This window comes from Labrus bergylta, chromosome 16 (genome assembly GCF_963930695.1).
Source record: "Labrus bergylta chromosome 16, fLabBer1.1, whole genome shotgun sequence".
In the NCBI taxonomy this organism is placed as follows: Eukaryota; Metazoa; Chordata; class Actinopteri; order Labriformes; family Labridae; genus Labrus; species Labrus bergylta.
In genome coordinates, this window is record NC_089210.1 from 6,238,580 (window position 1) to 6,352,098 (window position 113,519).

At 40.6% G+C, this 113,519-nt stretch overlaps 11 protein-coding genes across 17 annotated transcripts; 5 read left to right on the plus strand and 6 right to left on the minus strand.

Annotated features, from left to right (window-relative positions):
* Window positions 1–1,771: 1,771 nt before the first annotated feature.
* On the minus strand, window positions 1,772–17,227 carry clcn7 (chloride channel 7). 2 transcript variants are annotated; one of them, XM_020646953.3, is made up of 25 exons: window positions 16,978–17,227; window positions 15,881–15,958; window positions 14,200–14,265; window positions 13,547–13,612; window positions 13,300–13,432; window positions 12,424–12,533; window positions 11,888–11,968; window positions 11,738–11,800; window positions 11,473–11,556; window positions 11,095–11,188; window positions 10,522–10,586; window positions 10,263–10,379; window positions 9,519–9,573; window positions 9,313–9,373; window positions 7,152–7,293; window positions 6,168–6,261; window positions 5,853–6,025; window positions 5,254–5,305; window positions 4,909–5,036; window positions 4,435–4,520; window positions 4,143–4,275; window positions 3,752–3,811; window positions 3,486–3,662; window positions 3,286–3,366; window positions 1,772–3,182 (listed from the first exon to the last, which is right to left on the minus strand). In XM_020646953.3, the coding sequence occupies exons 1-25, from the start codon at window positions 17,089–17,091 to the stop codon at window positions 3,096–3,098; spliced, it is 2,400 nt and encodes a 799-aa protein (XP_020502609.1). In that variant the 5' UTR covers window positions 17,092–17,227; the 3' UTR covers window positions 1,772–3,095. The 2 variants fall into 2 exon arrangements, with proteins under 2 accessions (XP_020502609.1, XP_020502610.1); XM_020646954.3 differs by lacking the exon at window positions 15,881–15,958.
* Window positions 17,228–18,945: 1,718 nt separating this feature from the next.
* On the minus strand, window positions 18,946–22,872 carry LOC109977575 (pentraxin-4). The gene is made up of 4 exons (XM_065964779.1): window positions 22,676–22,872; window positions 22,170–22,351; window positions 20,906–21,732; window positions 18,946–20,009 (listed from the first exon to the last, which is right to left on the minus strand). Exons 1-4 carry the CDS (start codon window positions 22,799–22,801, stop codon window positions 19,309–19,311), a joined length of 1,836 nt encoding a protein of 611 aa, XP_065820851.1. The 5' UTR covers window positions 22,802–22,872; the 3' UTR covers window positions 18,946–19,308.
* Window positions 22,873–24,100: 1,228 nt separating this feature from the next.
* Window positions 24,101–29,421, plus strand: slc2a6 (solute carrier family 2 member 6). The gene is made up of 8 exons (XM_020646978.3): window positions 24,101–24,418; window positions 24,870–25,141; window positions 25,333–25,429; window positions 25,569–25,668; window positions 25,863–26,056; window positions 26,707–26,882; window positions 27,140–27,417; window positions 28,633–29,421. Exons 1-8 carry the CDS (start codon window positions 24,371–24,373, stop codon window positions 28,959–28,961), a joined length of 1,494 nt encoding a protein of 497 aa, XP_020502634.1. The 5' UTR covers window positions 24,101–24,370; the 3' UTR covers window positions 28,962–29,421.
* A 7,221-nt stretch (window positions 29,422–36,642) lies between these two features.
* Window positions 36,643–43,287, plus strand: LOC109993835 (Lipopolysaccharide-induced tumor necrosis factor-alpha factor homolog-like). Its single transcript, XM_020646931.3, has 5 exons — window positions 36,643–36,749; window positions 41,384–41,433; window positions 41,519–41,620; window positions 41,739–41,940; window positions 42,230–43,287. Exons 2-5 carry the CDS (start codon window positions 41,388–41,390, stop codon window positions 42,345–42,347), a joined length of 468 nt encoding a protein of 155 aa, XP_020502587.1. The 5' UTR covers window positions 36,643–36,749; window positions 41,384–41,387; the 3' UTR covers window positions 42,348–43,287.
* A 1,407-nt stretch (window positions 43,288–44,694) lies between these two features.
* Window positions 44,695–48,269, minus strand: LOC109993863 (uncharacterized). The gene is made up of 6 exons (XM_029279896.2): window positions 48,027–48,269; window positions 47,700–47,830; window positions 47,512–47,580; window positions 46,607–46,726; window positions 46,337–46,408; window positions 44,695–46,218 (listed from the first exon to the last, which is right to left on the minus strand). The coding sequence occupies exons 1-6, from the start codon at window positions 48,055–48,057 to the stop codon at window positions 46,006–46,008; spliced, it is 636 nt and encodes a 211-aa protein (XP_029135729.2). The 5' UTR covers window positions 48,058–48,269; the 3' UTR covers window positions 44,695–46,005.
* Window positions 48,270–49,424: 1,155 nt separating this feature from the next.
* Window positions 49,425–51,566, minus strand: LOC109993862 (ubiquitin carboxyl-terminal hydrolase 7-like). The gene is made up of 4 exons (XM_029279895.2): window positions 51,443–51,566; window positions 51,198–51,280; window positions 50,330–50,439; window positions 49,425–49,653 (listed from the first exon to the last, which is right to left on the minus strand). The coding sequence occupies exons 1-4, from the start codon at window positions 51,549–51,551 to the stop codon at window positions 49,440–49,442; spliced, it is 516 nt and encodes a 171-aa protein (XP_029135728.2). The 5' UTR covers window positions 51,552–51,566; the 3' UTR covers window positions 49,425–49,439.
* A 301-nt stretch (window positions 51,567–51,867) lies between these two features.
* si:ch211-157c3.4 (Lipopolysaccharide-induced tumor necrosis factor-alpha factor homolog-like) lies at window positions 51,868–61,807 on the plus strand. The gene is made up of 5 exons (XM_065964661.1): window positions 51,868–51,927; window positions 59,922–59,971; window positions 60,057–60,152; window positions 60,271–60,469; window positions 60,758–61,807. Exons 2-5 carry the CDS (start codon window positions 59,926–59,928, stop codon window positions 60,873–60,875), a joined length of 459 nt encoding a protein of 152 aa, XP_065820733.1. The 5' UTR covers window positions 51,868–51,927; window positions 59,922–59,925; the 3' UTR covers window positions 60,876–61,807.
* A 1,422-nt stretch (window positions 61,808–63,229) lies between these two features.
* On the minus strand, window positions 63,230–88,480 carry usp7 (ubiquitin specific peptidase 7 (herpes virus-associated)). 5 transcript variants are annotated; one of them, XM_020646983.3, is made up of 31 exons: window positions 87,974–88,480; window positions 83,684–83,788; window positions 83,369–83,567; window positions 82,119–82,257; window positions 81,847–81,935; window positions 81,610–81,718; window positions 80,592–80,722; window positions 80,106–80,160; window positions 79,941–80,021; window positions 79,243–79,333; window positions 78,998–79,080; window positions 78,131–78,240; window positions 77,245–77,422; window positions 76,090–76,234; window positions 75,763–75,893; window positions 74,190–74,324; window positions 73,134–73,235; window positions 72,621–72,726; window positions 70,995–71,087; window positions 70,822–70,889; window positions 70,452–70,552; window positions 69,905–70,058; window positions 69,556–69,623; window positions 68,975–69,083; window positions 68,282–68,359; window positions 68,050–68,150; window positions 67,085–67,184; window positions 66,467–66,586; window positions 66,207–66,278; window positions 65,998–66,088; window positions 63,230–65,142 (listed from the first exon to the last, which is right to left on the minus strand). In XM_020646983.3, exons 1-31 carry the CDS (start codon window positions 88,068–88,070, stop codon window positions 65,036–65,038), a joined length of 3,348 nt encoding a protein of 1,115 aa, XP_020502639.1. In that variant the 5' UTR covers window positions 88,071–88,480; the 3' UTR covers window positions 63,230–65,035. The 5 variants fall into 5 exon arrangements, with proteins under 5 accessions (XP_020502639.1, XP_020502640.1, XP_020502641.1 ...); XM_020646984.3 differs by having other exon boundaries at window positions 68,975–69,077; window positions 87,974–88,204; XM_020646985.3 differs by lacking the exon at window positions 87,974–88,480 and adding an exon at window positions 86,751–86,859.
* A 4,342-nt stretch (window positions 88,481–92,822) lies between these two features.
* On the plus strand, window positions 92,823–103,130 carry hapstr1a (HUWE1 associated protein modifying stress responses a). Its single transcript, XM_020646939.3, has 5 exons — window positions 92,823–93,264; window positions 94,452–94,532; window positions 95,517–95,584; window positions 95,766–95,976; window positions 98,105–103,130. Exons 1-5 carry the CDS (start codon window positions 93,069–93,071, stop codon window positions 98,419–98,421), a joined length of 873 nt encoding a protein of 290 aa, XP_020502595.1. The 5' UTR covers window positions 92,823–93,068; the 3' UTR covers window positions 98,422–103,130.
* A 645-nt stretch (window positions 103,131–103,775) lies between these two features.
* Window positions 103,776–106,829, minus strand: dctn5 (dynactin 5). Its single transcript, XM_020646952.3, has 6 exons — window positions 106,659–106,829; window positions 106,440–106,508; window positions 106,222–106,340; window positions 105,922–106,033; window positions 104,883–104,985; window positions 103,776–104,455 (listed from the first exon to the last, which is right to left on the minus strand). The coding sequence occupies exons 1-6, from the start codon at window positions 106,704–106,706 to the stop codon at window positions 104,358–104,360; spliced, it is 549 nt and encodes a 182-aa protein (XP_020502608.1). The 5' UTR covers window positions 106,707–106,829; the 3' UTR covers window positions 103,776–104,357.
* An 855-nt stretch (window positions 106,830–107,684) lies between these two features.
* Window positions 107,685–111,211, plus strand: ndufab1b (NADH:ubiquinone oxidoreductase subunit AB1b). 2 transcript variants are annotated; one of them, XM_020646964.3, is made up of 5 exons: window positions 107,685–107,889; window positions 110,088–110,213; window positions 110,297–110,384; window positions 110,686–110,801; window positions 110,926–111,211. In XM_020646964.3, the coding sequence occupies exons 1-4, from the start codon at window positions 107,722–107,724 to the stop codon at window positions 110,775–110,777; spliced, it is 474 nt and encodes a 157-aa protein (XP_020502620.1). In that variant the 5' UTR covers window positions 107,685–107,721; the 3' UTR covers window positions 110,778–110,801; window positions 110,926–111,211. The 2 variants fall into 2 exon arrangements, with proteins under 2 accessions (XP_020502620.1, XP_020502621.1); XM_020646965.3 differs by having other exon boundaries at window positions 107,687–107,889; window positions 110,088–110,207.
* The last annotated feature ends 2,308 nt before the right edge of the window (window positions 111,212–113,519 follow it).

Below are 113,519 nucleotides of genomic sequence, written 5' to 3' on the forward strand. Positions count from 1 at the left end.
TGCTGCATATTGTATCCTGATTGGCTGAAAGGCGCAAAGGTTAAAGGTGAAGGGAAACTGTCTGTACACACTAAACGCCACTGCTGACTCGTTTCTTCTTAAAACTGCTTCCAACCGTTAATAAACTATTGTTAAAAATATTGATTTGGGGACAGTAACATGGCTCGCTGGCTCTCTAATCTTTCAAATGTTTTCACTACATGTCAACCATTCATAGATATTTGCAGTTGAATCTCGCCAGCATCCTTTTACCTTTCTGGCTCATAACTTCAAAGCATACATTTTATTGCATTAGGACAGTCTATCAATTTGTTTTTAGATATTTCAGTCTGTCAAAAACACTTTAAAATACAATTAGCATTTTTCAACGCGGACGCATTTTGCTCATGAAAGGATATTTTGCATTCTGATGGAGGCAATGCTGAGTCATCTGACACATTTAAGTGTGAACAGGTCTTTAAAAACTCATTATGGCTTAATTTAGTTTCATTCTTGCTGGTTCATGGTTAAATCTTACGACACAGTTTCAAGAGACCACAGCCATGGGTAATGTGTTTAGCAATCTTTCTTGCTATGAAAGGTGAATACATGAGCTTCAAGTTTACAGAATTGTACTTCAATGTGTGAATTAAATGAGGGGAAACTGTAAACGTGTAAATACACACACATTAGTGTACTTTAAAGCTGCTGCTTTGTGAGTATTTCTAGCTTTAAACACAGCTAGCTTTTACCCCCTTTTCTCAGTCTTTATGATAGCCCAAGCTGCCTTTGCGATCTACAAAAGTGACCAAAATTGCCAACAAACCACACTCAAGTTTCAGTGTTTTTACTGTTATTAAAGAAATGTAGCACACCATAATGATAAGTGAGCAGAGATAGTCTACTAGCTGTTCTATGCTAGCCAAAAGTTAATACAAATAACAAATTATATCATGGCGGTATGGATTTCCAATGTAAAGTGATCTTGGTTTTACATCATGAAAACTGACATGAAATGAAAACAGTAGGTCGACTGATATGGTTTTCTAACTGCACACATCGCTCACATGGAAGTCTGTATCAGGATGCGATACCTCTTTCCATTTGGAAACACTCGGCGGCTACATCAGTTCCACCTCAGACCAGTTAGTCAGGTGTGTGGACTTACATCAGGAGAAGACCTGTGCCAGTTTATATACTGGAAACTGCACTCCCAAGTTGCCTATGAGCGAAAAACTCTTCATGTATTAGATCTGTTTTGTTAACTCTGCTTATTAAATAATTCTATTAAGATACTTTATTGATTTTGTATGTTTGTAATACTTTTAGTGTTACCTTTTTTTTGCTGTGGTTTCCATTTGCAGGGTTCTTCCATGGCCCCTCTTCATGTGTTTTGTATTCTTGTATTAATGACATACACAATAAAACATACCAAACTGAATAACTATAGGTGAAACATATACTCATACATCGATGCAACTGTATACAAGTACTGTTCTAATCATTAGCTTTAACTCAAACATGGACATCACATCATTTTTAGTTGACTAGTTAATGAAGGTTGCATGCCTGCAGCAGCCCAATAAGCCAGTGCTTAATTGCTTTTACTGACACCCAGTGGACGCTGAGAGAAGTGCTATAAGAGCTATGAAGGTGCATCTCTATGCTTCTTTTGTATTTTTGATGGCTTAAAAAAAAGCTTTTGAAATACTTAACCAGCTTCACTGATAAAAAGCAATACAAGTTGAAAAGTTGTGTTCAGGTGTACCAACAAAGTGACTCATAAATCAAATAACAATCAGTAAATTTCAACTTTATTCACAAAAGCCGTATCCAGTGGTTACAAAATGGAGCATTGTCTATATTTTTACACTGAGATCTGTACAACAGAACGAAGAGCGCAAAGTCGACAAAAAAATGAAAGCGTGAAACCAATGATGACAAAACAAACATATTAGGTAGAGAAATGAGTTTAAATAACAGATTTATAAATCAGACTGTTCTGTGGGATATTAAAGGAAAATACTGATTATGTGGTAAAGAACGGTTCACATTCAAATAGAGCTTCATGAAGAACAGATGTGGTCCTTTACAAAGGGAATTTTTTCAGTAGTTAGTCAGAGTGCAAACATTATGTAGCAGAGAATATGAAGTTAGTACCTTTGAGTAGTCCATGTGTTTATTGACAGCTGAATAAATATATTAGATCAGTAAGTAAAAGAAAGAAGGGAGCATCTGTATATTCATATCTCTACTCAGCTGAATGAGAGAAACAGGGGGCCATAAACTCTCCACTCATCACACTATACTTGTGAGAATGTCTTGAATTATGCAACATGTGAAACCTTATCTTTGCCTGGATGCGTTTAAAGTCTAAACCACACACTTAAATTAAAACAAGCATTCAACATCAACAATAAATAACAGCTTTCATTCAGTGCAAAACTACACAACTGTGGAATAATAATAATAATAATCATCATCATTTCCAAAACAGACCTTAAATAGTACAACATGAAGTCTCACTCGTAATCAATTAAAACCATCAAAATATGTCTCATGAGTTCAATCGTAAAACAAGCAGAGCGTGTGAATGATTGAAAACGGACTCAATGTGTTAACTGGTTTATAACCATCACGTTACCTCAAAAGGGAAGTAACATTTACCAGCTCACATGATGCTGAGGGGACAGAACAGAAGGAACTGACAGAGCTGCACCAGCGGACAAAATGGAGTATCTTATCTGGTCAGCTGGAAAGGTTGACTGGACTTAAATTTCACTTGTTTCAAACACAGTCTTTTCAATCTTTCCTGTCCATTATATAACCTTTGCAAAAACCCACAGGTTGATCTGTTCAGACACAATTAACAGAGCAAATTTGTGCTTTAGGTGTCATTATGTTTGTAAACAAGATCAGTTTGATATTTGAAATGTGTCAGTTTTTTTTTTTTGTGTTTCCATGGTGACCATTTTGGTATAGACAAAAAAAAAAAAAGAATAACAACAGGGACATTGTAGACCTTTCTCGTGTCCTTTAAGGCTGCATAGCTGGTGGATAACCGCTTATGGAGGCATACGGTGGTCAAAGTTCACAGGTTTATTCATGTGTGTGTTCTATGTCTGGGCCAGCTGAAGTTCCTCCAGACCGTGTTTGCCCAGGTGATATCTTGCCAAGTCTTTCCTGGATACCAGTCCAACCACCTGCAGATGTAAGATTGGAACAAATGTTGTCATCATTGATATTGAAAGCAAAAAAAAAACAAAAAAAACAACAAAACAAAGTAAGAAAGAGAAACGCTCTTACCCCGTTTGAATCATTCACCACCACCAGGTGTCGGAGTCCCAGCGCTCTGAACAGCTTAAAAACACGAGGCAGGGATGTTTCCTGCAAAAATAAAAGAAGCCTTGTGTAAATTTAAAGCTACAGGGACTTTTCATTTTGTCAACATAGCGTCAATGAAACATTTTCAGATCTGTAGTGCAGTATGTCTACATGTTTGTTACCTGTGGAACGGTGTAAGGTGTTGCATTCATGAACTCTGTGAGGTCCATCATGCACTCCCTCTCATCCTGGGAGACGTGGATGCTCTGAATCGGGGGGAAGCGGGGATATGCGTCTCTGAAGTCCTTCAGCTGGAGCTTCCTCGTGGTCAGCCGGGTCCTGGCCAACTCCACAAACACCTGACGTGACAGAGCGCGGGAGAACGATGACAAAGTCCGTCTAAACGGTCGCAGTAACGATGGAACTTTTTCTTGTTTGCTGATGTTACCTTGTGCTTGAGGAGGACGATGAGCTGTGAGCGGAGGATGAGACCGCAGAGCTTCGGCGGCTGAATGGCGGAAAAGATCAATAACAGGTGTGTTGAATGAAATCAAAGTATTTCCATTGGCATTGAAGCTCAAATTCATTATTTTAAATCTGCACCGTTATCAAAGACTTCTCCTAATTGTTGGTATAAAAAAATACACCTTAACTGGTGTCTCATTTGTCTCTAATTTGTTGTTCTGTAGAATGACCGCATATGAACTCCCAATTTCAGGCAATAAGAAAAATTTGATTTCAAAGTTTTTTTCTAATAGAGGCATTTTAAACAGGAATAAACCAGGTATTAACACATTTATTTTTGTCCTTGTGCAAGGTAAAGGCTCGGTCAAGGGTACCTCATCACCAGCAGTAACCTCCACGACGACAGGGAAGCCATTGTGATTGGTCGATGTGTTGCTCAGAATGTCCACGATGGTTCCCACCTTCTCTAACCGGTTCAGACAGGTGACCGGAGAACTCATCACTTCTCTGGACGAGCATCAAGGAGAGAGAAAACGATAGTGAGAAAATGACAGGCACAGTGTAAATGTTTATAATCGTAGTTCACTTTAATTCCTTCATATTAAATTAAGTTTTAAGACAAAGGGAAAGTTTTTGTTTTGAATCTACAAACAGAGAGGATGTTACCTGGCTGTCAGCCAGTGGGAGGTGGCAGGAGCGTCCCAGTGCAGGAAGGGCACACTCTGCAGCTTGATGTGGATATCGTACAGACCCTGAGGCAGGAAGACACAGTTACAGGCAAGACACGTGTGTCCCAGTGCTAACTGTACACAGCAGGCAATATATCTTATCTTTGTGCTGCACTGTTTGTAGAATAATTGTTCAAGAAATCACCATTTTGTTCAAAGAGGGAATTATCCTTTATGTGTGCAAAATAGACGTGAGTGGAATGGGATACCTCTTGACAGTCATTTCATCAGCTATAAGTAGCTCATTCAGTTCTTCTCTGAATTCTTTATGAAGAGTTGGATGTGTACTTTAAAGGCACATTCATTCATTCTCACTCATTTGCACTATTTCGTGTAAATGTGTCAATATAGTTCTCAAATTCAGTGATAAAGCACATTTCGCAAACAGCACGGTGTGTATTTCTTTACTCACCTCTACAAAGTAGTCTCCTACTATCTTGGCAGTCATGAGGACGAGCATGATGGGAAGACCGTACGTGACGTTCCCTGTCGCCTCCACCATGATGACGGTCAAACTGAGAGTCATCCTCACAATGCCACCTGTGGAGCGGGCAGGGCATTATGTGGTAATATTCTCATTTCTTACAGAGTATCAAACAAAAATAGTCATCTATAAAATCAGGGTTTTATCAAGAAGGTGTGAGGAAAACACTGGAGAAATCATTTCAAAGGATTCACAGCTGATTATTGTTTTTAAATGTGATTTTTTTTTTTTTTTGTACAAAACACTCACAAGGTAAGGAAAGACGTGACTCACCTAACTGAGCTGCGGCTCCAATCAGGGCATATTTACCAGGGACAGCCCAAATCTAACAAAAGACACACACAACAAAGTTAAACTAGAAATCAAAGCATGGGCAATGTTGGTTCAGTTGAAGACAAAATAGGTAAGACATATTATCTGCCTCAATTGGATTACCTTCCTTTCACTTTTTGACTGTTAATACTGAAACATTCAGATAGCTTGAATACAGTTTCTGTACTTTGTAAAGCATTACTGATCTAGGCAAGTGACGCAGTGACAATCCTTATATTCACCCAAGCTGACGACTGGGAGTTGCCCTTTAAAGCTTTTTTTAAAATGTAATTTTTGCAAGTTTGCATATTTGAAAATTCACAGCAACTTGTTGCATGTATGCTTATATTGTGACAATGATTCATGATCTCAGTCATTTGATTTGGCTGGTATAATCATCTGTATCACAGGGCAATCAGCAGAAATGTTACACAACATTTGAAGAGCAAGAATGGATGTTGTTTTTCTGGACAAACTACGTTAGATGAACTGGACAAAACTCCATATTAGGGGTTTATTTCAAACGTGGGAGCAGAAAGATTTCCCCTTAAGCTCATTACGTTGCCAGTGGAGGTGAAGGAAGCCAGCAGTATCCCAAACAGTCTTCCCCAGGCGGCTCCTATCAGCAGAGAGGGGATGAAGACTCCAGCAGACACCGCCAGGCCGTACGTCCAACACGCCAGGAAGAAATAAGTCAGAGTGAACAAACCCAGGGTCAAAGGATTGTAGGTTCCTTTATGAAGGAGAAGAATAGGAAGGTATAAAAGAAGGAGCACGGTAATGTTCCCTATTCTCTGTACAGTAAACAAAGAGAGAAACAAACGTCTGTTGCACATGATGATTGTACATTAATATGTTTGCTAGCTTTTTCTTACCTGGCTGGTTGTGGAAGAGACTTCGAACACTTCTCTCGGGAGTGTTGAAGAAGGCCGTTGCCATGGAGTTATACTCTCCATCTGCACAGAAGAGCTAAGAGAGAAAATGTCATAACTATATGAATAAGAGACAAAGAGCCTCCTCTTCTATTAGTCTATGTGTCCGCTTTAAATCGAACAAGCTGTTAACCTGCTGACATACAATCCTGAAAAGGAAGAAACATGCAGACAGCGAGCAATGATACGATGTATGTGGTATAAAAATGTATAAAACACAAAACAAACACACATAAGGACAAAGTTCTTAACCATTAAAACGGAGGGTTTTATTCTGAGAATAAACTGGATGTTTTAATGTCGTTTCGGTGTCTTATTTCTTTTCCCACTCGATCTTTTCTGCGGTAACTTGATGCGCCGTGATCCGGCAAAAATAGAAGCCTTGCGTATCAGCTACGGAGGGCTCTGGACTGACGCAGCGCAGCGGAGCCAGTGGAAGCACACACATTGAATAAAGTGAAAACTTATCAGCAGATCAGCCGAGACGGGCACGAACATGCATCTGGTGGAATTTGCCCATGAGACTTGAGCCTCAGCTTTTCTGCAAATAAATACAGAGACTACAGGGCTGCAGCCGAGCAGCTTCAAGTGGCAACTGTCACGTTTCATTTTGCAAAACGTCCTGTGCTCAAACGTCTTTTTTTCTGTGAAAGGAGTCAAATCCTGGAACTCGCTACCTGATTACTTTAAGCTTACTGGGAACTTCACCACTTTTAAGAGAGCCACCAAATCCTTATTTCTTTGGAACTGTTATAATCTTTTATTTACACAAAAGCCCTTCTAGGGACCGGTGCTGCCAATTACCACCCGCTATAAACACCATTATGTTTGTTTATGTATTTTGTATCAGTCCCCATCAACTAAACCATTAACAAAAGTATTAATATGTGTGTGTGTGTGTGTGTGTGTGTGTGTGTGTGTGTGTACCTGCAGTGGATACTCCTCCGTGTGATCTGGTCCCAGAGGCTGACAGTCATCAGAGAAGTAGATCATGGTGAAAGACACTGTCGCTGTAACTGCAGCAACCAACATGGCCTCCATCACTTGCAAGCAAGGACGGTGAACATAACTGTCACACACACACACACACACACACACACACACACACACACACACACACACACACACACACACACACACACACACACACACACACACACACACACACACACACACACACACACACACACACACACACACACACACACACACACACACACACACACACACACACACACACACACACACACACACACACAGCATTAGTAATGTTAGTGTTATGGACTCTCCCATGTAATGAGGAAACTCTTGGTTCAATTAAAAAAAGACAACAATAAAAAAGAAGGCCGTGCCAACTCGGCCATTTTGTGCCTCAGGGTGAAGTCGCTCTGTAAATGTCAAGTGGAGTCAAACTAGTGTTATAAAATGTGAAGCAAAAACCCATTGTGTGAGAGGATAAAGGAATATTTTCAGAAGCAGGACTGCCATGACATGTTCTAAATACTAAACACCAAGCGAGGAGTATTTAAGCACAGATATGCTTATCAAGGTTATACAAACATGCTATACATAGCTTTCAATGAATGTTTTTTTATGGTTCAGTAATTGTTTGGCTGTGCAAAGGTAAGATGTAATGTATAATGCCTCTTTAAGAATACTAGACGACACCTTGTCATGCTGTCGGTTTATTTAGCAACGAGGCCGAACACAAAAATACAAAAGAAACCGTTGCTCTGATTTCTTCGAGTATGTGCTGATGAGTCAAATGAGGATTCAGGAAGTCTGAAGGCTTAATAGCGTGATGATTACTCTGTGCCAAAGGAATGTTTGTTTGTGTTCAGCTTGAACATGAGCATCAGTTTTTAAAATGAACGCAGCGAGCCTCCTCGGCTGTTAGTGTTGATATGTCTTTTATTGACTTCACAGTTGACCGTTAGCCCCCAGCTAACAACACATTGCTGCTGTTGATGTTGTAACAAAGGCTGTGATGTCACCATGTTACGGACCTCAGTAGTTATTTCCCTACTTTTGAAAAAAAAAAAAAAAAAAAAAGGTGTAGAGGTGTTTTTACACATGCATCAAACTCCTGTAATTTTTCGGTGTGAGCTGCATGTGTGAATGCAAACGACCAGATTTTTTTTCACCCTAACTTTATCTGGATTTTTTCCTGTAAGCCCCTAATGAAAGCGGTTGTGCGGAACGCAACAAGAAACATTCAGGAAAATTCTCAGCCAGCGATGACGTTTATATCAAGCAACTGGTAAAATGTCAATGTATGTTACCCAGTACGTCCTTTTCTACAACTCTGTTTTTGCACATTTACATTTAATCTTTCATATTTAAGACTAGTAAAGTTAAATCCTGGTTGTATATATCCACATTCTTAGTTTTGATATTTTTAGTACTTATTTACTTTGTAGTTAATATTATATTGTGTTTAAATTTGCTAACATTGTGTTATTTGCTCATATTGTGTGTTTGGAGAACCTGTTGCTGTAACGCCACAATTTCCCAGTTTGGGATCAATAAAGTAATTCTATTATATTCTATTCTATATTCTATTGTGTCTAAATACATCCAGTCACATGTACCACTCATAGAAAGGGGGGAAAAAACATAATTTTTCTGTTTAACTGTCAGTTGTGAGCCACCTTTGATTTGTTTTTTGTCCTGTCTTACCTCCTGAGACCCCCCCACCCCTCCACCCCTCCACCGGGAAAACTTCATGCAGGTAATGACATATGTATAATGTGTCAATAAGCAACTGGAGAAGATTTCAGGGGCAAACTGTCAGGAGTACCTGTGTGAAAACTCCTCATTACAAGGAAGCAGGGACCAGCAGGTGTACGACCAGAAGTCTCCCAGTGATCAAACCTGATCTGATATATTTAAACAATGTTATCTCAATATGCCAACATTCTGAGAGATAGATTTAAGAGCTCATGTGAAAATGTCCTCATCTTACGCCGCGCCCTGTTTTTGACAGACAACAACAAAGCCTTCATGTTGTTTTTCTTGGCACACGGCACACACAAAGCATTTCTTCATACGCCACCTGACTTTTTGTTGAAGCCCTCTCCCAACTTACCGGATCCTGAAGATGGTCAGCCAGTAGTTGAGAACGTTGAACAGAGCTCCCAGTAATCCCCCTGAGAAGGAGAGGAAAACAAAAAGGTTGATTATCTTTTAATATTACAACCACAGGACTGTAATCGAATAGATAAACACCACATCTATACTAGAGGCACATCCAGCCTGTGAGGAATAAATTACAAATAATAATGATTGTTTTACCTATAGCACCCATAGCGATGAACAAGGGAATCTCATAGAGATAGTAGGCCACAGTCTGAAAAACCACAAAGTGACATCAGGTCAACTTTGACACCGACTCACAAACAGCAGAGCAGGAAAAGTACTTCATATTCAGTCTTTCTTCAAATAAAGAACAGGGCGCTGCTGAAAGATTTACCTCATGATCTCTCTCAAATCTAGAAGATACCTTACTTGAGTCAGGCCTTTATTTTGTATCCTCTATATTTCATCACTGTGATTGTTTTGTTTTTTAAATACTTATTTTGGGGATTTTTTTCTAGCGATAGGACAGTGGATAGAGTTGGGAATCAGAGAGAGAGAGAGTGGGGAATGACATGAAAGGAGCCACAGGTGGAATTCTAACCTTGTAGGACTACAGCCTCCGTACATGGGGCGTGCACACTAACCACTGCGCCACCAGCGCCCCATACAAGGTCATTTTTGATCAGTAACATTTGCTGAGGCAATTTAACTAAACAACATTTCTTGTAGTCAGTTTGATTTAAATGGCTTCTTACAAAACGTTTACTTTACTACAAGTGCAGTTTGGCATGATGCCTGAAAGGGGAAATTAAAATGACTAATACAATAGAAATGTAGCGTTATTTGATGACCCTTAACTTTCAGCTTGTATTTGGGATCACTATAATTAATGGGTAGCAGCTTCTATTTGACCATTGGCTCTTATTTGAGGAGATTTGGTACGTGTAAAAAGTTTCCTACATCGGTCTCAAAGCGTCCAAAATTGATCAGACCGGGGTTTGAAAGGTCTCCTGGGTTGTTGTGGTAGATACTGAGGAAGAAGTTCAGGGTGAACGTGGAGATCATGGAGGCAAAAAACTGCAGAGGAGAGACGTGGGGGGGGGGGGAGGGGGGAGGGGTGGACAGAAGACATTATTTACCATCTTTTTCCAACCACCTTACATAAACACTGCACAATATTTATGAGTTTATAATCAGGGCACACATAAGAAAGACTTACTATCCTCCACGTCAGCATCTGGTTCCAGAAAGATGCTCCCTCCTCCAGAGAAAACAGAACGCCACCTTTTAATCAAAGAGATTAAAAGAAAAAACTTACTCAACAAGCACCGGCAGCGGTTTATATGATGGGCTGATTTCAGGTGAGCTCAGTCATCGCACAACTTTATTACTCAAATGAATATCTGAGGCTGCAACTTCATTGAAAGAAAAAGCTTTGATATATATTTTTTTTAAACTTTGTATGAACCTGCAGATACATTTATCTGTTGATTAAAAAAAAAACCCGAGGTGCCAGTTTTCACATAGTTCTAACATTCTTGTGTCATCCATCATCAGAATGAATCTGCCAAGGTGCGGGACGGGTGCACAGCCAGTCCTATAACAACAAGCATTAGAACAAGTGCCTTAGAGGGAGTTTCCTCACAGCTGCTCTTTGTCTTCGGTTTGGGCGTGCGGCTATACTCCTGCACTGTTGCTCAACTGAGGCTAAACTGCTCACACAAATTAAGACAGATTAAAAACAAAGATCACGATTAGACTGGGCTGTGTGAGGACGGCTGCATTTCTTTACCGACTGGTGCTCCGAACGCAGCTGAAACTCCGGCGGCGGCTCCAGCAGACACAAAGTCCCGTTTTTCTGTGTCTCTCCGGAAATATTCAAAGATCTACGAACACAAGCATGTCTAATTAATCATAAACAATTATTCATAATGAAGTGCATGCACTGTCAAAAAAATCATTTTGAAAATATCCAGTGTTGTGTGCTTGTAAAAATATAATAAACATTTAAAGGAAAAAATTGTTGTATTAAAATAAGACGTTTTCTGGCATTTGACATACTAGAACTACAACCCGACCGATAATGATGTTTATGTCTCCCCAATATCCATATCGGTCGGGCCCAAAAACATGCACCCACACAGGCCTGTAAGTCACTTCCCACACTCACCTTGAAGTCTCTCTTTAAAGAGGTGCTCCTGCCTTGAGAGATTCCTGCGGCAACCACGGCACCAGAGTGGATCATGGGACCTTCCTAAAGTAATTGTGGGTAAACGAGAGGACAGGTGTGACAAGGAGTTCCTGACAGTTTTGCATTCAACGTTGAATTTAAAGTATTTAAAAAACTTGTTCAGGCACAAAGTATCAGAATGGTGTCTGTAAAAAAAAACAATCAGAACTGTAACTGTTTTGAATCTGCATTAGGGGTGATTTACCTTTCCAACTGCAAGACCACCAACCACTGAGCAGATAACACCGCACACTTTCACTAACAGTGTCTGCAAGGACAAACACACAACACGTTACAGATTTTAAAGTCCAAGAGAGTGTGTGTGTGTGTGTGTGTGTGTTCTAGCAGCCTTTACCTTGAGTCGTACCACCCGGGGAATCTTGACTCCATTCAGGTAACATTTTATTTGAGGAATACCACTTCCTGCTGCTATGGGCTTGAAGGAGTGTGAAGAAAAAACAAGAGTTTAAAGGAAGGAAGATGGAAAATCTAGAGAAATACAATGTTTGTGATTTCAGGACAGATGTCTGAGGATGTGAGAATAGTGATTTTAACATATTGATAATGAGACTACACTCTGTGATTCTGACATGAAATAGTGTTGACAGCTGACACTAGTGGAATCTGACTGATTGTACCATCAGTCAGATTCAGGAGGCTATCTAATGCCTCCTTTTAAAAATGCACAAACCAAACCAAAGCAAGCTGTGGCTAACCAGTCTGGCAGAAAAACAGAAACAGAACCAACAAAAGTTCAATATTTCACCATTGTGGAGTCGACTGGTGCAGATATTCTATTGCCCAATCAGCTCACACTTTACTCACATTTGAGGAAACACAAAAAGAGGAAGACAATTAAATAGGGATACATTACTTCTCCTTCATTCTCACCTCAAAAAATGCTACTATGATTGCGCCCACCATGACGATGGCAGAGTTGAGGACGGCCCAGAGAATGAGGGAGATGGAGAGGCCACCGACTTCGGTGAAATTCTCTATGTCTGTGAGGAGTCGGAGGTCAAGGAAAGACTTCTTAGCACAGGGCGGATTGAGGCACGACGTGGCCACGCGGCTGAGGCTCCAGCTACAAAATGTTCGTCGCACTCGTAGTCAACAAAAAAGAAGCGTTTAGAAGATAGTAAGCCAAATGGAGGAATCAGCCTCAATAACGGATACGACTAGCGGACGATATACTGTAGGTTAAATAGCTCCAACAGTCCAAAGCGTAAAGCCAGGCAGGTTCAAAGAGAAATGACTTTCAGGAATTAACATAAATATTAAATGATTAAAATAACTACATCTAGGCCAGATTTTTTTAAATACTATGGCTGTCAGCATCGTGTTACCTGAGGTCAAAAGTTATTACGTGTGTCATGTTCCCCCTGTTGACACCATTGCTTAGAAACAGTACTGACCACGGCGTCTCGCTGCAGCTACAGTGACAGAAAAGAATGACACATCTACCGCAGGAAGCTCAGATGATGATTCAAAAGAAGTCTCCACTCTGTGACATCAAACATTTCACCTTTTACGAGAGCCTGACCGATTAATTTGCCAGCTGATAATATCGGCCGATATTAGCATATCCAGTGACTATCAGTATCGGCTTATTTTTTTTAAACGCAGATATGCGCCGATCTGTGTCCCTTGTTGATCACTTCAAAATGAAATACAAGGGGAAAGCAAAATTATCATTATTTGTGTCTTCACATAGAAAACCGTAGACATCCGTGATTAGCATGTTGCTGACACAGCGCTTCAGGATACTCTTTTTGACCACTTGGTATTTGATTCCAGCCAGTTCCTCCACAGCGATGTCGATGAAGCAGGCGATGAGGCCAGTGAAGAAACCAATTAGACCACAGACGACCCAGCGACTGATCTCGAGACAGCGGAAACCCTAAAAATAAAAAAAAGAGGAAAGACGGGAAGAGAAGAGGCACAGGAGAAGTAGGACATGAAATAAATGTGTAGACACTGAAATATTATGACTGTATCAAAACGACAAACTTACCATGTAACTCATTCTCCTCTCCTCCTCCAGAAAAAGCTGGTTCTCAATGTTATCATAGTCCAGACTCTGTAAGAACACAGTAAATACGATCAATCAGTTAAAAAAAAGAGAAAGGAGATGATGAGGAGGATAAATGTAGCGTTCAAATCTTCAATCTTTCTTGATAAACAGAATGTGTGTGAGTGTGTGTGTGTGTGTGTGTGTGTGTGTGTGTGTAAACAATTATCAAACACTGATGCTCCAAACGCATCGTTTCCAGTCATATCGTGTTGTGTAGTAACGTAGCATATTGTAGCGTCTCCTATCGTGGGACACCCTGCAAGCTTCACCCTCAGGCGGTTGGGTACATGCCTTTTTGGGTGAATGCCAACACATTTCACAGATTTCTTTTTAAATACAAAGCAGATTTTATGGAATGTTGCAAGTTTCCACCTCGTTTGAGCAGATTACTGTATTATTTGTTGCCCAAGAAATGCTGTTTGGACTCTTTGGCCTATATTGCATTTTCTCTACCTTTGTTTTTATGACTTATTTCTTTGTTTTGAAGTATCAAATACAACACACACATATAAAGGCTTTAAACAGCAATAACGTCGTCATGTCAAATCAGGGTTTTTCCCTTTTAATAATCAGAACTGTGTTTTCTTTCATACCTCAAATTTTAGCGACAGCAGCTTCTCGTTATGAGCGATCTCTTTAGGCCGCCCTCTTAAAGACTCCTGCAGAGGTAAACAAAAGAAAGAAAGAACAGAGGTCACAACACCCACACTGATAAACCAACACCATGACTTTTGAATCATGAGAGGAACTAAAGTCACTGAAATCAGAGGAAGCTAAGTGTTTGGATGAAACAGCAGTGATCAAAGCTGCAACATTTCAAACGACATGAAGAAGACATTTATGACTCAAGAAGAACTGAAGAGGAAAAGTTTCATAGATTTGATTTACGTAGATAATGAAGAATTAATCTGAGGTGGATGGAAGATGCAGTGACGACTGAAACACTGGTGTGAAGAAGTGACATGCATAAGAGTCAATTACATGCAATTCTAAAGTTAATTTTTTTGATGCATTGCGAAATGCGTAGCTGTCACACAGCTGCGTGATCACACAATCAGCAGCAAATCAAGCAACTAACATGCAAAAGACTACAGACCATAAAACAATCATGCAAATCACATGCAGGGCATCACATTTCCATCAGTCAAAGAAGAACTGCTAGTAGCTAGCTGTAGTCATTTGCTAGTTGTAAACTGAAACAAATCTTCAGACTGTCCTCTACAAACTACACAGCCAGGTTTATTTTATTAATTCTAAAACTGAGCCAATGGTGCATCAAAATATTTGACTGTTAACACCTTAACACACCAATTAGTCAGAAAAGACATGTTGACGTAAAACGTAATAAATAAATAAATAAATAGGTGAAAACAATAATTAAGTGTCAGGTTGGGTTTGGTGTCTTACATTTAAGAGTTGTATCTGTAATCTAAGCTATATAATATATACTACCTCTGTGACCTTGTTTGTGTTTTTGCTGTTGTTCTCTGTCTGTTTTTATTTATTTATATTTTTTCTCTCTTTTTTTTTATTTATTTATTTTTTTTTTTTATTTTAATTTTTTTTGTCGGATGTTGCAAATGTCTGAACAAAAAGAAAAAAATGTTAATGCATACTGTAAGCTGTCTTTAAAGTTGAACTTAAATAAAAAACTTTAAATGAGAAAAAAAAAAAAGAGTTGTATCTGTAATCTTACAATTCTCAGAATGTAGACTTGATAACTTAATGTATGAGACTAGTTTGGAATAAACTTCTACCATGTAGAAGCTGTAATCATTATCTAGTTTTCCGAAATCAGAAATCAGTTTCTGACCACAAACACTGAATGGTTGAGCTGTCAAGGCCATGAGCACATTATCAGTTGAATTTTTTTTTTTTTTTAAACACGTGCCTTTTATTCACTGGATGAGTCAGCTGTCTCTGTGCCCATCAGCAGCTCTTTTCAACACCAGACTTGAACTTAAATGAAATGAAATAAAGTCCGAGAGCTCAACTTATCTCAGGCTCTACAGTATCTCACTCTCCCTGTGCACACGAGGCTGAGGCTGACTCACATTAAGTCCACTCAACATGTTGCCTGATACTGCCAAGTTTTTAAGTCTCAAACTCATCCCTTTTCATTGATTTAATTAGAAAGATTGGGTTTTATTTACATTGCGTCAGGAGTCTAAAAGATATGTCCTTTAAAGTCTTGATGGAGTGATGAGCGACAGAAACGACAGACACAGAGAGAGAGAGAAAAGCGATTGGTGTCAATTTGAGCTCGGGCTTTACCTCCTCTGATGTCATCTCCTCCTCCAAATCCACCGTGCTGAGTCTGCCTATTTGAAATATATTTCCTCCTCCAGACAGCTACAGACACCACAGACAGTAACAGAAATATATACATATGTATACTGCTATTTATAGCAATTTGTAGGCTTGTGTTTTTTAGGGATGTATGTAGAGACTCAAGCGGTATAAGAAACCACATCGCATGTAGAATAAAATGTGAAATGGTTGCGAAACTCTTCTGCTAAATAACCTACTAATCTTTTTGTCATACTGTTATTTAATTCAATGTGGCTTGAGTTAAAGCAAAGGCAGATGTTTCAAAATGTTAACTTAGAATAACTGAAGAACATTCACAAAACAAAGAGCAACTTTTGGTCCTGATGGAAGGAAGTAGATACTGTTGTCTCAAGGAAACAGGAAGCTGCATTTTCCATTATTTCAGTCTAAAGAAGGCAACTACCCTGGCTTATTATTAAATTATTAGACCTAGACTGACTTAAAATAATTCCTAAACCATGAAATACATTTAAATCGCACAGTAGCAGACTCAATGTAGGCAACCTGTAGCACCTTTATGACCTGCTTTTAAATGATGAAATGTTATTCCTATTTGTGGTCTGTCACTTTAAGAAATAATTAATATCATAATTTTTAGTCTTTACATGTATGTGAACCTTTAAGCTGTTAGAAAAGTGTAATGTTTTCCTGCAGACTGCCTTTTATAATTAAATACAGCAAGACAGATGGACAAGCGTCACAAAAGTCTCTTCTGGTCTTTATAACGAAGAATTCTGAAGTGCATCATGCAAGCAATCGCACAAACCCACTAATGCAATTACTTTCAAGCAGTTTACTTTCAGTCTCAAACAAAAGCTTGTTGTCCCATCTGATAAGAAGCCCATCCGCAAAAACAAACCAAACACAAGAAATCAAACGCGAAAATAAACATTTTAAAGGTGGCAATGCATTCAAACTCGTTCAAAATGTACATAACCCATGCATCTTTACCTTAAAACGGTTTATAAAACATGACAAAAGCATCTTAAATGATGCTGTAGGGGTCTTTGGCTAACTTTAGCCCGACATGCTAACAGTACCTGTCTGGAGAGTGGCCGCTGCTCGGCGCCGTTAAGCAGCGGTGTCGCCTCCCCGGTTGCCCCGGACTCGTCGGCCCGACTGGACCACGACACTTTCTTTGTAATGTTGGCCATGCTGGCCGCCGGTAGCTCTTCCAGAATGTCCCTACTTTATTTCATAAAGTGTAGTTGTTTCGCTAGCTAACTTCTGTTATTCTTTCTCAGCTCCCCATGATCGACCCCGCAACTCGTGACGTTTCGGATGGGTCGCGTGCAGGGCCAAAACACTGTATGCGCGATGCATCCTGGGATTTGTAGTTAAATTATTTTTTCGACTAAAACTCTTGACTGATGATGAAGTAAATGAATAAAAAAGTAAATCTTAAATCTTAAATCTTAAATCTTAATCTTAATCTTAATCTGAAATCTTAATCTGAATGATGGAAAGTTGAAAGTCTGTTTCTGTTGTTAATTAGGCCCCGAGCACCGACCTCGGCGCGAGGAACCATATTGAAACCGAAGGAGTTATGATTCTCCCTCGCCACAATGAATCGCTTATTTGGGGGCTTTAACATGCATGAAAACTCCTCAAACGTCACCCAAAATTCAGCCTCCCGTGAAATGTACATATTAGAGTGGTTCGGCACGTGGCCGTCGCCGAATGGCTCCAGAGTGCCCCCAAATGTCACTCAGGGTACTGCGATTAATCTACATGAACGAAAATTGGTGAGCCATGAAGCTCAATGAGACGGGAAAAAAATTACATTATTACCGTAGTCTTAAATGTAGGCCTACAGGAAGTGCGCTAGGTGCAGTCAAAGTACATTTTTTGCGGTTTTTCAGATTCCACAGCATCCCTATTTGAAAGCACTTGTCATGCAAGATACAAGGCCCGCCTGACTTCATACGGTTGAAGTTTTTTTTAGTCACATGGCCACCTGTTGACAACAGGAAGTCACTACTTCTAAATTAGCACCAGCCATTCCGACACAGTTGCTCATATCTCCCTGAATATTCCTGTGGATCATCCTAAGACCTTGAACATACTACGTTTCCAAGCTCAAAGGCCTGTTTCAAATGGTGTTGGCATATGCCCCTGCACATGAGTGGACCAGAACAGCATATGCCACTCATGTGCCACGGCATATGCCACTCATATGTGGCATATACTGCGGCACATGAGTGGGCCAGACCGGCATATGCCACTCATATGCGACATATGCTGCGGCACGTGCATGGACCAGACTGGCATATGCCACTCATGTGCGGTGGCACATGCCACTCATATTCAACATATGCTGCGGCACGTGCATGGACCAGACCGGCATATGCCACTCATATATGGCATATGCTGCGGCACGTGCATAGACCAGACCGGCACATGCCACTCATATGCGGCATATGCCGCGGAACATGAGTGGACCAGAACGGCATATGCCACTTATATACGGCATATGCTGCGGCAGGTGCATAGACCAGACTGGCATATGCCACTCATGTGCCGTGGCACATGCCACTCATATACCATGGCACCGGCCACTCATATACGGCATATGCCACGGCACGAGTGGACCAGAACGGCATATGCCACTCATATGCGGCATATGCCATGGCACATGAGTGGATCAGAACGGCATATGCCACTCGTGCGATATATGCCACGGCACATGCGTGGACCAGACTGGCATATGCCATTCATATGCCTCGGCACATGCCACTCATATGCGGCATGCAGATGACACGGCATGTGTCAATCTGACATAGCACATGTGTGCCATCAGTGCCACTCATTTATGAGTGTACCAGACACAGAGGCAAAATATGTTACTACACTGCTGTGTCTCTGCACTCTGTGCATCTAGCAGCTCAGTCATCCTTTTTAAAAACTGAAAATCATACTTGATGATAATTGCACGATATTGCACGATATTGCACGCGTGTTTTTGTATAAAACTCTAGGTCTTAATGATTATGATGACAGAGAGATGCTTCTTTTAAGAGTTGCAACACGCTTTATTGTTGGGAATGGGATCATGTGGTTTTTATTTTTTTGTACAGAGCACTCTGCCTAAGACAATACATGTACTGTTAGAGTTGCAACATTCTAATTTAATAATTCTGTTTTGTGTTGTCCAGACTTTCCAAAAAATAACCTGGATATGCCAAAAAGAGATTTGAGATGGCATTATGAACATGAGAACAGACTGTACATACAGGATATAAAAAAAAAAAAGAATAACAACAATATATTCTTATCCTGTCAATACAGGCACAGAAGAGACATTAAGTATTCCCTGCAGTTATTGTGTTTTGGAAGAAAAACCTAGATTTAATTCTTCCTCTGTATCTTATTCACACACAATGCTCTAAACATTCACATGACACTTGCTGCACTTCTCCATGAAGCTCCTTTATGTCCTCCATGCCAAGGACCACCCCTCTGGGCACACCTCTGCCTTCTGCCACACCCTCCACCTCTGCAGGACTCAACACACGTTTCCACACCCTAAACCCAGCCATCTGCCCAGCAAAACCCTCAGCAGCATCAAACCCACCAGCAACAATGTCCTGCTCCTGCCCCAGCACCAATGATCCACCTCCAGGAACCTCCCAGCCCTTCCTAAAGTTGGAGCCTGAGGAGATGAGGTGTTGGTCACTGTAATGCCAGAAACGACCCTGGATGGAGGACCAGAGGATGCAGAGGTGGTGCCAACGAGCATCCAGCAGCGACCACACAGGGAGACGGCGATAAACAGGGTCTCCAATGACAAAGTCCAGGGAAGAAGAAGAAGAGGAGGGGGAGGAAGAAGGTGAGGATGGAAGAAGAGAAGAAGAGAAAGATGCAGATGAGGAAGAAGCGCCGTGTCCATACAAGACTAGCTGGTTGTCGTTATCATCTGTGGCATAAGAGAGCAGCGTGCCGATATGCTGGGCCTCCACACGGAGCCACAAACAGACAGAGAGTTCATGGAGGTCTGGGAGTGTCAAGGAAAAGGTGACGTAGTTCTCTGCTGAGGCCATGGGAAAGAACAGCATGGAGTCCACGTTACAGACTGCAGACAGAATGAAGAGAGGATCTGTTCAGTCAATTAAAACCCTCATGCTTAAAAAAAACACTGTATCATATTAATTTTGGAAATATTAGAATTAATTTTAAACACCTTAAACTTGCTTACAGAATAGTTCTAACCCGTAAAGCCCCTCTAGCATATATAAGTATGTTACAATTTTTTAAAATTATACAATAAATCACACAGCAGGCCAGATATTCGCATAAAAAAATTAATTTAAAAAAAAGGTATCAACAATGTGTTTCACAGAGGTTATGTTACTGTATGGGTTAAATTAACAGAAGTGACACTTGGCACACAGAGCCAACAGCACCTGTCACCTGTAATTATGCATAACTCTAGACTTTTATATAATCTAAATGGGGGATTTTTAATCTATATTTATACAATTCTAGTTAGGTAATCATGACAAAGGAGATTAGCAACCTCTCTTATGGGGATTGACCATATACTGTATATTAAGATGGACAGACTAACAGCTGAGTAAACAGATGGGACATGGGGAAAACTAGAAAGTTTAAATACACGTCAAATAATGTTTGCTCAAACTGGGATTCTCTAGTAGTTTTGTGACAGCTCTGTTGTCAAATGCAGCTATTGCAGTGTTCTCAACCAACTGGTTTCAAGAGGAAAAGAGGAACAGCAAGAGAAAACATAACGAAAAGTAACACCAAGGCGTTGAACTTCTGATAAATGTGGCTGCTCTAAACCAATAAAGGAATAAGTCCTCGTGTGGAAAGTATCGACCTGAGGGATGTTTTGTTGGGGAAATGTCTGATCATGCTGCTTAACTGCTTGTAATTGCTACATACAAACACAGTGACAAAGAAAAGTATTGAACTATCAAGCAGTTGCACAGAGGTACAAGCATTACTTACTGGTTGCATCCTTTTTTGGAACTGGTTGTGCAGGGATCTTTTGCCTGACAGGAAGCTGACGCAGGCTGTGGATCACTGAAGACTCTACTTTTGTGTCATTTTCTTGCTCCCCTCCTCCATACCTCTCATTGGCAGGTTTAGAACGAGTTTCAGTCTGGGACAAAGGATGGGACCTAGAGTGATGTCTGTGGGGTTTAAAATGAGACTGGGATCTTTGCTGTTTTCTTGGCTTGGTCTTGGCTCGGACTTGGATCTGCGATTGGGGGTTGTAAGGTACTTGCAGATATGATTCTGGCTGAGGTCTTGACTTCTGGGCCTTTGGATATTTAGGCTGATTTGGTGTTCCCTGGTGCTGATCGGGCTGTTGAGGCTCTCTGTTCTCAGCTGTGGCCTTGGAATGATTTTCAGTCCGCGGGTTGGTGACACTTTCGGGTCTTGATTGGGTTTGTCCATCCAGAATCCTTTCAGGTCCCCCTCCTCTATAAATCAGGCTCCTGCTGCGTGGCTCGTAGTACTTCTGAAATTCTCCGGTTTTAATCTGCAGGACCTCCCCAAGCCGACCCTCCAGCCGAGTCACACGTAGCACCTGGTTTTTGAGAGATTCCTGCAATCCTCTCAGCCCAATGAGGAGCTCGTCCCGTTGAGCCTGGAGGGCAGCCAGCCTTTCTTCTTGGCTCTGGAGCTCCAACGTGAGGTTGGAGAAATCCTGACCAGGATCAACCTTCTGTTTGTGGGCAAAGCGACGGCTCTCTCTCAGGTTCCGATCCATCAAAGCAACACGACCCTCCAGTCGCTTACTCTTCCTCTCTAGCTTCCTACTCCACTCTCTGGGATGATAATACACATGGGAACACATAAGCTTTTTTCACACATACAATAAAAGGACTTTATCACTTAAGTCAAGTCTAAGGCAATCTAAAACTGTTTAAATACAGTTGTTGGGTGATTATAAGCTGTTGCAATGATGACTTGTTTGGCAGACAAACTTAAAGACACAGATTCCTCAAGATGGAAATTACTCACTGACTGCACTCTTCAGTTATTTTACAAAAACAGCTGGGGAGCACCGGTAACCTAGTGGTTATTGCGTGTGCCCCATGTGCACAGGCTGTGGTCCTTTCCAGCATGTCATTCCTCACTCTGTCTTTCCCCAATTTCAAAGTCTATCTTCAGTCCTATCTATAAATGAAGGCATAAAAAGTCCCAAAAATAAACCTTGAAAAACAACAAGTTGAAAACCTCCTCACAGATGCATGTCTCTAACCTGAGACCCCCTATCTCCTTCCTTGAGCTCTGCTTGAGGTCCTTGAGGTCCTGTGATGTCTGCAGCAAGCGGTCATTCAGGGCCTGAACACGACTCTCCAGCCCCCATGAAGAGTTCCTTCTGTCCTGGTTTAGGGCCAACATGTCCAAACGGGCCTGGGTCAGCAATTGGAACTGCTGGAACTAACAAACACACAAAAATGTTTTCACAAGACTTTCTGCAGATGTTTGGTACCTGATTTCTGATTTAAAATATATATTTTAATGCTAGGTTATGGGTAACTTTATTCAAAGTATTTTTGGTAAAATAAAACCATATTTAAATTCACTGTACATCCCAACAATAAATGAAATGCTCTGATACAATCTGACTGTCCCAGGCCTTTGTTTTTAGCAGTTGTTTAGACATTTTCTGCAGATAATCCATCACACTAGTTGTTTCAACTGCTGCTTCGACAACTTTGCATTGCTGAAAAAGAAATATCAAAAAACACAGAGCAAGCTTACCTGCTCAGTGAGTCGACGTAGCTTCTGGGACACATTATCAACCCCGTGCACCAAAATGGGCTGAATATGTAGCAGAAGTATGTGGACCATGACCAGGTGCCAGAGGCCGAGCCGGAGGTCGCCCATGGTTAACTGAATCTGGGATGGATGCAGCTGTGAACCTGGGGCTCTGTCTCTTCCACACAATTTACAGATATGTGCAAACACAAGGCTCCAAAACACACCCACAAGCTTGGACAAGAACACATTTTCCATTTTCCACAACATCACTGGGGACCAAAGAGGAAATGCAGATGGATATAACAGGTAGTCAACTTCTTTCTGCCTTTCTCTCATGCTCCTGCACACATAAACACGAAGAAAAGATCAGCTAAGGGCCAAAAACACTCAGCCATCTAATGCTGAACGTTTGTTAAGCAAATGGAAGCATATCGCTGCACCAGTTTCAATGAACTGCACTCATTGCTCCATTTTCACTCCAATACTACAATCCCAATTTTGAAACGTTTAGATATATCTTTGATTGAGTGTTCAGTAGTGTGCTCACATTTACCACTAACCAGCTGCATATCAGCAGCATGACAGTTAGTGTATTGGTACAACAAAGCACTTACTGATGTTTGATTCTTCGTGATTTTATTCAACAACCTCTTGAGTATTGGCTTTGGGCCTTTATCTGATGGACAGCTTTAGAGAGACAGAAAATGCAACGAGAAAGTGGGGGATGAATTTCAACAAATAAAACCAGGATCAGAAGTCAAACCTGCGACTAGTGCGATGACGACTGTAGCCTTTATACTTTAGAAGTCTGCTCTAAACCAACCGAGCTAAAACAGCACCCTGTGACTGGGCACTTTGATTAATTGATTAAACTGAATGATACGTTGTTGAGTCAGTCTAATAAGCGTGTAATCCTTGATACGTGTGTGTATTGTGATGGCTCAGAACAGTTAAACTCATGATATGTGAGCGGGTGGAGAATCAGCCTGTACTTTCCCTCTTCCTCCTGACTCATATCAGGGAGTTCTGTTCTCTTTTGCTTTATTTAGAACCAGATCAATCCAGGAAATGTGACATGACCGCGTTGCAACACTGTGAGACACTGAGTGGGTTAAAAATCAAAAAGATGTTTTAACTGCTTTAATACATTATTACGCCTATCTATTATTATTTTCAATAATGTGAATTTAGCTGCACTTTTTTAAAAGATTTATTTTTGGGCATTTTGTGCCTTTTATTAGAGAGACAGGACAGTGGATAGAGTCGGAAATCAGGGAGGGAGAGAGAGAGAGAGAGAGAGAGAGAGTAGGGAATGGGAATGACCGCATTTAGTTGCATTTTTGAAAGGTGGTGGCAAAAAAAAAGTTTTAGTCTCAGTTTCGTTTTGACCTCTGTTAGTTCCAGTCTGTCAGCATGGAAACACCACTCTGCACAGAGGAAGTTCAGGCTAAACACCTCAACAAGCTGTTTTCAATTCACAATCACATTTTGTCCAACTCAACGTTGTGTTTCCATTTGTCATTCTGGCCTGAGGAAGAAGCAACATTATAAGGAGATTTATGAAGAAAGGCTGACTTTGATAGCGTTATTAGTAATTAGTTATTAGTGTTATTCTTTTTATAGTAAAATCTTTTCATTAGGACAACAAAGATTTAAAAAGCCTCCTGCGTGCTGTGCTGTCCTGCTGCTGCTGACATGGATGAAGAAACCCCACTGCTGACCAGCACACCATCTAAACCCAAGGTTGGAAAATGTTTACTGATTTTGACTGATCTTAATATCTCAACAGTTGTCCAAAGCCGCTAAGAATAATAGCTGGGTTACAGTTGATTATTTGATGACATTTCCCACTGGTCTGTAGTTTTATCTAAATCATGATTTTAGAAAAGTGTAAGACTAATTGAAAAAATTAAGGTAGACTTTTATAAACCTTGAAATCTTTCGGGCTTTGTTATATTTGCGACTTCTAAGAAAGTTAGGGACTTTTTGCAATCTTCCCTTTGAGAGGTGAGAAAAACTCACGGTTGATATCAAAGAATAGAAAAGAAGGGGTGTGTTCAGACCAGGCTTGCCAAATTGGTGCACTGGCTTATGTAAGAGTGGCATGAATTATCTATAGAACCTATTGTCCCAATCTTAAGCACCTACACACATGACCTCTGAGTTTGAACTTGTGCACATCTTTCCACGGCAGATCAACAACTCCAAACTGTTCCTGGCCGTCTTCGCAGCCGTCTTGGGGAACTTCACTTTCGGTTACTCTTTGGTCTTCTCGTCCCCGGTCCTGCCGAAGCTGAAGAGCCCTGATGCGGACCCTCGGCTCAGGATGGACACGGTGCAGGCCGCCTGGTTCGGCTCCATCTACTCACTTGGTGCAGCCGCAGGGGGGTTGGGGGCCATGCTGCTCAACGACTTGATTGGACGGAAGCTGAGCATCATGATGTCAGCGATACCGTCCACTATTGGGTTTGTAAACCTTTTGTTATATACTTGGGGAATGTACCAAGATACATGACTCAAGTTTTTCCCCAAATCACTTCATTTTCCATTAAAACATCGTTGTAACACTCAACGGTCTGTTTCTCGATAAACGCTGTTACATCCACATATCGGCCATGATGACTGAGTGCTGAATGTGCATCTGTACATGCGTTTAGATACATGCTGATGGGAGGGGCTGTGGACTTGTGGATGCTCCATCTGGGGCGTTTCCTCACAGGCGTTGCTGGGGGAATGACGGCGGCATCCATTCCTGTAGGTCACCATGGTTACAGAAACTTATTTATAATATAAGCAAGCTTCCTCTTTTTTTTTGGTCCATATTAACCCCTTTTCATCACCATTGTTGGATGTTTGAAGATGTTTTACCTGCATTGGTTTTCATGTTTTGCAGGTTTACATCTCAGAAATCTCCCACAAAACTGTGAGAGGAGCTCTGGGCTCCTGCCCTCAGATTACTGCTGTGATTGGAGCTTTGGTGCTCTATTCCCTGAGTAAGAACAAATAAATGCTGCTTAATACAAATTACTTTACCGTTCAAAGACATTTAGCCTAAACTCCTATCCAGAGCAAATAACCATTTCTGAAAATATGCACCATTCATAGAAGCCTTATTGGACCAGATAACAAAGTAACTGCATTACGGCCCTACTATCTCCTATTATCTATTTATCACCATGATGTACAGGTCTGAAGGTACCGTGGCACTGGATGGCTGTGGCAGGGGAGCTGCCGGTTCTGTTGATGGTTGTGCTGTTGGTGTTCATGCCCTATTCCCCCCGGAGGCTCCTCTCTCTAGGCAGGAATGAGCAGGCTGAGAGGGCCCTCCGCTGGCTGAGGGGAGAACACTATAACACAAACGCTGAGTTCAGAGACATACAGGTAAGAAAACACATTCATCGAGCTCAGGGCCATATAGCTAACACACAACCACAAACACACATCAGGCTCAGTGCTGTACGGTTAGAGGAACATGCATTTCATTGTGGTTTTATGACGTAAAGGGTCAATTAAGTGAGCCAGAGGGGTTAAATAGGTCAGATTCACTTCTGTGCTCTCCTATCACTTTCTTTTCCACTATTCGTTTACTATTTGTTCATTTTCTCTGAATTATTGAATTACCGATTTTACTCCTCTTTTTCTGTATGCTCAGTTCTCTTATCGAAACCTATCAAGGTGCCTCAATAATCCAAGTGTGCATCACTAGAACTAACATGTAACTAGATACAATTATTTTTCATTGAGCCTTTATACTTTGCATGTGTTAAAAGTCTGATCTGGTTGTTCACACATGCACCTCACATCCAGAGGCTATACCTATGTCTATGTCTGCCATGTGTTTATACAATCTGAGACTAATAACTAACACACTGATATGTGTTTAAGGATACAAGATGAGGTTTGAAGGTTGAAGATCACACCAATAAATTACTTTAGTAGTACTTATGTTTGGGACAATGATGTACTTTTTCCAAATCAAAGAGATTAAGCACACGTCTTCTTTTTTTTATCATGTGCATCTCTCCCTGCAGCAGAGCATCTCATCACAGGGGAGAGTCACATGGTCCGATCTGGCCACACCCCTCTATTACAGACCAATCATGATCTCAGTGGTGATGCGTTTCCTGCAGCAGATGACAGGCATCACTCCCATTCTGGTCTACCTGGAGTCCATCTTTTCCCATAGCAAAGCCGCCCTGGAGCCAAAGTTAGACCCCTGTTCCATTCATCTTTAAGTTTCATGTTTTCTTTTTTTTAAATGTTGCTGTTTATAGTTTAATTAATGATCAAGCTATGTGCATATTACAAATCGTCTATTATTATTATTATTATTTGTCAATGATTGCAATCAAGAAACAGAAATATTTGATCCTAATTACAAAAATAAAAAGATTATAAATAAGTATTTATCTTCAGTTCCAGGATTATCCACTTTCACAGTAATCCCTGTTCTTTGTCTGTCAGGTATGATGCTGCCATCGTGGGTGCAGTCCGCCTCTTGTCTGTTGTCGTGGCAGCCAGTTTGATGGAAAAGGCCGGCCGAAAAGCCCTGCTGTACACATCCAGCATGCTGATGTTCCTGTCCACCCTGACCCTGACCATGATCTACCACAACCCAGGTTGCCCTCCAGACCCCACCCCTCCTAACATCACTGCTATTTCTGACTTCAGCTCCCATAATGTTGTTGGAGATCCCGTAGCAGGCCTCCTGCCTCTCATCTGCACAATGGTGTTTATATTTGGTGAGTGTTGGGAGAAATTCAGTCCGTTTTATGTCCATGCTTTACCTTATCACACATAAGGTTTTTGGCCTGTAGCAATGTGTGACGTTCAGTCAAACACGTTGACCCAGACTAAAATATCTCAACACTGAATTCATGACATTGCCAATAAGCTATCCACCTAGTCTCTGTTTTGTGCCAATTATACAACAGCTTGTTCTGACAAAGTAATATGATTGGACAAGAGGTATCCCATGAGCGCAGACATGAAGTATTACAGCACTGGGATTTTACTCTTTGTGTATAACTCAGCCTCAGGTGTTCTGAATACCATTCATCAAACATTACAGCAACATATTTGTTTGTTTATTAAAGTTATTGAATAAGGACAGTGCACATAAATCATAAAACATCAGCAATCGCGTCAATGTAATTATGGCAGAATTAGCGCAATAGCTCGTTTTCATCCATAACCATCCATAAGGCATGTTCATTCACATTGCTGTTTGTCAAGTTTAAGAAGTTGGTACTCTTTTAATCCCACAGGTAGCCAAAGCCACTGTCACTGGTTGCATCATAACGTTATCTATTGTTTTCTTTTGCTGTTTTCGTCACTTTTAGATCTGTTGTATAAAAGCAGCACTGATAGCTGTGCTGTTGTACGTAATATCAGCACAGATCTGACTTGTGACTTAGACAGAATCATAGCCACGCTGGTACCCAGTGGAACAGCACACCTTCTTGGGGCGTTAATTGCTTAATTGGTAAATAAATAATTAAATGCGAGGTTTGCCTCCGGAACCTTTTCAGGTAGACAAAAAAAGCCTTGCTCAGAGTCTAAATCAAAGGCCATTAAAAAGCAAACTGTCTATTTGATAACCTGTCAGGCCTGTAAATATGTATTTAACAAATCACGTTCTGTTTGCTGTGAATTATCTTTTGTTTTGTCTCCACAAGTCAAGACCTGTTATGACCTCGGGTCATTTTGTCAAACTGAGCTCTCAAAGCTCTATTGACTGTCATCAGTTACTCGTCAGTCTGCTAATAATTGTCCCTATAAAACGTTGATTGGGTCGGTTGTTTATTAGATGATTACACGCCTTATTTAATTAGGAAGACTCCCAAATCACAGGTTGTTGTGACCTTGCCCAAACAAAGAGCTATCCAGGACTTTTGTTGCCTTTGACGTACTGTCACATCAGCTGCTTTGTCATCACATTGTTGGTTGTCTCCTAGGATACGCCATGGGATGGGGCCCAATCACATGGTTGCTGATGTCAGAGGTGTTGCCGCTCGCAACCAGGGGCGTGGCATCAGGTCTGTGTGTAACTGTGAGCTGGTTGACGGCCTTTATGATCACCCATGTATTCACACACCTGGAGGACAAGTACGGCCTGTATGTGCCCTACCTGCTTTTCATGGTGGTGTGTGTGCTCTGTCTGCTGTTCAACGCCGTGTGCATACCAGAGACTCGAGGCCGCTCGCTGGAGGAAATCGAGAACTATTTCAGGAAGGGACGATCGTCCACCATCAACAGGAGTAATTCCAATGCACAGTCAAGCTGAAGGCCAAAAATTCCATTGATTTTAAAAAAGCAACTTTTCACATTATGCATCTTTAAAACAGTGATTTTATAATTTTATATCAATAAGAGGGTCTAAGGAAAGACATTGTGTGTCTTCAGAGTGTGCATCTTTTATATTGCTACAGAAGATAGTAAACTGTATGTAGAGCCTGTAATATCAGCAGTTATAATTGTTCCTAAAATGCACCATCTGTATTTAATCAATATGTTCTTTAACTGTATTTCTACCACATGTATTCCCTTCTGATTGCAGGTTGGGTGACGTATGATATCGTTCACTTCAATCATAGTTTTGGTCAATTTAACTACTGATGTGGATGGAATGTATGTAACTGCCATGCAACCATGGATCTGGCAACATCAAGTACTTTGTTGTTTTCTATGTAGTTACTTGGACTGGTCAGAAGAACATTTTATCAATAAATACTTCACTAAAATCAGTTTTGACTTGAAGTTACTTGTTTCCGCCTTGCCAGCCAATCTGTCTGCCACATTGTTTAGAGCAATGGTTCTCAACTGGAGGGTCAAAGCCAAAGGTTGGTGGCAGATGTGTGCCTGGAAAAAAAATTGTATAAAAGTCTATGAAGCAACCCCCCAACCTCACCCCACCCCCGTGTTAGCATAAATAACCATTTATTCAAGGTTATTTTTCTCTTTATGTTGTATTCATGGGTTAAATAGGCTAAATTTGAACATTGCATTGCACAGACATGTGTTTTTGACCCATAGACTGTATATAAAGATGGACAGAGAAACAGCCAACTGGGAGTGAAGCCAAAATATTCAAAGCTTGGAAAAGTTCAAATACTCCTCAAATAAAGTTTTGCCAAACCTAATGTTAGTTCATGTCCAATAATTAATTTTTCTAAATAGTTTTCCTTTAGTCAGTATATGATGCTTGGTTACATGAATAAAACAAGAAACAGAATCATTTGATCTTATCCTGTCTAAAGGAGACCGAGCCTTTGCGATCAGAGCCCCTCGACTTCGGAACAACCTGCCTGAGGAGATAAGGTGGACAGAGTCAGTGGCATCTTTTAAATCACTTCTTAAAACTCACTTTTATAGACTTGCTTTTATGTGATTTCTCCTTTAAAGATTTATCCCTTCCTTTTATTAATTTGACTGCTCTTAACCTTTTTATCTTTCTCTTATTTAAATGTTTTAGCCTTTATATGTATTCCTTCCTGTATTAATTTTACTGCTCTTAGTCTTTTTAAATTCCTCCTCCTTTTATCTTTTAACGCTTCAGCTCTCTGTTGCTTTATTCATTTAACCAATGTCCCGTTTATCCCTTCTTTTTATCTTCATTCTGTGTTTACAGCCTGTGATGTGATGTCGTCCCACTAAATTTTAATTTTGTTCTCTCCTGGTTGATTTTAAACTAATTTTCCTTCACTGTACTGAACTGCCTCTCCATACCTGCCTGTTGACTCCATATCATTCCTGTCATTTGCATTTTTACAATTTTGCCCTCTCTGTTGATCTCTGTTCTGTTGTGTTTTTGCTGTATTTGCTCTGTCTGTCACAGCACTTTGTAAACATTTGTTTTTAAAGGTGCTATACAAATAAAGATATTATTATTATTATCCAACAGAATGTTTTACACTCTTTGAGAACAAAACATCGACTGAATGAATCAATATGTAAATGCAAGTAACAGTATTTTTAACAAATAAGTGAGGATTAGTGATTGACTGGGTCTATAAAAACAGGACAGGAAGTGATGCTGCTTAGCAGGCCAGGTCACATGCCACAGAGAGCACACAGTGTTTTAGGTTCGACTCTGACTCACACAGTGAAGAGCATCAGTGCCACCCAATCCTCACAGTACTCATCATAAATTGCAGCTGTTATGTACTGAATCAGAAACTGCTTATTTTTTATAAATAGTATAAACTTGTCCAATAAACTTAAATCTAAATAAATCATTTCTTGCCTACATAAAAGTGGAGAATATCAAGCATAGAGTAAAAAGAGGCCATACAAGTGAATGATATATAAATACATAGTCAACATTTTCACACCTCTCCGACAACATCAGGTGTTGATGTCATTTAGCAACCACCTGTATGTACTGTACTTATAAGCCTTCTTCAGTGAGCCTATAGGGATTGGCCTATGAGGCAAAGATAATCAGAAGTTTCTAAACAATGTTATGCAAATCTGTGTTGTCTGTTCCATGCTTGATTGACATGACGAGTTTATCAAAGAAGGCATGGCACGACTCCAGTTTCGGTATGTGAGTGTCAGGTTTTGATCTCTTCTAGACACTCCTTACTGATGCAGTGTGTTCATTTGCAACAAACAAGATAATGTAGAAGGTTCAATACAGCACAAGTGCAGTTATAGTTAAATGTGAAGCCCAAGTGACCTTACAAAGAACGTCTACGTCACTTAGCCGCTATTTCTAATTTTTTCTACTATAGGTTGTATTGAAGTTACTTAAAGATAAGGCTTTAAGAAACTAACACACATACTTTGAAATGACTGGTCTGCTAAGGATCTGTGATCAGTGGTTTTAAGATGGGAGTGTATAGTAGTAATTAGCCTTATTAGATAACTAGCAGATAGTCCTACTTTTTTGTGATGAGGAAAACCTGCAGTCATTTTCAGCTGTAACTGAACTAACTTAATGACCTGATGTGATGCTTAAACCACAAACACGTCAAATAATTAAAAGACAATGTGGCTTTAATATAACCTAACATAGCATCAGCCTAGCTTCAATGCTGTGAGTGTTAGGCTTGCTAACTTCTTCCAGGAATCTAGGTTAGAATACATGGACATTTGTAAAAAAAAAAAAAAAAAAAAACTTGTGGAAGTTGTTTTGTCAAGTGGTAACCACTGGGGTTCAAAAATGACGCCATTGCAGAAATGATAAAAAGTGCAATTCTTTGACTGTCCACTTGAGGCTGGCTCCAAAAGTCACATGTATACCATGAATGTAATTATTAATGGACGAAGCCTGAATAATGTCATCCATCTGTAACTGTAGGGGGCTGTCGCCATGCTGTCTCACCCTAACTTTCAGTCAACCTCACGACAGGCTAAGAGCTTTCTTATCTCCCCCTGTTTGAATGTTTCTTGGTTAACACACTCAATGTCAGGTTGAGATAACATTGTGAATTTAGGCTAAGACCAATTAAACACATTACATAATGGCTTTTGCTTCCTTCTGAACTTGGCTTTACCATCAGGAAACTATTAATCGGCTCGCTCCTTGAAGCATTGCTCGATGAAATACCTAAAGGTGATAGTCATTAACAAACACCTTCTGTTAGAACATACATGTTGCTATGGCAGGCAGTTGTCTCTTCAGGTAACAGTGTCTTTACTGTATGTGAGCAAGGCTGGTTCAATTACGCTAACATCAAATATAAAGAGAACTTTTTCTATAAAGAAAACATTAACAATATTTAAAAAATCCTTGGCAGTGTGGTATAATTTGTTAAATCATCTAGATCACAAAGATAAAAATAAATATTTAGATGACGGTTTCATTTTTTGGAATTGATTCACATTAGAAAAAAAGTTTCAGTTTGTGTTTAAACAAAACAGGAGTTAAATAAGCCAGTAACAAGCTGTGTAGAGAAAGGGCCAATAAGATGAAACTCAATCAAACAGAAACAAGTGAGATAGTAAAGAGTTAGGAAGAGATGCAGAAGGCGAAGACGTCAGTCTGATTGAAACACTGCTTATAAACCCGCTGAGTCAGAGGCTATTTTTATATTTCTGATTGTACCCTCCTCCTTCTTTCTCCTCGCTCTCTCCATCACTTCCTCTTTCCTCGTTACCTGTCTGCAGTTTAAAGATTCACTTTTTAAAATCTCAGTGTTTAGAGATTAAACAAGAAGGTTTAGATTTTATTTGATATCAATTATAAATATCTTACTTTCACTTCCCATATTTTCACATTAGTGCCATCCTTCTCCACTAATGGCACCCATGCAAAAATGAAAGAGAGAATATTTTTTTATTATGTAATTTATTAATTACAATTTTGACTTAATAGGGGGCGTCACAATACATTTAAATGTTTTCATCCACCATATCTGGGTGCATGTTATAGTTATAGCACAGGTGGAAATGTTTTTTTTTTCTGTTGGTCCGTTATAGGGTCTCTGCCTCAGTGATTCAGATTTGTGGCAATACTAAGCATTTCTTTATTTTTTTTTAATTCTATCCACAAGTGTTCTTTTACTTTACTTCTATAATACTAAAACAGTAGCCCACTTCTGCATGTCCAATGAAAATGAGAAACAAAAACGTAATGTCAGCTATCCTGTCCTGACACATTTTCGGATAGCTTCAACCCGCGTTTGTCTCGCTGCAGACTGCAGTCGTGCGCATACTCCTTGAATCTTGTTGTGGGTTGCCAGGCCGCAGAGAAAGGGGGTTGAAATATTATGTTCTAAAAGTGTCATAGATAAGGCTTGTATACTGTTGTATATGAACTACAAATCCTCAACATTTTCATTAGTATCTGCATTAAAATTGTGTCAATACTTCTAAAGGGAAAAGGGAACAACCTCTGCGCTGTAATCACTTAAAAATGTTCCAGTCAAAAAAAGACATCACAACAGACACACACCTCAGCCTTTTAAGGAATGTAAAACTCTATAGGGATTGGTCAATTCCCTGGAATGTTGTCTATCAGGCCCTTCAAACACACACTTGCACAGACAGACAGAAACACACAGGCACACACACAGACTCACACTCATGCACATGCACACACCTCCACCTCACCCAGTTGACATGACTAGCAGAGGCAACACCCTTTGATACTGATGTTCCTCTTTTGGGTTGGAGGATATCATAGGGGAAAAGGGTCTTCAGCAACCAACTTTCATCCACATTCAACACTTCAGATTGAGCACCCTCCACCACCCTTCCCTCTGGTTCTATCAATCATGTTGGCCTCACATTAGCCAACCTAAGCAGGGAGTAAATGACACCAGGATGCCACATCTACCTGTCCCCAACCTCCAACACCAGCAACACCTCCCTCATGGTAAGGCATCTGCCAACAGTATGCCAGCACATCTGCAACATATTCAACATATTCCAAGCAACTGCACAGTTTCAAGAAAGCTTAAGTATTTGGCATTGATTTGCCCCTATCTCCAGCAATGCCACTCATGTATTTGAGTTGGGGCATTGTGCCCTGGGATGCCCAGCTTCTGACACAACTTCCTGGGCCCTTTGGTGCTGTGATGCAAGTGCCCGTTGTTGCCTACATCAAGCAATCATAGCAGTTGGCTTTAGCTCACTCACCTGGCAACAGGGTTTCCCATTCCCATACCTGTTCATTTCCAGCAATCATAGCAGATGATTTAGCTGGGGCACTTGACTACCAGGTTCTTTCTTCTCCCTGCTTCACAAGAAAACTCCACATTGCAAGCACCAAGCATACCTAAGTTTAATTGATTCTTAATTGAAGTTTTCCCTCCAAACGGTTGTTGCTCAACTATCAATTTTACGCTTTTCCACTAGTATACAAAATACAGACCATCAATGATAATTGCATAAATCTAATACTCCTTATCTTGCCTTTCATGAATTGCCTTTACAAAAACCAACTGGGAAAATGTTGCTGCTGAAAAGCACACACGACCAATAGTTTAAAGTCTTCTGACCCACAATGACTTCTTATGATAATTTAGTTCATACCCACAAGGTTCATTCTTGTCATTTCACAGTGGTCCAAAATTCCTGAACACTCTGTCAGAAGCCCTCTGCAAAATCCTGTCCAACAACTATTAGATTCCTTTCCTAATTCAAAGACAGGTTACCTAACTAAATCAGTCTTCCAATCTTTAGTCTCCTCATGGCCCCAATTTTTGCCTTTATATCAATGGTAAGTGTAGTTCAATATATTCATGGTACCAATGAAAGAGAAGAGACATACTGGCAAACACAGGATACAAATGTCATCACCCTCCCCAGCTCCCTCGGTACTATTGTACTGAATATTTCCTGCATCATTTTGACATTGGCTCACCCCAAACTAATGTGGAAATTTTATTTGGGGGGCTGGCAAGAAAAAAAATAGGTAAAGACAGAGTGACTGTTTGTGTTCTTCTTATAAATACTCATCAAACCTTCCCCGCCAGCTTTCATTCTGGAACCCTCCACTCCCCCTGGTTTTCTCTCTTTTTTCGGTCCTTTATACCATCTGTAAAGGCCAGTTGGGGTCTAATGTGCCCTGGTGCTAGGGTGATAAACAACAAGCATCAACAAATAAAAGGAGTAAGGCTGAAAGACTAATGGAAACCTGAGCCTTGTGAATCAATCAACAGACCCAGGCTCCATTCATAAAAGCTAGCCACATAGTGACAAATTATATACTAATTGCCTTTTCCACAGGATTCTTACCTTCCTATTTCAAACAGTGGTTCAGCTTCTTCTTAAAACATCCCAGCCTCGGTCTTGACATCTGTTTTAATTTTAAACTTATCTCCAAGCATTTGTTTTTATCTAAAATCCTGGAAAAAGTTGTTTATCAACAAATAGAACCATTCTTCAACTAAATTAAATTATTTGAAACACTACAGTTTGGTTTTAGGGAAAACCCCAGTACTGAAACGGATCCTATAGAGTTCTTATTGATTTTTTTTTTTAGCAGCAAACAACAAGGACTGACCTATTTTAATAGTTTTAGACTTCAGCTCTGCATTCGACACGTTTGATCATAACTTGCTTATTACAATGCTGAAAGACTGGGCTGTGATCCCGGGGCAAGCCCCTTCATTTGTTAAAGTCATATCTGGAAAACAGAATTTTTAATGTAAGTTTGCGTTATACCATTTCCTTGTTGTCCTTCCTTACGTGGTGTCCCCCAGGGATCAGTTTTAGCACCTCTTTTGTTCTCCCTATAAATGCTGCCACTGGGTCCCCTTATAAATAAACATGGCATATCTTTTCACTGTTTTTCCCATTATATACCTCCTTACATCATTACCTTTAAAGACAACCCAAAAAGCATTGGAACCTTCAATAGACCAAGGCTCTTTTTATGCAAGCTCCCAAATATTGACAACACTGAGAGACGGACAGTGAAAGCCAGCACATCACTGGGGTTATCAAGTGTTCACCTACCTGCACCAAATCCCTTCTGTAGACAGATGTATGTGAGATAAGAAAATCGACTTACAAGTGCATTTGTTTCAGTGTGTTTCTGTTGTTTGTGCTACATTCTGCCAACCCTCTGTCATATAGTTCAACAGATGGATTAGCTTTTTCTTTTTAAATACATAATGCATCCTGATATTTTATGAGGTCTGTCTTATGTTTAGTGAGAGTAGCTATTCAGAGCTTACAATTATTCATCCAAATACAATTGATATCTGAAAATGGTCATATTGGTCCATACTTACAGTAAGTGTGTGATTACGTGTGTAAACATATGTCACTCAAACTTAGTAGCTTTCTGGTCACATTCCAACACAAAAACTTTGTGATTGCCTGCGATACTGTCGTTGAAACACAAAGCAGCAGGAGTGGAACTGGTTTTTCACATTTAAGAGTGCCAAGAACAAAGAACAAGTTAAAAAAGACTAGTACAGCTACACCTAAACTGCTGAGTGACTCATTCCTGCTGTGGATAATCATGTCTTTGTGGATGACGGCTGGCTTTGGGCGGGGCTAGAGAGAACCTTGTACAGGTACAGGTGAAACAGGTGGATGTCTCAGTTATCTGGACTCTACTTCAGCAGCAGGTTACACACACATCACTGCATAGTGACTGCAACACACAACCAAGGTAAGAAATTCATCTGAACATCTGTTGAGTTTTGATAGACAACGTCTTAAACTGTTAACAGGATGTTAAACTGAAAATGTAACAGACGTTATCATCAGTAGCTTATGAAATACCAGCTTTAAGACAGAAAACGTACCTCGAAAATGTGGGCCAAATCACTGTAAAGTTGAAACAGGATGAACTGAGAGACCATTCAACAACACATTAAATGCTCACCCGGAAAACTTTCAGTAGTTTGTTGAGAAAAGAAAACCTCAAAATTCAATCTTAGAATGATACATTTGGTTTCTCAATGACTGTGTTTGACCTATAAGCTTCAATCTGTTGTAACCTAAACCTTTGATATTTAACAGGAAAAAGTACAATTTCATATTGCAGGGATTGAACTTTAGGTTTATTGCCATGCTTATTCCTGGTAACACTTGTTTGATGATTGTATCTTTTTAGAATGGGCGTTAAGACACAATAATGTCTTTATCGTGCTGATTAGTGAAGTTTGGAAATATACAAGTTATCATGTCTTGAGAAATTAAAGAGAGGACATTTTTAATTTCAAGGAGCTAAAATAGGGCAGTATGATGAACTTGTTATATTATGGTGTTTCATTTTCTAGAAATGTAAAGGAACAGATATAATTGAAATGCTTTTATAAGTAGAAGTTTACAGCCCTATTATTATAGTGCATGGTTTTAATTGTTTAATGTAAAACAGAACACACCCAAGAATTACAATCAAGACAGAAAGCCCAATCCTATTAAATGGATAAGGTGCAGCATTTAAAATGTGTTCCTTTATTTATTTTTTATTTGAGTAATTATTATTAAAGTTTAAAACTAGATTCAAACATTTCTCTGTTTTTTTTCTCTTTGTCCTAAAAAATAGTTTTGTATTGTCATAGTTTTATGGTTTTACATATTAAATCAAAGGACAACATGAATTAAAAAAAAACAACTTCTAAACTGATTTATTATATTAACTTTTAAATTAATGTTTGAGTTTTTGACAATACATAACAGGCTGTGAGACAAAATACAAGTTCACAAAATGCAGGAAATGTTTTGAGGCAGTATTGGGTTCAGACTCTCAGGAAGCTCTATTCGATTAACTTGTTATTTTTCACCTTAAAATAAACCTTGTTTTTACAAGCCGGTCATTACATCATGGAGAAAGACCAATAATATTCATCTCGCTCACACAGAGAAAGAGAGAGTCTGGTTTGACAAGCACAGATGCCACAACCAGTAAAACCACACCCATGAACCAATTGTGTCTCGGGGTGTTAACTTTAGAGGACAATTCATTTCATTTCACTGAACTCCACAGGTCAATTTGTCGATGAATGGTAGTTTTGACCACAATTGATTAACAGCTGATATAAATGTAAATGAAGACACTGTGTTATCTCCTAAAAGACTAGAAGTTTGTGTCAACTTGTCATTTCTAAGAATGGTTAGGAGGGAGAAACTGACTCATCATGGGCCAGTTTTTCTTGATCAGTCACACCCAATTCTCTTCCTGTCATCCACTTCCAACTTTATGGATTTCAGATGCTGTACGAGCTGAGGTCATGTTGCTTGGCTCTCACTGATAAAGAAAGTATTGTTTTCTCAACAGCTTCAAACTTTCCCTGTGTATTTTTAAAGCATCATTGTAATGTTGCAGATGAACTTTTCAAAAGCCGCACCCACTGGCTGCCTTAAGCCTGCAGACGTCAGTTTTTGTTTTTTTTTACAAACAAACAAACTCTGAGGTTGGGGAAACAACTTTATAGACCAAACTGTTTCCTTATCTGACTTAACAAAGGCTACTGAAAAATTATATTCCCATTTTCAGACACAAAAGCCAATGCAGCTTGTGGGTTCAATTAAGGGGAAAACACAGAGACAGCATTGAGAATATGCTTATATTTATAAAATAACCCTTTCAGATGTTCTGGAAAGATTTTGCAGTCTAGGTTTTTGCTTATTTTAGAGCATACTTTAAATGAAACCTGTCATCTACATGATACTGTGTCAGGACTTTGTCCCTCTCATTTTGCTCACAAGACAGATTTTCAGATAATTTTGTGACAGGCAGTCTGTGTCACTGAGGAAAGCATGCAGGTCAGTGGCATTCCTGGACAAACATATGGGCGTGTGTGTGTGTGTGTGTGTGTGTGTGTGTGTGTGTGTGTGGGATGTACTGTGACAAGGTGACAAAGCAGTCTGTCATGTCTCCCAGGTTTCATAGCTAGCTGTAGCTACCTTTCAGTACATGTCATTATTCGTTTGAGGAAAATCTGTGTGTGTGTGTGTGTGTGTGTGTGTGTGTGTGTGTGTGTGTGTGTGTGTGTGTGTGTAAGGGAGTCAGGAGGTACCGAACAAGTAAAACTATGGTCCCCAAATCTAACCTGAGTCTGTGTGTGTGTGTGTCTTGTGTGTGTGTGTATTAAGAGAGATAGGAGGTCCCCTACCAGAGACCATATAAAGAATGGACAACACGGTGCTGTCACCTCTCGCTGTTAAAAAATGAAGCCAAAATACCCCTGTTATGGGCGCTGAAGAGTTGCGCAATTTGGACCCAAAGTCTGTGCAGCACGAAACAGCTGGAAAAGCTGCGGTATTGACATCTTGGTGCTTCCACAAACAAAAGCACACATCATTTCTAATAAAATGTGCAAAGACCTCTCAGGCCGACACAGTCCACAGCAGAACAGATTCTCATGTTGCTTTGAAGGACTTGCATTATGGAAGTTCAATGACTTTTATGTTGACTCTCACTGTATCTGCCCTCCTCTGCTACCTGTTGCACACGGCGCGGTGCTGTGAACCCTCTGTTAACGTGAAGGAGGCAGGGTTTACAACTGCGTGCAGTCAGAAGGGGGAGCTCTAGTCCTTTGGGCTTCACTTGAGGCGATTATTCCGCTCTCCTTTCTTTATACAGTCCATGCCCCCTAAATATAATATATAACCTATGGCCCTCAAATGTGACTTAAATCTGTATTTGTGTGCATGTGTAAAAGGTGTTTTAGAGAGGTCCCCAGTAAAGTAAAACTACGGTCCCCAAATGTGACTTCAGTCTGTTTATGTGTGTGTGTGTGTGTGTGTGTGTGTGAGAGAGATTAGCAGAGTGATGCAGTTTTGCCACAGTGTATTTAAGTGTTTGTTTTTTATGGAAATAGTTCTCCAATGAGGAAGAAGAGACAAAAACAGATGACTTAGAGTCATATGCATATTTTAGGCTGGTTTTTCCTGTATGGGACGGACATATGAAACTGATCACATAACTTTTTTATTTTTTTGAACACACTTAAAACCAGACACACTACCACCATGTGCAGTAAAACACTTAACTAGACTGGCATATGGAAAAGTAATGGTTCAGACTGAAGCTACTAACCTGTGGACACTATACTATGCATCATTTTAGAGTTACTCACATTAACACATTGCTTAATATAACTGTATATTTCCTTTCAAGAACAGTTTGTTGTTTTCAAATAAACAAAGCTGTGCTTGAGTATTAGCTCTACAAGCAATACATACATACATTTAAACACATTGTTTAAAATAGGCACTTAATATCATGTCAAAACTAGACGGTGTTACCTTATTTGTAGATCAGATATGTGTCACATCAGGAGAATGCTAATGATGTTTTAATGAGGCCATGTCGCACTCTGAGAGATGCTCCTCATCTGTGCTGCAGAGAAATATACTTGAAGTAATCAATGTAGATTTATAGCTGTCAGGGTTATGAGAGACTTTGATTTAGCCTTCTAACACGTCAGCTAGTGTTTAACATGACTTGATCCCTCCACCCATCCACTGTCTGATGGCTGTGTGTTGCTTGAATTGCAGTCTTGCGATGTTTTATTAAAAAATATATTTTCTATATAATAAGGCAGCAGCATGTTTTTATTTTGTCACCGACATGTAAAATATATTGATAATCAATGTGCCAGAGTGCGAGTGAAAGCCAAACGCAACCACAGATGCAGATTTTCAACAAGCAAAGAAGCAAGCAATATTTTTACATTTCAAATAAACATCAGTCACACCACTACTTTAGTTGATACAGAAAGCTGTTTAGTAGGGAAACAGTTGTGAACACAATGCTGTTTCGCGAGTCGTATCATGTGAATGACTTGTTTAAATGTCTAGTAGAAGTTCACCATGTCCATCAGAAAGAAGGCATAGTGACATTTCTGATAAATCGTTATATGTAAACAAATCCCTGCAGTATCTCAGTCAGCTTTCGAGATTTTCGGTGTGAATTGCCTAAGACGCTAAAACAACTTTTTATTTAGCGACCACACCCTGAAACATGTCAATCATCACACCTCAGACTGAGTCCCGCCCAGGCGTTTCCCCTCAGGGCTACTGACAAAAAACAACTTCACAATGTAGTAAATATTCTCTGTACCAACAACTGATTCACTTCACTTTGAGCTAAATATTACTCAGGAAGAGACAACAGTCACAAGTAGCACAAGTTTCAAGATCTGCCATTCTGGCTTTGGCGCTATCTGGTGGCAGAAGAATATGTTGAAGTAGTTTCAAGCAGGGACAAGGTGTGGGAAATGTATTGAAAGGTATTTTCATGAGGGCTTTTCTTAGTTAACATATCTTTGTGTATTCTCTCTCTCTCTGCAGCACAATGAGTGCAGATGGAAAAAAGCAACTCCCTCCCTACATCATACCAGGTAAACGTAAACACAAGCGAGCACATTGTTACAATCATTGTTGTTGGACTGCCTCACTGACTCAATCTTGTCTTTGGTCAAGTAGAAGGTCAAGGTCAAAGCCAAGGGGATGGAGTGACGGTTTACAAGGTCCACAGCCCCTTCGATTTTCAGAACCACGGGACCAACGCGGCTAATGTCCAGCCAGGTAAACACACACCTGAAGTAACACTCTCCTAAAGACACCAGTCAAAAACTGAAGTTTATTTTCTTATAAACACTTTACTGACCCCTCCCCCATCCCTTTATCTCTCTGACTCTACCAGTCTTCACCAGCGGAGGCGGAGGTGTTGGTTCAGGTCTGGAAAGTGGTGATGGCAAAAGACGGTTTGTGAGCTACGATTCAGCACTCGGGGATTCTCCAGGAATGACGTCCTGCACGTCCTGCCAGCAACAGGTCATGACCAATGTCACCTACAAAGCAGGGACGTACGCCTGGCTCATGTGCTTACTCTTCATCTGCTGCGGGTGAGTGTGCGCTTCTGGATTGCTTGTCATAGTTTGCCCATCTTCCTGATCTCGTAATTATGAGATAATATGTGTCATTTTATTTTATTTGGTGAATGCAATGCGCTTTCCGTTTACATTACCTACAAATTACAGTGAAAAATATGTGTGCATATGAAGAATAGACCAACTCATGCAGACAGCAGTGGAAGCTAACTTTGCCTCAGTGTCTAAAAAGTGAAAAAAAAAAAAAACATGTCTTCTGCAGTGCTACATGACGCTAACAGTGCATTGTATATGTGTGTTGTAGGTTAATCCTGTGCTGCTGCCTGATTCCCTTCTTCATGAAGAGGTTCAAGGACGCGTACCACACGTGCCCCCGCTGCAATAGAGTGCTGCATGTGGAGAAGAGGAAATGCTGTAAATAAATGACGAGCATGAGGGGCAGAAATGGACCCATAGAAATATGAAATAACATCCTGTTACCTCTGTCTGTGTTAGGGATGTTCATGTTTATTTCTATGGATGTGCAGTGGCATAAGTCTATCTGATATCATACATCATATTATCTGCAAACAGACTGGGAGTGATTGTATTGTCAAGAGCTCTGACAAGTTAAATCGAGCACGCCCTTTTTGCACTTTTTGTAAGCAGTTTTTTTTTTGTCTCAGCAGAGAAAAACTTGTTAATCTTCTCAGAAATATATGCATACATGATGTTATTAAAATGAAGGCTTGTACATACACTTCAACAAATATTCTATTTTTAAAGGGATTGTGGATTTGATGTAAAACAGACCAGTCTCCTATTTTAAGGTATAAAACAGTCCTAAAAAAAAGAAGCCAACGCCAACGAAAAAAACTAGAGACCTTATTGTTAGTCAAAAATTAAACGTAGACAATATTTAAATCCAGTGTGACTCCTTTTATATTATATTTATATGTTTACACCTCATTTAACTCTTTTATTCTAAGAAAGATGTCACTTTGATGCATAACAATGCAAAGAACAATGCAATATTAAAGCAAGACTACACAATGATGGGAGGTGTTCAGTGGCAGTCAGCGTATTTGTTGAGCCATCGATCAAGACGCTGAATTTTTTTAAATCCTCTCGATGACCATCTCTGTGTTGAACTAACATCTACTAAGAAATACAATATTTTTTTTTTTTTGTCTGATTGCTTCGTTGTTCTAGCGTGTATGAAAAAGATTTCAAGAAAGCAGGAAAATTGTTATGTGGGATGTGACTCGTCTGCACATTTTCCACTAAATGAAACCTAGTATGGTTGGACTTCTGTTATGTGCTATTATTATCTATTTTATATCATTATTTCCTTAATAAAAGTACACTAGATGATATATGACAGACGGTTGTGTTGTTTCTCTGTTTGTCTTCTACCTAGCCGTCCAAAATACAGATTATTTCATAAAGTAAATTATTCTAGTGAGCATTACTGCTACTATCTGCATGTTAGCATTTAGGATAGTTTTTCCTAAGCCAGCTGTGTGTAGTCTTCTGATGTTTGATGAATCACAAGTTCACCTCGAGTAACAAGGCAGCATGAGCACTCTTCACAAGTTTCTCTGACTTCTTCAGAAGACATGTTCCATCCTGAAGCATGCTGCATGGCTCTACAATTAAAATTAAAAAGCTTCATTGAACATGAGCAAGTCTTAGACTCCTGGGAAGATTCTTAAAATAAATTTAAGGATAACTAAAGGTAACAGGGATCATTTTTCTCCCCATGCCAGTAGCATGTGACGTAAACTAAAAGGTAAAGTTCCTGACCAAAGAGTCCAACAGTCTTGGAAACACTTCATTGCTTTGTGGCTAAAAGTTAAAGGTAATATTTTTTTTTAATCTTTGTCTCTCATTTAGAAGCTAGCTGCCCCCAACAGCCAATTAGCTTAGTAAACACAGGTTAGAACCAGAGACTGTACATATTAATGGACGACACCTGAGTGAAGTCACCGTTGGGCTGCGGGAGTCATCGACGGTAGTGGTAATGCTTGAAATGCTCTCAGTCAAGCTAACGACAGGCTAAGAGCTGAGACGGGTTTGAAGCCTCTGGATGAACCGTTACATCGTGCCCGCCTGTTCAGTTCCACGCCATTTTTATGAATAACGCTTATTATCCAGCATGAAATCAAAATAGATGAGTTATCAAAAGTCACTCCTTGTACAGTGTGTTCCAGAGGAGACCTGAGCTAATCAAACCTTATTTGGTTCTTTGTACCAAGCTGTAAACATGTTGATTGCTGCTGTATAAGCCGGCTGTTTTGTCTTGGTGCGTATGTGACATCGAGTACTTCTGCAGCCAGCCTCAAGCGGACACTGGATGAACTGCAGGATTTTGCACATCCGCATTGGCTTCATTTTCCAACACCGGAGGTTGCTACAGGGAACTATGTAGGTATTTTTCTTGGCTGAGGTTTGGCTCATTAACAGCCAGAGACACATTTTAATTTACACTTGTAAGGATAAGCCAAATTAGACATTGCAGAATAATTGGGGAGATCTTGAGGTCCTGGAAGGTAGCTTTTGAAACCTTTGGAAAGAGCAAGGCTAGCTGTTTCCCCCGGCTTCAAATTGCAATTTTAAAGCTATTCTACTTCCATGCCGGCTTTTATTTTACATTGCAATAAACCGACAAAAGTTCAGCATGAATCCTTTCATTCTACTATCCACCACCAGACAATAGTACATCTTGAAAAGTCCAACTTTCCCTTCAAGTTGTTGAGGTCGAACACTAGTATGGACAAGCAACAGTGCTTTAGGTTTTATAGAAAATTTTATTCAACATACATTTTCCAGCAAAAGGCAATATACAGGAATAGTTGTCGTACACTGCTGCTACACTGAGGATTTTAAACTGGAAAAGATCAAATTAGGTGTGATTCTGCAGGTCATCTTTGTACTGCACTTTTTAACAAGACAAAACCAATGCAGTTAGTTTTTAAAGAAAAAAAAAAAAAGAAAGAAATTCCAAATGTAACAGAAAAAAATTGTCAATGGTACATCAGGAACGCAAAGAAAAAGAGAAAACCCTACACACAAGAAATATGAACACCTGGCTCCTCCTGTACCCAACAACAAAGGCGTGTGTTTCTCTTAAATTTTACACGTTCATATTTTTAAATATACAATTCTAAAAAGCAAAATCTATTTTTCCGAAGACATAGTGCCGGTGTAGAGCTGTAGAGGTGTCCAGGCGGGTGTTAAAAGTGATGAACACACACACACAAGCACGCACACACGCAGTCTCTCACACACAAACTCACACGGTTGGTTACAGTCTGTGGTTATGGTGTTAAAGTAGGAAGGGAGGAAGGCGGAGCTGGAGCAGGAGGCAGGAGGAGGATGAGGAGGACAAAGAGGAGGGGCGGGCAGCTTTTTTTAGTTGTGGATCTTGATTGCTTTCTCCAGGTAGGTGTAGCGTCCGCTTTCTTTAAACGTACATTAAGGTTGTGTGACATGATTGTTGAGTGTACAGAGAATTTATGGAAGTGGGCGCCCTCTGCTGGGCAAACTTAGTCATTACCCCACTGCACTTTGGTCCTGAATCATGAAATTAACATTTTTTAGCAAGTTGCTCCCGCTGCCTCGTTAGCGGGGTATGAATGTGTATGAATTAGGTTCATGACTTCTGATGGTCACTTCACATAGTAACCTCTGCAATAAGTGTGTGAATGCGTAGGTGTGACATGAGGTGTAAAAAGCGCTTTGGAGTAATCAGAAGACTAGAAAAGTGCTTTACAAGCCAAGTCCATTTACCATTTAGACTTTTACTACATTGTTATTGAATTTCTTCTCAACACATTTATACCTGCATTGAACTACCTGCAACAGGAGTTGACCCAAAGCACTTTGGAGTCAATTTGAAGCCCTTCTGGGCAGCTGTTATTGTTTATAAATGAGTTGAAATTAATTGCTACGACTTGAGTTAAAACACATCTTCCAGAAGGAAAAGTGAAGTCACTATGGCTGTCTTAGGTTATAATAAAAGTATTCTTTTAGTTGGTTAATGACAAAACAAAAATATGGTAAAACTGAAGATATTTTAGATTAAATATAATTTGTGTCTTACTTATGGCATCTTAATTTATCTTGTTTTAAGAGATATGTTGCTGTTACACTGTTGCTGTTTACACATTTATTCGAACAGCAGCAGTGTGTCAGCAGCAGCAGAAGCAGTAGACAAATACCTGGCTTTGGTTCAAAGTCCTTCAGGTTGACCTCGTACTCGTCTTCAGTTATGTACTGATGCCGTCCCATCATCACAATCGCAAACTTGAACTGAGGATAAACACAAAAAATACCCATTTGTTAAAAGTCTCATCTTAAGAACTAAGTGGATTGGTTATTTTAGCCAGAAGCTAAAAAAATGGTACATATCCATCAGAAGGTGTTGTACCTTCTCAAATTCTTTCTCCTGAATCTCCAACATGGTCTGGATCCTCCTCATCACCTCCCGAAATGACTCGCCCTGAGGTGGTTGTGTTGGGGTGTGAGATGAAAGATAGGAACAACCAGACAAACACAGAGAGTGAGAACAGAGAAATAAATGATGTAACCTGGACTGCAAACTCTCTCTTAACACACGGGTGATCAAAAGCATGCACACACACACACACACACACACACACACACACACACACACACACACACACACACACACACACACCTGTCTGATCTTGAGCAGGAAGGGGATCCCGAAGGTGCCGAAGACTTCCTTGTGGAAGTGGGCGACAGGAATTAGCATTTCACTGTCTTTATCCAAGTCCACCTGGTCCAGAGGAATCTCCTGATAGGAAATATGCCAGAGAAGAGGTTTTGTCAAGACAGCTACTTTAGAGAAGGTATTGAAATGGTTGGGAAAAGGTTACCAACTTCAAAGCTTCTTTTACAGCGTTTACATTAAATGGAAACTTACTGACCCGCTACTCTTAATTTATACATTGCTCTTTTATTTGTAAAACTTTGAAGCTGACTCTAGTGGAGACGCACACAGATTAAATGTACTGTCTTTGACCTCTGCTTATGGCAATAAACATTTTTCTAGTATGATCTATTTTTGGTAGTCTCTGTCTGTTTAAGTGCAAGACACTCAAGAAGTGAAATCTTCTGGCTGACTAAGAAAGTCTGAACAAATGTTTTTGAAGGAGTGAGACTTCTATTTCAACATGATTAATGAACCTGCTAATTAAACTCTAAGCCCATCATTTAATTGCTTGGTCTTTAAAGAATTGTGAAAATGCACAAGTTAAAATCTATTAAATGGCTTCATTTATCATCCTGCTAAAATCTAAAACCAAGAAAAGAAGCAAATTCTTAAATTTGCCTAGCACCTTGTTGGTATCAACTTTTCTTTGCAGTTCTAATTAAAAGACAAGGCTAGAATCTCAAGTATGGATAAGGGGGAAAACGGAATGTTAAGATTGACCAAGTAAACAAAATCAGAAACAGAAAATTAAGAAGAATTATTTGAAAAGTTATTGTCATCTCATTGGCCCCATTGTGGATGTCTCAGAAAAACAAGCAATTTACTAAACACAACTAAAAGTTGCAGAACGTGCAAACGGCTCCTACCTGCTGGTAGTACAGTTTCTTGGGCTGCCGAGGTTTGAAGAATTGCAGCAGGTGATAGCAGTTAATAGACTACAAGTAAAGAATGAAGTATGATGATCTTCAGTGCAGGTATAATCATGATGCTAGAGTAAGCAGTTTTGCACTCAGCCGACCAGCTTCAACAGCTTACAATTGTTGTTGTTTCCTACCTGGACCTGCATGTAGAGGTGAGCCTCTTGGCGCTCCTTCCTCTTCTGTGCCTCCACCCGTTTCTCCTCCTGCAGACGCTCCACCAGCTGCTGCGGGATGTCTACATCAGTCATTGGCTGGAGAACTTCACCTGGGGTACAAGGAGAGATGCAAGTAAGAACTGAAGCTGCATGCAAATTGGGCAGGCCTTAAACCTTTGTGCAGTAGTCATTTAAAAGACCAACAAAGATTTAAATCAGCACTTAATGTTCACAGGTTTGAGAGAATGCAAGAAGGGGTTTAATCTTCTGTTTCTTTCGTTTAATACAGCACGGTGTGGTACTCACTGAGCTTGGACTCTCGGATGTAGACCAACATGTATGCGTTGGTGCAGTGGCGCACTGACAGGTCATCATCATGTCCACCATAGTTGTGCTCTATGGCTTCCTCCTTGGTGCACCTTGAGACCACATCATCATCAAACTTGCACCACTAGAGAGAGTGTTGGAATGATGGAAAAGAGAGGGGTGGAGAGGAGGAGGAAGGTGTGGGAGAAAACCAAAAAGCACTTAAGACAACCATTTGTGCAATAGAAACAACTGTATTTATGTAGTTTTTATTGACAATGTATGTGTAGTCATCTTTACATGCTGTCAATGAAGCCCAGTGTCAACTTGCTAATTAATGAAGTTGAAATAAACATTAATCTGTTCTTCTAATGCTAAATATTCATAAGCTTCTGATTGCTCCACCTCCTTGGTAACACTCTCAGCACTATCTACAGTCACAGCGGCAGAGCATCACAGAAGAGTGAAGATGGTCTGAAGTTGTATTGATCAACAACGCCTCATAATGTTGAACATTCACTAAGAAGTCATCTATTTTTCATAATTGCCTTGTGAAAGCATTCACATAGATTTTACACTTATTTCATCCGTTTTCATCCCACCTTAAAGAAATTATATATTGAGTGGCATATTGTCAATCTGTGATTTTGTCCCCCTCTTTGAAGTCAGTGTTGGTTTGTGTCTCATAAACCCCAAGTCTGTGGGGCTGCACTGCAAATTTGCAGATTAAACATTTCTAATGAAAAAACACAGACAATACAAAGACTTAGCTTAAAAAAAAGTCATGTGCTTTGTCAGCAACAAAAGCTGTGTTGGTTGGTTTTTAGTCCACTACTGACAGGCAGAACTTATGCCGCTTAGTCACGATTCCAACACTGGCTTTGAATCCTCTGATCTTTAGATACGAGACATTTTCTAACACCAAGTAACTTATGTTACTGCTTGTTGGTCAACTCAGAATCTGAGTGGGCAGCTCAGCAAATGATTCACCTAGTTGTAGCAACCCTCTATACTTCTGGAATAACTTATCAGACACTAGTTTAATCTTTGTCAAGTCGCTGATTCCAGCTTTTACATTATGTTCTCAAGGCCAAAATTAAAGTGCAATATACAGTTAATAGCTGTAGTAAGACTTTAAACATTGGGTTATTACGGTGATTAAAGTTCTTAAAATACATGTAGCTATGTTATAATACTGTTTTTAATGATATAGTAGATTGCAGTTAGCCTCTAATCCGTTAAAAATGACTGACAGCCTTTAGATTTCTCTATCATTGTTAAATAAAACTCAATTGAAAACAGGAAATATCAGTTTAATGCAATCTCTTTTGAGGAGTCAATGGCTGGATAACCTAAGTGCGAAAAAAAAAAAACCCTGGCAGTATTACCAAGAGACAGTGTTGACATTTAAGCTCATAGTGCAGAAACCCCAAATATGTCCACAGAATTTTTGAGTGAAAGGTGTGTAAAAAAAAATGATGACGACGTAATAAGATAGACGACGTAGTGACCGCCATGGTTGTCCCCACTGTGCACTAGAACTGCATGCAGGATGTAGTTGGCTGGATCCTTGGAGTCTGGCTTCTGGAGGAACTCATCCAGGGGTAACTGATCTGGAAACTCAAATCTAGTGAAGACAGGGGAGGGCAGCAGAGAGGATGGACAGATGGGGAACGATGGGGGGGGGGGGGCAAAGTGTGAAAAGATTGAAAACAAGAATTAGAGATGAGGAAAGGAGAGATTTGAAAAAATAAAAAGGACAAAAGGTTAAGACAGGGAGCAGGATAAGTGAAAAAGGAAAACATTGTGTGTGTGTGTGTGTGCGTGTAAATAAACAAAGCCTTCGGGGGGGCCAGGTGCTGTGGTTTCGTCACAATTATGACTCACAGCTTGTTGAAACGCAACAGACAGAATAAGCTAGTCTGTAGGCAGTATGTGTGTGTGCTCCTCATGTGTCACATTATCCAGGAGGATTTTTAAACCAGCATTAGCTCTCACAAAGCATAACACACAATTATACAGCCAACAGGAAACACTCTCTGTGACTCACTTTCTCTCACTGCAGGAAGTCATGGTGTGCTGTTCACTGTCCTGTTTCTGGAAATAGCCTGATCTTTTAACCTAGGTTTATATAAACCAGACCTGTCACTAAAATTATGTCTGTGCACCAGCCACAGACGCATTGTGGGAGTGTGACAGTGACCTAATTCAAGCTTGGCAATATGTGTGTGTTGGAATACGGGCATGTAAGAAATATGTAATAAGAGGTGTGTGCGCGTGTTGAGCACTTCTGTTTGTTCTACCTGTCGTTGATCTTGATGTTTTGGTCAGTCTGTGGGTCATACATGAACCTCATCAGCTGCAGGTGAAGGATCGGAGGGAAGGTGAGGAACTTCACTCCCTTTTCTGCCTCCTGCAAAAATAAAAACAAATATGTCAAAAAAGTCTCAACAATCCGTGCACAAGTTGTATTGCAAGTTTTGCGCAACAGCTATTAAGCACCATAAAGTCCAGAATATAAGTTGCACTTATGTATGAAATGCAGTCTGTTTTTTGGGAGGGGGGGTCTCCCACAGAGAAAAAAAAGAGATTAAAACTGTTGTCCTGTGTGATGACTTCCATAGTGTCCACAACATGACATTTCTGTGCAGCTCTTTAGTACCACCTTTTTTTGTTTTTTGGTATTTGCATTCCTACTAGCTGCAGTACAATACTGGAGTGCTCAGCCTTTGGGGAAAGTTGCAAAAGTACGGACCCACAGCCTGCGAGTCAAGATGCCCATCACTCGCTGATTTTAATTTATGAGTCTTTCAGTCAAAAAGAGCACTCAATACACCAGCGTTAGGTTTAAATGTATGATTATGACCTCATGAGGGAGAAAAGATGTTTAAAAGTGGCACTGCCTGACTGGTCTGCGTCGCTATGTATCCTAACACAGTTTACAATTCACTTGTGAAAATTCAATTGGTCTCTTAATTTCTTCTGAAGCTGCATACTCAAGACAATCATGCTTCAAATGTTGACAGATTAGAAATAAAAGTTTGACTTGAATTACCTTGAATACCAGCTTCAATATAGAAAAATAATTCAAACATTAAAAAATACGTAGACAAAAATAAACTAGAATAAAGTCATATAAATCACATAAATCCAATCACTGTGCACTCTCACCTGCAGGCCATGCTCTCCTGCGTCGTATTTATTGTCTCCATCTAACTGCTCAGTTGCAACGTAGTCTTTGAATGACTCGAAGACTGGAAATAAGCAGAAAAAGATATCATCTATATAGGACACTTTGAATAAAATAGCTGTCAACAGACAACAGTCACTCAAGCCAATGCCAGAGTGACAAATTAACAGTTAACATTACCGATTCATTCTAGAAACCAGGGATTAGTGTTGATGCGTCTACTCACTGTTCTTCTTTCCTTTTATGCTGAGCTGGATGTCATAGTAGTCCTCTATCCGCTCTGACCGGTAGTCCACATGCTTACACTGAATGTATGACTGGAGACAAACACACATGAAAGTCAGACTGTGTTTAGCTGCATTTTCACAATTCATCAGCAGCACATTTTATTAAGATGCCCAAATAACACCTCTTTCAATTTTGCAATGTTTCATTTGATATTCCATTCTCCTAACAGGTGATCTGTGTGTGGATGAAGTTAGGGTATGGCAATGATCCAATACTATTAAAACAACATCATACAGAAGGATAAGTGACTCATTCCTGATGTGGATAATCATGTCTTTGTGGATGACGGCTGGCTTTGGGCGGGGCTAGAGAGAACCTTGTACAGGTACAGGTGAAACAGGTGGATGTCTCAGTTATCTGGACTCTACTTCAGCAGCAGGTTACACACACATCACTGCATATTGACAGCAACACAGAACCAAGGTAAGAAATTCATCTGAACATCTGTTGAGTTTTGATAGACAACGTCTTAAACTGTTAACAGGATGTTAAACTGAAAATGTAACAGACGTTATCGTCAGTAGCTTATGAAATACCAGCTTTATGACAGAAAACGTACCTCGAAAATGTGGGCCAAATCACTGTAAAGTTGAAACAGGATGAACTGAGAGACCATTCAACAACACATTAAATGCTCACCCAGAAAACTTTCAGTAGTTTGTTGAGAAAAGAAAACCTCAAAATTAAATCTTAGAATGATACATTTGGTTTCTCAATGACTGTGTTTGACCTATAAGCTTCAATCTGTTGTAACCTAAACCTTTGATATTTAATAGGAAAAAGTACAATTTCATATTGCAGGGATTGAACTTTAGGTTTATTGTCATGCTTATTCCTGGTAACACTTGTTTTGATTTGTCTCTCCTTCCTTTTAAATAAAATGGAACCGTGATGGGTGTAGCCCAGCTGGGTAAATCCAGCTGTGATAATAGTCCAGATTTTGTTCAGTAGGTATACAGAGCTCCCAGTACTTGTATGTATAGACATCGGATTTTTGCAAAAGCATTGAAAACAAACGGTTCTTGAGTAACAATATAGTAGTCTATGGATCTGTTGCTTTTGTTGTGACATAGTTCAGGTTTTTATATTTTCCTCCAGTTTTCACTTTCTTAAATAAGAGTCACTGATTTGAAGTTTGGGTCTTGGTTTTTTATTAGAGAAGTTGCTTAGTAAAGTAGTATAGCAGTAAGCATACTCAGACCAGTTTTAACATTACACCAATGACTCACGATTGTATCTTTTTAGAAAGGGCGTTAAGACACAATAATGTCTTTATCGTGCTGATTAGTGAAGTTTGGAAATATACAAGTTATCATGTCTTGAGAAATTAAAGAGAGGACATTTTTAATTTCAGGGAACTAAAATAGGGCAGTATGATGAACTTGTTATATTATGGTGTTTCATTTTCTAGAAATGTAAAGGAACAGATATAATTGAAATGCTTTTATAAGTAGAAGTTTACAGCCCTATTATTATAGTGCATGGTTTTAATTGTTTAATTGTAAAACAGAACACACCCAAGAATTACAATCAAGACAGAACGCCCAATCCTACTAAATGGATAAGGTGCAGCATTTAAAATGTGTTCCTTTATTTATTTTTTATTTGAGTAATTATTATTAAAGTTTAAAACTAGATTCAAACATTTCTCTGTTTTTTTTCTCTTTGTCCTAAAAAATAGTTTTGTATTGTCATAGTTTTATGGTTTTACATATTAAATCAAAGGACAACATGAATTAAAAAAAACAACTTCTAAACTGATTTATTATATTAACTTTTAAATTAATGTTTGAGTTTTTGACAATACATAACAGGCTGTGAGACAAAATACAAGTTCACAAAATGCAGGAAATGTTTTGAGGCAGTATTGGGTTCAGACTCTCAGGAAGCTATATTCGATTAACTTGTTATTTTTCACCTTAAAATAAACCTTGTTTTTACAAGCCAGTCATTACATCATGGAGAAAGACCAATAATATTCATCTCGCTCACACAGAGAAAGAGAGAGTCTGGTTTGACAAGCACAGATGCCACAACCAGTAAAACCACACCCATGAACCAATTGTGTCTCGGGGTGTTAACTTTAGAGGACAATTCATTTCATTTCACTGAACTCCACAGGTCAATTTGTCGATGAATGGTAGTTTTGACCACAATTGATTAACAGCTGATATAAATGTAAATGAAGACACTGTGTTATCTCCTAAAAGACTAGAAGTTTGTGTCAACTTGTCATTTCTAAGAATGGTTAGGAGGGAGAAACTGACTCATCATGGGCCAGTTTTTCTTGATCAGTCACACCCAATTCTCTTCCTGTCATCCACTTCCAACTTTAGGGATTTCAGATGCTGTACAAGCTGAGGTCATGTTGCTTGGCTCTCACTGATAAAGAATGTATTGTTTTCTCAACAGCTTCAAACTTTCCCTGTGTATTTTTAAAGCATCATTGTAATGTTGCAGATGAACTTTTCAAAAGCTGCACCCACTGGCTGCCTTAAGCCTTGTGTGTAGACGTCGTTTTTTTTTTTTTTTACAAACAAACAAACTGTTGCGGGAAACAACTTTATAGACCAAACTGTTTCCTTATCTGACTTAACAAAGGCTACTGAAAAATGATATTTCCATTTTCAGACACAAAAGCCAATGCAGCTTGTGGGTTCAATTAAGGGGAAAACACAGAGACAGCATTGAGAATATACTTATATTTATAAAATAACCCTTTCAGATGTTCTGGAAAGATTTTGCAGTCTAGGTTTTTGCTTATTTTAGAGCATACTTTAAATGAAACCTGTCATCTACATGATACTGTGTCAGGACTTTGTCCCTCTCATTTTGCTCACAAGACAGATTTTCAGATAATTTTGTGACAGGCAGTCTGTGTCACTGAGGAAAGCATGCAGGTCAGTGGCATTCCTGGAAAAACATATGGGAACATATGGGCCCGTGTGTGTGTGTGTGTGTGTGTGTGTGGGATGTACTGTGACAAGGTGACAAAGCAGTCTGTCATGTCTCCCAGGTTTCATAGATAGCTGTAGCTACCTTTCAGTACATGTCATTATTAGTTTGAGGAAAATCTGTGTGTGTGTGTGTGTGTGTGTGTGTGTGTAAGGGAGTCAGGAGGTACCGAACAAGTAAAACTATGGTCCCCAAATCTAACTTGAGTCTGTGTGTGTGTGTGTGTCTTGTGTGTGTGTGTGTGTGTGTGTGTGTGTGTGTGTGTGTGTGTGTGTGTGTGTGTGTGTGTGTGTGTGTGTGTGTGTGTGTGTAAGGGAGTCAGGAGGTACCGAACAAGTAAAACTATGGTCCCCAAATCTAACTTGAGTCTGTGTGTGTGTGTGTGTCTTGTGTGTGTGTGTATTAAGAGAGATAGGAGGTCCCCTACCAGAGACCATATAAAGAATGGACAACACGGTGCTGTCACCTCTCGCTGTTAAAAAATGAAGCCAAAATACCCCTGTTATGGGCGCTGAAGAGTTGCGCAATTTGGACCCAAAGTCTGTGCAGCACGAAACAGCTGGAAAAGCTGCGGTATTGACATCTTGGTGCTTCCACAAACAAAAGCACACATCATTTCTAATAAAATGTGCAAAGACCTCTCAGGCCGACACAGTCCACAGCAGAACAGATTCTCATGTTGCTTTGAAGGACTTGCATTATAAAAGTTCAATGACTTTTATGTTGACTCTCACTGTATCTGCCCTCCTCTGCTACCTGTTGCACACGGCGCGGTGCTGTGAACCCTCTGTTAACGTGAAGGAGGCAGGGTTTACAACTGCGTGCAGTCAGCAGGGGGAGCTCTAGTCCTTTGGGCTTCACTTGAGGCGATTATTCCGCTCTCCTTTCTTTATACAGTCCATGCCCCCTAAATATAATATATAACCTATGGCCCTCAAATGTCACTTAAATCTGTATTTGTGTGCATGTGTAAAAGGTGTTTTAGAGAGGTCCCCAGTAAAGTAAAACTACGGTCCCCAAATGTGACTTAAGTCTGTTTGTGTGTGTGTGTGTGTGTGTGTGTGTGTGTGTGTGTGTGTGTGTGTGTGTGTGTGTGTGTGTGTGAGAGAGATTAGCAGAGTGATGCAGTTTTGCCACAGTGTATTTAAGGGTTTCTTTTTTATGGAAATAGTTCTCCAATGAGGAAGAAGAGACAAAAACAGATGACTTAGAGTCCTATGCATATTTTAGGCTGGTTTTTCCTGTATGGGACGGACATATGAAACTGATCACATAACTTTTTTATTTTTTTGAACACACTTAAAACCAGACACACTACCACCATGTGCAGTAAAAGACTTAACTAGACTGGCATATGGGAAAGTAATGGTTCAGACTGAAGCTACTAACCTGTGGATATGTGAACACTATACTATGTATCATTTTAGAGTTACTCACATTAACACACTGCTTAATATGAGATGAGATGAGATTCAACTTTATTGTCATTACACATATACAAGTATAGAGTAACGAAATGAGGTTTGGCATCTCACCAGAAGTGCAAATAAGCAGAAAGTGCAAGAGTCTGTGCTATGTACAGTAATTACAAAATTTACAGATGTAGACTAAAAAAAGTGAATTATTAGGTATATATGGATGGCTGGATTAATTTGATGCTATAAATATAAATAAATGCTATAAATATAATAGTATTCTTAGGATTATAATATACAGATTAAGGTGCAGTGAGCATGCTATACTAGTTTACAGATAATATAAAGAATATGGACATATTGTACAGGTCGATAACTTATTGAGGTGATATGAACATACTATAATACAATAATACAGGTGGATGAGAGATGTGTGTGTGTGACCAGGAGGAGTGGTGGGGGGATGATGGGTGTGAGGTGATATGCAGGGGAAAGGGGGGGGGTCAGCAGGGGGCGGAGAGAGAGAGGGAGAGAGAGAGAGAGACAGAGTTCAGAGTTCGGGGGGTAGAGTTCAGTAGAGAGACAGCTCTGGGGAAAAAGCTGTTCCTCAGTCTGCTGGTTCTGGTCCGGAGGCTTCTGAAGCGCCTACCGGAGGGCAGGAGGGTAAACAGTCTGTGGGCAGGGTGGGAGGAGTCTTTAAGGATGCTGTGAGCTCGCCGCAGACAGCGTTTTCTTTGGACATCCTAAATGGCAGAAAGTGGACACCTTGTGATGCGCTGGGCGGTTTTTACCACCCGCTGTAACGCCTTACGGTCTGTGACAGAGCAGTTTCCGTACCAGACTGAGACACTGCTGGTCAGGATGCTCTCGATCACACAGCGGTAGAAGTTCATCAGTACAGATGAAGACAGGTGGTGTCTCTTCAGTGTCCTCAGGAAAAAGAGGCGTTGATGAGCCTTCTTAACCAGACTGGAGGTGTTAGTGGACCAGGAGAGGTCCTCTGTGATGTGGGTCCCCAGGAACTTGAAGCTGGAGACACGTTCAACAGCCATTCCGTTGATGTGAATGGGGTTGTGCGTGCTTCCTCTTTCTCTCCTGAAGTCCACGATGAGCTCCTTCGTCTTGCTGGTGTTGAGGAGCAGGTTGTTGTCAGCACACCAGGCGGCCAGATGCTGTACCTCCTCCCTGTAGGCTGTGTCATCGTTGTTGCTGATGAGGCCAATCACCGCCGTATCGTCCGCAAACTTGATGATTGTGTTGGATCCATGTACAGGTCTGCAGTCGTGGGTGAAGAGGGAGTAGAGGAATGGGCTCAGCACACAGCCCTGTGGTACGCCTGTGTTGAGTGTGATGGTGGTGGAGCAGGTGTGTCCTGACCTAACATACTGGGGTCTGTTGGTCAGAAAGTCCATCCCCACCCATGATGGGTGTGAGTGCTACAGGGCGGTAGTCATTCAGGCCTGTCGGGCTGGAGTGTTTCGGCACTGGGACAATGGAGGTGGCTTTGAAGCATGCTGGCACAGCTGCTTGGGCGAGGGACAGGTTGAAGATGTCCGTAAAAACCCCAGTGAGCTGCTCCGCACATGCTCTAAGCACGCGCCCGGGGGTGCCGTCTGGACCAGCAGCCTTTCGAGCGTTGATCCGGCTCAGTGCAGCGTGGACGTCTGTGGAGGTGAGTGAGAGGGGCTGGTTGTCTGCAGGAGGTCTGGTCGTGGTCTGCGTCTCCCTGTTGTCTCTATCGAAACGAGCATAAAAGTGATTTAGCTCGTTCAGGAAGGAGACATCTGTGGTTATCGGGGTGGAGTTGCTGGGTTTATAATCACTGATGGCCTGGATGCCCTGCCACATGCGTCTGGGGTCGGAGTTGGAGAAGTGTTCCTCTACCTTCAGCTTGTAGCAGTGCTTGGCCTTGATGATGCCCCTCCTCAGGTTTGCCCTGGATACGCTGTAGGCCATTGCATCATCTGATCTGAAGGCGGTGTTGCGGGCCTTCAGCAGGAGACGCACCTCCTTGTTCATCCATGGCTTCTGATTTGGGTACGTGGTGATCTGCTTCCATGTTGTAACACTGTCGATGGTGGTATTGATATAATCCAGCACAGAAGAAGTGTAGGTGTCAATGTTTGTGTGAGAGCCCAAGGTAGCCTGCGAAGCAAACATACTCCAGTCTGTGTGATGGAACTTGTCCTGAAGTACAGAGTCTGTCCCCGCTGGCCACATTTTAATCGTTGTCACTGATGGCTTCACACGTTGGATGAGTGGGGAGTACTTGGGGATGAGGAACAAAGAAAGGTGGTCTGACTGTCCCAGGTGGGGGAGGGGGGTCGTGGTGTAGGCTCTTGCAATGTTTGTGTAAACATGGTCCAGAGTTTTGTTTCCTCTTGTATTGCAGGAAACATGTTGGTGAAATTTAGGGAGCACTGTCTTTAAGTTTGATTGATTAAAATCACCTGCAACTATAAATGCAGCCTCCGGGTAAGCAGTCTGTTGTTTACTGATAGCGGTGTAAAGTTCATTCATAGCAGCTTTTGCATCGGCATCAGGGGGGATGTAGGCTGCAGTTACAATAGTGGAGCTGAGCTCCCTTGGCTGATAGAAAGGTCTACATTTAACCATGAGAAACTCAAGGTTAGCTTGTACACCAGCTTTGTTAATATAGATGCACAGCCCTCCTCCTCTGGTCTTACCGGAGTCCTCTGCTGTTCTGTCTGCCCGGAGTGTGTGGCGACCGGCTAGCTTGATAGCATCGTCCGGTACTCCGTTGTTTAGCCATGTTTCCGTGAAGATCATGACATTACAGTCCATAAGTCGAGGAAAATGCTGGGTAACGGGAGACGGTGCGGTGTTAGCTTTAGCTTTAACTGTATATTTCCTTTCAAGAACAGCCAAATAAACAAAGCTGTGCTTGAGTATTAGCTCTACAAGCAATACATACATACATTTAAACACATTGTTTAAAATAGGCACTTAATATCATGTCAAAACTAGACGGTGTTACCTTATTTGTAGATCAGATATGTGTCACATCAGGAGAATGCTAATGATGTTTTAATGAGGCCATGTCGCACTCTGAGAGATGCTCCTCATCTGTGCTGCAGAGAAATATACTTGAAGTAATCAATGTAGATCTATAGCTGTCAGGGTTATGAGAGACTTTGACTTAGCCTTCTAACACGTCAGCTAGTGTTTAACATGACTTGATCCCTCCACCCATCCACTGTCTGATGGCTGTGTGTTGCTTGAATTGCAGTCTTACGATGTTTTATTAAAAAATATATTTTCTATATAATAAGGCAGCAGCATGTTTTTATTTTGTCACTGACATGTAAAATATATTGATAATCAATGTGCCAGAGTGCAAGTGAAAGCCAAACGCAACCGCAGATGCAGATTTTCAACAAGCAAAGAAGCAAGCAATATTTTTACATTTCAAATAAACATCAGTCACACCACTACTTTAGTTGATACAGAAAGCTGTTTAGTAGGGAAACAGTTGTGAACACAATGCTGTTTCGCGAGTCGTTTCATGTGAATGACTTGTTTAAATGTCTAGTAGAAGTTCCCCATGTCCATCAGAAAGAAGGCATAGTGACATTTCTGATAAATCGTTATATGTAAACAAATCCCTGCAGTATCTCAGTCAGCTTTCGAGATTTTCGGTGTGAATTGCCTAAGACGCTAAAACAACTTTTCATTTAGCGACCACACCCTGAAACATGTCAATCATCACACCTCAGACTGAGTCCCGCCCAGGCGTTTCCCCTCAGGGCTACTGACAAAAAACAGCTTCACAATGTAGTAAATATTCTCTGTACCAACAACTGATTCACTTCACTTTGAGCTAAATATTACTCAGGAAGAGACAACAGTCACAAGTAGCACAAGTTTCAAGATCTGCCATTATGGCTTTGGCGCTATCTGGTGGCAGAAGAATATGTTGAAGTAGTTTCAAGCAGGGACAAGGTGTGGGAAATGTAATGAAAGGTATTTTCATCAGGGCTTTTCTTAGTTAACATATCTTTGTGTATTCTCTCTCTCTCTCTGCAGCACAATGAGTGCAGATGGAAAAAAGCAACTCCCTCCCTACATCATACCAGGTAAACGTAAACACAAGCGAGCACATTGTTACAATCATTGTTGTTGGACTGCCTCACTGACTCAATCTTGTCTTTGGTCAAGTAGAAGGTCAAGGTCAAGGGGATGGAGTGACGGTTTACAAGGTCCACAGCCCCTTCGATTTTCAGAACGACAGGCCCAACGCGGGTAATGTCCAGCAAGGTAAACACACACCTGAAGTAACACTCTCCTAAAGACACTAGTCAAAAACTGAAGTTTATTTTCTTATAAACACTTTACTGACCCCTCCCCCATCCCTTTATCTCTCTGACTCTACCAGTCTTCACCAGCGGAGGCGGAGGTGTTGGTTCAGGTCTGGAAAGTGGTGATGGCAAAAGACGGTTTGTGAGCGATTCAGCACTCGGGGATTCTCCAGGAATGACGTCCTGCACGTCCTGCCAGCAACAGGTCATGACCAATGTCACCTACAAAGCAGGGACGTACGCCTGGCTCATGTGCTTACTCTTCATCTGCTGCGGGTGAGTGTGCGCTTCTGGATTGCTTGTCATAGTTTGCCCATCTTCCTGATCTTGTAATTATGAGATAATATGTGTAATTTTATTTTATTTGGTGAATGCAATGCGCTTTCCGTTTACATTACCTACAAATTATAGTGAAAAATATGTGTGCATATGAAGAATAGACCAACTCATGCAGACAGCAGTGGAAGCTAACTTTGCCTCAGTGTCTAAAAAGTGAAATAAAAAACAAAACATGTCTTCTGCAGTGCTACATGACGCTAACAGTGCATTGTACGTGTGTTGTAGGTTAATCCTGTGCTGCTGCCTGATTCCCTTCTTCATGAAGAGGTTCAAGGACGCGTACCACACATGCCCCCGCTGCAATAGAGTGCTGCATGTGGAGAAGAGGAAATGCTGTAAATAAATGATGAGCATGAGGGGCAGAAATGGACCCATAGAAATATGAAATAACATCCTGTTACCTCTGTCTGTGTTAGGGGTGTTCATGTTTATTTCTATGGATGTGCAGTGGCATAAGTCTATCTGATATCATACATTATATTATCTGCAAACAGACTGGGAGTGATTGTATTGTCAAGAGCTCTGACAAGTTAAATCGAGCATGCCCTTTTTGCACTTTTTGTAGGCAGTTTTTTTTTTGTCTCAGCAGAGAAAAACTTGTTAATCTTCTCAGAAATATATGCATACATGATGTTATTAAAATGAAGGCTTGTACATACACTTCAACAAATATTCTATTTTTAAAGGGATTGTGGATTTGATGTAAAACAGACCAGTCTCCTATTTTAAGGTATAAAACAGTCCTAAAAAAAAGAAGCCAACGCCAACGAAAAAAACTAGAGACCTTATTGTTAGTCAAAAATTAAACGTAGACAATATTTAAATCCAGTGTGACTCCTTTTATATTATATTTATATGTTTACACCTCATTTAACTCTTTTATTCTAAGAAAGATGTCACTTTGATGCATAACAATGCAAAGAACAATGCAATATTAAAGCAAGACTACACAATGATGGGAGGTGTTCAGTGGCAGTCAGCGTATTTGTTGAGCCATCGATCAAGACGCTGAATTTTTTTAAATCCTCTCGATGACCATCTCTGTGTTGAACTAACATCTACTAAGAAATACAATATTTTTTTTTTTTGTCTGATTGCTTCGTTGTTCTAGCGTGTATGAAAAAGATTTCAAGAAAGCAGGAAAATTGTTATGTGGGTTGTGACTCGTCTGCACATTTTCCACTAAATGAAACCTAGTATGGTTGGACTTCTGTTATGTGCTATTATTATCTATTTTATATCATTATTTCCTTAATAAAAGTACACTAGATGATATATGACAGACGGTTGTGTTGTTTCTCTGTTTGTCTTCTACCTAGCCGTCCAAAATACAGATTATTTCATAAAGTAAATTATTCTAGTGAGCATTACTGCTACTATCTGCATGTTAGCATTTAGGATAGTTTTTCCTAAGCCAGCTGTGTGTAGTCTTCTGATGTTTGATGAATCACATGTTCACCTCGAGTAACAAGGCAGCATGAGCACTCTTCACAAGTTTCTCTGACTTCTTCAGAAAACATGTTCCATCCTGAAGCATGCTGCATGGCTCTACAATTAAAATTAAAAAGCTTCATTGAACATGAGCAAGTCTTAGACTACTGGGAAGATTCTTAAAATAAATTTAAGGATAACTAAAGGTAACAGGGATCATTTTTCTCCCCATGCCAGTAGCATGTGACGTAAACTAAAAGGTAAAGTTCCTGACCAAAGAGTCCAACAGTCTTGGAAACACTTCATTGCTTTGTGGCTAAAAGTTAAAGGTAATATATATATATATTTTTTTTTTTATGTTTGTCTCTCATTTAGAAGCTAGCTGCCCCCAACAGCCAATTAGCTTAGTAAACACAGGTTAGAACCAGAGACTGTACATATTAATGGACGACACCTGAGTGAAGTCACCGTTGGGCTGCAGGAGGCATCGACGGTAGTGGTAATGCTTGAAATGCTCTCAGTCAAGCTAACGACAGGCTAAGAGCTGAGACAGGTTTGAAGCCTCTGGATGAACCGTTACATCGTGCCCGCCTGTTCAGTTCCACGCCATTATGGCGAATAATGCTTATCCAGCATGAAATCAAAATAGATGAGTTATCAAAAGTCACTCCTTGTACAGTGTGTTCCAGAGGAGACCTGAGCTAATCAAACCTTATTTGGTTCTTTGTACCAAGCTGTAAACATGTTGATTGCTGCTGTATAAGCCGGCTGTTTTGTCTTGGTGCGTATGTGACATCGAGTACTTCTGCAGCCAGCCTCAAGCGGACACTGGATGAACTGCAGGATTTTGCACATCCGCATTGGCTTCATTTTCCAACACCGGAGGTTGCTACAGGGAACTATGTAGGTATTTTTCTTGGCTGAGGTTTGGCTCATTAACAGCCAGAGACACATTTTAATTTACACTTGTAAGGATAAGCCAAATTAGACATTGGAGAATAATTGGGGAGATCTTGAGGTCCTGGAAGGTAGCTTTTGAAACCTTTGGAAAGAGCAAGGCTAGCTGTTTCCCCCGGCTTCAAATTACGATTTTAAAGCTATTCTACTTGCATACCGGCTTTTATTTTACATTGCAACAAACCGACAAAAGTTCAGCATGAATCCTCTCATTCTACTATCCACCACCAGACAATAGTACATCTTGAAAAGTCCAACTTTCCCTTCAAGTTGTTGAGGTCGAACACTAGTATGGACAAGCAGCAGTGCTTTAGGTTTTATAGAAAATTTTATTCAACATACATTTTCCAGCAAAAGGCAATATACAGGAATAGTTGTCGTACACTGCTGCTACACTGAGGATTTTAAACTGGAAAAGATCAAATTAGGTGTGATTCTGCAGGTCATCTTTGTACTGCACTTTTTAACAAGACAAAACCAATGCAGTTAGTTTTTAAAGAAAAAAAAAAAAGAAATTCCAAATGTAACAGAAAAAAATCGTCAATGGTACATCAGGAACGCAAAGAAAAAGAGAAAACCCTACACACAAGAAATATGAACACCTGGCTCCTTCTGTACCCAACAACAAAGGCGTGTGTTTCTCTTAAATTTTACACGTTCATATTTTTAAATATACAATTCGTAAGTGTTGTTTTTACAGAGCCAGCTATGCGCTATTGGGGGGAGCATTCCATCTGTGCTTTTAAAAAAATAAACAAAAATAATAAATTCATAGGGCTTTAAGTGTTTCATTACAATGCTGGTTTTTGTCTCTAAACGATCCTCAAACCTGCAGGCTCGAAGTGACAGCAGCTCCCTACCAAGCACAGCACAGTTACTGCCCCAAAATCACCCGGAGGCGACAGTTTCAATCAAGAGAGGAGATGTCAAAGCTCATTAATGATTGTGGTCAGAGGAGGAATGACTGAGAAAGACATTAAACCCCCTGAAAAAAAAAGAGAAGCAAATAAAGAAAGATGGAAGAGTAAGTCAAGGGGGGGTCATGTCCATGCATGTGTGTTCCTTCGAAGTTACAGAGCAACTCAAAAACACAACCAAACTGTACATTTGCCAGTCCTGAGAAACCTCTGACATTAAGTGCCTACGTGCAAGATGAAATACAGACAAATTTCCTCCTTTTTTTCCCCCCCATTTATTTTTAAACAGATGCAGTGGATTTTATTTTATTATACAAGATCTGCAGAAAGAGAAAAAAAAACAAACATATTCCTCCAACCAAACTAAGAAAGAATTGTGTGTAAACTTGGAAAAACTTTTCTTGTTGCACTAAAAAGGATGGCAGAAAATATTTTTAAGAACCACATCAGGCCAACTCAAAGATGGTCACCCAGTTTGCAGCCGTGTTTTTGCAAAAAATGAATGACCATCAGCCCTCCCTCTCTTTTCTGTCAGTCCTCAAACATCCTTCCTTCTCATTCTCCACTCAGCAGCATGGTGCCTCTGCAAAAAATCATTAATTAAAAACATTCCCCCAAAAAACCTGAAGGGAAAAAGCTAGTGAGTGGGTACAGGAGAAGGAAAAAACTAAGTCTAGAAGTTCATATATATATATATATATTTATGTATATATATATATACACTTATATTTATACGGTGTCCCGCTTCATCTTCCCCCTATGCTTATTTTTGTGTTAAAATCCAATTTCTTGTCTCCCACTTCCAGATCGGCAACAAAAAAAAGAAAAGGAAAAGAAGCCTCAAACTAAGAGGGAGACGATAAAAAAAAAAAAATAATAAAAAAAAAAAAAAAATCAACAGTCAGGAGGTGGTTGGTGCAGTTTATTTTGTGGTTGAGGGGAAATCCATCAGCTGCAGCAAAATCTATTTTTCCGAAGACATAGTGCCGGTGTAGAGCTGTAGAGGTGTCCAGGCGGGTGTTAAAAGTGATGAACACACACACACAAGCACGCACACACGCAGTCTCTCACACACAAACTCACACGGTTGGTTACAGTCTGTGGTTATGGTGTTAAAGTAGGAAGGGAGGAAGGCGGAGCTGGAGCAGGAGGCAGGAGGAGGATGAGGAGGACAAAGAGGAAGGGCGGGCAGCTTTTTTTAGTTGTGGATCTTGATTGCTTTCTCCAGGTAGGTGTAGCGTCCTCTCTTTGGAGCTTTGTTGAAATGATCCAAGCCCAGCCAGGGGCGCGGGTGGGACATGTTACCTGGAGGAGAAACAGCGAGTTCAAAAGTCTCCGTACACGAAGAAAATAAATAAAGAAGCTCATGTGGTCGTTATATATATATATATATATATATATATTAAATGTACATTAAGGTTGTGTGGCGTGATTGTTGAGTGTACAGAGAATTTATGGAAGTGGGCGCCCTCTGCTGGGCAAACTTAGTCATTACCCCACTGCACTTTGGTCCTGAATCATGAAATTAACATTTTTTTAGCAAGTTGCTCCCGCTGCCTCGTTAGCGGCGTATGAATGTGTATGAATTAGGTTCATGACTTCTGATGGTCACTTCACATAGTAACCTCTGCAATAAGTGTGTGAATGCGTAGGTGTGACATGAGGTGTAAAAAGCGCTTTGGAGTAATCAGAAGACTAGAAAAGTGCTTTACAAGCCAAGTCCATTTACCATTTAGACTTTTACTACATTGTTATTGAATTTCTTCTCAACACATTTATACCTGCATTGAACTACCTGCAACAGGAGTTGACCCAAAGCACTTTGGAGTCAATTTGAAGCCCTTCTGGGCAGCTGTTATTGTTTATAAATGAGTTGAAATTAATTGCTACGACTTGAGTTAAAACACATCTTCCAGAAGGAAAAGTGAAGTCACTATGGCTGTCTTAGGTTATAATAAAAGTATTCTTTTAGTTGGTTAATGACAAAACAAAAATATGGTAAAACTGAAGATATTTTAGATTAAATATAATTTGTGTCTTACTTATGGCATCTTAATTTATCTTGTTTTAAGAGATATGTTGCTGTTACACTGTTGCTGTTTACACATTTATTCGAACAGCAGCAGTGTGTCAGCAGCAGCAGAAGCAGTAGACAAATACCTGGCTGTGGTTCAAAGTCCTTCAGGTTGACCTCGTACTCGTCTTCAGTTATGTACTGATGCCGTCCCATCATCACAATCGCAAACTTGAACTGAGGATAAACACAAAAAATACCCATTTGTTAAAAGTCTCATCTTAAGAACTAAGTGGATTGGTTATTTTAGCCAGAAGCTAAAAAAATGGTACATATCCATCAGAAGGTGTTGTACCTTCTCAAATTCTTTCTCCTGAATCTCCAACATGGTCTGGATCCTCCTCATCACCTCCCGAAATGACTCGCCCTGAGGTGGTTGTGTTGGGGTGTGAGATGAAAGATAGGAACAACCAGACAAACACAGAGAGTGAGAACAGAGAAATAAATGATGTAACCTGGACTGCAAACTCTCTCTTAACACACGGGTGATCAAAAGCATGCACACACACACACACACACACACACACACACACACACACACACACACACACACACCTGTCTGATCTTGAGCAGGAAGGGGATCCCGAAGGTGCCGAAGACTTCCTTGTGGAAGTGGGCGACAGGAATTAGCATTTCACTGTCTTTATCCAAGTCCACCTGGTCCAGAGGAATCTCCTGATAGGAAATATGCCAGAGAAGAGGTTTTGTCAAGACAGCTACTTTAGAGAAGGTATTGAAATGGTTGGGAAAAGGTTACCAACTTCAAAGCTTCTTTTACAGCGTTTACATTAAATGGAAACTTACTGACCCGCTACTCTTAATTTATACATTGCTCTTTTATTTGTAAAACTGACTCTAGTGGAGACGCACACAGATTAAATGTACTGTCTTTGACCTCTGCTTATGGCAATAAAACATTTTCTAGTATGATCTATTTTTGGTAGTCTCTGTCTGTTTAAGTGCAAGACACTCAAGAAGTGAAATCTTCTGGCTGACTAAGAAAGTCTGAACAAATGTTTTTGAAGGAGTGAGACACAGCAAGTGACGGCTGCCAAAGTGGCGGCTTGTGTAGAGAAACTTAACGGACTGCTGTTAAGTGGAGTAGCGGCAACACAGGAAAGGATTATAAAAAAAAAAATACACACACACATTGGCTCACACACTCACACTTACCTCTATTCTGAAGGTGCGGCTGGCAGCCGGAGATAAACATTCTAGCAGCTCGTCCTCCTGGTGAACTCCGATGATTTTATAGCTTACTATCTCTAACAGCCTACAGGGAGAGAGACAGAGAGCGGGAGGATTAATACCACACCCTGGCTCATCAAAGAAAAAGTCAAAACATTTTATTGAGCAGAAAATCACATTAAACAACAGATAACATGAATTAGTGAAGACAAAAATGTAACCCCACAGTTGATCCAGACTGCGTGTTCTCAAATGAGAAAAATCAGTGCGGGTCTTTGATTTGAACACCGCATGAGGGACCAAATGGCTTGTATTGCAACAAGACCATGATTTAAAGTACACAGTCGGGTATTTCAATCAAACAAGCACCTTGTAAATGTGAAACTGGTTATATAATGTCAAATAGATATCTTTTTTTTTAAAATATAACTGTCAGTGACGGTGAGCTGAAATAATATTTGACATGGGAAAAGGATGAAATACACAATAAAAACAGTATAAAAAGAATTTTAGTTAATGATTAAGCCTGGTGATTTGCAGGTTATCGTGGGCGCTGGAGTCCGTCTCAGGGCGGAGGCCAAAAAAAAACACGCAGTACGGACTCTCTCCACGTTAACGGCACGCCCTTTCCGTCTGCTTTTAATTGCTCTACTCAGTCTGTTCACGATGTTAAATCAAATCTCAGCGGGTATAGAAGAAACACGATAGCATTCACACTCAGCAGTCCAGTTACTGAGACGAGAGAGATGGACTGTTTATTTCAAACGCCTCATTTCTGAATGAGAGTGAAACCTGAAGCTGCAGATAGCTGGAGCTGTTGCACACATGGCAGCAGCAAAAGCCGGGACAGCCGCGTGCTCCTGATTGTATGTCTTTGATTACCTTGGCAGCGATGTTCTAATGTCAAATAAACGGTTCACATGACACACACATGAACGCAAGGTGAATACCTGAGCTTCTCCGAGCCTTTTTCAGAGAGCTCCACTGCCTTTTTACATTCTTCCAAAAGGTCGCGAACACAGCCGTGCTTGTCAGGGTAGAGGGTGATCTCCTAAAACAAAAACATTGGCATGTTTGATTAGTGTGCTCCAATCACAGAGGCACACTCCATGTGTCACAGGAGAAATGGGATTCAGACTGACATGCATAGCGTGGTTGATAATGAGCGTGCGAGTGTGTTACCTCCTCTCTGAACTGGCTGTTGAGCCAAATGGATTTAAAACTCCTCCTGTTTTCAAAGTCTGTAATTTTCATCTTTAACTGTGGAGAGAGAAAAAAAAAGAGACAAGACATCAGACAAGTTGTTGTTACCCTGAGAGCTCCATCAGGAAGCTATCAATAATGGGATTTGATCAACACCAAACGGAGACTCAATGTCAAATGTGTCGAATCATATTAGGAGAATACAAAAAACAGAGTAAGTATAAATAAAAGGCTGAAAGTAGGACTTCAGCCAACTTCTATTTCAACATGATTAATGAACCTGCTAATTAAACTCTAAGCCCATCATTTAATCGCTTGGTCTTTAAAGAATTGTGAAAATGCACAAGTTAAAATCTATTAAATGGCTTCATTTATCATCCTGCTAAAATCTAAAACCAAGAAAAGAAGCAAATTCTTAAATTTGCCTAGCACCTTGTTGGTATCAACTTTTCTTTGCAGCTCTAATTAAAATACAAGGCTAGAATCTCAAGTATGGATAAGGGGGAAAGGGAATGTTAAGATTGACCAAGTAAACAAAATCAGAAACAGAAGATTAAGAAGAATTATTTGAAAAGTTATTGTCATCTCATTGGCCCCATTGTGGATGTCTCAGAAAAACAAGCAATTTACTTAACACAACTAAAAGTTGCAGAACGTGCAAACGGCTCCTACCTGCTGGTAGTACAGTTTCTTGGGCTGCCGAGGTTTGAAGAATTGCAGCAGGTCCCGCAGCGTTCCCTCATAGTTGTGTCTGAGAGGATTCCCTGGACCGTCCCTGTACCTGGCCACCACACCACCAGGCAGGGGGGGAGGATGACACAAGGGAGGAAGAGAAGGGAGCCAGGAGAAGAGAGACAGAGAGGTTGGGGGGGGGGGGGGGGAACAAAAGGAAGGAGGAGAGAAGAATGAGGTAGAGACGGGTAAACGGGAGCAGAAGAGAAAATTCAGAGGGATAAAGAGAATGAAGAAAGGAGGGAGGGAGAGAGGAGGGGAGGGAGGCAGAGTGGGAGGAGTTAGAGGAAAACAACAAAGAAAGGTGGGGGGGGACAGGTTACGCAACATTTCTACTGACAACTGAGTATCAAATCAGAAGCAATTTCAACACAAACAGAGAGATGTGTGCAAAGAAATGCACTTCTTGGGTTGCTTTTAACATAATCCATCATGTGAAATTCAACACGAGAGACTTCATCTGTTCATTTGTGTGTATGTGTACGTGTACGTGTATGTTGGGAATGAGACAAGCCTCCTACCCCTGTGACTTGAAGAACTGCAGCAGCATGGGGTCTGTGTTCAACCTCTGCGCTACTGTCTTTGCCACCTGAGAAAATACACAACACAGTCAATTGAAGTGGAGATCATTGCATCCTGTCAGGGTTCATCTGTGTCTGTTAGCATTCAATTATTTTAAAGAATCAAAATAGTGCACCATTAGTCTGCCAAAATCTAAACATGTCTTCTTCACTTGTGTACCAGATGTTTTGGAATTTCACATAATGTGGAAGAATTTCAACTGATACATCAAAAGCTGTTTTCACACATGCACTCCTGAAAAGTGCCAGAACATTTCAGCAAGGCCGGATGCGCCTGATGGGGCCGTACCTGAAAATAGTTCATGCGGTTAGAGAGCGTGACCACGAAACCGGGGTCATTGTGGATGGTCTTGTCACAGAAAATGACGTCCACGCGGTGGTAGAGGTCCCGGAAGTAGTCCTTGGCCGTCGGCAGCTCACTGCTGTCGTTCTCTGGGTCGTCCCTTTGTGATTTAAGGAAAACAGATTTATTGAGGTACAGAAAAAGGAGTGTTGACAGGAGCAGACAAAAGACAAACCGAGGGAAGAGTAGACTGAGGTGTCGGCAGGGAAGTGAAGAAGCAGGATCCATAATGGGTGAGAATTATTTTGGGCTTTTATGCCTCTGTTTAGACAGGACAGTGGATAGAGCTGGAAACGGGGGAGAGAGAGTGGGGAATGACATGCAGGAAAGGAGCCACAGTCCACACTTGAACCTGAGCTGCCCACTTTGAGGACAACCTCCTCTGTACATCGGGCACACAAACTTGCTGCTTAGCCAACGGATGAGTAACATCATGAAGAGTGTATAGAAATACAAGGACAGAGGGGAGCACTGAAGTGGCAGTGAGTCTTACTTCTGGAAGACAATGATATCCCCGTCCATGAGCTCATCCAGGGCCTTGTCCAGAGAGACATCATAGTCCTGTATCCGCTCTGTTAAGTTGGGCTTTACTTCCTGCAACACACAAGGCAACATGGGATATGAAGTCAATGTGTAGCTGTCTGTTTAGTGCAGAAGAGTATTTTTTTGGGGAATGTGAAAGAAATTCAAATCAAGAGAAGGAGAAGTGTGAAGAAAAATAGAGATGCTGCATATGACAGGGTGAGAAGATGCAAATGTTAGTCTGCCAGAGAGAGAGAGTGTGAAGAGTCTGAAGAGATAGAAGGAGATAAAAAAAAGAGAGAGGAATGTGCCTGTGAGTGAGTGTTGCATAAATAGATCACCTCATAGAGGATAAGGCTAGTTTCCTGCTGAAACCCTGCTCGCTCACACATGACTGGCAGCAGGTCTCCTGTTTACAGCAAGAAGAGAGCGTCAGACACATGATTTCACCTTTGCATGCATATTTACTGAACGCACAATCATTTTTCCCAGCCTGAAGTTTGCCACTACTTACTTATTTTGCAGGATATAGGTGTGTAGATATGTCCACAATAATTTAAGCTTCTGGTTTTGGGGTCATACATCTTCAAGAACAACATGACATCATCTGCAAAGAAGGAGACAAAGTCAGACCAAAGTTAGAGATAGTTTGTTACAGCGCCTCCTTTGGAGCAGTTACCCCAATCCTGATAATAAATGTTGTAATAAACCTAATGAACATTAAACCACTAAAACAATCTCTGTATTATTATCTGTCCTCAAAGTCCTTCATACAGATTGAGTCATTATTGATGATAACTTAATGATGATGGCCTTAGCACTGTGACATTATTTCACTCTATTAGCTTCAGTCAAAGTGTAAAAAAGCCTACTCACTGTTTCAACAATACCCTGAACTTTGTTTGATCACTACATGGTCACATTTGATTTCCAAATACCAGACGAAACTTTACAGTTGACAAAATGTATTCATGTGATGTTTGTCTGATAGCGCACCGGCTACATTTAAGGAAGTCCAGCTACTTTTATTTCAGTACCCATGTCTTCCTACAACAGATAGCTCTTGTGCTAACGATAGTACCTCTCAGCCTGATCAGTTTGTTGATAGCAGCAGGCTCACTGAGAATGACTCCTGATTACAATGACGATGAATGCAAGTCATTATCAACAGGCTTAGTACCGCAGTCATTTGAAATAGTTGTAATTAAACCTATTCCTAAATAGCAAACACTTGATTCAGGCTTCTTAGCTAACTATAGGCCTATTCCTATCCTTAACCTTTATCACAAAAATCGTCCAGAAAGAAGTGGCTCATCAGTTATGTGACTTTCTTTAACAAACATTTAATCGAGGATTTTCAGTGAACCATATCTCAGTTTATGAATCTTAATGATAAGTCTCATTAATTGCTTGGACCAATTCTTTTCACTCAATAAAGAATATCGTTCCTCTTGAAAAACGTGAGAGGTATGCTACGTACACTTCCATTGTTATGCAGATAATACTCAATTATACTTCAACCAATGCAGCCGGACAAAACCAATCAGTTATGTAAGCTAGTAGCAGTGTGTCAGTGATATTAACACCTGGATGACAAGAAATATTCTGTTACTTAACTGAGACAAGACTCAAGTTTTTGTGCTTGGCCTAAAAACCTCAGACACATTTTCTAGTGATGTAACTGCCCCAGATGGCATCAGCCTGGCTTTCAGCACCACCGTAAGCAATCTGAGAGTTTTATTTGATTGGGATACGATCTTCAACTCCCACGTCCAACAAACTCCAAGGACCTCCTTTTTTTTTTTTTTACTTCACAACCAGCAACAAGTCAGGTGCATCACCTCATGGTTGGACCTTTTAAATGTCTTTTTATCAAGCTGTCTAAATGTCTTAAAATACATTTTACCCCAGCCTGCTGCCATGGACCTGCCTGACTCCAACAGCTAAAACTATTTATATCAGTTTTAATTCGATTATAATTCTTGATGTTAATCGTAAGTTGCTTGACATGAACTCCTAAAAAATCACATGCGCCCCATATGATCAGCATTATATGTTGTTGATGCGTAAGTTAGACCTGTTAACTTCATCTTTTATTGTGTGTAATATGACATTTAGAGATGGGACCGGTTGGACTTACGGTCTTTGTCAAACTTGGGTAACGTGGCCCCGCTGGCTGCCATCTCTGGATCGACAGTCTCTAGAAATATTGTCCAGGGGTTCTCGCTGTCACTCAAGTCAATCATCTGGAGCACAAACATGCACAAAAATGTGTTTACATTAGAACAGGTTGGATCACACATGATTGAACACATTAACACAAACAAGGGCAGCTTAGAGAATCAGGGACTTTGACCTGATGAAGGTAATGTGGAAGTAAAGTTAAAACAAAGAAGCTATTATTAAATGACTCACTTCAGACAGTGATAATAGTAAAACAGTTACAGTTTGGAACGGTTTTAAAACTGTGCCGCAGTTAAAAGGTGCCGACTAAGTACTACTTCATCTTTATGATGCTATAAAAAAAATGACAAAACAAAGCACCTCAAATGATTGCAAGTAAAAACAGCAGAAGAAAATGTTTCAACAGTACCAGAAATACACACGCCACATGTTACACCCACAAACATGTCCTCTGGAGACAACCACTTACCGACTTGTTGCAGTCGGCCTCGTAGTCGAGCATGGCGGGTCGCTTGGTCCCATTGCTCCGGGCCTGCATGGGCCACAGCCTCATCTGGTCCTGTGGGAAACCCTGCAGTGCAAAAACAGGCGAGTTTAAGATTAATTGGCATCAAAGAAAAAATGACATTTTAGCATAAATAGATTGAAAGTAGCAAGAGGACAAGAGAAAACCAAATTCACCAGATTAAAATAGACACGTTAAAAAAGCGTTTAAAAAAGGACAGGAACGGCAGGGTTCAGGACGATTTCAAACAATATTTCGAATTATTATTTAAGTATTTCCACCCAGTAATCCAGGCCACTGTTGTTCAATGGTAGGGTGAATTTATGAGTGTGTTTATACTTGTTTTTCTTCACACTGGCATAACAGGCAAACAGGAAAATCAACAAGCCTTCTCTTTGCTGAGAGCAGTGACTTATATAAAAACAGAGAGTTGCTTAAAAGATTGGCAACATATAAAGTTTCATAGGGCATTTGATTGGGCACATAGTAAAATGTATTGGACCAAACTACTTCTAAAAAAATCTACTTTGATTATTTTGAAATCAAAATCTTGACTTATTAATAGCAAGATTCAAAAAGTCAAATAGAAGTAACTGTCCTGCAGCTGAGTTTTTCTGGAAGCTTTAAGGGTAACAAAACATCTGTGAACCAGGCTTCACACACACACACAAGCCCTTTCTCAGAGTATGATTACTGCCACCTCACTGCATAACGAAGCTGCTCTATCATTACGTCTTTGTACATTCATATTGATACAGCTAGAGCGTAATGACTGTGTCCTAGTCTGTGAATTCACAGTGCCTTACGGTGTTGCGGAAGCATAGTGGAAGTAGTGGAAGAGAAACAGCGGGAAGGTGGTACAGAGGGGGAATCACTTTGTCCCTCATTTCACCTCTGTGACATTCACAGTGAAGGTAAAACATCAAAGGGAGGTAATTATCCAACTTGGACGGTCAGTCAGAAAAGGGCTACCGACACAAATGTTTCTTCCTTACATACACACAAAGATACGCCTCTTACCATGGTCTGAGAGAGGTTCTGGACGAACTCCTGCAGCGTTGAGCTCTTCAAGACCTTGAAGACCGTGTACTTCACCTTCTCCTCGTCATACATGTCGTTGCCCTGATGACCACAGAACTGGTCCTCTGTCACCATCTGTGGAGAGGGAGAAGGCAGGAGGAATACAAATTTAGTGACTTTGAAAAAACAAACAAAACAATAGACAGTAGAATGAGCAGATGTATGTCCAAACTGTCGGCTGTATCATGTCATCTGGACAGTCACTGTCGTTACTCACTGAAGGAACATACGAGCCTTGTCGGGTTCTGTCTTAGTGGCACATTGTGTCCCTTTTAAAACAATATGAACTTTGTGGGTATTTTTTTCTAAGACAACTAAATTAAAATCCATTGTTAAAATTGATATATACAATGAGAAAAAAAGTTTCTTACACATTTACAGTCACCTTGGTGTTACCACATCATTCTCCTGATGAGATTTTTTTTCCCCCCATGTTGCTTTTCCAGAGTAAAGTATAAACCAGAAATAAGCCATTTGTCCTGACTTAATACTTGTCCAAAGATGTTAGCTGCTCTGTCCTTTGGACAGCATAAAACTTTATCTCAAAACATGTTTAGTTCTAATTATAATACGCTTCTGCTCTCCACAATCTCATAGCAGACGCTTTTGTCCAAAGCGACTTACATCAGAGTGTAAGAACAACACAAGCAAGGATCTAGAGAGTCCTAGCACACTGTGATCTGAAGTGAAAAACCTGAATCATCATCTGCTGCTGAGTGAACTTAATTTCTCAGCCAGTAAGTGAAGTGCTCTGCTGTTGAGGAGTAGCAGGCTGTTTGAAAAACCCTCGACATATGAGCTAGAATGAGTAGGCCACGACCACGAGTCTACAAGGATAAAGCTGAAATCATATTTCTAATCATAAAATTTTTAATTTAAAATGTTAATAGACTGTGACACAGGTATCACTCACATAGGTTAAGACAATTCAACAGGTTTCCATTGTGAGGAGCTGATGTTAGCTTACGAGCAGCAGGGATGTTTAGTTTTGTTTCCTGACAGCTGAGTACAACACTCCACTTTCAAGAGGGCAATGAAATGCATTGACACATAATCATTTGTATTTATGATACCATGGTATTTATTTAATCCTGACTTTATAGACAACGTTCAAGTCTTTTAACCACATTTAAAACTTAACTCCTTTTAAAGACTTTGAAAACCCTGCAGGTTCCGAGTTAGAAGGCTGTACAGCCTGCACTACCTACTGGTGGAGGATTCACAGGCACCAGCAAGGATCTGAGCCAAGTTCCGTGGGCAAAAAACATCCCATCAGTTTTGATTCATTTGCCAAACACAGTTCATTGGTTGACCTTTATTTTGCATAGCTTCACATGCATCTTCTTTTTAGTTTTAATGTGGAATCTTTTTAGAAAAATACCTGGATTAATAGACTACAAGTAAAGAATGAAGTATGATGATCTTCAGTGCAGGTATAATCATGATGCTAGAGTAAGCAGTTTTGCACTCAGCCGACCAGCTTCAACAGCTTACAATTGTTGTTGTTTCCTACCTGGACCTGCATGTAGAGGTGAGCCTCTTGGCGCTCCTTCCTCTTCTGTGCCTCCACCCGTTTCTCCTCCTGCAGACGCTCCACCAGCTGCTGCGGGATGTCTACATCAGTCATTGGCTGGAGAACTTCACCTGGGGTACAAGGAGAGATGCAAGTAAGAACTGAAGCTGCATGCAAATTGGGCAGGCCTTAAACCTTTGTGCAGTAGTCATTTAAAAGACCAGCAAACATTTAAATCAGCACTTAATGTTCACATGTTTGAGAGAATGCAAGAAGGGGTTTAATCTTCTGTTTCTTTCGTTTAATACAGCACGGTGTGGTACTCACTGAGCTTGGACTCTCGGATGTAGACCAACATGTATGCGTTGGTGCAGTGGCGCACTGACAGGTCATCATCATGTCCACCATAGTTGTGCTCTATGGCTTCCTCCTTGGTGCACCTTGAGACCACATCATCATCAAACTTGCACCACTAGAGAGAGTGTTGGAATGATGGAAAAGAGAGGGGTGGAGAGGAGGAGGAAGGTGTGGGAGAAAACCAAAAAGCACTTAAGACAACCATTTGTGTAATAGAAACAACTGTATTTATGTAGTTTTTATTAAAGAAATTATATATTGAGTGGCATATTGTCAATCTGTGATTTTGTCCCCCTTTTTGAAGTCAGTGTTGGTTTGTGTCTCATAAACCCCAAGTCTGTGGGGCTGCACTGCAAATTTGCAGATTAAACATTTCTAATGAAAAAACACAGACAATACAAAGACTTAGCTTAAATAAAGTCATGTGCTTTGTCAGCAACAAAAGCTGTATTGGTTGGTTTTTAGTCCACTACTGACAGGCAGAACTTATGCCGCTTAGTCACGATTCCAACACTGGCTTTGAATCCTCTGATCTTTAGATACGAGACATTTTCTAACACCAAGTAGCTTATGTTACTGCTTGTTGGTCAACTCAGAATCTGAGTGGGCAGCTCAGCAAATGATTCACCTAGTTGTAGCAACCCTCTATACTTCTGGAATAACTTATCAGACACTAGTTTCATCTTTGTCAAGTCGCTGATTCCAGCTTTTACATTATGTTCTTAAGGCCAAAATTAAAGTGCAATATACAGTTAATAGCTGTAGTAAGACTTTAAACGTTGGGTTATTACAGTGATTAAAGTTCTTAAAATACATGTAGCTATGTTATAATACTGTTTTTAATGATATAGTAGATTGCAGTTAGCCTCTAATCCGTTAAAAATGACTGACAGCCTTTAGATTTCTCTATCATTGTTAAATAAAACTCAATTGAAAACAGGAAATATCAGTTTAATGCAATCTCTTTTGAGGAGTCAATGGCTGGATAACCTAAGTGCTAAAAAAAAAAAAACCCTGGCAGTATTACCAAGAGACAGTGTTGACATTTAAGCTCATAGTGCAGAAACCCCAAATATGTCCACAGAATTTTTGAGTGAAAGGTGTGTAAAAAAAAAATGTCCTCACTATTGGTTCCTTGACACTCACTTTGCCGTCTCCTTTTGGGTTAAGATAGACGACGTAGTGACCGCCATGGTTGTCCCCGCTGTGCACTAGAACTGCATGCAGGATGTAGTTGGCTGGATCCTTGGAGTCTGGCTTCTGGAGGAACTCATCCAGGGGTAACTGATCTGGAAACTCAAATCTAGTGAAGACAGGGGAGGGCAGCAGAGAGGATGGACAGATGGGGAATGATGGGGGGGGGGGGGGGGGGGGGGCAAAGTGTGAGAAGATTGAAAACAAGAATTAGAGATGAGGAAAGGAGAGATTTGAAAAAATAAAAAAGGACAAAAGGTTAAGACAGGGAGCAGGATAAGTGAAAAAGGAAAACATTGTGTGTGTGTGTGTGTGTGTGTGTGTATGTGTGTGTGTGCGTGTAAATAAACAAAGCCTTCGGGGGGGCCAGGTGCTGTGGTTTCGTCACAATTATGACTCACAGCTTGTTGAAACGCAACAGACAGAATAAGCTAGTCTGTAGGCAGTATGTGTGTGTGCTCCTCATGTGTCACATTATCCAGGAGGATTTTTAAACCAGCATTAGCTCTCACAAAGCATAACACACAATTATACAGCCAACAGGAAACACTCTCTGTGACTCACTTTCTCTCACTGCAGGAAGTCATGGTGTGCTGTTCACTGTCCTGTTTCTGGAAATAGCCTGATCTTTTAACCTAGGTTTATATAGACCAGACCTGTCACTAAAATTATGTCTGTGCACCAGCCACAGACGCATTGTGGGAGTGTGACAGTGACCTAATTCAAGCTTGGCAATATGTGTGTGTTGGAATACGGGCATGTAAGAAATATGTAATAAGAGGTGTGTGCGCGTGTTGAGCACTTCTGTTTGTTCTACCTGTCGTTGATCTTGATGTTTTGGTCAGTCTGTGGGTCATACATGAACCTCATCAGCTGCAGGTGAAGGATCGGAGGGAAGGTGAGGAACTTCACTCCCTTTTCTGCCTCCTGCAAACATAAAAACAAATATGTCAAAAAAGTCTCAACAATCCGTGCACAAGTTGTATTGCAAGTTTTGCGCAACAGCTATTAAGCACCATAAAGTCCAGAATATAAGTTGCACTAATTTATGAAATGCAGTCTGTTTTTTGGGACGGGGGGTCTCCCACAGAGAAAAAAAAGAGATTAAAACTGTTGTCCTGTGTGATGACTTTCATCGTGTCCACAACATGACATTTCTGTGCAGCTCTTTAGTACCACCTTTTTTTGTTTTTTGGTATTTGCATTCCTACTAGCTGCAGTACAATACTGGAGTGCTCAGCCTTTGGGGAAAGTTGCAAAAGTACGGACCCACAGCCTGCGAGTCAAGATGCCCATCACTCGCTGATTTTAATTTATGAGTCTTTCAGTCAAAAAGAGCACTCAATACACCAGCGTTAGGTTTAAATGTATGATTATGACCTCATGAGGGAGAAAAGATGTTTAAAAGTGGCACTGCCTGACTGGTCTGCGTCGCTATGTATCCTAACACAGTTTACAATTCACTTGTGAAAATTCAATTGGTCTCTTAATTTCTTCTGAAGCTGCATACTCAAGACGATCATGCTTCAAATGTTGACAGATTAGAAATAAAAGTTTGACTTGAATTACCTTGAATACCAGCTTCAATATAGAAAAATAATTAAAACATTAAAAAATATGTAGAAAAAATAAACTAGAATAAAGTCATATAAATCACATAAATCCAATCACTGTGCACTCTCACCTGCAGGCCATGCTCTCCTGCGTCGTATTTATTGTCTCCATCTAACTGCTCAGTTGCAACGTAGTCTTTGAATGACTCGAAGACTGGAAATAAGCAGAAAAAGATATCATCTATATAGGTCACTTTGAATAAAATAGCTGTCAACAGACAACAGTCACTCAAGCCAATGCCAGAGTGAGAAATTAACAGTTAACATTACCGATTCATTCTAGAAACCAGGGATTAGTGTTGATGCGTCTACTCACTGTTCTTCTTTCCTTTTATGCTGAGCTGGATGTCATAGTAGTCCTCTATCCGCTCTGACCGGTAGTCCACATGCTTACACTGAATGTATGACTGGAGACAAACACACATGAAAGTCAGACTGTGTTTAGCTGCATTTTCACAATTCATCAGCAGCACATTTTATTAAGATGCCCAAATAACACCTCTTTCAATTTCGCAATGTTTCATTTGATATTCCATTCTCCTAACAGGTGATCTGTGTGTGGATGAAGTTAGGGTATGGCAATGGTCCAATACTATTAAAACAACATCATACAGAAGGATAATCTTCAATAAGAGACGTCAAAACTCTGGGTTACAGGAGGGACGTACCAGTAGACATATCTGTCTATCTCAATGATCGCCTGCAGAGCATGTGTCAAAAATGGCAAAGGGCAAGGGGAGACTGTCCATTAGTGTTTGGATCGAGGGATATCTTATACATATAAAAAGGACAAATGCTTAAATAATTGACAATCCTACTTAGGCAACATTGCCCGCTGATTTCTCCAGGTTTTTCATGACCATACAAGCCCTAAATCGGAGTTATTTTACTGTTCCACATGTGACTCTAGAATGACCATCTGTGTTAACATGAGAACATCTACACAAAGTAATTGCAAACGTAAAGACGAGCAAGAAAGGAGGGGGACGAGAAAAAAAAAAAAAAAAAACATACCACCATCTTTCCTCTGAAGAGCTTAGGGATTGTTCCCTCAACACAAGTGCCTTTCATTTTGTTCTCCACATTGTCCAGGAGCTGGAAGACAAACACACAAGGTCAGTAATGATTCAGCATTCATACGCACTCAACATTTCGTCAAGACAGGATGAGAGAACTCACCACTCTGCACAGCTCCTGTACGTCATGTTGCATGAAGCTATCAAGTGTTTCCCACCTTCAAAAAAAAAAGGAGAAATAAACATGAGGTCAGTTAGATAGAAAAAAAAAAATCACAGATCAGGACAAATGGATGACTGGTTACTATTTTAAATAGTGGCTGAAAAAAATGTCTAAAATCTGTTATTTTAATTTAAATCAAAGCACAAATCAGGTTATAAGAGTGGCACATATTTCAATGTTTTCCCGACCCTCAGTGACAACCATATGTAACATTTTTAAAGCAGTGCCTCGATCTTTCTGAAGTTCTGTTCAGGTAATCTTGATTTCTCCCACTCCTGCAATCTTATGAGCCAAATGTAACACCCCCATTACTGAACCTTCCAGACTCAATGCTAGTTTAACTTCTCATTCCACCCTGCTTTTGTTCGCCCCAACACAGAGGACAGGTGAGCTGTAAATATAAAAAGAAAAGAAAAATCACTCTACCCAAAGGACTTGGTGAGTTTCTTTGTGCCGACGGGTTTGTCGCTGTGTTGCAGCTCGTAGAAAACCCTCTGCAGTGCAAGAGGAACGCTCTTGGACGAGTCGTCTCCCTCTGTGGGCATCATGTACACCGCCTGGGAAGAGAGAGAGGAGGGTTCACACCAGGATTAGAAAACTCAGAAAAACACACAGAATGAGGGTTTGATTCAGGTTAAACTCTTTGTAAAACATAAACATTTATAGGGAATAAATGCCATGGACCTCACTGTTATTGTCTAGTTTGACTATAACTCACAAGTTGAAAGGAAATAAATTCCATGAATCTAAGGCATTCATTTAACCTTCCATATGAACAATATTTTTTTGACACAATTCTCAATCTTGTGTCTGCCGAACAGCATCTGATAGACACCAATTTTTAACATTAAACCCCTTCATTCTCTGTTTTTAACGGTTTGAAGGAGCTTACCTGATTATTATGATCAGTAAGACACCTACAGTATGTGTATGAATCTTGTTGGGAACACTGAAGGAATCCCAACCCAGCTGAGATAACAGTGAAGCCCCTCTCACAGCCCCCTCTTTTCAACGTAAATCTGATCAAATCTACACTCGCTCTGCTAGCACTTCCCTGTCGTTGCCCTAATCATCACAGGGTTAATTGCCTGATATTAGTTCAACAGTAGCAGTGAAAATAATTCATGGTGGCGACAAACAACTGAACCGACTCTGGCTGCACTAGAGCTCACTGATGTGAGGTGGAAAGAAAAATTGATTCCCCTTAAAACAAGTGGATTTTTTTTTCCCCAGAATCGGCCCATGGAATAGCGCAATACTAGAACCTGACGTTGCTTTCAAGACAGTATGGAGGATGTTTTTACGCTGATACAGGTATGCAGATAAGGCCAGCATAAACACATCTTTATCTGTTCTTGAGCCAATGCACCTAACTGACTTGTAGATTACTCAGAGAAAAACTCAGCTAATATAAACACAAAAACACGGAGGCATAAAAGTTTACCCGCCGCAGCTGGTTGGTGAAGAAGAGCGTCTGTAGCAGACTGTTCATGTAGCATGTAGCTCCCTGGTTCTTGAGACCAACGTAGCCGGTGTGTTTCTTAGAGTCCCAGCTGGTAACAAGAGAGAAAGCAAATTTTAGCTACAAAGTTCATAAAACTACAAAAATGTAGACCCTTGTAGAAAACAGAACCAGGACAAAAAAAAAAAAGAACCCAGAGGAGAATTAGGAAGTACGTACGCCACTCCGTGTGGAGCATCTGCCTGAACGTAGACTTCAAAGGTGACTTTGTCATCATCAACGAAGCCTCTCTCTGGATCAGTCACATCCTGAAACAAACATCCAAATCAGTCAGTAGACGTAATACACTGAGGTTCAAATAAATAATGTGCTATTTTTGTGTCTACTCTTTGGGCCTCTGTAACAAAAAAAAAAACAATCTCTCTTGTGTGGGTTCTTGGACCAGCAGTAAAATGTTTCTCACTATCCATCCTGTCAGTTTCGGTACTTACACTCCAGGACATGAAGTTTGAGAAGCCCCAGTCGTTCTCTTTGTGGAAGAACAGGTGACTGATCCTGCGGCTGAAGGACTTCTCGTCATCTTTGTAGTTGATGATCTTGAGCATGGCCTGTGCGTGGCATGACCATGACCTGAAAGACAGTAATCCAGAGATCAGATATGGAGTACACACCTTTTAGATTGCACTCTTGATTATGTTGTCAACATTCTTTTTTAAACAAAGGATTTGTGCAGATATGACGGATAAATGAGCTTTTAGACTTAACTGGGAGGTACAGCAAGTTTTTTGTTATTTAACCAAAATAACCTCATGACTGTAATTCAAATAATCAAAAACCAGGTAAATAAAAAGTACCAATCAGTAGTCGAACAAACTGATCAGAGTTCATTTATGTCGAACACAAAAAAAAGAAGCAGTGAGTGTAAAGGACATTTGGGAAGGAGAAGCCTAGATGCTAATTAAAGTTGAGGTAATGTTTGAATATCATGTGTAATATTACTCTTCTAAATTAGGCTTAATCAAGTTCTTTAACATCTGCAATTATCCTTTTACAACACTTTCACTAGCAAGTGAAATATCGCAGTCATATAGTATTGAGGTGCAATATAAGTTGGGCAATAGAATCACCGTTGTCACTTAATGGAGCTTCCTTAAAGGGAGTCTGAATGTGACCTTTATCCACTTTATAATACTCTTCATGTTTAAGTATTTCTCTAATATTTGTGTCGTCAGACGCCACACAGAAACAAACCATGCACATTATGCAGTGTGGTGGTGGTGATAGCAGACTCATGCTGAGGGGATGCTAAACAAATGATGGCAGACTTGCTGCTTAAAATTGAATGAAAGTTATGGAGGACTGCTGCGTGAGCTGTACCTAATGTGCATATGAGATTGATTCATATGGACATGAAAGAGTAATAAAAAAGTAACGTTCCGTCAACTGTGACTCAATGTCATAAAACTCAGAAAAGTGTGTGGGAGGGAAGCCAGTTTTTTTCTGCATGTTATGAACTAAAAGTTTAACTTCAAACATGTTCATTCAAGGAAGCAAAATCTGTCAGTTAGAAATTCAGGATAGAGATAATAACTGTAAAATAATTGTTTGTTATTATAGAGGCTGTTTTTTCAATATTAGATATCACTGTTTATGTCCGTGTGCCATATCAGGACCACAAATATAAAAACTAAGTAAAAGGTTTGCACGAGTGTGTCTCCCCCTGTCCCAACGAGAAACCTACGTTGAATCGGACTCTGCGTTACACTGCAGGAAGAAGCCCACGCTCTTCTGGTGTGGCCGGTCCGGATAGAAGCGCGGCATCACCATGATCTTCCATGGGAGGTTTCGGACAAAGCAGGACGGGCTGAGCACCGACTCACTCAGGCGGCTGAAGCGCTCCACCACAAAACGGAATGTGGCCTCTGAACGCCAACTGGTGTCTGTGGATAGGAGATGGGATGCTAGTTAGATTCTAAATGGATAGTAGGTTTCCTCCAAGTTCACCTCACAAGACTCACTGATTATTATTATTTATTAAAGTGCACATCCTACTCACCATCCTCCATGTCCTCTTCTGTGTTGTTGTGTCCGTCTGCCATAGCCACGTTACCATTGATCACTGGGTTGGCTGGGATTCTTGGAGGGTCGTCTGTGTCCCCAGCTGCACAAAGAAGAAAACGATATGACAAGACTGTATGGACAATAGGGGTGCTACCTCTTCCACTGGTAGGAAGCATATTAACGCTGCATGCTTTTAGTAGGTCAGAGACAGTGGGTCAACTTTGTCAAGTATCAGGGATAAGGAAAAATAAACAGCTTCCTTTCATTAATCTGAGTCATGTGAATTTATCAAGATGACCTGGCACAAACTACAAGTGGTGCCCATAACGGACACCGCTAAATTTGCATCAAATATCTGTTGAAACACTTTATCTCCATTCAATTTAAATAAACAAATCGCTTCAACTCAACTTTTTTCCAAACAAGGTTGTCAAAATTGTCATCTTTCGATACCAATTGTTTTAAAACAATACAACGATACAATCTCTGCGTGTCTCTCAATCTCTCTATTTTAACAGTTGATAGTGTCTAAAAAGAACCAAAGCTTTAAAAACATTATATATCTTCAGTTATATGTTTAACCAAAAGCTAATACAAGCTGTTCAAAATGGGAAATCAGACATTTCTGCTTCTTTTCAGACTATCAAGACATTATCAAGAAATTATCTTCATGGTATTGTTTAATTTGGCTAGGATCGTATAAAAGTTTCAAAATCGGGTATAATAACATTACTTCCAGAACTTTTGCTCAAGCAGACTGATTCACTGAGGAAATTAAAGTATGAAGGCAGATAAAGCTTTTAAGAAATGAATGTATTAATCCTTTGAAGAGCAGGACTGACTAATAATCTGATAACCATTCTAATGGTTACAGGCATAAAAACAACAAGACTACATCATTTGCAAGTAATGCAGCAGCAGTCTCCCACAGATCTTTTTTTGTGGGAAAACCCTGCTGAGGCAGCATGACAAGTCTTCTTTCCCAGACTGACTGTCAGGTTGAGGACCACAGGGAGAGAATGTGAGTGCATGCACGTGTGTGTTAGTGTATCGCACATCGTGCAACATTACAGTAGGCTGGGTAATTATGGACACACAATACAGGATTAAGCTGCAAGTCATCAGTACAAAAACAAACGCACAGGCAGAACAAAAATCATCCTAGTCGCATAATGAGCCAGCTCACTGCACCGTCTCATCTATTGAAACGCATTGATAACAGAACCAGAGGAGCTTTGAATAGACTTCAAGGACTGAGTGAAATCTGCTTGTGCCCTGTGATGAAGACAATGATGCTGCAGAAGCGAGCCTTGACAAAAAACACTGTGGAATGTCTGCAAACGTGTTCCTCTGTCTCTCACGCTGTATCAGTGTGTGCCTTTGCAGGTAACTTTATCGACACAGTCCTCTGGGACACTGACCTCGTTTCCCCAAGTGGATTACACCCTGCTAATGGGGTCTGTCATTCAACTCCATGACAACTTCCTGTCCCGCCTACTGTATCCACCTATTCTGAAACCTCTGAGAAGTCCACTCCGATGGATAACATTTTAAAAACCTGCACAAGCTTTAAACAGACATTTTTCTATGGTAGAGGGAAACTCTTGAACTTCAGCCACAAGTCGGTGCTTTCAGAGGAGGACCTTAGACATTTAAAATAATTCAGTGGACTCCTCTCAGCCTCTTGAAGTACTGGAGCACTTTATTATATTATATTAAACAAAATTATTTAAACGCTAAGTAGACCAGTATGTCCATTTAAACTGCACTGGTGTTTAATGGGCAAAACAACTAGCATCTTAAAAAACCAATTACAAGCAAATACTTGCTTTGGTGGCACTTATCCAAAAACTGTTTGTAAACTGCACCAAACATCCTTCATATTAAAAAGGGACAAGTGCCAAAAAAGTACTTCAATCTTACCATGTTTTCCCACAGCATTGGAAATTGTATCATTTGAGAAAAAGCACAATGTTTGCTTCTGATCCCATTCCACAAGTTCCTATATAACTGGAGCCCATACAGGCATAAAAATGATTGTGTTGCAGCAAATGCTCAACATCCAATTCAATTATTTAGGATAAAACAAGTGCAATGTACAGAGCAGGTGTTGGATAAATGCAACTGTTCTTAACCTGATATTGTAAAAGAAAATGACTATCCAGTAGTAGCCATTAAAATGTTAAGACCTATCGTCAACTTGTTTTCACTGTCCCTGAAAGGATGCAGTGCACTGGTGATGATGTCTGAGGAGAGCACTTGCTTCCAGTAGGTCCAGTATACAAATGAATGGCAGAAAAATAGAAATGCCATCCTGGGAAATTTCTGAATGCGTTTGTCATAATGTAAAAAAAAAAAAAAAAATAGCATGGTGCAGTGTTGTATTAAGAAAAGTGTATGTTAGAAAATAATAATAAAATCACCCGTGATAAATGACGCAGTGATGCTGAGGGCTCCCTCAAGCCAATACTCTGTCCAAAGTTGACATTAGTAATAAACTTTGATGAAGGGCGGTTAATTCTACGTGAGAAGAGCTTAAAACTGAAAGAGAGGTGGGCCCCTGTCTCAAAAATCTGCCAAACAAAAACACAGATCATTAAAAATGGCGAGCTCCATGCCGTTTTGGTCCTCCATACAATGAAGCAGCAAATCCCCCCGCGCTGCCTCCGTGCAGGCCCGGCTTACCGCAGCGGCGACCAGCAGCGCGGACACGTATCATGGGGACACGGCGGCTAAATCAGTTGCAAGAACAACTTAACCCAAAAGCAGAAACTCAAATTTTTAAACTGACAACCTCGTCTAACAGAACGACGGAACCTGTAACAACACGAGTCAATTTAGCAAATCACGACTGACGCATCTGCGTTAGCGTTAGCCACCTAGCTCTCCAGCGAGCACTCGCAACACATCTACAGGCCCGTTACTGGCTTAACATTAGCTGGAATCACTAGTACCGGCTATCAATATGGAGAAAATACAAGATGAGAAATACCGCCTAGGATTATACACACTACATAGTAAAATAAATATTTAAATAACTGAGAATAAAAAATCCAAATTACGTGAGGTAGATATTCAAGGCCTAACATTCGAGCAAAAGCCAAATCGACCGATGCAAAATACAAGCCGCCATTTTGGATCGCCACACACCCCCTCCGTGAGCTGTAGCCGAGGAGCTAAGTAGCATGCTAGCTGGAACATTACCGTCTAAAAGTGCGACTGGATGTTGTTCCACTAGCTTGAAATTAGCTATCCCGCTACGTTTCCCCCCCCCAGCAATATGAATGCACATGTTGTATCATTAAGTATCATGTTTTGTTTTTTTCCTACAAAAAAAAAAAAAAACACCCATTAAAATTAAATGACTTCTCGATTTTAACCAATATTAGTTGTGCAGGCCTGTATTTGATGCACAAGACACGATGCTAACCCACATTGTTTTTGAAGTCTGGTATTAGTCTTTTTAAAATTACAAAATTTCAACCTCATGGACCAAAGACGAGCAAAGAAAGTCACTATTTATTAAAAAAGGCTGACTTTTGACAAGGGACACACCTGTCAAAATAGGTCCAATGCGCACGAAACACCTCGCATTATCAGTATGTCAATCAGGTTGTCATCAGCTGGATGTTTTCTTATAGGGCTGCTTCTTTTTAAGTATTTGTCCTTTATTCTGGTGTTCAGTCCTTTTTATTGTAAAAAAATGGCTTCCCATTGAAGTGCTTTATTTACCTGGCGAAGTTCCACGGAAAATGCAGGACCCTGAACTAACATGTAGTTTATTAAAAAAAAAAACAACAACAACAACATGCATTTGGTTTAATGACTGCAAAATAAAAAACTGAGATGTGGAAAATGCATCCTATTTGTTGGTACATCACGACAGCTTGTTTTGAAATATTATGACAGGAGTGAATGCACGTTTTGTGTGGCTAATTTCCAACATTGTGGATGATGGGCCAGTTGTTTTTTTTTTCTTTGATTATCCCAATGTAAAAATGCAACTTTGCAGACATACGGTGGAAAATACCAGCTCTACTGGCTTATAACGCAAAATGAGGTCAGCTCCACACAAGTATGCTGCAACGGACGCACAATCAGCAAAAAAAAAAAAAATGCAGCCGGCTATCCTGGCTAGCTTTTGGGGCCTTCATGTTTACTGTAAAGTTGAGCTCAGCCTGAACATGTGAAGTTTTTTTGTTTTTGCATTTCTCGTGCAAACTACGAGGCAAGGGGTTTGCGGAAAGTTCCAGTTCACACTTCTGGAAAAAAAACGTCTTCTTACCTTCCATCTCCATGTCCTCTGGTTCACTGAGCTGCTGCTCACCGGCTTTCTGCTGCTGCTGCTGTTGCTGCTGCGTGTGGTGATGGTGGTGGTTCATGTTCGCAGTAGTTGTTGTGGTGGTGATGGTGGAGGTGGTGGTGGTGGTGATGCGGGGCTCCTTGCTATCGGGGTTTCCCTCGACCTTGTCCAGGGTCGCTTCGGTTGGGACCCGGATTCCGGACTGCTGCTGAGGTGTAGTAGTAGGATGCTGAGGCGGGGTGGACAGGTCGAGCCTCGGCGGCCGGGCCTGCTCTGCTGCTGCTGCTGCGGCGGCGGCGACCTCGGCCTTGTCCGCTGTCAGCGCCGGGGATTGAGGAGGGGAGGTCGGCGGGGGAGCGGGTAGAGAAACGCGGACGTATTTACTCGCTATTCGCCCAATCTCGGCGCCGTTAGTGGGTGCGAGTCGCTGTCTTGACTGCGGGGTGTGTGTCTGTGTGTGTGTGTGTGTGTGTGTGAAGGGGGGGGGATGTATGGACTAAAGGGGAGGGGGGGGCGCTGAAATTTACTGAATCAACCCCGGGAAATGTGAGGGTAACGGTGGAAATAAGACAACGCGCAGCACGGTGCACCTTCAGGAACAAAAAAAAAAAAAAAACCCCACACCGTGTTTATAGCTAACGTTAGCGCGTTCAGCTACCTGACACTGGGCAGCCAACTGGTCCGTATAGGAACAACAACAATGAAAACAAAAGGCTCATTTGATATTGACACACGTTCAACAACTTTGCCTACGATATCCCCAGTCCGTGTGCTCCTCCGATTGTCCCTCGTCTGGGGGAGAGCGGAGGAAAAAGCTATCCATTCAAAGCCTGTTTCCAATACGGAACAGAAGCTAACGTTGCTTTTGGGAAGTTCGCGGAGATAAAGAGTCGCCCACGGAACCAAACGCAACAAAAAAAAACAATTTCCCCACTAACACGACAAACGACAGTGTGTTGCACCGTGTTGCATTTCCTGGCTAATCTCTTGTTTGTTTTTTTCTCTCTCTCTCTCTCTCACGAAGAAGCTGAAGGTGGGCCCCGGTCGCGCACAAAACGTTAAGCCCGAGCCGTGTAGCTCCTCCGGTTAACGGCTTGAGATGTGCTCAGTCTGAAGTAAATCTCAAAATGGCGGTCGCGCTCTTCTCTGAAATGTCACATCCGCATGGAGATCCAAACACTGGCCCATCCCCGACTAGGTTCAGGTCCGTGTTAAAAAAAAAATGATACGGATCGTGCAAGTGCACCATGATATAGCGGAATTAAAAATAATTAATTAAGCAATATTTGGGGGTGGGGGGTGGGGGGTGTAATATTATGAAAGAAAGGCATTATGGTGGTTGCATTAAAGGCCTCAATCACCATCACTGTAATGGGGGAAGAAAATCACTGTCTGACTAAACTAACCTTCTGAACTTTGTAAATGTGTCAACTCATTTGATTTTATTTCCAAATACAGAATACGTTTTCAATAAAACAATTTAAAAAAACAACAACATTTGACCTCTTTCCTGAGTTAAGTATGGCAGTTGCTTATGGGTTGAAAGAAAACATATGAGCTCAAATTCAGTGTAAAACCGTGAGGCTTCTTTAAACAGAATATCACAAATTATATAAATAGGCTTAGTAAATTTATATATTTACAGTGGGTAGCGTTCAGCTTTCAAAGTGGGTTAATTTAACTGAAAATGAGGCTAATTTAGAATTTCTTATTCAATTTCATAGGCCTATTTATATTTACAACAACATATCCTATGTTTAGATCAATCCGTTGATGGCATAAATATTTTGAAGTTAATTTGAATAGGCCATTGCCAGTTTCCTTCCATATAATCTCATGACTACAATTGGTGTTTTGTTGCGAAACAAATGAAAATGAAATAAAGCAAAAGTAGCAAGAACTTAAATAATACAATTTAAGAAGCAATTACAAATAGATAAAATATCATTTAAAATGTAAAAACACAAAATTTACAAAATGTGCAATGGAGGAGCTGTGCAGTTGACAATGAAAAGGGTTGCAGATGGGACTTGGGTTGGGAACCGGAGGGTCGCCGGTTCAAGTCCCGGTGCGGACCAAATATGGAAGTTGGTCTGGTAGCTGGAGAGGTGCCAGATCGCTTCCTGAGCAAGGCACCAAACTCCCTCCCCACCACCAGGAGCGCCTGCCGGGGGCGGCTCCGTCACTCTGACATCTCTCCATTAGTGCATGTCCATAGGATCCTGTTTGTGCATGTGTATATTTCAGCCTATGTGTGTGTTGCATGACTTACGGAGTGTAAAAACAGAATTTCCCTTTGCGGGATCAATAAAGTAAATCTTAATCTTAAAACATCTTACAGTGTTCTCTACTCAGAGAGTGCATGTAAACAAAATACATTTAAAGTCCAGAGAGCATTAATCTAACGCATAAAATCAGTTTCAGCCTTCACATTACTGTGCTATTCTCTGACTGTGGGACTGGATGTGACTCTGCGTGGCTAAATAGTTAATAGCTCCCTATCCTCTGGCTGTGTCCCAGAATTCTTGAAAACTGCCACCGCTTATTAAAAACCCATTGTTGATCCATCAGAATGCAGTAACTATAGACCAATTCCATAATTACATTTTTTTGCAAAAATCCTTGAAAAACTATCTCAGTGCAACTCCTCAAAGTACTGGAAAATAATGACATTTATGAAAAGTTCCGGTCTGGTTTCAGACAAAAAGTAGTTGCCTACTGAGACTGTGCTTATTAGAGTAATAAATTATCTTTAATGAATTGCTAATACTGCCGAATGCTTTATCCTTGTGCTGCTGGAGCATTTGTTACAGTCGACCATAAAAAATCTGAATGAGAGGCAGCAGCACTGGGTTGGTACATCTGGAACAACTCTGACATGTGGTTTTCCTACTTATCTGATCTATTCTGTTTCATGTGTATTTTGTATGACCTTACTTGTCTGTGCTGCTGCAACGCCCGAATCCCCCCTCTGGGGATCAATAAAGTACTATCCTATCCTATCCTACTCATCCTCAACAGGTTGAACATGTTTTGTTGTCTATTGATGATCCTGCGTCCCTCACTCTACAGTGAATTGTGGAGTCCCTCAAAGATCAATACTGGGACCAATTTTATTCTGCTTCTATGCTCCCTCTTGGCCGCATTATACAAAGACACAATATTCAGTTTCACTGATGACACAGAGCTATATCCCCCAGTCAAACAAAGGGCTTCTCCACTCCTCTCGCGTCTCTGAATTTAATTTTACTCTAATTTTTTACAGACATTAAAAATGAATGTCGGCAAATATTCTCAAATTAACCCTTGTAAAACTAAGATTTTAGTAATTGGTCCTGATAGGTTTGCACCCTGACATCCAGTTCTCCTTTGGTCCACATCTTTTAATGTGAAGCAATGTGTCATGAGGCTAGGTATGACCTTTGACAGCAAACTGAATCGTGGTAAACACACAAACCAAGTCGTCCAGTCTTATTTAACAACCTCAGGAATATTGCAATATTTAACGACACACAAACAAGCATTTATGCTTTGACCTCTTCACAATAAGACTATTGTACTGGTCTTTAAACAGGTTAACAAGAACTTCAGTCGTATCCAAATTGCGCAAAATTCAGCATGATGTGTTTCTTTAGTAGTTGTTGCCATTTTCATGACATATCTGAGTTTATCCGTTTGGCGCAAAATAAATCAATATTTTGGTAATGCAATAGCAAGCAAATTCTACTTCTACTTAGGCTACTTAAAAATGTTCACTTTATTTACGAGCGAAAGAACTTAAAGTTTCTATATTTTTGGGTTGCAAGAACTTCTGTATCCAATCATGAATTAGCGTTAATTAAGTGTCAGTGGCGGTTCTAGACCACTTTTAGTAAGGGGGCCAAACTAGGGCCAGTTGTTTTGTCAGAGAGGACATCAAACCCAGGTGAAAAATAGACAAAGATGATCTCTAGATTGTGAGTCCGGTTGTTGAGTCAAATACCAGTGAGTTATTAGGGGGGCTCTTCCTTTTGGAGGGGTGGCCGCCGGGGGGTCCAAGATCAGTGTTACAGGGGCACTGGCCCCTGTTGGCCCCTGCCTAGATCCGCCCATGCTAAGTGTCACCGTTTCCGCAGTGATAAATCCTGGCCTCAAGGAAGAAACAGGAAAGTTTTGAGAGATTTGAGAAAATGGCACCATCCAGTGGCGAAAACATAGAAACAAAAGACAGCGCTAGAGTGATATAAATGCCTTCACAGATGAGCTTTTTACGCCTGTTTCATTATCAATCAACAACAATGTTTTGTCTTTGACTATATAGTCATGTTAGTCCATTTACATCTAGCATTTATGCTTTGATCTCTTCACAATAAGACTATTGTACTGGTCTTTAAACAGGTTAACAAGAACTTAATCAGTCGTATCCAAATTGCGCAAAATTCAGCATGATGTGTTTCTTTAGTAGTTGTTGCCATTTTCATGACATATCTGAGTTTATCCGTTTGGCTGTAATTATAATTTAATTATAATTTCGTCCAAAGGTTTTTTTTTTAATATATGAAATATAATTTTATATTATATTATATTACTAGTTGTTTTGTTTTTTGTTGTTATCACGAAGCAGGTTTTATTTTATGACAATAATTGTACTCTCTTGCAAGCTTAACTGACAGAATTGTGAGTGTTGCTCGTTTGTGTCAACACGGTGACGGACTTCTCGCGCAGCCAATCACGTGTCGAACAAAAGCTCTAAAGCCCGCCCTGCAGTGGCCCCAACGCGCCTATAACACGCTTAAACGCGATGTAACGGGCGGACTTAAACGCACAGCAGGGTAGTCTGCGATATATATATATACACACACGGACGTCGCCAAGTAGGAAAAAAAAAACAGTTAGCGAAGCTCATCTGCCACATATGGTGTAAAAAAGAGGGGAGCTATGTTACCGCTTGGAGTGCGAAATAAAACAACGCGAACTGTACTCATGGGTTTTTCGCACATACTTTGTTAAATATATAATCCTTTTATAAATATTAACACACTTATAAGCGCATTTTTTTTTTTTAAAGCGGGTGGGGGGGGGGGTTTTAGTGCACTCAATGGAGGAGAAGAAGGAAGACGGAGACTCGGAGATACAGGAACACGGACCCGAACACTGGTTCTCAAAATGGGAGCGGCAGTGTTTGGCCGAAGCGGAGCAGAGGGAGCCGAGCGAGGAGGAGGCCGACAACGACCAGGATAAACTGTGGCACCTTTTCCAGAACTCCGCCACAGCTGTAGCACAGTTATACAAAGGTTCATACCAGCACCTTCTATATATATATATATACACACACACACATGTATATATATATATCACTGTTTACCCGGCTGTACGTTACCAGTGTGTGTTTGTCATCAACCTGCCTTCTTATCGATCTACTAACGTTGTCGGTGGAATCAGCAGAATGCTAACTAGCCTTAGCAACCGGGACTCTGGGGTAACGTTTACAGCTGATTTTGCAGAGCTAAATTTAGCAACCTTGTGGGCATCCAGCGACACACTTACGAGCTTAAATCGTTTATAGTTAACCCCTTCTTCAGTAATAATCACTTGTGTGTATATTAAATGGCGTTTTTTGTGTTTTTTTTCAGTAAGTTAAATGTGTCTTCACACGCAAGCTTGTTGACATGAAGTTGGGACAGTAGGTGATTGCTAACGGTTAGCAAAGGGCTAGTTACAAAATGGCGATGGTAACAACAATCGTAGCTACGCGACATTCCCCCCCAGATGACAAGTCTCTTTTTTTTTTTTTTTTGTAAACTGTCATCTGTTATACCGGGTTTGAAATGTGCAATCAACACGTTGAAGTGTACACTAATAAATAATAAAAAATAAGAAACCCCCCCCCTAGTCTGCTGCTGCTGCTGCTGCTGACTGAGCAGATTGTAAGGCAAAGAGAGGCAAAGCGTTATTATCACAAAATGGCGAGGATAGTGGAAAAATAGTGGTATGTCAGCAGTCTGCAATGATGCTTTAGTTTTCAGACTACATAAGTAAACACGCAAATTGACAGAGCTGGACTTCAACGCTTCATTTTTTTTTGGTTATTGCATGTTTTAAAATGGCTTTGCAACTTTTACTGCTGAGAGGGGCAGTTAAGAAGTTTTGGTTTTTTTTTTTTTGTTGCCGGTGCTTCATTGCTAAAACAAGCTGCTGCTGCTGCCAGGTTGGCCATCTAGCGCCGGCTGACAGTTATTTATACGCCAAACCCCTGCAAGTCCAATGCAATTCTAGATGCTAGACAAAATGGCGAATGAAAATGATCCTCACCTCAACCCTGTAATCTTCAAAAAGCTGTTGTGCCTCTCCGGTGTTTTTTTTTTTATTGGGTCACTTTATCACGATTGAATGCTTTTGTTTTTAAATAGCTGCTGCTGCATCATGTGCAAGACACTAAACATCTTTTCCCTTTTTTTTTTTTTTTTTTTCACTCCCACAGACAGAGTATGTCATCAGCAGGGCCTGTCATTGTGGGTGCCATTTCAGAACTCTGCCACAGCAGTAACCAACCTTTACAAAGGTACTTCACCGCCGTCCTCCCTCTTTCTTTGTGTCTTCTCGTACAATTCTACAATTCACTTAGCAGACGCTTTTATCCAAAGCGACGTACATCAGAGAGTAAGTACAACACAAAAAAAGGGAACAATGTCAGTAAGAGCAAACGATCAGCTTTGAGTCTGATTGGACACACAGGTGCTGACAGGAAGTGACCAGAAGCAAAGCACAACATTGAGGGCAGTTCTTGAGAGCTCTAATCAGTATAGAAACCATCTTATAAGTCGTCATTATCAAACAAAAACCATCGTCACAACCATAATCATCAATGATGTGGAGACCATCATCATTAAGTTAGTAGGTATTCATGAAAGAGCTGGGTCTTTAGCTTTTTCTTAATGTATTGATCTGTTAACCTCTGGCCCTACAGTTGTTATTGTTCTTTATCCAATATATAGATGGGCTGCACCCGGCTGCCGCTGTACTTGATAATGTAGACATGTTTTTTTTATTTATTGATAAGCTCACCCAACATGCAATACACACAAACCTCCTCAGTATTACTCTTATGGACCTGTATTGATCAATTTATCACAGGGGCTTGTCTTTTTTTATGTCAGTGAAAGACGTGTTAATTGTTGGGTAAAAAACAGACTGTATTCTAGAACAAAAAAAAAGCAGGAATTCATCAGCGCAATAGAGCTGTTTTAGAAAAGGTCTAATTGTGCTGTCTGTGACTTGTGACAAGTTTTGGAGAGGCAGATTGCTAGAAAAGGGTGAACCCTCTAGAAGAAATGCTGTTGTTGATTTGTGAAAGCAGGCGTGCGTGAGCTTTTTCTGTTTTGACAAAACTAATATACAAACCATTTGGCTTTAAATTATGACATGATGTACTAACATTACACAACAGTTTATACTCTTTATCTTAAACTATCACATTTGCTTTCCTGTGGTATATGATGATGATAAACAGTTATAGTTAATCTTTTATTGTCGTCCACCATAACAGAGAGTGTGGAGGCCCATCAGAGGAGCTTTGACCGGGGCTTCCAGATAGGACACCAACGGCGCAATAAGGTGAGTCCCTTTGGTCGTTACGGTATGTTTTTGTGTAGATAGGGAGATTGTTCTATCTGATATGAAAGGTACCGGGTGCTTAGATAACATGCAAGTTTCACACAAAGGGTTGTTATGAAGAAAACGTAATGCAGGCTGTATTGTTAATCAAATTAATCCTGGGCTTGTTTTGGATTCGCAGGATATGTTGGCCTGGGTGAAAAAGCGCCGGAGAACCATCCGTAGAGAGGATCTTATCAGCTTTCTGTGTGGCAAAGCACCACCACACAGGAGCAGCAGGGCCAACACCAGACTGGCTATGGTGGCCCCCAGCCGGGCTAATTCCCCAGCTGAGACTGGCTCATCTGTGGAAGCAGACCTGCAGCCCTTCAGGGAGGCCATAGCACTGCATGGTGAGGAGCAATCTTAAATATATTTTACATATGGCCTCAATTCTCAGCATATCGCAAAATGTTTAAATAATATCAATTCATGACTCAAGTATCGTGGGGCCTCTGGTGATTCACACCCCTACTTTTTATAATTGCACTTTTTCCTGTTTTTATCGTGCTCTGCCACTCACATCTCTGAGTATCTAATGGAGATCAGAGAAGATTCTGGAGTTCAGGAAAGAGTATGAGGCTGTTTCATTACGTGCATTACGACTTCGGCAGTCGCCTACACAGGTCAAAAGTCACAATGAAAAACTCAGGGTTTTTTGGTCACGTTCACACCAAGATATTTCAGGAGCTCTGTGTTTGTGAACGCAGCACAATTGGAGAAGTTCCCCTAAATGTTGACAAATTGTAACGCAGTCCACGCACTGAACTACAGTATGTTATGTTGTTTACTGCGTGTGTGCTATTGATAGTGTTTGTGTTTGTGTGAGAAAAGGTCTGTCCTTCACATGTTGCTCAGAGATAAGGGTTAAGGGTGTGTTGGTACTGGCCAATGGTGAGAGAGGGCCTCCCTTAGCTCCTTGTGTGTGTTGTAGAAACGTTTCATGTTTTTATTTTAATAACCCTGGTTTATATATTATTTAAATCTTACAACGCTCTCTGTTTTTAATTTATTAAAACACTGATGTCTTATGGGTGTGGGGAGATATCACCTGATATTAAAAAGTGACGATTTTTCTTGTCGAGTTGAAAAGGGCTAGACATATTTGTACATAGACGCAGCAGCAGCCATCATGGCCGAGTGGAAGAGTGTCACAGCTGATCTGTGATCTGTTTGGAACACCCACCTCGGTTGTGCATTCGTACATTTAGTGGCAGGTTCTTGATTTGTTTGAAATGTATGACTTTCAATCAGAATAAAAGACAATTTCTCCCGTCATGTCTATTTTGACACCGTAGTCTTCTTAAAACTTAAAATAAATATTCATCTCTTCTCATTAGCTGAGTCACACCGACACTAATGTATTGATCCTTCTGTTGTCCTGTAACGGCCACACGTATTAAAAATGATCTGAAGGTTTCTACGCTTTTTAAAGGGGTCCTTTTAGCGTGTAGCTCAAGATAGGGTGGGTTGATTTTGATGTCAGGCTTTAGGTATACACACAAGTGAGGTGTGAGACATGTGTGTCAGGAGGTTGCAGTGTGTGTCTCCTCTCAGGTTTCATATATTTCGCTGTCAACACCGATGATTGTGTGTGTTGGGATTGACACACACAGAACATTTTTACATTTCTGTGAACAACATTCTTCTTTCTGAAACTCACAAAAGTGTGTCAATTCTTACCTGTCGAGAAAATTAATATTTTTGGATTGGTGTAAACACATTATGGTTTAAATCAAAGTCATTGATTGTAAAATATAAATTTTACCGCAGACATGAACGTTTTTTTTTTTTTAATTATTCCTTCCTCTTTGAGTCTTTATTTTTGAGATGGCTTCATCTATTGCTCATGTCTGGAAAAACATCTTAACATGGCAATTCTGAAAATGCTAAACCCGACTCCTGCATTTCTCTGAAATCCAATATTGAGACTAAAACAGACCCTGAAATAACCACCTGAGTGAGGGACTTCTACAAATGAAGTCAAAGAGCTGCTAACTTGCTGTGCCCTGCCTCTCAAAAGGGGAATGTCTTACAACCGCCCGTGACTGTTAATCGGGAAACACAAACAATATTATCGTTCAAAATTGTGTTAAACAGACGGCAATGTAAATTTTTATCTTTGTGTTTGTCTTGGGCTAATCTGAGGAAAATTTATTTTTTCATTGATTATGAGATTCAAATAATGTCACACATTCTCAATGTTTAGTAGTTTGCATAAATGGCTTTGGTGGTACAGCTGTATGGATATCAAGCATTTAACAATACCCTCTACAAATAACTTTACCATACACAAAAATACCAACATGGCAACTAATGGACAATTGGTAGAAGCTCATCAGACTCTATAGATCCTCCGTTTGAGAGTCAGACACTTAGTCTGAACCTGGACTTCTTTCAACTAGCAGTAGCTTGCGTTTCCCCTGTATTTCTTTGTCCAATGACTGCCTCCTCATCTTTATACTTCTCCTCCTGTCACAGGTCTGAGCGGAGCCATGGCGAGTATCAGTGTGCGCTCCGGTGCTCCAGGGTCTCCAACACACGTCAGTGGCAGCAGCAGTAACGGAGGTGGCGCTGGCGGAGGCGGCTCCTCTGGCTCAGGCCCCGTTTGCCGCAGCAGGCGTAACGGGCTCCAGGACGTCGACCTGAACACTTTCATCTCAGAGGAAATGGCCCTGCATCTGGACTCTACAGGCTCTGCCTCTGCTGGAGGGGGAGGAACCAGGAAACGAAACTCCACCCAGTGCAGTGATGTCATCACAGACTCCCCTACGCACAAACGCAACAGGATGATCTGATGTGCTGCCTGCCTATGTTTGTGAGGGGGTGGGGGGGAAGCCTTGGAAACTGAGGCTCGGAGAGGGGGATGGATGGGCTCATGTGGGACAGATTTGCAGGTGGAAGGACAGACATATGGATGCCTGACTGTGCGAAAGATCCCCGCTGAAAATGAAAACAGGGACTGAAGTTTCAGCCTGAGTTCACTCTTCTGAGATGCGGAATGAATTCTGTTCCTTGTCTCCTTTCCCAACATTATTTCTACAAATCACTGAACTGCAATCAGATCACTCAAAGAGTGTGTGGGGGGAGGGGGAGGGGACCAGGGTGTTAAGTACTGCATCGCTGTCCTGGAAAGGAGACAGTGGAACGGAGTCAGCAACTCATTCTCGGATGCTAACAGTTCTCAAAGGGGGGGGGAGGGGGGGAGGGGGGGGATGCAGCGTACTGCTTGACAAGAAAAGCCACTTGATCCTTGACACATTAGTGCTCTTCCCTCCCATACCTTAACCTCACCCATCCTCACCCGCCACCTTAATAAGGAAGTGAGGGCCATGATCAAATCGACTCACTCACAGAATCAAGTTTCTCTCGCCAAATGTTGATTCCCACTCTTGTCAGAGACTGGCCTCTACATCGAACCACAGGCTCTGTTACTTTGAGGTAAATTGTCCAGTAGGAGATCATCTGGGACATCATCCTGCCGCTTGTACACAGTTACATTTCTCTGGTTACTCAGTTAAAGGCCTGCAATGTTCGGACATTCAGGCCGTATTTTCTGCTTCAACAGTGGCTCAATTTAGTTCCTCCTGTCTCCCCTTTTTGTCTTTAGTTCATCAGCCACCAGTATTACTTTCCTAGGTTTGTTGCCACGGCTTTTCAGCAGTGATAGCCAAGTTAACTTTTGGTTCTTTTTCCCTCTTGTTTTTTTTTTTTTGCTTTGTTATTGTTGTACTTGAGGATAATGAAAAGGATTTTTTTTTAATTATTACTTGTGTATACAGCTTCTCAGACAGCTGTTTCCTGACTGCGATGTCCTCTCCCTCCTTTACCCTTAGTCTTATTTTGAAAGCAGCTGCTGTTTTATGTGATCTTGCTGATGAGTTGCAATAAGGATTTTTTTTTTTTTGCACTTAGCTTTCACCTCTTACTCATGCAAACTAAATCGGCTCTTCCATTGTATCCCAGTCGTAGCCTTAGAAAAGCCCCGCTTGAGGTCAGTCCTTACATTACTTACCAGTTGGTGCTTAGAAAAAATAGGAATGAAGCGCTCTGGTTTCCAAAAAAAAAAAACTCTTTAGAAGTATTTGAATAAGTTGTGGAGTGTTTCTGACTCAGAGTCCTTTCGCTGTCTGTCAGAAGATTTCACTTGTGGAAAGATAATCGGTGAGCAGAAATCACAGAATTGTTCCAAATAAAAGTAGCAGTTTTTTTTTGTTTTTTTTTACAAAGACCCACCAAACAATGGCAGCCGGTGGAGAAAAGGGGGCTGAAACTCTGGCCCAAATGTTGGGTGTTTGGACTGGACACTATCTGCTCGACGTATAAGGGATGTGTGCATTAATGAGACGTGGATGGGTTTTTGTTTTTACCTGGTACAGGGTGATGCAACTCGCGGCTTGTTTTTGTTCTTGAATTGTTTGTTGCCTTCCATCCTTCTGTAAGGGAGTAGAGCAGGAGACACTGAAATCACACAAGTCACAACGTGGGTATATTTAACCATCAGTAAAGTAAAGTGAACGGGTACTGTTGTCGCCTAGTCTTTGTGCGTTTGTTATCTTTTATTTCTCTAATGATCTGTTTCAGGGGAGTCTGAAAATGGTTTGAGTTTAAGGGCATAACAGAATATTAAAAGAAACATTTTTAGCACTGCGCTATATTTAAGAGAGACATTAGTTAACAGACTTTAGAATACACATTTTACAGACAAATCGGGCCGTCTGCTAACGGAAATTTCTGACAAAAGCTGCAATGAGTTGTAAAAGAAGTGCAAAAGGCAAGGTGTGTAAACACGCAGCGGGAACCTCACACACACACACACACACACACACACACACCCACACCCCGCTGTACCAACCTGCTGGCTCTGATGTTACACTTTGCCACCGTCTTCCTCCCACTGTTCCTGCCTCCGATGGCGGATCAGGTGTGGAACGACTCCACCCCACCACTCTTCTTCTTTGCGTCACATATTACAGACAAGGCGTTACAGGCACAAGTACACCGCCTTCCATTTGTCACTGGCTTATGTTAACCACAAGGCTTTTTCCTTCACGTATAGAAGGCTTGGGCAGGATAACTTCACATATGTCGAACACAGAAGGTTTCTGAGTTTCTATTTGCCTGCGTCTCCCTGACACATTAGAACACGCTGACTCTTTTCATCGAGTAACGATTGGTCAACTAAAGGAGGCGGCCCTTTTCATTTAGCAATCAGAAAGTACTTAAAATTCAAATGATTTAAAAAATGTTATTTAAAAAAAACAAGTTAAGGGTGAGTTCACCAGGGTGCAACTCCCTGCTGTAGCTGACTTGTGAGATGTCAGTGTCTGTTTTTATTTTGATTCCTTGTTTATGTGGACTCATTCACCTCCACCTTCACGACCGGGAATCAAGGGGATGTCGTTTTGTTTGTATAACGCATGCCAGTTGTTATTCTGTTACATTTTGGAGTCACAGATTTCCCTTTTTGCATTCATAGGTTGGCCTCTCTATTCATACATTACTGACTTGTCAGAGTGAGAAATGAACCAGGCGGAGATTTATTGATTCTGTCCAGATGAACAAAGAATTCTGCATTTGGTTTTTTTAAATCTCTCATTCAAGTGAAACCACTGTTGAAAATGTAAACTGATTTCTGTGAAGGAGTGCCAACATGACAGTCTGGGTTTGAAAATCTGATTTCAGCTGTCACAGGTCTGATGACTAATGCAAGAAAAGAAAGATCCACATTTATAGAGTTGACTCTTGAGTCCTTAAAGCCCCATTAGGGTCCTTAACAGTTCTACACTCATTGGTCCTGCAAACCGATCGATTGCAGAATATGTTGCACCGGGCTGGCAAAGGATAAAAGACTGGTAGAAGTGCAATAAAAGTTGCTCGCCAATCCTGTGCACCAACAAAGTTTCTATCCTCTATCTGCTTTTTCCGGGGTGAACATATGAAGTTCCTCTTTCTACTGTCTCTGATCTTGGTCCATGATGACAGAAGTGCAACACGTCATACTCCAGAGCTGTTTTCACACATGCACTCCTGAAAACCTCTAGAACGTAACATGACAGCCTTCCTGAGTCGCTTATTCACACGTCCCTTACAGTAAGACGTTTTCCTTGTGTGACGGGAGGGAGGTGGGGGGGGGGGGGGGTCTCAGGTTGTAAGACGCAACCTAAGAAAGATGCTGCAGAAATCCCAGATGGCTTACAAAGCGACAGGATCCAACGCTATAATGAGTTTTTTTGGCCTTTGTGTCAATACTTGGTGAATTTGAGTGCACGGATCACGTGCACAAGCATCGCACCAGCTGGTTGATAGGTGATCCCCCCCCCCCCCCCCCCCTTCCTGCTCGCCTGTGGTGAATATTCCTGCATTTCACATCAGCTCACCCTGACTTCATGCAGACATTTCTTTAAGGTTCTGACACTTGAATTAGACTTCAGTGCATGTGTGAAAACTCCATAAGCCAAACCTACTTAAGATTGAAAACTGCAGCACATTGTCTAGTTCTGAAACCCTGAGATCTAAATGAAAATAGCTTCACACAAGGATATCATTGGATTTTAGGATTATTTCAGCGCCTTTACTCTACCAGAAAGGAAGTACATGTACAACTATCTTTACATTCTGTTTGTCTCGTTTGCTTCTCTCCCTACCTTGGTTTTCTTCTTAGAGATATGATCCCTTTGAGTTTAATTTATGAATCCAATCACCAGGTAAAGTCAAGTAACCAAAAAAAAGGAAAAAATGTATGCCTTGCGTACCTTAGCAAGTGTCCCCCCCCCTTACTCATGCTTAGTATCCTGTTTCCACTTCTGTCTTCCTCTAACTTTAGTTTTTTCCTTTTGCAAGCTCATCCAGTTCAGGGTGCTCTACCCTGCCAGTGGTGCAAAGGCTCACCTTTAAGGCATTTTCCTGTTGTTACCGGGCAGACTAAATGACAAGGAAGCACCTTCCCACAATACAAAGTCGATGAGGCCATTAGCGGTTTATCTTTCTGGTGTTTTGGAGGGAAATCCCACTCTGTCTCTACAGACTTTATCATGATGTCATCGATTTGCAATGCTTGATTAGATTGCAATGATAGAAGTCATGATTAATCATGTTTGCAGGGTGAAATTCAGATTTGTTGTCCAGAAATTCTCCTAAGAATTGGCTGTTAGCAACACTGTGCCGTCTTTCAAATCCCAATCATCCGATTCCAGTGTTTGAACTGCATTGATTAGCCGGTTAACTTTAGAGGGGGCACTTTAGTTTTTCTTTTCTCCCCCTGAGCCAGTCACCGGCCTTCATCCACAGCGTTTCAAAAAGGCTGACTCATGCCTCGTGTCTCTGGAGCCAACACTCTTCTCAGCTGTTTCTTGATACTTCTTTGTTTGAAAAAGTAATAAATGGCTAATCTATATACTTAACATTTAATTGTCGGTAAGATATATGTGGTTCACATTGTAAAAGAAATAAAACCATGAGTTGCAATTGGATGGACTATGTTTCATTAAAAAAAAAAGTAAGGAAACAGTGTGTTGTGTTTGCTTTTTGAAAATTAGATTTGCTTAAAATTGAACTGACTTTTTTATCTTCATTATCATGTCAAACAGGAGTTGAGAAAGTAGGGTCAGTCAGCACAGGAAGCTCAGTCTTTTTGTGGTTGCAGATATTTTTGTAAGAGCTTGCACCGCATGCTCATTTTCATGCACTTGTAATTTAAAAAAGAAGTAGTGAAAATGTAGAAGGAAAATCCTTACAGAATTCTCTCCATATCAGGGTCAGCATGTCTCACTTTAGGCCACTAGGTGGTGCCGGAGCACAGAACTGCAAAAATGAACCTGTATGTCGAGCGTCTATGATGAAATGCAAAAACATGTCACAGAAGATGCGTTATTTCTCTAACTGCGAGTTGATGGTTCTTTCCAGGATTTCACAAATATGGAAAGTGACCGTTTGTTGCAACAGTTTACAACAATCATCTATGATACTGAAAAAACAGATATTGATATAAATAAATCAAACCAACTTTGTTTGTAGAGCTTTTTTTGTATTATGTTGTATTATCAGAATAAAATCTCAAGCACCCCCTGCAGTTCTCGAAAGTACCCCAAGGGGGCCTCATTCCCCATTATTACACAACACTGTTCAAGAGCAAACACAGCTTGGACCCGTATTAGACTGGTTTTCATTGACATTTATTGAACTGTTGCACTATTTCAGATTAGATGTTGGCTGCCCTGCATTTCTAGGCATTGAAATCAACTCAGTATGAAATACGTTTCTGGACAAATAGCATTAACCAGCAAGAAAAAAAAAAAAGGTTTTTATAAATAAAAGTTACAGAGAGCAAAACAGCGGAAATGTTCATACGAGTGTTCTGTTGTCTAGATGAAGTGCAGATGTAAATAATGGAACATCATGTTACACAGCTGTTGTTTTTTGCTTTTGTTTTGGTCCATGGATTTCATTTCTAAACCAACACCTGTTTCCTGTCCATCTCCACCTACACAGAGCCACAGAGGTCCATGAGTTTCTAAATTTGAGCTTTTCTCATACTTCAAAGATAGCATCATATTGGGGCTTTTTATGAGACCAAAATGTGTTTCCTAGTTTGGAGAAATTCATGTCCTCTGAGTGCAGAAGGTGATCTTAAGAGAGCCCACATTGGTCAGATGAGAGAGCTGGACACGGGCCCAGATCCGGAGGTGGCTGGAAATGCTGCGGATCCTGCTGAAGTGTGTGTGGGAAGCAGCAATCAGATCTGGCTGAGGGGCAGAAACTTCTGGTAGTAGCTCTTTGTTACGTCGATCATCAGGTCCTGTGTGCACTCTGGAAGCTCCCCTGAAAATAAACCTGAGAGAGAGAGAGAGAGAGAAACGGTAAGGTAAGCGAGTCAAATCTAACCTGGCAGAAATGAATGAAAGGAATGTGGCGTCAACAGCATCTCTAATTCCAAGAATTCAATAATCTGGCCCAAACTTTTTTATTTAATTCTAGCTTTCAGCACTTTTCCATACTTCTTATTAAAAGAAATGGCAAAACTATAAAGCATTGAATCCGTGTCATCAGCCACCTGAAAAACAACTCTTTTGCAAGTTTTAAACAATTCCTCTCAGTTATTATACAAACCAACATGTGTAGATAAAATCCAAGGTTTTATTTATACCAAATGTTCGCACTACAGTCAACGACATCCTGATAAAACCTGAAGAAGAATAAAGAAAGCAAGAGAGGAAAGGCCTTTGCGTGCATGTTTGAATGATTGTGTGTTGTGGTGGACCTGGGCATCCAGAGAAGACAGTGAAAGGAGGCACCACAGTCTCAGGCGGGAGCACGGTGTTGTCTAAGATCTTACAGCAGTCCTTCAGCACACAGCGACGACCCTGCAAACACACACACACACACACACATCTTTTACACTTGCAACCAGAACAACCAAAAGCAGACATCTGCGCTTTACTGCTCAAACTTTAACATCTAAACCAGAATCGCGACATGTGACAGTCTGTTACCTTGGTCTACATAAATATTTTAAATATTCAATTGTTGAATCAACCGGATAGCCTAGCGGTTATGCCGCGCACCCCATGTACAGAGGCTTTAATCCTTGTCGAAGCGGCCTTGGGTTCGATTCCGACCTCGGCCCTTCGCTGCATGTCCTCCCCCACTCTCTCGCCTCACAAAATGTCCCGTCTCCCTTCAGCTGCCTAATTAATGTAAAACTAAACACCCTCTATCACCCCAAGAATTGTTTTGTTAAATCTAGCTATGTAATTCATTTATATATACTTATACTTAAATGTGTATTTATTTTTAAGACCACTCATTTAACCGCTTATAACAATTATTTATGACCTATTTATCATGCTTTTAATAGAGCCACTTGTACGTGTGTGTTTCTGCTGTTGTTTTTGTGTCTAGCATGTATGCGCACTGATGCTCTGTTACACAAATGAAGTTCCCAACGGATGAATAAAGTTATTTGAATTGAAAGGTAATAAAAGGTTTTTCTATTTCTGCTGTGGCAAGTTTACAAAACTTGAATCAAATTCTAAATGAAACGGGTTTCCTTTCGTTTTTTCCAGGTCAGACTCGTGTGTGTGTGCAGGCAGTTTGCTGCTGCGCTCAGTTCGTCTAAACATGAGCGCCATGTGACTGCTTCACCTCAGGCAAGAGGAGACACTGCCTCCGTTTGTGTCCTCTAAACCCAGAACACAACGCCGTGTCTCTCTCAGTCTGCTTTCTTTCTTTCTTTCCTCTCTCTCTAATGGATCACGAATGTGTGTGTGTGTGTGTGTGAGTTTTTCCATCCCACTCACTATCACACAGTTCTTGCCGATGTGGACGTAGGAGCCGATCTGCGCTGCGTTGACCACACAGTCCTCCTCGATGAAGACGTGGTCTCCGATGTGCAGCGGGAAGAAGGCCACTCTGGAGGGAAGACAGGGGAGAGGGAAGGAGATAAAAGATGTTGTTGTTTAACCCTGTGGACATTCACCGCGGCCTCTTTTTTTTAGTCATCATCACTTTATCCTTTAATATTATCAACATTATAATAACAGTTCAGGTTTGTTGATTTAGTCTCACTCTTTTCAGATCATACTGAGCAGAAGTTTTACCCTTTGCTGAACTTCTTGAAAGGTGGTCTGATGACACTCCGGCTCTTCACCACACAGTGTCTGCCCACCCTGACGTTAGCCAGGTCTCCTCTGATGATACAGTCGTTCATGACAATAGTCTGGAGGAAATCAGAAACACATAAATCACAACAAAAGCTCTTCATCTCAGTCTCACAGTAAACACAATGTGCTCACAGATGCTGTTTAGTTTTCCTTACTTTGCCATTCAACACGATGTTTTGACTTCCACACAGCACCGACTGTCTGCTCACTTTGTTCCCAGAAGCCTGAAATCAACCAGGAGATTTTAATATTGTGTTTAATGACTTCTAGAGTTAAAGAATAATGTCGATTACAGACCGCCCAACGCCCCTTTAGCTTTAGTGAGCTAAAGCGACTAGCCAGCTAATAATAACAACTTAAATCGAACACATTACCGTCTCAATGTACTCCGCTTTGTTGTACAGTATTTCAGATAACTCCATGGCTGTGGATTTAGAATGAAATCCAACAAAGTGTGCACTTATTAAGCACTAATAACATGTGTTTTGTGCTCTGCTGTCAGCTCTCCTAGCTCCTCTTCTTCTTCTTCTTCTCTTGTGACGCGAGAACCGGTGTTGCCAGATCTCGCGAGAGAAACAAGCAACCGGCTCTATGGAAACGAGCACAAAACAAGCTCAGATACATAAAATGAAGCCAAACAGGTGACCTAAACCTACCACGTAGTTTAAAAGAGAGGTCAACCAGATTTGGGGCGGGCGGGCTAACCCAAAGAAACGGGGGAAAAGACAAACTATCGCGATTTTTTTTTTTTTTTTTGGCTTTATTGTGGAGAGTTGGGAGAGAATCAGGAGGGGTTGATATTCATACAGGGAGCAAAGCAAGCCCAAAACACGCAACTGCACTTTAGAAAACAAGCCCAAAAAACCCCGCAACCCGCGAATGACGATATTTGCAAGCGACTTTACAGGAAAAACAAGCCCAAAGTCGCTTATAACAAGCGGACCTGGCAACGCTGGAAACCCCTGCTGGAATGGCTAATTCAGACCGTGCGGGTTGAGCACCGAATCATCGATTGACGGTCGTTGAAGAATATAACAGATGACATTTTAAGTTAATCTTGAATTTTACCGCACATCACTCGAGTTAAAACTTTACATTGAGTGCTGGATTCGTCTGATTCCTGCACTTTCCAGTTATTCCTCTGTAATGAATCATTCGTGTGACTCGGCGATTGATTGGTGTCCCTCAAGAAGAATTTTAATTTCCTTAACGCTTAGCAAAAAAAAAAAAAAAGGTTTTAATTTACACTTTTTTTTTTCATTTGAACTTCCTTCCTGATTTATAATTAGTTACACACAAAGAAAAAAAAAAGTGTAAATTAAAACCTTTTTTTTTTCTTTTTTTTTGTGTTGCGCATGCGTACAGCGAAGCCCTTGCTTGACCCCGTTTCTTATTCGCTTTGCACGCCGGGAGCTTTTCAGTCACTCATCCACCGTCATGGCGTCCCGTGTCCTGCTGCAGTGTGTCCGCTCGCTCGGCCGGCCCTCGCTGAGGCTTTCCGCCGCAAACCTCGCAGTCAGAGCCACCGCGGCCCCGGCGGCAGCCCGCCGACCCCTCTCCTTCGCCGCGGACAGCCGGAGGCCGCGATGGCTCGGACAGAGCTCGGTGAGTCTCCGGTAACATTGAACACACGTCGTGGCCTACCGTCTGGCTGCTGTGACCTACCCGACGTCTTTCAAAAAACGTCCGGGCTGCGGAGAGTTCACAGCGGCATGCAAGTTGTTTCTTTAACCACGAATACAAAAAGTACCGGCGTGAAAATCCTGCTCAGAATCCACGAAACCTTTAATCAGTTATATCCGTGGTTATACAACAGCCATGTTTTGCTTGTTAGCAAGTTAGCAAGAGAGCTAGGTAGTTGTCTTAAGTAAGTTCACTGGCTCATGTTTGTAGTGTTTGCAGATCTCTTACCTGCAGCCTGGAGAGATATTGATGATATTGATGACTCATTGTTACTAAGTCTAGTTAGTGAATATGCATCAAAAGCATGTTGCTCAAAATGCTTACATGCTGCTGCAGACAAGGATTACTTTTCATATTGTGTTAACTTTTAAGAAGCATGCTCTCTTAAAGGTTTGGATTATGTCAAGCTGCAAGTGATTCAGTACTCAGTTGTAGATATTTTCAATGACCAGACAAATGCATACCGGTATGTCCAATTTAAATTTGATTGAACCTGACTATTTACTGAGAAAATAACTTAAAAAGTTGGCTTTTAAATCAGGTTGTTTTACTGAGAAATAATAATAAAAAAAATAAAACATCCTCACTGGATCTAAATCTTATTTTTTAGGTACAGTTAATAAAAACAACCACCCAAAAGTCTGAGAGATCATTAGAGTGTCCTTGTGCAGGTGAGATAGAGATTCAGGTGTCAGATAATATAAGTAAATGAAATTATTAGATTAGAATAGAATGTCTTTTTTGTTATTATACAATTGTACAACGAAATTATTTGGCTTCACCTTAAAGTGCACACACATAGAGGCATCCACAGCTAAAAACAAGAAAAGAAGAAATAAAAAATAAAAAAGGAACTCTCATTCAGGTAAGATGGGCAATGTATGGTAGGAGTTATTTACAGGTAGTAGCATAACAGAATATAAATAGATATTGCAGAAATATAAAATAAAGTTTGGAATGTAAAATATTACAGAAATATAAATAAATATTGCACCGTATGAAATGTAAAATTATTGCAGAAATATAAAATAAATATTGCACAGTATGAAATGTAAAATAGTGCAGAAATATAAATAAATATTGCACAGTATGAAATGTAAAATATTACAGAAATATAAATAGAAATAAATATTGCACAGATCGAAATGTAAAATATTGCAGAAATATAAATAAATATTGCACAGTATGAAATGTAAAAATATTACAGAAATATAAATAAATATTGCACAGATCAAAATGTAAAATATTACAGAAATATAAATAAATATTGCACAGATCGAAATGTAAAATATTTTAGAAATATAAATAAATATTGCACAGTATGAAATGTAAAAATATTACAGAAATATAAATATAAATAAATATTGCACAGTATGAAATGTAAAATATTACAGAAATATAAATAAATATTGCACAGTATGAAATGTAAAAATATTACAGAAATATAAATATAAATAAATATTGCACAGATCAAAATGTAAATATTGCAGAAATATAATAAATATTACAGTCTGAAATGTAAATGTTGCACATGCTAGAAGTGTGTGTGTGTGTGGTGAGGTTGTGTGTGTGTGTGCGCATGGTGAGGGTGGGACGGTCAATGCATGTCCAGGTTCAGTGTGGTTATGGCTCTGGGGAAGAAGCTGTCCTTGAGTCTGTTTGTCTGTGCTCTGACAGACCTGTAGCGTCTGCCTGAGGGCAACATGTCGAACAGATGAAAGCCGGGGTGTGAGCTGTCCTTTACAATGTTTTTTGCTCTGTTCAGGCAAGTTTAAGTTAGTTTGTCCTGAAATATTAAAGTAAACAAACTGCTGGAGTAATGTGTTCAGCTTTACTCTTAACTCAGACAAAACAGTGTTAGAGCGGCTGAAATTCACATGCTTAGAATATGAAACTAGAGTCAAAACATATTATGAGCGATGTTACTAAAGTGATTATTTATCCGAATTTATGTGCTTCAAATCATGCCAGGTTAGCTCATATTTGTGATCTAGAGCTGCCTTTGTGCTTAAAACTTTTACCCAAGGATGTGAAGGGTCCAGTACCTCTATACCCTTCATGATTACCTTCAACATACTTACTTCCCCTGACCGCTTCTTCTTCCATCTCTCCCTCCTCAGATCCCCTCAGTAGGCGTGCTGTGCCGACAGTACGGGGACCTGCCCCCCCTCACTCTAGAGACCATCAAAGACCGCGTCATGTACGTCCTCAAGCTCTACGACAAGATCAACCCTGAGAAGGTGAAGGCGAGTGGCCACTAGCTGGGATACTATTAGACTTACACTCCGCACACTGACGGCTAATACCCGTGTGACTTTGTGTTCCTCAGCTGCAGACTTCCTCCCACTTCATGAAAGACCTCGGTCTGGACAGCTTGGACCAGGTGGAGATCATCATGGCCATGGAGGATGAGTTTGGTGAGTGTTTGTTGACGTAGCAGCGTCAGAGATACACAGTATGTTGTTATTTTTATATCAGCTGTTATCTGCTGTGAATGAATTGGTCCTAATTTAAATGACCTACACTGTCTGCAAATCCTTTTTTTTAAGCCACTTTACTACAACAGTTAAGTTCAAATAGGCCACGCCCCTATTATGGTTGTCTCTCATTCTTAAAATAATCAAGACAGAAGAGTTAAAAAAAAAAAAAAGAATTCAGGCGCAGTGAAGTTTGAACGCAGAACATTTTGAGTTCATACCCCGCTTGTTTCTCCTGCAGGCTTTGAGATCCCCGACGCAGAAGCAGAGAAGTTGATGAGTCCCGGGGAGATTGTACAGTATATCGCAGACAAGAAGGACGTCTATGAATAATGTGTCCTGTATCTCACCGCAGAGGTAAGTCTCTGTGTCGGCCGTGTTTCCTGCCTCTTCGCCGTCACTGTCACGCACACATTCTAGTTTTTTAGCTTGTTCGTTTATGACTGATCAGTTCTGTGTGTTTTTTCTTTTCCCCTTCCAGAGAGGTTGACCCACGACATGACCCCCGCAGGAAGCAGCAGATGGGCACCAAACCATTTCCCACTTCCTCCCCGTCAGCTCTTCTGTCCATAACAGCACTGTCGTTGGCTGTCGGTCTTGTGTTTGACTGTATTTAAATGAACATGTGCTTTTTGGAGCTTGGAGACAAAAAAACAAAAATATTAAACAAGGTTATATCACCGTTTTATTTTCTTCTTCTTCCAGCTCCACCCTGTGGTTCCGATGTATAATTTCTCATGAATAGATAATAAAAACACATGCTGTGACGATCTGATATTCATTCCTGTACTAACAGGAGCGTGAGCATCTTTTGAACGTCTGTGACTCCACAGATCAAGATTTACATTTGACATCAGAGCCACAAACACTAGTGTGAAGGTGTAAAAATCTTAAGATTGAATACACAAATTCTTGTAGTAATCTGAGTAGAAGCATACATCACACAGCTTTTAATGGGCGTATGCAACATTTTTTTTAGAAATGAAATCAAACTATGTCCCAATATTTAGACTTCACGTTGGCCTGATGCGGTCCTCTGACAAAATTATTGAAAAAAAAAAAAACTTCAGATTGGTTGCTATTATTTTTTTACCATTGATCTCTCAGGAGGGAAATATTTAATTATTTACTCACCCAACAAACCCTCCCAAACCTCCAGGACTGAGCTCTGCTGTATGGGGGGACGGAGCCTTCTATTCTGCCGCCCCACATCTATGGGATGATCTCCCTGACCCTCTGAGGGCCCCACAGACTGTGGACTCCTTTTTTAAAGAAAAAAAGGGCCTGAAATGTTTTTCTTTAAGAGCCTCTCCCTAAAACCATTGCTTTTAGATCTTGTTTTATTCCAAGATTCCTTTTTGTAGAGATAAAATTGTCAAAGCTGTAGAACATGCAGATTCTTGAATGGAGTTTCTAGCTTAGCAAGAACGGGCAACAAAGTTTTGAAGTGAGAACATCTAGATTATTCTGCCCTTTCATTTGAATGGAAACCAGTCTTTGGAATATTTTTTGGAAAATATAAAATGCATGTGAAGTGTGGGCACAGATTGCCAAACAAGTCATCCACCACGTACAGAGGCTTCAGTCCATCAAGCGGGCGACCCAGGTTCAAGTCAGACCCGTGGCTACTTACCTGCATGTTATTCCCAACTCTCTCGTTCCCTTCTTTATCTACTGAAGGCGAAAAGCCAACATGCATATTATTTTAAATGTTGTGAAAAGTCCCTGCTCACCATTTCCTATTGGCATCTAATCTTTAACAGAAATTTATAAGTCCCAAAAAAAATGAGGTAGTGGCAGAGCTGCTGTTTTGGAGATGACCCAGTAGTTTATCCAACACCATTTGACCCTTGTCAAAGTCACTCACACCATCATCCCTTTTCATTGTCCAACATCAACTTTGCAGACAAAACGTTTTAAGTTGCTGCCTAACATGTCCCAGACACCGACAGGCTTCCACTGTGAAGAGATCATCAGTGTTGTTTACTTAACCCGTCAGTGGTCTTAATGTTACAGCTGACTTGTTTTGTCTTCTTTGTAGAACCATGGCCGTATTTAAATACAGAAACTGTGGAATTAGTCAATGAAATAATGAGTCCATGTGCAAACCCGAGTCGTTGTTAGTCTTTTATTGAGGGTTGTACCCAAGTTTTACAGCTTTGTATGACGGCTGCAGGAGCCATAGGTTACAAACAGTAATCAGTATACGAGTACAGCCAACAGAAGACCTATTACCTACTACTTCTACACCTTAGTACAGATTCTCTTAAGAGCACTAAAATCCAGAAAAATAAAGAGAGAAAAAAAATACAGAACAAACCAAGCAACAAAAGCAGAATAAAAAGATTAAATGAAACCAAACAAATAGACAGCATCAGAGGAGCATTCATTATTAGAGCACACTGGAGTTGGTTTTCTATACCTTGTAATATCAGGCGACTTTGTTTTTGTCAATTTTTATACCCATACAAATAAAGATTGTCCTTCAAAAAGTGCAGTTTTCCCCAAAAGTTTCAGATAAAATCCTTTGATGACCCAAGGAAGACATTTGAAAATAAAAAGGTTCTTCCTGTTTTGTTTGTAAGAGAGGAAGACTTCCCTCTCGTTGATTATAGACACTGTACGTTTATATTCTCATATATATAGATATATATATATATATTATATATAGTTTCAACAGTCTCCCAAAGCAATGTGCATAATAGGTTTACAGGTGATCCAACTACACACTGTGGATTGATAGAATCTCTATAAAAAACATTGTAGTCGTGTAAAATTTGCAGTTTCATCGGCCCCGCCCCCCTCGGCATATCGAGGGGGAGACGCGCTGTGAAAATAAAGAAATGGACTTTTGCAAATCTTAACCTGTCCTCCTCTCCTGCTACAACTGGCCCGACGGTTGCTAGGTAATAAAGGTTTTTTTTTCAGTTTTTATTATTATTAGTAGTACTAGCAGTACGATTCAACGATGGCACAACATGTTTGAGGAATATTATTGGGAATCCCATCTCAGCTGTTTGTTATAAAAGTTTTGGGATTGTTTTTTTTTTTTCGTTTTTTTTAAAGAGAAAAGCA

What these genes read in the sequence shown, in the direction of transcription:
- si:ch211-157c3.4 (XM_065964661.1), top strand. Translation starts at nt 59,926, where the DNA reads ATGAGTGCAGATGGAAAAAAGCAACTCCCTCCCTACATCATACCAG. An exon ending in CGCGGGTAATGTCCAGCAAG is followed by an intron (nt 60,153 to 60,270) that starts GTAAACACACAC and finishes TGACTCTACCAG; the next exon opens with TCTTCACCAGCGGAGGCGGA. An exon ending in TTACTCTTCATCTGCTGCGG is followed by an intron (nt 60,470 to 60,757) that starts GTGAGTGTGCGC and finishes CGTGTGTTGTAG; the next exon opens with GTTAATCCTGTGCTGCTGCC.
- LOC109993835 (XM_020646931.3), top strand. Translation starts at nt 41,388, where the DNA reads ATGAGTGCAGATGGAAAAAAGCAACTCCCTCCCTACATCATACCAG. An exon ending in CCCTCCCTACATCATACCAG is followed by an intron (nt 41,434 to 41,518) that starts GTAAACGTAAAC and finishes TTGGTCAAGTAG; the next exon opens with AAGGTCAAGGTCAAAGCCAA. An exon ending in CGCGGCTAATGTCCAGCCAG is followed by an intron (nt 41,621 to 41,738) that starts GTAAACACACAC and finishes TGACTCTACCAG; the next exon opens with TCTTCACCAGCGGAGGCGGA.
- clcn7 (XM_020646953.3), bottom strand. Translation starts at nt 17,091, where the DNA reads ATGGCCAACATTACAAAGAAAGTGTCGTGGTCCAGTCGGGCCGACGAG. An exon ending in TGCGTTCGGAGCACCAGTCG is followed by an intron (nt 10,587 to 11,094) that starts GTAAAGAAATGC and finishes TTTGATTAAAAG; the next exon opens with GTGGCGTTCTGTTTTCTCTG. An exon ending in TCCCACTGGCTGACAGCCAG is followed by an intron (nt 4,276 to 4,434) that starts GTAACATCCTCT and finishes ATGCTCGTCCAG; the next exon opens with AGAAGTGATGAGTTCTCCGG.
- LOC109993862 (XM_029279895.2), bottom strand. Translation starts at nt 51,551, where the DNA reads ATGTGTGTTTGTCTCCAGTCATACATTCAGTGTAAGCATGTGGACTAC. An exon ending in CATAAAAGGAAAGAAGAACA is followed by an intron (nt 51,281 to 51,442) that starts GTGAGTAGACGC and finishes GCTTATTTCCAG; the next exon opens with TCTTCGAGTCATTCAAAGAC. An exon ending in AACATCAAGATCAACGACAG is followed by an intron (nt 49,654 to 50,329) that starts GTAGAACAAACA and finishes TGTCTTCACTAG; the next exon opens with ATTTGAGTTTCCAGATCAGT.
- hapstr1a (XM_020646939.3), top strand. Translation starts at nt 93,069, where the DNA reads ATGGAGGAGAAGAAGGAAGACGGAGACTCGGAGATACAGGAACACGGA. An exon ending in GACACCAACGGCGCAATAAG is followed by an intron (nt 95,585 to 95,765) that starts GTGAGTCCCTTT and finishes TTGGATTCGCAG; the next exon opens with GATATGTTGGCCTGGGTGAA. An exon ending in GGAGGCCATAGCACTGCATG is followed by an intron (nt 95,977 to 98,104) that starts GTGAGGAGCAAT and finishes CTCCTGTCACAG; the next exon opens with GTCTGAGCGGAGCCATGGCG.
- ndufab1b (XM_020646964.3), top strand. Translation starts at nt 107,722, where the DNA reads ATGGCGTCCCGTGTCCTGCTGCAGTGTGTCCGCTCGCTCGGCCGGCCC. An exon ending in GATGGCTCGGACAGAGCTCG is followed by an intron (nt 107,890 to 110,087) that starts GTGAGTCTCCGG and finishes CTCCCTCCTCAG; the next exon opens with ATCCCCTCAGTAGGCGTGCT. An exon ending in GGCCATGGAGGATGAGTTTG is followed by an intron (nt 110,385 to 110,685) that starts GTGAGTGTTTGT and finishes TTTCTCCTGCAG; the next exon opens with GCTTTGAGATCCCCGACGCA.
- LOC109977575 (XM_065964779.1), bottom strand. Translation starts at nt 22,801, where the DNA reads ATGGGCGACCTCCGGCTCGGCCTCTGGCACCTGGTCATGGTCCACATA. An exon ending in AAGGAGATAGGGGGTCTCAG is followed by an intron (nt 21,733 to 22,169) that starts GTTAGAGACATG and finishes TTATCATCCCAG; the next exon opens with AGAGTGGAGTAGGAAGCTAG. An exon ending in TCCAAAAAAGGATGCAACCA is followed by an intron (nt 20,010 to 20,905) that starts GTAAGTAATGCT and finishes TTCTGTCTGCAG; the next exon opens with TCTGTAACGTGGACTCCATG.
- LOC109993863 (XM_029279896.2), bottom strand. Translation starts at nt 48,057, where the DNA reads ATGTTGGTCTACATCCGAGAGTCCAAGCTCA. An exon ending in TCCTGCTCAAGATCAGACAG is followed by an intron (nt 46,409 to 46,606) that starts GTGTGTGTGTGT and finishes CAACCACCTCAG; the next exon opens with GGCGAGTCATTTCGGGAGGT. An exon ending in AGGAGAAAGAATTTGAGAAG is followed by an intron (nt 46,219 to 46,336) that starts GTACAACACCTT and finishes GTTTATCCTCAG; the next exon opens with TTCAAGTTTGCGATTGTGAT.
- slc2a6 (XM_020646978.3), top strand. Translation starts at nt 24,371, where the DNA reads ATGGATGAAGAAACCCCACTGCTGACCAGCACACCATCTAAACCCAAG. An exon ending in TGACGGCGGCATCCATTCCT is followed by an intron (nt 25,430 to 25,568) that starts GTAGGTCACCAT and finishes CATGTTTTGCAG; the next exon opens with GTTTACATCTCAGAAATCTC. An exon ending in CTGAGTTCAGAGACATACAG is followed by an intron (nt 26,057 to 26,706) that starts GTAAGAAAACAC and finishes CTCTCCCTGCAG; the next exon opens with CAGAGCATCTCATCACAGGG.
- usp7 (XM_020646983.3), bottom strand. Translation starts at nt 88,070, where the DNA reads ATGAACCACCACCATCACCACACGCAGCAGCAACAGCAGCAGCAGCAG. An exon ending in AGAGGACATGGAGATGGAAG is followed by an intron (nt 83,789 to 87,973) that starts GTAAGAAGACGT and finishes TTCTTTGTGCAG; the next exon opens with CTGGGGACACAGACGACCCT. An exon ending in AGAAGAGGACATGGAGGATG is followed by an intron (nt 83,568 to 83,683) that starts GTGAGTAGGATG and finishes TCCTATCCACAG; the next exon opens with ACACCAGTTGGCGTTCAGAG.
- dctn5 (XM_020646952.3), bottom strand. Translation starts at nt 106,706, where the DNA reads ATGGAGTTATCTGAAATACTGTACAACAAAGCGGAGTACATTGAGACG. An exon ending in AAGCGGAGTACATTGAGACG is followed by an intron (nt 106,509 to 106,658) that starts GTAATGTGTTCG and finishes GGTTGATTTCAG; the next exon opens with GCTTCTGGGAACAAAGTGAG. An exon ending in TTCAAGAAGTTCAGCAAAGG is followed by an intron (nt 106,034 to 106,221) that starts GTAAAACTTCTG and finishes TCTTCCCTCCAG; the next exon opens with AGTGGCCTTCTTCCCGCTGC.